Source organism: Diospyros lotus, chromosome 5, assembly GCF_014633365.1.
Source record: "Diospyros lotus cultivar Yz01 chromosome 5, ASM1463336v1, whole genome shotgun sequence".
NCBI lineage: Eukaryota > Viridiplantae > Streptophyta > Magnoliopsida > Ericales > Ebenaceae > Diospyros > Diospyros lotus.
Genome location: NC_068342.1, coordinates 16,135,575 through 16,262,688, shown reverse-complemented (window position 1 = coordinate 16,262,688; position 127,114 = coordinate 16,135,575). Strand labels below are relative to the sequence as shown.

Sequence of the window (127,114 nt, the reverse complement as noted above, 5' to 3'; positions counted from 1 at the left end):
CTTTTTCTTGATAATTCAGTTAATTAATTATTTGAACCTGTGTGATTTAAGCAACTTATGTCTACTATGTCTGTCTTCCTCTGCAAGTGCATCATTTTATATTGGTGGAGCCAAATAATGAAATACTGAAATTGGTCCATGTTTTTGAAGATAGAAAAAGAAAGAAAAAAGAACTGAGTAATATATGTGACCCTTGTCACACCTTCTTAACTACCTAAACTGTAATTTTTCTATTAGAAATTAGATGCAGCATTTTATATTTTTCGAATGCCTAGACTCTATCAGGAACTGGTAGTTAAGTTAGTTTTTATTTCCCTAATAAAATGTGATCATGTGGTTCTCTAGTTTGTCTTCTCCCCCTTCTTTGGACTAAATATTGTATCTGTGTTGATTGTCCTTCAGTCTCTGGCATGCATGGCTGTATTATTGTTGATGAGAAAACTAATGATGCAATTTCTGATTTCTAAGTTATTGTATTCCTTCCAGTCTACCCCAATTAAGTTGATTTTTTGTATGCTAGTATAACCTGCTGTATTGTTATCTAAATACCCATCTTCTTGTTTGTTCTTCTATGTAATATACAATTAAAAACTAAATATTTAATTTAATTGTTTGTTTTCCCCTAACCTTCTGCATAAGTAGTTGTGTTTTGTTGCAGTTTATGGATGTACTTAAAGCTCCAATCTAAATTCTGTATGCAAGTTGATGTTTTTTCTCTTGTATATTAGGGCATTTGTGGTGGGAAAATACCTCAGCAGAGTTCATCCCTCTTGTGGTGTTTCATTTTTTTACTTTTGTTTTTGTGTTTGGTATTTTTCCTATTCATTGACCTATTTTACTCATTTTGTGGAGTACTGTTCATACAATTCGAGATCAAAAATTCAAGGTTGTTAAGATTTTCTGAGTGACAAAGCAGTTTCTGGTAGAGAGCTCCAGAGGTTTCTGAGCATATTAATAGGGCATAGTTATCAAAAGTAATATTGGTCATTGCAAGGGAATCAACGACTTTTTTTTGTTAATACCAACTTGCCATGTGATCTTATCAAAACATTGTCAAGTTTCTCATCACCCCTTATTAGTGATGATGCATACATCTTTCATTTGATATAACGTAATCCATTGAGACTCTTTCTGGGGGAATCTCTTGCGTAAAAGGTCCTACCATCTCCAATGGAATTGTTTCATTATTGCTGTGTTAATTTTATTTTAGTTTTGTGCTAGTTCTTTGCAAGTTTTGTGTTAATTCTATCAGATGTGCACTGTTATTTTGTTTGATTTGTGTTGGCCCATGCATCTGCTTTCTGCTAGACTTGTTTAGTGATAGACAACGCTTGTCTCTATGGAGTTCTTTTCTTTCTTTGCTTTCAGCATACCGCTTTTTTCTAATGGTTTTGCTTGTTAATCTGCTTGTGTTTCTTTGCACGAGCATGAGCTGCTATTCAGTGTTATTGTGGTAAATGAAATGTTTAATCTAACCTTAGTCTGTTGATGATACCGCGTGGTTCACAGATTGAGATAGTACTCGGGAAAACAGAGAAGTTTGATGATTAATGGCAGCTGCTTTGGAGGGGAGAGATCGTGGAGAAGGTGAAGAGTAGAGCTAAAGGGAAGGGGATCTGATGTAGCTCTTAGTTTTTCCATCATGGGGGTGTAATACTATAAAGAACCTAATGTAGCTTGTAGCTTTTTATGTGGTCCAGAGTTCTTTTCTTGTTTTTTGTCTTTCTTGTACGATTTGTACGTTTATTAATCTCGATATTGATCAAATGACTATCTAACTAGAATAGGCTCTCAGATATGTATAATGACTATCTTCACATGCATATAGATCAAATGTGTTGTACTTAAATAGATTTATTGTATACAGTTGTTATACTTATTGTGTGTAGCAAGTGAATCTTTTAAAATTGTTGGTGATTTTTTATTATACAGGTTATTGATTGTTATACAAGTTATTATTGATTGTTGGTGGTTTTTTGTTATAATTGATTGTTATACAGGTTATTGATTGTTATTATATAATTTTTAAAAATCTTATTTCTCAAATTTCCGGCTATTTTTTTGGAAGCCCACGGTTGACCTTTGCCAGCGGTTCCTGAATTTCATTGGCAAAGTTATTAATTTGTCGGCGGTTTTGACTTTTGCCGGCGGTTTTTAACCGTTAGCAAATACTTTTACCGGCGGTTTATAAACTGCCGGTAAAAGTAAAATCTTTGCCAAAAACCGTCGGAAAAAATTATTATTACCGGCGGTTTTTATAAATCGCCGGTAAATAGTTTTTTCCGGCGGTTTTCAACCGCCGGCAAGCTTTTCCGACGAAGGTATTTCCGACGGTTATTAATACCGTCGGTGAAACTTTTACCAGCGATTTTTTTACTTTTTTCGGCAATTTTTTCACCGCCGGGAAAAAACGAAACTCTTGTAGTGCTAGTATTTTTGGCGACAACACCATTATAATAGATACATATTATCAATATCTATATAAAAACAAAATTGAATCCACAATTTTGCTATAATTCAAACTCTTGGACAAGCGCGATGAACCATTTACACTATCATAAAAGGTTAAAAATTCATAGCTAAACCACAACTTAATAAACACAAGATAAATAAATTGTTTGTAATAGAAAAAAAGGGGTGAGTTTATAACAACTGAAACAATTTATTAAAACATAATTGATTTTTATGTCACTAATCCCAAACCAATCCAATTAAATTCTCAATGTGTCTATGTATATTATATATACATATCAAGGAAAACATAATTCAACAAGTCACATGTATTAATCAATCTTTCACTACTCGGATATTTTAAATATCAAATAACATATATATATATTTAATTCTAAAAATAAAAAATGATTTTCTTTTATATTGGGCGGTTAAAACCTTTTATCATCAACCTTTGTACGTGCCTTAATTCTATTTTTTCGTTAATAAATTAGTAATTTAAATAAAAAATAAAGATAATAAATAATATAAGAAATATAAATAATTATTGTTCCATGAAATCGTTATTAAAAAAAGGAAAAATGCATAAAAATGTCCTCCAAACTTTGGTCTTTTAGCCATTTACCCTCTCCAACTTTAAAGTAGAGCTCTTGTGCCCCTAAACTTCTAATATTAAAATAATCACACACCTTATCTGTTAACATGTTGTACGTGAGTTACACGTGGTCTGACGTGGATGCCTTTATTGACCTGGCCAATGAAAGGGCGACACGTGTGACATGGTGCACCATGGAGTCGGGTCTTGACATTGCAAAATAGCAGGTGGGGCCAACGATGGAGGACGCGGTAGAGGTCCGATTTGACAACCCTAGCCTTGCAAATGAGGAATGTGAAGACACTAGAGACCCCATGTTATACTCAGTGCCATCGATTCACAACTCCGTTTTCTAGGTGTTACCGTTGATTCACAAACACAAACTAGGTTAAGCCGCTGTTGATTCATAAACGTGAATCGACCCTTTCATGCAACACAAATCGATTCAACCTAAAACATGCTAGGTGTCTTCATCGATTCAAAAACATAAATTGGGTTGAGCCCCCGTCATGGTTGATTCAGCCTCAAATAGGGTTGGTCGATGGCGAGGGATGCAAGACTAAGGGTCAGTCGATGACGAGGAAGAATGAACCACGATTGGTTAGCGAGGAGGAAAGAGAAAGGTAGGTCAATGGTAGGAAGGCGAGAAGTCAATCAGTGACAAGGTAGGGGAGAGGTCGATCGGCGAAAGGGAAGGCAAGAGGTTAGTCGACGGTAGTAAGGAAAGCAAGAAGTCATCAGTGGAGGTGAGAAATGTGAGAGGTCGTCAACATGATGAAGAAGGGAAAAGAATATAATGGATGCTACTGAAAATTTTAGTCATTGCACGCTTTTCAACCACATGTGAGTTTACGTGTTATGTTAACTGGACGAAGTAAATGGAATCACTAGTACAACGGTATGGACAAAAATAAAATTTTTACTGTGTATCAGAAACACGTCATGGAATATAATATGTAAGAACCCATATTTTCATGAGGTTGCTACGTAATTTAAGCAAGTTTAAAATACTAAAAAATTGGTTTGATAGCAGTTATAAATACCAAATCGACTATAAGAAATGCCTCGGAGTGAAATTATCTAAGGAAAATGAATGATCTCGATAAGCGTTATGAGATGAGATTTATGGTATGGAAAGAAATCGGGTCGGGAATGATTTTCGGTATAGTTAAAATGCAGTTGCCATTTAGGCTGCAAAATTGAATTGTCATAGGAGACTTCCGATAAGTCAACGGAAGCTTGAGGGGGCTTCGATTTTTTGTAATGAGCAACCCTTCAGTGATTTCGGGATGAAGCGATAGCCCAGTGAGGACACTGGATGAAATCGTTCTTATCGAGTAAATTTCGAGTTATTAATTTTAGATTTTTTGGTATTATAATATAAATTAATTATATGTTTAAGGGTATAATTGTAATTATGGAATTACCCAAGTGAAATAGAGATAAAAATTAGGGTTTAAAGATGTAATATTCTTATATATAATGTACTATATAGTGTTATACATGTATATATATATATATGCAATGCATGTCTGTGCACGCAAGAGAAATGGCTATGCCCTGTAACCTTCACGCCATGCTCTGCAAATCCATGGCAGCAAGTGGAGTATTTTAGACGCAAAGAAGGTATGGGCAAAGCAGTGAGAAGAGGGGTGGAAATAGCTATAAATAGGGAGAGATTTAAAGAGTTGGAGTGGGAGAGAAATGAAGAAGGAAAGAGAAATGGAAACAGAGAAGTTGCAGAGAGACGCTGGCCGAGAGAGAGCTTGGCAACAAAAACCACCAAGTGATCGAGCGAGAAGTTGGGAGCTGAAATGGTGACCATGGAAGCAGCCCGTGAGGGTGGTCAGGATAGGCCGTAACAAGCGGCAACCATTACCGCATCCTCCAGCATGCATGGCAGCGTGGAAGAAGGCGCATGAGTAGAGCAGCAATGACCAAGGCGGTGGCAGTCGGGGTGATCGGGGGCGACGTTGCTGGCAGCAACAGCGGGCGAGGGAGGTAGGCGCAGGGCCGACCCTGAGATTATAGGGGCCCTAAGCTAAATTTTTTATGGGGCCCTCTACGACTATATTTAAAAATAAAATTAATATAAATAAAAAAATTATTATATAAAATTCATAATATTTCACTTTAAATTTACTTTTTTAGTAGTTTTAGATGAAAAATCAATAATTAAACAATTATAATTAATTTGTTCCAACATATGTTTTTCAATAGACATAATCGTCAATCCATTAGTGTAGATTCATTAATAAGAGAGAGATCACAAATATTGAAATATAAAAACAAAATTAATTGATAATTTAAAGGCTAATAAAAAAAATCAAAAGACATAACTAATAAATCACACAACGGGATGATGAGGACGAAAATGGAATCACTAAAGAGATTGCATAATTATGAAATTAATTGGATTGAGAACCTATACCTGTGCAAATTGATGGCAGATGTAGTGATAATGGATGGATAAAAAATTGAGGAGTGGAACTTAGGAAGACGATGGAGTGGCGACCACTGCCAAATGCATGGAAATAGTTGTGATACAATCATATAAGAGAGAGATTGAGATTAATTAAAAATGTATGGAATAGTTGTAAGGGAATGAGTGCCACTACCAGATGCATAGGAATGGAATTGATTATTAATAAAGAAAGGTGAGAAATGAGATTAATTAAAAATTATATTGATACTCATGGGATTAATTATTGATAAAAGAAAGATGAGAGATTGAGATTAATTAAAAATTTACAATGGTTTAAAATAGGCATGGCCCCTGACATCTCTTTTATTTTTAAATTTATTATTTTTAATAATTTTATTTTGTTAATTAATTTAAAATCTGAAAATTAAAATGGGCATGGGCCCCCCTACTGGCTGAAAATGGGCATGGGCCCTAGGCGGCTGTCTAGGTAGCCTATGCCCAGGGCTGGCCCTGGGTGGGCGGCGAGTGGCCGCGAGGCTGGTGCGCAGGTAACATGCACAGAGAACAATGAGAAGGGAGAAGAAGAAGGAAGAAGAAAAGAAAAAAAAAAGAAAAAAGAAAAGAAAAGGAAAGAAAGAAAAAGAAAGAATGAAGGATGGTTGTTCGTGAGTTGCAGAAGCAGGGAAGAAGAAGAAGGATGAAGAAGGAGAAAAAAGGGAGAAGAAAAGAAAAGAAAATTGAAGAAAATAAAAGAAAAATAGAAAAAGGGGGGTGGGAATTTCCGAAAAAAATCCCGAATCATTCTAGGAATTTATTTGGGACTAAAGGAGCATGCCAAGTCAAGTAAATTATTCGGGCTTGCGTTTCGAGGATATAACACGCATATTGAGGAAGACTAAGAGGCTAAGTTAAGGTAGGTAAAATTCCTTAAAAAATCTTAGAAATTCAGGAATTTTATTTTATGAATTGTCATAGTGAAATATTTGAGAAAATATTTAGTTTGGATTTATCAAGGGAAAAATAGGAAGAAATAGAGAGAAAAATAAAGAAAATACAAGAAATTATGAAAAAATAGGTTTTAATGTTTATTTAAATAAATATGGTGATTAGGATGCTTTGAGCCTTAAGTTGAAATGACTTGTGCGAATTTTGAGATTGACACGTAAATCGGGGCGATGCACGAATTTCAAGGCAAGACGCGAATATCAAGGTAACCCGATAAGCTTGAGAAGGTAAATGGTACTTCCCAATTAGATTTAGTTTTATAAAAAATACTTGGTTTGTAAGCGGTTCAACCCTAAACCTGATTTAAGTAAATGATTTTATCATGTTGTCATGCCTTGATATGAATATATCATGTAGATTGCATTTACATGTATTGATGATGAAATGTGCATATGTTCACGATGATATTATTGATCATGTATCGCATAAGGGTTTGGGATTATGGACTGGTACCGCTGCTCTACCAAGGATGCACCCATACATCTCTGGTTGGTAAGAAGGTTATAAAAATAGGGAGCAGTAGTTGGGTGCGGTCGACTCAAACCGGAATGATATGGAAATGACATTTTGCATTTTGCATTCATGCACGAAATATGTTTACTATTCCCTTAGTTAGATAATTCATTATCTAACTTGGGCTTTGCTTCTGGAATATTCAAATGTTCCAGATAAAGATTGTAGCAGAAACAAGGATAAATGAGACATGAAATGACACTTAGCAAAGTGTATGATGAATTGAATGTATGTTTTGTAGCCCATGTATTTAAGTTCTACTACTTTAAATTCTAGATATTTGAAAGAATGATGATGTATAACCCTATTTAGGATTATGTTAGTTAAGAACTTATGCTTTGTATTAAGTTATGTTGAGGAACGATGATATAAGATCTGAATTTTGATTAATGTTAAGATGTCAGGTTCAATCCTTGCTTCCGCATTTGATGTGTATGATGATTCTCTTTCGAGAAAAATGATTGAAAATTCTGGGATGGATACGAGGAATGATGTGATTTTGGATTAGTTTGAAAGGAAAAAATTTATTGTCCCAGAATTGTACCAAGTTATAACACGCCTAGAGAGTAGGGTGTTACATAATAAATACGCCATATATAACTTGGGTACGTAAGCAATATGCACATTCAACAATTGAATAAAACTAAATGCATATCTACTGCTCGATGTAAGGTTAGGGTACAGAAACAATTTTTGTGCTGAGACCATGTCCATCTCACTTTGTGGTGGTCCTAGTCTATCCGCACCTAGTATGCCGAATGATATCATTCCGGTTACCTTTTCCCATACTAGATATAGAGGTTTCGTGTATCACTAGTGCTCACGTCTCAAAATTTTACACGTAAAATATTTATGCCATCAAAATATTTTTTAGAGGAAGCAAAGCAAGAAAAAAGAAGAAGCAAGCAAGCAACGTAAGAAGAGAGTGCTAGAGAAAAAACAAAAGCCTTACCTTTACTTTTTTAAACAATTCCCCCCATTTATTTTCTTCTTTTCACAAATTAAAATCTCCTCACGAAGCTACCGCCCCCCTTTAATAATGTAGTGCAATAATGCACTTTACTATGCATTATGTACTATTGCTGCATTATTGGTAGGGGCCAATTGTCAACTTTTAACCAACTATTTTAGAGATATATTGGGCACACAATGGTGATACCAAACATAATACTATATAATGTGTGACTTTTTAGGTTCATTACTCACTAGCAATCAGATAACACCGAAACTCTTTTCAATATCGGTTAACCCCTTGACCTTTCACCGAAACTTTTCCCAATCTCAATGATGTTCTGAGAGTTCTTGAATAACACCTAGCAGCGATTTAGGACAGTATGGGGTACACTACAAGAAAAATAGTTTTTAGTGGCCACTTTTAGTGACGGTCAAAAGATATTTGTCACAAATGCAGCTATTAGTGGCAGCCATAAACTGTTTGTCACTAAAAAGGCATCTTTAGTGGCGCTCGAAAAAATTGGCCACTAAAGAGCTCATTATTTGTGACAGCCACGACTTGTGGCCACTAAAAGTGCACTATTGTGACAGCTGGTTGTGACGACCACTAAAAGTTTTGGGTACCAATCATGTTTATTTTGATTATTTGTGACAGCCATATATGGTGGCCATTAAAAGTGGATTTTTTGTGACGGCCATATATGGGGGTCATTAAAAGTGGATTATTTGTGATGGCCATGTGTGGCGGCCACTAAAGGTGGAGTATTTGTGACAGTCGAACATGACGGTCACTAAAAGTTTAGGATGTGGAAGTCACTCAAACAAGCTTATTTGTGATGGCCGCCAATGGCGGCCACTAAAGGTTCATTATTTGTGACAGCCATGTGTGGCGGCCACTAAAAGTGGATTATTTGTAACAAAGATAGTCAAAGATGTTTATTTGTGAGGGTCGGTATGGGCGGCCACCTAAAGTACATTATTACTGACGGCCATGGGTGGCGGCCACTAAAGGTAGAGTACATGGCGGCCGACTATGGTACCTCTATATGCTTATGCTTATTTGTGATAGTCGACTTGGGCAGCCACAAAAAGCACATTATTAATAACGGCCACAAGTGGTCGTCACTAAAAGTGGATGGATAGACACTCAAACAATTTTATTTGTGACGACCGCCAAAGGCGGCCACTAAAGGTTCATTATTTGTGACAGCCAGAATTGGCGGTCACTAAAAGTATGTTATTTGTGATTACTAGAAGTGGTTGCCACTAAAAGCTTGGCAAAGTGGTTTGAGTCATATGCTTATTTGAGAGGGCCGAGGGTTGCGGCCACTAAAATATGACTATTTATGATGGTCAAATGTGACGGCCACTAAAAGTGGATTATTTATGATAACCGAATATGGCATCCACTAAAAGTTTTTTCCATAACTCAACATACTTATTTGTGACGGCTAGCTTTAACAGTTACTAAAAATGAATTATTAATACTAAAAAATACAATAATATAAAATATAATTAATAAAAAAAATATTTTCATTTTTAATAACATTCTTCTATTATGTTTTTATTTTTTAGTAACATTTTTCTTTTGATATTCTTAAAAAGTATATTTTTTATTTTAATATACTTTTATAATTAATTATTAATAATATACTTATTTTGAAAAAGTATGTTTTTATATTCTTAAAATATAAAATATAATTAATAATTAAAAACAAAGTATGTTTTTATTTCATTCTTCTTTCAATATTCTTAAAAATTATATTTTTTACTACTAAAAAATTTACAAAAAAAGAAAAAGATATTTTGTTTATTTTTCTTTCCCTTTAAAATATAAACAAAAAAGAAAAAGATATTTTGTTTATTTTTCTTTCCCTTTAAAATATAAACAAAAAAGAAAAAGATATTTTGTTTATTTTTCTTTTCCTTTAAAATATAAACAAAAGTTTTAAAAATATCTAAAATTTACAAAAACCCAAAAATATATTTTGTTTATTTTTTTCTTTCAAAATATAAACAAAAGTTAAAAAATAAAGTTGAAAAATAACTTTAAAATTTTAAAATTATAAAAATGAACAAAATATATTTTTTATTATCCCTTCATCTCCCTCCCTCGTCTCTCCTGCCTCCATTTCCCTCCATCTCCCTCTCTGTCTCCTTCTCTCCCGCCACTTGCAACCATCACTCGGTCCGTCAGAAATGACAGTGTTCGGAAACTCAGGAGATGGCGGTTTCCTCGCTGGGAAGCAGGTGGTTCCGATGGACTACGAAGCAGAGGTCTCACAGCGCCTCCTCGAGGCCTTGCATTGCAACGATTTGAAGTTGCAGAAGGCGGAGGTCGCTTGTTGTGACGAATCGGCGCATGAAGTTCGCTTTGAGTATGAAGAGTTCAAGACGGATGTCACGCCATTGTTCCTCGCCGTTCATGCCGGAAATGTGATGCTCGTCAAGAAATTACTAGTATGTGACTGCGCTTGGATTTTTCTGGATCTTATCTATCCGGTTAATGTGGCTCAAATTTGCAAGTATTCATCATCTTTCTTTACAAGTTTGCAAGTATTTGCCCAGTGGAATGCGATTTTCTTCGTTTTAGCCATCCTCTGTTTGTTGGCTACTTTTCAAAATCTGAAATGAAGTGCCCTTGATTTGGTATTTTTGTATATAAATCGATTAATATTTAAATTTTCTTTAGAACTCTTGGTCATTATATCTTAATATACTTAATTAACTAAGAATTTCCAGATAACTATGCGATCACCTATCAATGGCTTTTGTTATTTGCTTATTATCTTCTTAATTAATAGTGGAGCAGAAACTTATTATCTTCTTAATTGCAGTTGAATCTCCTCTGCTATTGCCACTTTCTAATATTTGAGAAGACCTTTGATTTTAGTATTTCTTTTTACTCCTAGACTTTTTTACATTTTGACTTTTGGAATTTATCATTTATTTCTATTTACTTGTTTAACTTATGAAATTACTGGTAATGGAATATTGTTTGATTAATGGACTTATTTAAATAGATTGCTTTAGGAGAATGAGAACCTTGAAAGCTTTCAAAGGATAATGGTCTGCTCTCACGTACAACAGATTTTTTGTTCAAAATTAAGGCTCTTTATTGGTTTAATTCTTCGGCATAATTTGACTGCTTTCCGAAACTGAGGTCCCCATTGAATATTTAATAATAATTTCCTATAAAAAATGCTCTTTTGCTTTTGATTAGAGAAGAATTTTTGGTATCCAGATTGAAATTAATTTTATTTGATAATAAATTGTGCCTTATTTTGTTTTAGTTATATATCATATTGATCAAAAAATCCAAATCGATATCCCAAGTTGGGTGGGAATCTTTACTGCTGAGAAGACGATGTCCTCATGTTGACAACATTCTACTCCTAGCAAACTTGGATGATACCTGGGGCTTTGTTATGCATTAGATGTTCAAACCAATTATAACATATATTTTGTTTTGCGCTGATTAGGTAGTGATGATCTTTGACTTAAAAGGTAAAATTGATGTGTACAGAGAGACCTATTTTGTGGATGTAATGTTTAGTGAAGTCATTTGTTGCTTTCATTGTTAACGTTTCACCTATCTGTACTTGTAATGCTCATTAACAAATTGTTTCAGGTATTAGTGGGGCATAAATTGTTTGTCACTAAAAATGCATGAGTTTCAAGTATTCTATATCCTTTACTTTTTTTTATGCACAAATCACTTTAATTATTTAAAACATGATTATTGTATTTGGTTTTAGATATAGGTTGCTTGTACTCCTAATAAGTCTAATTGGTCAAAGCAAACAATGACTAAAATTACAGGCATTAGAAGTTTTGCTCAGAAGTTTTGCTCAAGTTAGAGCTGGACAAGTATAATTTAAGTCATTTATACATCTTTCTCATTAATAATTTTTTTTTTATTGATTAACTTGTCAAATTAATACAGGCTGAAATATTAGGACACAAACCGTCTGCATGATAAATGTTCAAAGTTACACACAAGAAAAAAGACGGGTCAATGGTTAATTCCACGTCAAAAGAAATAGTGATAAATTTTATTTTAAACAGTTGATGTTGTTATTCTGATATATATTTTAGTATTATGTTATAACATATCTATTTTATTTATTATCAAATTTCAGGACAAAATTCAATCTTTAGTAAGCCAAAGAGTTGAGGAAGAACCTTCTCAAACTATTGATGAAAATAAAATTTTTTCTGAAGTAATGGGAAGAGAAAGACATGGATGTGTTCGTGGGTATGGATTTAGACCAACTCCTTCTTCTGTACTTGGAAAGATTCCATCTCGTCATGAACTTGTTACAGAACTAGAACAAATGCGACAATATAATAATAGTTTGAAAAATGAAATGCAACTTTTGAAAGAGAAAAATGAAGCATTGTCGACAGAATTGGACCAAGTCAAAGAAAGGCAATCAATTTTTGAAGTTTTTATGGAAGATGTTAGGGCATGAAGGATTAGAAATAACAATTGACTAGACTTCATTGTTTGATGTCTTTTTTTTATGTAAAGTGCTAGATGTCTTTTTTTTATAACAATGTGATTGTAAATTGCTAGATATCTTTTTTTGATGACAATGTAAATGTAAAAGAGTTGTTTTCTGAAGTTTCTTGATTATTAGAATAGTGTTTATTTTGGATGCAATATATTAAATTAATAGGGTTTAAAATATAGAAAAACAAGCAGTGGGTTGTGGGAAAATTTTATAAAAATCACTTTTTGTGGCGGCCAACAAAAAGTGGTCACTAAAAATGTCTTCTTTTGTGGTAGTCATGACTCTCACTAAAAATATCTGTCAAACACTTTTTGTGGCAACCAATATAAAGTGGTTACTAAAAAACGTTCATTTTGTGGCGGCTAACACTATCACTAAAATCTTACCATTTGTGACAACCAGCAAAGCCGTCAAAAAAAATTCATTACTTGTGATAACGGTGGCCGTCACTGAAGAGTCATTATTTGTGACGGCCATGACCGTCACAAAAAATGACATTAGTGGTGGAGGACTGTGGTTGTCACTAAAAATTTTTTGTGACTGTCACATCCGGCGGCCACTAAAGGGTATTTTTAGTGACGGCCAGCTAATAATCATCACTAATATTATTTGTGACAGACTTTTTAGTGACAGCTTGTGACGACCAATTTGGCGGTCACTAAAACTTTTAGTGACGAGTTTTTACGCTTTTAGTGACGGTCTTGGCCTTCACTAAAAATCTTATTTCTTGTAGTGGAAAGAAAGAATAAAACTCTATAAGATGTGGCTAGGACCATATTATGTGATAGTAATCTACCTAAATATTTTTGGGCAGAAGCTGTATGCACTTCCTGTTATATCTTAAATATAATCTTTGTAAGACCAATTTTAAAGAAAACACCATATGAACTTCTTAGGAATAGAAAGTCTAAAGTCGGTCATTTTTATGTATTTGAATGTAAATATTTTGTGTTAAATAATAACAAAGATGCCTTAGGAATAGAAAGCCTATAGTCGGTCATTTTTATGTATTTGAATGTAAATGTTTTGTGTTAAATAATAACAAAGATGCCTTAGGAAAATTTGATCTTAAATCTGATGAAGCAATATTTGTGGCATATTCATGGTTTAGTAAAGGCTATAGAGTTTTCAATAAACGAACTCAAACTATAGAAGAATCAATGCACGTTGCTCTTGATGACTCTTCACCTTCTCTATCTAGAGTGTATTTAGATGGTGATGATGTTTCTCAAAATAATAATCAAAATTTACCTCAGCTAAATAATTCATTAGAAACTCAAAACCCTCAAAATGATTTAAGTAATCTTCCTAAAAAGTGAAAATTTGTCCAAAATCATCCAAGATCAAATCTTAGGTAATCCAGATGAAGGAATTAGAACAAGGTCATCAATTAGAAATATATGTGAACATTTAGCCTTTATGTTTCAATTGGAACCAAAGAAGTTTGAGGAGGCTAAAAATGATGAAAATTTGATGATGGTCATGCAAGAAGAATTAAGTCAATTTGAGAGGAATAAAGTTTAGTCATTAGTTCCTAGACCTGAAAATTATCACGTTCTTGGAACAAAATGGGTGTATAGAAATAAAATGTATGAATTTGAAATAGTGATAAGAAATAAAACAAGAGTTGTTGCTCAAGGGTATAATTAGTAAGAAAGAATCGATTTTGATTAAAAATGTGCCCCTATAGGTAGATTATAAGCTATTAAAATGCTTTTAACATTTGCTTATTATAAAGATTTTAAACTCTTCCAAATAGATGTTAAAAGTGTTTTTTTTAAATGGATACTTAAATGAAAAAAATATATGTTGAATAAAGTCCAAGTTTTGAAAATGACAAATATCCAAACCATGTTTATATATAGGCTGTCAAAAAATTTATATGGATTAAAGTAGACATGGCCACGGTTCATGAACCGCCGGTTCCGGTTCATGAACCGCCGGTTCCGGTTCAAGAAATCTTTGAACCTGAACCGAACCGCCCAAGGGCGGTTTGGGACGGTTCGGTTCCGGTTTCGGTTCGTGCCGGTTCGGTCAACGGTTTGGATCGGTTCGGTCAACGGTTTGAGCCGGTTCGGTCAACGGTTCCGGTTCCGGTTCAAACCGAATTTTTTTAATTTTTTTTAAATATTGTTGTATTCAATTTTGGATATGGTAACAAGTAATAAATAATTAACAATATAATTGAATAAATTGATAAATAACAAAATGAGAAGATTGAAGAAATTGAAATTGAAATATTAAATGAGAGACAAAATTGAGAGAATAATAGCTTGAGACTTGAGAGAGAGAGAGAGAGAGAGAGAGAAAGTGTGAAAAATGAGTGGGGGAGGGAGGGGTATATATAGATAGGAATTATAAAATTAAAAAAAAAAATTAATAAAATTGGAATTGGACCGTTGGGGGGGGTGCTGCACGGGGGGGGAGGGGGGGGTGGTGGGGGGGAGGGGTGCTGCACGGGGGGAGGGGGGGTTGTTCCGGTTCCGCGGAACCGGAACCGGCGGTTCCGGTTCCCCGGAACCTTGAACCGGAACCGGACCGAATTTCGCCGGTTCAGTTCGGTTCCGGTTCGGCCGGTTCCGGTTCCGGGTCCGGTTCCGGTTCGAACCGCCGGTCCGGTTCAATTTTGGCCATGTCTAGATTAAAGCAAGCTCTTAGAGCTTGATATGAAAGATTAAGTAAGTTTCTTTTATATAATAATTATTCAAGAGAAAAAATAGATAAAACTTTATTCATCAAAAATAAAGAAAATGAAATGCTCATAAATCAAATATATGTAGGTGATATAATTTTTGGAGCCACAAATGAAAAAATGTGTAAAGATTTTACTAAGTGTATGCAAAAAGAATTTGAAATGAGTATGATGGGAAAATTAAATTATTTCTAGATCTTCAAATAAAACAATTAGAAGATGAAATATTTATAAATCAATCCAAATATATTAAGAATCTTTTTAACAAATTTGAGCTTGAATTAAACAAAGTAAATCCAACTCCTATGAGTACTTCAACTAAGTTAGACAATGATGATAATGGGAAGGATGTTGATCAAAAAAAATATAGAGGAATGATGGGATCTTTACTTAACAGCGAGTAGACTCGACATAATGTTAAGTGTATGTTTGTATGTTAGATTTCAAGCTAATCTTAACGAATCACACTTAACAAATGTAAAAAGAATTTTTAAATATCTTTTAAGAACAAAATATCTAGGACTTTGGTATTCAAAAAGATATTCTTTTGAATTAATTGGGTATTCATATGCTAATTTTGCAAGAAGTAAGATTGATAGAAAAAAAAACCCAAGTGTTACTTGTCAATTTTTAGGAAACTCACTTATCTCTTTGTTTAATAAGAAACAAACATCAATTGCACTCTCAACAACTAAAGCCAAATATATAGTGGCTGAAAGTTGTTGTGCTTAAATCCTTTAGATAAAGTATCAAATGAAATATTATGGAATCAAGTTTAATCATATTCCCATTAGGTGTGACAATACTAGTACAATTTAGTTAACTAAAAATTCCATTCTTCACTTTAGGATAAAACATATTGAAATTAGACATTATTTTATTAGAGAACATGTAAAAGAGAAAGACATTGAATTAGAATATATAAGTACAAATGATTAATTAACTGATATTTTTACAAAACTCTTAGGAGATGACCAATTTTGAAAAATTAGAAGAGAATTAAGAATGTTGAATTTTTCTGATTAATATGGTTCTTCAGGTTTATTATCATCTATGTGTTTGATTATCTTAAGTTTATTTTTTTTTCCTACTTCACTATCCATCTTCGATCAACCTAACTTAAAGGGTCAATCGACCGAAGTATAGGTAGTTCAAGGGTGGATTACTCGAGTTGAGGATCGACTCACCAAGCTCGAGAGTTGCTTTCCTCATCTTCCTCTATCCCATGAATAAATCTTAGTTTAATTATGACAAAAATAGGGAGAAAGGATCTCATGTTTTATCTGTTTTGATCTTATGTACTCTTATATTTGTCCATCTTATGCAAAATGAATATAATTATCTCATATTTGATAAGTTAATCTATTATTTTGTAGAAAATATTTTATTAGTCAACTATTTTATCAAATTTTTTTATGCATAAATTCAAGGGGAGCATATCCTTAAAGGGAGTTATGTTTATATATGATAAAACATAAAATTTTTGTCATTATAAAAAAGGGGGAGATTCTTAAGGTCAATGGTAAGTAAATAAGATTTTGATGATAATAAAATATTTTTATGATATAAATATATTTTTTACGTAAATTTATTTTGAATTAAATATGGGTACAAAAAGTATATTTATTTTGAATTAAAGGTGAGTTGTCTTTAGACATATTTCTTTATTTTGATCATTTATGTTTCAAAAGTTTATGTTTGAATTTTTATATTTTGATAAATGTATCTCTTACTTATACAAAAAGTAAATTTATTTTGAATTAAATGTTAGTTATTTTTAGACATATTTTTTTGTTTTGATTATTTATGTCCTAAAATTTTATATTTGAATTTTCATATCTTGATAAATACATTTCTTATTCATATATAAAAGTAAATTTATTTTGAATTAAATGTGAATTATTTTTAGACATTTTATTATTTTAATCTTTTATGTCTCAAAAACTTATGTTTGATTTTTTATATCTTGATAAATGTATTTATTACTTATGCAAAAAGTGAATTTATTTTGAATTAAAGATAAATTGCTTTTAGATATGATTTCTTATTTTGTTCATTGTTGTTTGAAAAAGCCTATTTTTTTTAAAAAAAATTCAAACATTATATTAATCATTTTTTTAACTGTTAATTTGTTTGAAAGATGTATATATATATGATAAGTATAGAAGCTCGAGATAAAACAAACTCGACAGAACATTCAAACAAGAGTGAGAATGTTTAAAGTGCTGAAAGTGTACTGGCTGATGAAATTCTCAACCGTTGAGGATTTATTTGTAATTATTTATAGTTGTAAGTTTGTTCTTTTTACTCACTTGTTGTGTGAGAAGATTGTATTTGCTAACAGTGTGTTAGTGATTCTTACTTAGACAAGGAATTGTATGTTGGTTCTAATATCAATTAAAAGTTAGTGTTAATTCTCTCTAATGAAATCTCAAGTTAAGTTTTGAGAGAGAGGATTAGGCTCTTTAGAATTGCACTTCTATAAATTTATCTTGTTACTTGTAGTTGTGTGATTTTATTATTATCAATTTTATTGCAATTGTTATATATTAAGATTATAAATTTAAGAGTTTTTAAAAGAATTAAAATTATTAATTCTTGAAAAACTCCAATTTACCCCATCTTGGATATTTTTTTGGTAATACATATAAATATAGTATTAGAGCACACAACACTAACACCAAAAAATGTGTGATTGCTATAAAGTCAGAAGTTGATGGCACAATTACTACGAAATTAAAAGTTAAGGGGGGTATAATAGTTTCAATTTAAAGTTTAGAGGGGCCAAATAACCAAATTGTCAAAGTCATAGGGGCATTTTTATGTTTTTTGACTTAAAAAAAAAACACAACATTTTCCTTGTTACCATATCTGTAAATAAACTACGTCGTTTAGGTGGGTGGTAAAAAAGAAAAAATAATATCCGGCCTGCCGGATTCGAACCAGCGACCTAAGGATCACAGCAAGTTACCAACTACAGTCCTCCGCTCTGCCAACTGAGCTAAGGCCGGCTTTGCACAAGTATTACCAATATTTTATTTTTATTTGGAGTCTAAAATTCCTATGTCGTGCACCATATATATACGGTCGCCTTGTTTTAATAAATATCTCAATTTTTATACTTATTTTAATTTTAATATATACAATTAACACAATTTCCATCCTTATTAATAGATTCCATATGAGAGGTAGGAGAATTCATATATATCTTCAGAAATCCATCTTCTTTCCTTCTTTAATTTCCTTTATTTTTACCGGAAACCAAATCTCCTCTATTTAACCATGATTAGTTCTTTTGAGTTATGATTGCCGTTCCACCGCGATTTGGTTAGTTTAGCAGCCATTACTATAATTTGATTTTGGCACCATTAGGTCATGTTTGTTGTGGGTGGAGAGCATTAACAGAAATAATAAAATTATCCTACTGTAAATTTAAATGTTACATTACATATTTGAGACTTCAATGTTTTTCCAGCTGAATATGAAACACATGAAAACATTTTCATGTTTGGGAGTAACTAGAACTTTCATGATGGTTCAACAAATTAAGCACACAACTAGAAGGGCTGTGCAGAAGCATTTTGCTGATAATATTAGGCACTAATCCACAGCAACTGGCTGCATGTTCTCCGCCTCCTTCCTCAGCTCTTGAAACAGTACAGATGACAGGTACCTCTCTCCGAAGCTTGGATGAACAGTCTGACATTATTCAAGGCAACAACAAAACATTCCCAGGATCAAACAGTTTACTAAACAGAAGCAAAGCTGAAATTAGTTAATACTTGTAGCCTCCTTGTATCTGTAACCAACGTATACAGCCTTTCTCTGGTTTTTCGCAAAGAGGCTGTTTTGTTTCCACAGTTTGAATCAGTGACCAGAAGGTCACAAAGGAGCAAAGTTATCGTTGCTACCAAGGCTTTTCTATAATTTAAACATGCATTCATAGAGTTGGGAGTCATGTTGATCATACCACAATGAGCTTGCCTTTGTTCTCTGGCCTTCTAGCAAGTCTAAGTGCTGCAACTGTGTTAGCCCCCGATGATATTCCCACCTGTTCAAAAACAAAAGGTTCCTAACAGAGATGAGGTTATGTCAAACAACTAAATTTGCAGCAACTTTAGCATCTAGCTTAGCTCACTCATCCAGTTAAACCACCAAGTTAACAAAAGCAAACTCTTTCGTGTCCTCAGGCCAGAAAGACCTGTACAGGTACTGTAAAGAATTTGGGACTTCGATAATGAATCAATCATTTTGGTCATTACCATGAGCCCCTCCTTTAATGCCAAAGTCCTGGCCATATTTACTGCGTCTTCACTTGAAACCTGAAACATAAGTTGGCAAAAATCAAAATGGATCAGTAGAGTTCCTTTAGTACAAGAAAAAGAAAATTAGTAATTTTGCCTCACCATAAGAACTTCTTCCATTACATCCATGTCCAATATATCTGGTTTGAATCCAACGCCATTGCCGGTTATGTCATGAGGTCCTGTACAAAACAATATAAGCTTTCGGAATTTCTTCTAATGAAAACATGTGCACGATAGAAACTTAAACAACACAGAGATTAATGAAACAATGCGGCCTCAGGTTGATCTGGTTTCAATATCAAATTGGCAGAGGAAGATAAAAATTCAGAGTTTTGCAACAATCTACAACTCCAGACCGTTCTAGAATTCTAAGCTTCATTCAATCCTTTACCCATTCAACAAGCAAAGACATTTAAGAACAAGAAGCTAACTGGAAATGATTATTTTACCTGGTTTCCCGCCATTAAGCACATTGCTTTCTTCAGGTTCAATTCCATAAATCTGCACAATTATTAAAAAATTAAGAATATGCAACAAGCATCAAAATACAAACAGATGAGACATATCATATCCAATTCCACCTTAACATTTGGATTTTGTGATTTAAGATATTGTCCAACACCAGATACAGTGCCACCACTTCCAATTCCCATTACAAAAATGTCGACTTTTCCATTAGTGTCTTGCCATATCTCAGGACCAGTTGTCTCAAAATGCACCTGTTTTTCCCAGTGGACTTGAATTAGTCCAAAATAAGTAAATAATGCAACAAATCCCTTGAACATGTTGATTTATTGGAGAAAAGATTTTTGCTTGCCTGTGTATTGGCTGGATTTGAGAATTGTTGAAGCATGAAAGCATTTGGTGTGGATTCCAGAAGTTCATAAGCCTTCTTAACTGTTCCTCCCATCCCTTTGGTGGGTTCAGTGAGGACTAAATCGGCTCCAAATGCTCTCATGGTCACCCTTCTTTCCAAGCTTGTGTAAGAGGGCATGGTCAGAACCATCTTGTAGCCTTTCATGGCTGCCATAAATGCCATGCTAATCCCCATGTTTCCTGATGTCGGCTCAATCAGCACAGTCTAATATAGAAGATAAGTCATAGCCAAGCAGCTTAGATTAGCAAATCATGGATCCATTTGGAATCAAAATAACAGAAAAATATAAAGGGATAATTATATAATAATCATACAGGTTGGACAAACAAAAAGGAAAAAGAGAAGTACTAAATGGATTTGATGGAAGATGATGACAATAACAATGCCATGCCTTAATCTCACTAGGTGGGGTGTGTAGTAGACGGCAAAAAAGGGACATAATTCCCTATAGTTTTCATTACAAACACATAAGTTAAAGTGTACTATGACATAATATTATTGGCTAAATTAAGTGTACCGTGAAATGCACACGGCCTTGTTTAACTTGTCTTCTTATGTTTCACTTGAGTCCAGGTGGAAAAAGAGACCATATGTCAAGTTTAACCACGCAGTGGTTTATGCGTTCTTGTTCAAACTGAAAGTGGATAAACTCTATTATCCAAACACAAATTCCACTAACCTTTCCAGGGCTGATTAACCCTTTCTTCTCTGCATCTGTGATCATAGCAAATGCTGGTCTGGTGATCAAAGGAAAAACCATGGAGTTCAATAAGTGCAAAAAGAACAATTATAGCAGAGCTATGAACAGGGGCGGATCCAGAAAATCTATGTAGGGGAGGCTGAAGTTTTTTTTTTTTTTGAAGTGTAGAGCTGCACATTACAAATTTTGGGGTGGGATGTAATTTTTTTTGGCTGAGTTAATATTAAAAATTATTTTTTTACACTACAAAATTAATTTTAATAGTGGGCTGCCCTGGGTCACACGCGGATCCGCCACTGGCTATGAAAGTGAAGAACTGAAAGTCACCTGTCTTTGATGCTTGCAGTGGGCTGCATCATCTCTTGCTTGACAGCTACATAGGCTCCACAGTCTTCAGTGACTTTGCTAAGATATACAAGGGGAGTCCTCCCAATTAGCTGAAATTTGGGAATGTTTCGGATTAATAAGAACCAATCGCAAAAACAATAGGCATGCTAACATTAGCTGAATATGAATGAGATCAGCTGAAATCTGATAAATATTTTGGAATTTAACACTCTTTAAACAAGTTTTTGTTAGGATCAGATTTCACAAATACGCACAGAACTTGAGAGAAACACAAAACAAAAAATTGGTAAAATTGTCTCGCCTCAATACCTTTGTCCACGGCGCCATAACAATGGGATAATCCATTCACTTAATCAAAAATACAGTTTCACACGGAGATATTAACTAAAAGCCCTTACGTTCCTCTTTTACTCTAGATAACTGGTCAGCTACACATTGAGGACTCAGCTTATTTTTCCGTGACACACTCTCTCTATCTAACTTTATTGGGGGGTAGCATACTACAATCCTGATGGGATTTAGTTTTTGACCTACATCCCTATCTCTACTCAACACAAGATTGCCGACGCACTTTTTTCTATCAGATTATGCTTACCGGGTGAACTCACACCAAACTCTATCTGAGCCTGAATTTGAAGAGCCATCCGACAAGTTCAATGGGGTTTCCCAGATGTAACAATCACAAAGGTGGGGTGCATGGAATACAATGCACAAAAGTGAAGTAGATAAGACCTTTCACAAACATGCCTCCAACTACTAGAAAATGAAAAGCCAAGATCCCACCTTTACAAGAAGAAAATTGAAGAGTACTCACCAAATCACGATTTTGAAAAATGAACTAAAAACTGAAAATTAAGGGAACAAGAACAATGAAGAGATGATGAACTAAACAGACATGTGGATCAGAATAGACTTATAGAAGAAAATAGAGAGAGATACAATATAAATGGAGAGATTAATTAATTACTTGAGAGACTTCGTTCTTGATGCCAGTGGAAAGAAGATGCTGGGGCAGATCTATGGTTGAGTGAGCAAAAGATGGAGGCGAGTCAACCAGAGTCTGGGTTGAGAGCAATTTGGTTCTGATAAAGCCATTGAAGGGTATGGATCTTCTCTTGATGAAGGTGGTTAAGGAAGCCATTGATGAAGGTGGTGGAGAACCCTGAGACTCTTGTGGCCACTTTCTTGTGGATCCTGTCTTTGTACTCGACAAATCCAAAGAAGTGAGCCGCTTTTATAAATAAGCGTATGGGGTCACTGTGAAGTCCGTTCTCATCATCGTCCTTACGTATACATACATAGTACTCTACATATATGTGGGTGAAAGAGATTTTATTAGGAAGGCAGGGACAGCGGGCCAGAGGGGTAGATGATTGTTGAGACACAGGTGCTGGTGGTGAAATAGGAATGGGAAAGTAGGGAGAGAGACTTTGATTGGAGCTTGGATTAGTATTATATATATATATATATTAATTTATATAAGAACGAAAATGATATTCTATTTTTGTAATTCATGTAATCGAACTTAATGCACAAAACTAAGGCTTGATATTTTAGTGTTATATATATATTTTTTTACAACTTTGATGTTTACCACTCATGACAAAGACATAAATTACATATTCTTCTTTTGTGAACCTTTCTGACATTTGAGGGAGAAAGTTAGAAGGCATTTGGATCCCCAAAGTTGAAGCTAATTGGAATTTTGCTTGGATGACTTCATTGACTTGAGGGTTGGCGTTGGAAATGGCACTCCCAAGGGAATGCCAAAACCGCCAACACAGTGGATTGACAGTACATTGAACGAAGCAGGGAGTGAGTCTCACCTGGTCAAATTGACAACCGCCTCGTGTTCAAATTTGGCAAGTTGTCTAAAACCCACGCCATCGCATGTGTTTGGAACTTTTTAGTGAGAAAAAATGCCGGCAAGGTTGTTTCTGAAGCAGATGCGATGAACCCATTAAAAATGCATAAAGCAAGAAGGCGGCATTCTGTAACCTAATGGGGGCCACATAGCTACAGGACCACTACAGATTTGGGGCAGTTTCTTATTCAACCAATTTGCCCTTTGGCCATGCTGGTAGCTAATTTGCCCTTTGGCCATGCTGGTAGCTACCCAAAATGTGTAACTTTAGCGGTTAATGAATCCAAGTATGGAACCATGTTAACTATGTCTTCTTCTTCTTTTTTTGTTGGATTTTTCGTGGACACCACTATTATAATACTAAATAATTGGTGAGAAAATGACTTGAAAGCATTGTTGGGTGCCGTGTGCTTTGGGGAAAGAAGAAAGCCACTTATATTTTGATCAATTTCAGCCCAACTTACTTGGAAGCAAAGCTCATTGCAAGATAAAGATGGCCATTTAACTTTAGTGCCCTGCCTCCATTTGTTTGCCTCAAAAAGGATGTTTTAAGCGCTTATAAAAGACATCCGCCCACTTATTATTATTATTGTAGCTTAGGATGTTTTAAACCTTATGTCTAGTTATTTGTATTTTCAAATTGTTTGGGCCCATGATACTCTATTAGTTGATTATGATAATGTTAAAACTTAAATATATTTCAAGACAAAGACAGATATGGAAAGAGGAGAGGGGCATAGAGGATTAAGGACTAAGGAGGAGGCTCTGGCCTCAAACTCTATTCATTGTAATCGAATAAAGTTTAGCCACAATTGGTCTTAATTATAGAGTTTTAAGAAAGCAAAACATCCAAACAAATAAGACGAAGAAATATGTCATTCGTCATCGCATAAAATTCATTCATTTCTGCTACCTTTTCACACATCAACCTCAATACTCTTTTCCTCTAAAATTATAAGCAAATATAGAAACCTCAAACTCAAAGCAGGTTTCATTTTACAGAAGAAAATAATAAATAGTTCCGATGTGGCTTGGTTCCATCAACCACATGTATTTCAACAAATGCTAGATCCAAACACAGCCTTAACATTAACAGTAATTTCAGTTTCATAGGACCTGGTCATTCAAGTTGATAAATGATCTCAGTCACATAACAATGGCACGTTTGTTGCAACTTAATTAAAGAAATTATTACTTCTAACTTTTTAGATTATAAATTTTAAAATTTAGAATAAATTGTGAATTTATTTGTTACAACTTTTTAGAAGTTGTAGTTAAACAGTTGTGGTGTTTGATATCATAAGCTGTAAAATAACTTATTTTTGTATAATTGTCCATAATACCCTTAATAGTTATAGAATGATAATTTAAAAATTAATTAGTGTATATGTATAAGTTTCAAATGTTATAAAAAATTAATTAGTATATAGAGTGAAAAGGAGATGGCGAGAGAGAAGAAGAGATTTAAAAATAGAGATAGCGGTGGAAAAAAGAGACCCTTGATTGCTTGGACAGAAGAGTAATTCTTTGTTAAAAATAGGGATATAATTGTCAAAAAAAATGTAACTGTTTAATCAGAAATTATAGAAGTTGGGGTACCCCAGATTTGAAAAAGCCAGCTTCTACCCCTTCTAAAAGCTAATGGAAGCTATAAGCTAGAATTCTAAAAGTTAAAACAAACACTATATATCTACTTTTTTGAAGTTAAAAGCTAAAAATTATAGCTTTTAAACTGCAATAAACAGGCCCAATATATCTTATTTGGTTCCAAATATTATATTTCAGAAACTGTCGACGCCATGGGACCCAAATTTGAAGATAAGACCGAAGAGAAAGTTTGATCCAAGGAAATAAAATATAATTTGAGGGCATCATGCATGAGTTTGAATTACGTCTATTTTTTATTTCATGTGATTGGTGGAAACACTTTATTTTTAAACATCATTCAAAAATAAAAGTTACTTTCAAGTTAAAGTCTAAAAATGACAACAACACAGAGATAAGAATTCGTTTTAGTTTTGCTCACCCTAATTTAGACTTTAATATTTGATACCCACTCTCCCCCTTAATGCCTTCACTATTTTCACAACCACACCACTGTTTGGAAGTTAAGTTTGGGTTAAAGAAAAAAATCAAAAAACAGAGTCTAGAAGTTAAATTTATTGCAAATTTCTCCTTTAATAGAATTGGGTTTGAAATATTGAAAGATGAAGGTGGAGTTTAATTAATTCAAATCTTAATTTATTTGTGATATTGGGTTTGGATTATGATAACTAGTTGATGGAAGAAGTAATTAGATGCAAGTTTGAGCATTCAAATATGTTATTGTGCAATACAATAATAAATTTATTTACTAAAAACGTTCAAATGACTTTGCACACAAAATAAAATAAATAAATAAATAAATAAAAATTAGAGGGTGCATGACAATTCTTATATAAATATTTTGATACTAAAGTCAAATTTTTAAAAATGATTAAAAAAATTGTAAAATTCTTGAATTAGTATTAGTGACGTACTTTTTTTAGAATGGGGATATATCTATTAATAAAAATGCATAAAAATTTGTGATAAATATCTCTAATATTCCAAAATCAACTAACATTAGGACATTTATAAATCATATCTATCCTTTATGAAATTCTCAAAGAGACTTTTAGATATCAAACTTATCATGTTTGCATTTCATTTAAGACTTTTCTGAGAGACTTAGGTTGTGTTCTCTTTGTTTTTTAATTTTCAATTTTAAGTTTTGAATTCATTTTCAGTTTTCTATTTTGGTAGGCTATTTTTAAAAAATTGAAAACGCATTTTCTTTGTCATTTTAAAAAACTATTCTTCAAAACAAAAAATTAGAAAATGTGTTCTCTTTCAAATTTTGAAAATAATTTTTTAATTATATTTTATTCAATAAATTTGATTATTTAATAAATTAAAAATATTTAATGTTAATATATTATTAAAAAAATATATATATTTTAAAGTTAATGAATTTTATATTATTTTTTCCATTATAATAATAAAATATAAATAAATAATAAATAAATATGTTTTGAGTTTTGAGTTTATTTTGGATGAAAACACTCAAAACAATTTTTTGTTGTTTTGAGTTTTCTTTATAATTTTTTTTTTGTTTTCCAAAATGTATTTTTAAAAATAATAAAGAGAACGCGTTTTCATTATTTTAAAAAATTGAAAACTAAAAATAACTTAAAAACAGTAAGACCATCTCCAATGGAGACGACAAAACGGCAAAATCAATCGATTTTGCCGTCTCCAATGGGACGACAAATCATCACACCAAATTGGTGTGATGAACAGTGGGACGCCATATTTGACGTCCCACTGTCCACCCACGACAAAAAATGCCATGAAAAATTAATAGCCAAATTACCCTTGTTCTTTCAATGTAAAAAATTGTTATTCCTATTATATCCTTTTTTAATTTTGTTTTAGTATGTATAATTATTGATTTTAGTATTAATTTATATATTTAATTTGATCATTATTATTAAGAACATAATAAATTAAAATTAAGCAAAAATAATTATAATTATTTAACATGATAAATACGTATAATTTTTTTTACATATTTAATTTAAATTTGTGTCAATAATTAAATAATTTTTTGAAATAAATTAATTGTTATGAATTAAAGAAATAAGAAAATAGAAATAACACTATTTATTTGGTGTAAATTTTGGTGTAATGGGTTGGAGATGTCTTGATAAGATAGTGTAAAAATTACACTATTTTAGTGCAAAAATTGTACCATTTTAAAGTTTTAAATTGGTGATGATATAAAGAGAACGCAGGCGTAATATTTCCAAAACTTTTTACAACCTCTAAAAACTAGAGTTTATTTAGAACTTTCTGTGGTCATTAGAAGACTAAAGTCTTCCATGACCTCTTTACGGTCTCTAAAATATTATTATGGATTGTGTTTGGACTTTTGGCCTTTTAAGTGAGCTTTTGCCCAATCACATTAATATATAATAATTATATATATATATATATAAAATTTAAAATATGTAACGTGATCCCACCTTGTTCTTGGACAAATTTAATTGGCTATACCCAATATCCCTCCACCTCACCTATAGGTGTCAAAAGGGCCGGCCCGGCCCGGCCCGGTCCGGCCCGAGTCGGCCCACGGGCTTTTTAAACGGGCCGGGCCGGCCCTTTTACTAAAAGGGCCGGGCCGGGCCCGGGCCCTTTTATAATTGATAGGGCCCGGCCCGGCCCACGGCCCCCCTACAAAAGGGCCGGGCCGGGCTGGGCCGGGCCAGCCCGTGGGCTAGAGGGCCGGGCCGGGCCCTTAGCCCACAGGGCCTAGTGGGCCGAGCCCGGTGGGCCCGGCCCTTTTTTTTTAAATAATTTTTTTAAAAATAATACATATAATATATACATATATAAATATCAAAATAATACATATATAAAAATTAATTTGTTTTTTTAAAATATTTTCTATCTTAATTCTTAAGTTTTAAATATTATTTCATTATTTTATATTTCAAAATTCTATATGCCTTATAATTTTTGTTGTGAATTGATATGAAAAATAATGTACATATAAAAAGGAGAATGTTTATTTATAATTTAAATATATAAAAAATTTAACTTAAAAATTTTAAATAAATTAATTGATGGTTATTATTTATATATATTGCGAAATTAAATTTTTTAGCATCCAATATCAATAATTACCTAAGAATAACAAAATTAAAAAAAAAAATGAGTAAGGGCCTTACTGGCCCATAAGGGCCTCATGGGCCCGGCCCATAAGGGCCCAACGGGCCACGGGCCGGGCCGGGCCGGGCCGTGGGCCCAATTTCTTTGGCCCAGCCCGGCCCCCCAATGGGGGCCGGGCTCGGCCCGGCCCGTATGAACAGTAACGGGCCGGGCCAAAGCCCGGCCCGTCACGGGCTGGGCCGGGCGGCCCGCGGGCCGCCCGGCCCTTTTGACACCTCTAACCTCACCCCTTGCCCCTCCAGGCTGCAGCTTATAATCAATGCTTGTTGGCCAAGCAGACGGAGTTAAAATAATATCCTTAGTTGAGTCTTCGTAAATGGTTACTTAAATCATTTCGCACTCTCGTTATCTTTTTTTATTGAAAGGCTAACACTAATTAAATCTTCAATAAATATACATTATATATATATATTATATTCTTAAGTAAAAATATTTTTATTAATTGATCACAAGTATATTATATTTTGTAACATTTTATCAATTAATAAAATTATTTAGAGATTAAAAATAAGATAAACAAGCTGATTATATTATAACTTAATCATTAACTTTAGAACAATAATTAGAAGTTGAAGGAGAAAAAAAATCACATTTAATCAATTGGGACAAAGAACTATCTTTACGCGCATGAGCCATGTTAGGATTGTTCAAACAACTATTGATTTTGTTTGCTTCTTATTTTAATTTGGTTAAGTGGAAATTTTTTGGAAAAACTTTTATTTAAGTTAGGTTGAGACTAATAAAAATTTTAACCAAAATAACTCAACTTAATTCATACATTTATTATAGCTAATATTTTATAATATATGATTTTTTTAATAGAAGCTAAAAAAATTATTTTTTATATAATATTTTCAATAAAACTACTTTTGAAACCCTAAACCCTAAAGCTATTGTGACGATTGCAAATTTGAGGTGATCTCAGTTAGTGTTGCCGGTGAGATCAACGCCAAGGAGCGTTGCCTCGACAAAAAAATATGTGGACAATTAGGGTCAAAATCAAAGGTGACAGGGTTTGGTTATAGCCTCGGGGAACATGGCGATGGAGTTCGTCGTGTCTTAGATGTGGAAAAAGGGTTTTGGTTTGTCTGATTGCGAGCAGTCTTGTCGGCATGGGGTTGTTTTCGATGACCCATCGCTTAATGACGGCCTTAAGCCCTTAGTCGTGGTTCATCGAGATTGTGTGGGTGTGGGTTTTCGTGGGGATTGTTCTAATGTGGGTATTTGAGCTAGCTCGGGTGATCTTGAGACATGTATGAAACGTCGGCTTGATGGGTTATTGGAGAGAGCTGTTGTGCATGTTGGTTTGGGTTATGTCTTGGTGGATCCGACCATCTATTGTTATTCAGATAAGCGTTATTTTATTTTCCACATCATTCAATGGGCTCATTTAGATTTGGCTGCTAAGGCCCCTGCCTCGTTAAACCAAGTTGACAGCATTTCTTTATTTGATTTCCATGGGCATCGGCCATATAGGTTGGGTCATATTCATGTTCAGGGAAGGAGGATATGGCTTCAATCAATTGGGATAGTTCAAGTTTGGGTTTGGTTCTCCCTGCGCGCTTTGGTGACTTTGATTCAATTCAATCGAAGAGGGTTGGTCGAGATAATGACTCCAATAACCTTAGTTTGTCCTTTGGAGAGGATGACATTTCGGTGGCTGCTTGGGAGTCAGTCATGTAGGTGATTAACCCTATTATAGCTCTGATTTGCCAAAGGATTCGGAGGCTGATCTCAACAGTTCTTATAGATTGGGTGGGGTAGAGCATGCGGGTCGGGTTGTTAAGCTAGGTTTGGGGGTTGGGTCTTCGGGTATTGGGGATGGAATTTCGATCTTGGTTGATGGTAATCTAGGTATGGATTTGGTAGTTGAGACATCTCAACTGAATTTATCACCGAAGGATCAGGTGGATTTGGAAATGGCAGTGGGATTTTCCTAGCTAGATTTTTTGCTGAAATCTTGGGTGGATGAGGATCGTTTTCTAGCTTGTGTGTTGGTGCCAATAGCATCCCTCCGGTGAGCTGACGTGGTGGATGATGGTGACGATGGGTCAACAGGATTGCATCTAGTGGAAATGGATCGACCGTCTAGGCAGCAGGATATCGATCCTATTGTTCGACGTCTTGAAGCGAATGATTCTTAACCCAGGAGTATAGGGAATCAAATTGTTGGTTTTCATTCTCCTTTAGGGGTTCATGGCAATCACATGTGGCCGGATAGGGCTAGCTCATCTCTATTATTAGGTAGTGGTTATTTTTCAATTGTTTGTTTGTCGGGTGATATAGAACTCTTGAATTAGTATTAGTGATGTACCTTTTTTGAAATAGGGGCTCATCTATTAATAGAAAAGCATGAAGGTTTGTAATAAGTATCTCTAGTATTCTGAGATGATAGAAAGACATGAAGATTTGTGATAAGTATTTCTAGTATTCTGAGATTAACTAGCATTAAGACTCTTGTTGAAATGCTAAAAACGTATTGACAACCACCTCGTGTTGAAATTTGAAAAGTTCTCTAAAAGCCACCCACTATTATTATTTTGTGAATTCTTTACTTATTATTTTTTGAATATGTGTATTTGATTATTTTGTATAGTTAATTATTAATTTGTGTATTTTATTATTGATTATGTGTATGTGTGTATCTGATTATTTTGTATATTTGATTATTGATTATTGATTATGTGTAAAATAAATAATAAATTTTTATAGTAGTGAAAATTATATGTAAGGTAAAATAAATAGAATTAAAGTTTATTGATAAATAAATAAAATAGAGAGTTAAATAGAGAAGAGAATAGATAGTGTTATTGGAGCAGATATGACTTTTAAGACAAAATTAAAATAAAAAATAAATTATTTATGATATAATAAAAAACATGATAAAAAATATTACTTGAGTCAACCTGTAAAGTTATAAGAAAGCAAAATATATACTAGTGAGTGGAGTCAACTTATAGAGTTTTAAGAAAGCAAAACATCCAAAACAAATAAGACAAAAGGAATATGTCATTCGTCATCGCATAAAATTCATTCATTTGTGTTACCTTTTCACACATCAACCTCAATGCTCTTTTCGTCTTAAAATTATAAGCAAATATAGAAGAAACCTCAAACTCAAAGCAGGTTTCATTTTACAGAAGAAAATAACAAGAAGTAGTTCCGATGTGGCTTGGTTCCATCAACCACATGCATTTGAACAAATGCTAGATCCAAACACAGCCTTAACACTAAGGGTTCGTTTGATTGCAAGGGTAAAATTTGGGTGAAAAAAAAATAAATTACAAGGAATTAAATTCTAAGGAAAATATCAATTGAAAGTGTTTGATTGGCTTAATTTTCTATCTAAAAATTGTTATAATTTTTTATAAAAATAATTATATATACATATGCAAATAATTAATAAATACACAAATTAATAATCAATACATAAAATAAATTAAATATACATACACAATATTTAAAAAATAAATTAATACATAAAAAAATATACATACACACAGCAAAGAGGATGAAGAGCCGCTGCTACCATCGCCGTTGTCAATGGCCGCTGTAGCCGCATCCGCCGTTGCCGCCCTTATCGTTCACCCGCATACTGTCACTCCGTCGCTCGCTCTATCACTGGCTGTAGATTGCTCTTTCTCTTTCTCTCTCGCTCGCTCGTTGCTTGCACTCGCTCTCAGCCATGGCTTCCCACTGAGCTCCAGTCATTGCCCCTTTCCCTCTCTCGCTCCATCGCTGGCCGTAGATCGCTCGCTCTCTTTCTCTTTCTCTCTCGCTCGTACTCGTTCTCAACCATGATTTTCTACTGAGCTCCAGTCGCTACCCCTCCCCCTCTCTCGTTCCATCGCTGTAGATCGCTCGCTCTCTCTCTCTCACTTGTCGCTCGCACTTGCTCTCTCTCTCTCGCTCGCACTCGTTCTCAGCTATGGTTTCCTTCTGTAGCTCTAGTCGCTGCCCCTTTCCCTCTCTTGCTGCAAATCGAAGGTTTCTTTCCTGCCTAGAAAATCATTTCTCTCCCTCATCCTAAGAATTCATTTTCCAGTAAAAGTGAAAAAAGAGAGTCACGTGAGCCTCAAGTGAGAATTTAATTTACCTAAAAAATTAAGCAATCAAACACTATAAAAAGCTAGAATTTAGATGAAAAATAATCATTTTCTATAAAAAAAATATGCCAACGAAACAGGCGCTAATATTAATTTCAGTTTCGTAGGACCTGGTCAATCAAGTTGATAAATGAAGTCAGTCACAGAACAATATATTTTATTTAATTGGCTTCAAATAATATATTTCAGAAACTGTTGACGCCATGGGACCCAAATTCATTTGAAGAAAAGACCGAAGAGAAAGTTTGATCCAAGCAAATAAAATATAATTTTGAGGGCATCATGCATGAGTTTGAATTACCTCTATTTTTTATTTCATGTGATTGGTGAAAACACTTTATTTTTAAATATAAAAGTTACTTTTAAATTAAAGTCTAAAAATGACAACAACAACAACAGAGATAAGAATTCGTTTTAGTTTTGCTCACCCTAATTTAGACTTTAATAATATTCGATACCCACTCTCCCCCTTAATGCCTTCACTATTTTCACAACCACACCACTGTTTGGAAGTTAAGTTTGGGTTAAAGAAAAAAATCAAAAAACAGAGTCTAGAAACTAAATTTGTTGCAAATTTCTCCTTTAATAGAATTGGGTCTGAATTATTGAAAGATGAGGTTGGAGTTTAATTAATTTGAGTCTTAATTTATTTGTGAAATTGGGTTTGGATTATGAAGTAATTAGATGTGAGTTTGAGCATTCAAATATGTCATTGTCAAATACAATAATAAATTTATTTATTGAAAATGATATCGCCAAATATGTTAGAATTTGAAAAACAGAAAAAAAAGAAGAAGAACAATTAGAGGTGCATAGCAATCTTTATGCAAATACTTCGTTACTTAAGTTAGATTTTTAAAAATAGTTAAAGAAGTTGCATAATTCTTGAATTAGTATTAGTGATGTATTTTTTTTTTAGAATGAAGTCTCATCTATTAATGAAAATGTATAGAGATTTGTGATAAATATCACTAGTATTTCGAGATTAACTAACATTAAGACATTTATAAATTATATTTATCCTTTACAAAATTCTCGAAGAGATTTTCAAATGTCAAACTTATTAAATTCGCATTTCATTTGAGACTTTTCTGAGAGACTTTGTCTTCGCAAAATTTTTACAGACTTTGAAAGACCATAGTCTACCTGTGACCTCTTGTGGTCTCGAGACTTCAGTCTTCCATGACCTCATTACAGTCTCTAAAATACTATTTATGGGTTGTGTTGGGACTTTTTGCCTTTTAGTGGGCTTTTGACCAGTTACATTAATTTATAATAATTATGTATATAATTTAAAATATGTACCGTGATCCCCACCTTGTTCTTGAACAAATTTAATTGGCATTGCCCAATACACCCCCCCCAACCTGCAACTTAATCAATGCTTTTTAGCCAAGTGGACGGAGTTAAAGAACCATCCTTAGTCGAGTCTTCGTAAATGGTTATTTAAATCATTTCGCACTCTTCTTACCTTCTTTTATTGAAAGGCTAACACTAATTATATCTTCAATAAATATACATTATATTTATTATATTTTTAATTAAAAATATTTTTATCAATTGATCACAAATATATTATGTTTTGTAACATTTTATCAATTATTAAAATTATTTAGAGATTAAAAATAATGTAAACAAACTTATTACACTATAACTTAATCATTAACTTTAGAACAATAATTAGAAGTAGAAGGAAAAAATATCGCATTGAATCAATTGGGACAAAGAACTATCTTTATACCCATGAGCCAGGTTAGGATTGTTCAAACAACTATTGGACTTGTTTGTTTCTTATTTTAATTTGGCCTAGTTGGTGTGAAATTTTTTCGAAAGACTTTTGTTGACACATATTTTTGTAACACCCCGTATCGAGTGATTGGAAGGTTCGGGACAACTTACTCAAATGAGCCTACGCGAACTTCTCAGGGAGGTCACCTATCCTTGGATTACCTCAGATCAAGCATGTTTAACTTGGGAGTTCTTTGTCTACATTCAGTCCAAAAAGTATACAACTGGTGTTATTTTATTCCTTACTTATTCTCGATATATACTATCCTCATCTGGGCTCTTGAGGTATTATACACATCGTGTCATCATCATGGGACCCACAGTTGTGGGTTAGCTCTCAACTATCGCTCTTCAACAACCAGGAGACCCACCGCACTTATAAGCCCCTCAGTGATTGCTCTCTGGGGCAACCTCATGTGGGATCGAGAACCGATACTTACAGCACCACCTCCCAACCCTTCCTCCCTAAGTGTAGTGGCGCTCGTGGCCGCGAACCATCTCAGGGGTGACAGAAGGTGGTTTTCCCATAGACAGCACCAAAGAGCGACTGCCCAGAGGGTGACTGAGAGGCTCACAAGTACGGCGGGACTCCTGGTCGTCGAAATGTGATAGCTTGAGCTAACTTGTGGTTGTGGGCCCATGATGACACGATGTGTGTAATACTCCAAGAGTTTAGAGGAGGGTAGTATATATCGAGAATAAGTATAAAATGAAACAACACTGGCTGGATACATTTTGGGCTGAATGTAGGCAAAGAACTCCCAAGTTAAGCGTGCTTAACCTGGGGTAATCCAATGATGGGTGACCCCCCTGGGAAGTTCGCGTAGGTCCATCAGGGTAAGTTGTCCCGGACCTTCCTATCGCTCGATACGGGGTGTTATAAAAATGTGTGTTAACATTTGACGCCGTTTGTGGGAACCCTCTTGCCCGAACTATCCTTTGTCACCCCTGAGATGATTCACGCCCACAAACGCCACCGCACTTAGGGGGGAGACTCTGGCAGTGGTGCGTTAGCACCGGGTTCGTCTCACCTCGGTCGCCCAAAGGGTAACTACCCAGAGGATGATTGAGAGGCTCACAAGTGCGGCGGGACTCCTGGTCGTCGAAGGGCGATAGTTTGAGCTAACTCGTGGTTGTAGGCCCATGATGACACGATGTGTGTAATACTCCAAGAGCTTAGAGGAGGGTAGTATATATCGAGAATAAGTAAGGAAGGAAACAACACCACCTGGATACCTTTTGGGCTGAATGTAGGCAAAGAATTCTCAAGTTAAGCGTGCTTGACCTGGGGTAATCCAAGGATGGGTGACCCCCCTGGGAAGTTTGCGTAGGCCCATCAGGGTAAGTTGTTCCAGACATTCCTATCGCTCGATATAGGGTGTTACAAAAATGTGTGTCAACAACTTTGATTTAAATTAGGTTGAGACTAATAAAAATTTTAACCAAAATAACCCAACTTAATTCATACATTTATTATAACCAATATTTTATAATATATTTATTTTTAATAGAAGCTAAGCAATTTAATTTTTTAGATAATATTTTCAATAAACCTATTTTTGGAACCATAAACCCTAAACCCCTTGCGATGGTTGTATATTCGATGGGATCTCAATCGGTGTTGTCAGCAAGATAAACGTCGAGGAGTGTTTCATCGGCAAAAAAAGGTATGGACAATCGAGGAGCGTTGCCTCGGTGTGATTGGCAATCTGCATTTGTTCGAAGCAGTTCCAATAAATAAGGTTCATCGAATTGCCATTATCCATTAGAATTTTTTCAATGGGATGTTTTGGAATGATGGTTGAAATTACCATCGGGTCATCATGCGAGATGATTATGTCTCTTCTGTCAGCAGGTGTGAACATAATGGGCTCCTCATTCCCTATAGTCTCCATTAATGAATTGACTTGGTATGCTAGACAAGCATAGGCCTTTCGGGAAGAGAAGCTATCACCACCCAAAGTTTCTCCACCTAAGCTTGATGAGTTGGCTCCTCATCGAGAGGTGGATTTTGTCTGTAGTCCTTCCCCCTCTCTTGTTGTATTTGATTACGTCTCTTATGCCCTTCAGGCCTTTTTTCCCTTCTTTGTGGCTCCCTATTGTTCCCTTCTTTTTCTCATACATATCTTCATAAGTGTCCTTTAAGAATAGGTATCTCAATTTGATTTTCAACTCTCAGCAATGATTAGTGGAATGGCCACGAGATTTATGGTATATGCAATACTCATCTTGGTTTTTTCTTATGGGTCGATCAGCCCTTTTCAGAAGTCTGATAAATCCTGACCCCTCTATGGAAGTTAGTATGGTTGATCGTGGTCGGGTGAGTCAAACATAGTGATTAAATAGGGGCTTGACATCATCCTGTCTTCAGGCCCTCTCCTGTTGCCGATTAAGGTCTTTTTCACCGTCTCGCTTTTTTCTTTTCTGCTCCGTATTTTCATTTATTCCCATAATCTTCATTACTTCCGTATGGAGTATGTATTTATTTTCTCTGAAAAACAAATCTGCCAAGGACTTTGGAGGATCCAAAGATAGCAATTCTTGTAGGGAAGTTAATCGTGTGCCTTGCAACATGGCGAAGACTGTCATTTCAATTGGTAGGTTACGAATTTTGAGGGTGGCATTACGAAATGTGTCCACATACTGGCGAAAGGTCTCTTTGTCTCACTGTCAAATATTAAGAAAGTACATTGTGTTTTTCTTTTTCTAACAATTAATAATGAATGCTTTAATGATTCTTCCTTTAGCTGCCCGAATGAGGAAATTGATGCTTCAGGTAAGCTATTGAACAAGATTTGGGCATGTCTTGTCAGAGTCAGCAAGAATGCTCAACACATAATTTTATCATCCCAACCATAAAGTGTCATTAAGTACTTTTAATTCTGGATATGATCATTAGGATCGTCTTTGCCGATGTAGGGAGCAATTTGCGACATCTTGAATTTTCTTGGTAGTGGTTTTCCCAATACATTCTCAATGAACGGAGACTTCTTTCTGGGATGTTCTTTCGGGACTGGAACCAACCTTTTCTATTCGAGCACTTATTCAACCACCCTCTTCATATCATCCCACATACTTATTGTGGTGTGATTATCTGTCCCTCTATCTCCTTGATAATTTTGCTCTCACTCTCAATTTTGTGGCGGAAAGTATTAGCTCCTCGTGGTGGGAGATTAGGTTGATTTCTTAAGCGAGGAAAGGACCGAGAGTAGGAGTCAGGCATAGCTTATTAGAAAGAACATATTTCCTCATCCCTCTACTGAGTTTTCCTTAGTGGTGCAGTTTTCAACATAAATCTTCTTAGTGTTGCAAGTAATGCTATATAAGGGACCATATTTTGGAGTATTCCCACCATATCTCATAAGGCTTACATTCCTTTGATGTGCTGTTGTTGCAGCGCTTCATAGTCTGCCCACAAGACAGTAAGATGAGCCTGTTATGAAGTGTCAGGCTAATCGTGGTGTTGATGTTGATTCATCGGGTGTTGGAAGCCTGGTGGAGGTGGTTGAGTCCCCATTTGCTGCTAGGGATCAAAGAGAGTTGATTGAAGACTCCTTTGTTATTGAGAGTTGGGTGGAGACTGATGCATTCTTGTTAGGTGTTGTGAGTTTTGCGAATGAGGGCGAAGTTCGACACCTTGAGAGAAAGTTTATCGATTGCCTCTAGTGTTTGCCAATGACAACGTTTTGACTTTTTGTTGCGCTTCCCACAGACGGTGCCAATTGTTGTTGGCAAAACACAATAATGAATTTATAACGTGGGAAAGGTGATCTTGATATATGTGTGCAAGGAAGATTTGGTGACCTTGAGGTCAAAATGATTAGGCGGCCAAAAAATAATCTGGTGGCCTTGAGAAATGATGACTTTTTGACGCTAGTGAGCGGAAGGCCTTAAATAACCAAGAGGCCTCAAATACCGAGAGGCCTTAAATAACTGAGTGGCCTAAAATAACCAAGAGGTCTTGGAGAACCGAGATGTCTAAAATAACCAAGAGGTCTTGGAAACCGAGAGGCCTGCTAAAAGAAATAAATGGTGAAAGGCATGGGAGGCTATTCCCATGCAAACCCTTTGATGCTTAAGTCAGTTTTCGAGTGATTGAGCCCAAAAATAGGGTTTGAGTATCAAAGTGAGCATACTTGAATGAGGAGGTGTGCCTCCTATTTATAGAGTATGGAGTAATCTCAATTAATTCGGGATCAAGATTCTTTATACAAAACGCTTATCTTGATTATTCCTAGTCTGGCTAGAACTAGGATTGTTGTGGATGACGTCCATCTCTTATGGATGATGTTTAGCGTGCCCTTTTTGGGGATGAAATTTCTTATGGAGAATGTTTATCTCAGTTGTTCCAAAATCCTTTTAGAATTAAAACTTTTTATAGTTGATCGCTTATTTTCTTGTAATATTTAGATCGAGAAATGCCTTGAGAGGGTCTGTTGGCCTCGAGGAAGGCTCCCAAGGGTTTGAGGAACTTTTGTAACCGTGAGGTCACTTAGGAGCAAGAGGCCTCTTGGTTACAACCAAGTGGTGGCCTCTCAGCCATCACTTGATGTTTTCAATTGCCTTTACTTGTGCACCTCCTGCTTCATCCAATTCTTCCCCCCTTAATTCCAATTCTTCAATTGCTGCTTGTAGCTCCACAAATTATTTAATTGATTTCAACTTTAATTGCCAAGCTTCATATTTTAATTTGTTGATGGTCGAGTGGCCACTCAGTTATGGCATTGGAATATTTAGTTGTTGTTGTACGGCTTTTGTGTTCTTCTTTTTCCATGTAAGGGTCCGCTCGAGGATATCCCACTAGTATAGGAATCCGAAAAAAGTTCCCCACAAAATTGATATAGATATGACTCAAAATGACTACAACTCCAATCTTCCTTATTAACAACATGAGCTAAATAAATAAATACATCATCTTGCATTTAATAATCCATTTAATGCTCAACCGCCCATACATTTCAAAATGTAAGGGCATCAAAACTATCTAATCACAAAATAAATCCCTTTTTCTTGTGCCCTCAAAATAGACTCCCAAGGATCCTTTGGCTGGGTTGTCTCTATACACACACTAAACCACCGACTCAGGCACCACTCGCCTCACCCTCAACTACGGCCTTTCCCTTACCTAGAATGACAGAAAAGCAAAGGGATGAGCCACAAGGCTTAGTAAGTATAATATAAAGTATTATGAATCAAGGCATGAAGAATAAGAAACAAATAGGAAGTAACCACTTATAACAATTCATAAACTCTATCATGCCTTACCTTTTCATATTGCAACACATACATGCAAGTATGAGCATACAATCACATTTTGAACATCAACAAATATTAACAAATACATAGGTGCACACAAAACATATGGTCCTTGAGGCCCATTCAAACTTAGCTCCACCCAAGGCTTATGCACTTAACAAAACTCCTTATGGTACTTGCAGCCCATTCTACCTTTAGCTCAACCCAAGACTAACACAACCCTTGGGGCCCATTCAATAGCTCAACCCAAGGCTATGCATTCATATACTTACTATGTGGTCCTTGGGGCCCATTCACGATTAGCTCAACCCAAGACCAACAAGGTCCTTGTGGCCCATTCAATAGCTCAACCCAAGGCTATATAACACATACACAACTAAAAACAAAATAACTATATGCATTGTCTGGAGGTTCCTAGTGTGGGTTCAATTCCTGGGGGAAACAAAATGCTTCCTTCTGGGGGAGGACCTTAGGAGTGATATTAGTGGTGCTTAGGCCTACCACCCTGATTACTTGGGCACATTCCTCGATTTACCTCCTCAGTGTAACTCTAGGGGCAGGGTGGCTGAGGGCGCTAGTAATGGGGCGTAATCCAAAAAAAATAACCATATGCATAAAGATTTCCTTACCTTTACTCACTCATGGTGACACAATAACTCAATATCATAGACATGGAACTCATTTAATACACACATATAAGAGCATGCTCGCACGTAATCAATTAATAAATTCCACATCATATCCTCATAAGCCACTTCAACACACCCATATAATCATGTATCATTATAAAATTTGCCTAGTTTACCCTCACAGATGAATTTTTCCTTTCTGGACTCAAATCAAGCTCTAATCATCGATTAGACTTGACAATAATTCATTTGAGAAATAGGGAGAAGAAAATTGAATGAGAAGGCAAGGGTAGAAAACAGGGCAGAACTGTAATACCCGGGAAATTATTAAGAGTATAAATGATATTAGATAAAGGGTATAAGAGGAATTTGCAGAAAAATAAGACTATGGGGTACACTAATGCAGCTTTGGACGACCGAATTAGTCGGAGGGAGTACCCCGGACCCTAGATAGCCAAGGAAAATGGTATAGTATCGACGAGCAATTTAAACTATGATTTTTAGTGATGAAATAAATTGGGTCAGGAACAGTTTTCGGTACAGCTGTCGACCGGACAGAGAAAACCGAATCGACGTAGGAGACGTCCGAAAAGTCAACGGAGTATGTCAGGGACTGCTATTTTACGTATAGAACAACCCTTAAGTGATTTCGGCTTAAATCAAATGGATTTAAGGACAATTTGACTAGTCGGGCCTAAGTGCAGTTTTCTAATTTTGCCCGAGGGAGGTCAAAATAGTAATTTTTCAAGAATTTCGAAGGTAAAATGAGATGTACTATACTTGTGGGCCTTAATGGTGGTATTGGATAGTTCAGGGGTGCATGAGAAAAGCCAAAATGAGATTTGATGAAATCAGGGGGTAAAAATGCAATTTAGTAAAATTGGGCGGTGTGAACGCGCAAGGCAAAATCGGCCGCCGCAATCAACCGCACGTGGAGGTCGTTTCAGGCGATGGGACGGCCAAGGATGGTTCGGGGGAGGTGCTATACGGCGGGAGGAAGGCTTGGGGACCAAGCTGAGTCGTTGATTGGCCGGATTTTGGCCGAGTTTTGGCTATAAAAGGGGGCCGAAACTTCAAGGATTTGGCGCGTCAAATTGATCGATTTTGGGAGAGAATCGAAGGCAATGGATAGAGGGCTTTTGCTCCTTGGTGCGTGGGCTTCATTTCTGGAGCATTTGGGAGGCAAACGAGTGCGTTTGATGGCCGTATGAAGCTCGGCCGAAAAACCCTAGGCGGTCCGCCACCGCGACCTGCAACTGCCGATTTGGACCTCTTTCCGGTGGCCTTTCGGCTTGAGATTGGTTCCTATAGGATCGACATAACGAGGGCTTGAAGAGGGTGCCCTCAGATCTTCCATCGGACTCGTCGTCGTCGGCCGGAAAATTGGAGAAGATGGTGGCGCGTGGCTGCACGCGCCAGCCTTCACGCGCAGCCACGCGCTAGGCGCGTGAGAGCGCGTGCCAAAGGGTAATTCAGTAATTTTAATTCCAGTATTTTTATTAATTTATTTTAGGATTTATTGTGTTGAAATATTTTGGAAAATAGTTGAAGAAATAATTATTTTGGAATTATTAAGGAGAAAATTGGGAGAAAATAGAGAAAATTAAGAAAAATTGAGGAAAATGGATTTTGATGCTTCCTCAATTAAATATGATGTTTAGGAAGTATCTTGGCTTGAGGTTGAGCACAAGATCAAGTATTTGGGGTTTGGCACGCAAATTGAGGCCGTGTACGAGGATCGAGGCGATTCGAATACATTCGAGGTGAGTGGTCTGATCCTGTCTTTACCTTATCTTAAAAATATGTTGGAAGGTGTGTAGTGGGTTCAGGTGGGCGGTGTTACCCTCCCGAACTTAGGTTACACGCAATTGGAACCAGTTCTAGTGAGCGGTTTAACCCTCCGGAACTTGGGTTGTTCTGCGAAAGCATTTCACTTATGTATTTACGTCATCATTTGCATATTGTACATGTGATATATTGCATCAACTGTTTTACTTTCAAAAGAGTCGGTGCATGGCGAGTGATTTTCATATCATCGGAGTATTGATATTCGTGTCAATGTTGTTTCTGAGTGGGACGGGTTGGGGTCTACTTGAGATTGGGACAATGTTAATCCAGGTGAACGGGTGTCACACTGGGGGCACTCGAGGGAATAATGTTAAACCAGGTGAACGGGTGTCACGACGGTGCACCCGAGGGATTAACGTTGGACCAGGTGAACGTGTGCCACAGTGGGACATTCGAGGGATTAAGTATGTCAAGGTGATATCTCGAGTTAGACATGTTTTGCATGTTGCCGCTTGTCTGAATATGCCATGCTCGTGTGTCTCTCATGCATTGTATAATCTGTTTTATGCCGTCACTTAGATGTTTATCATCTAACTTGGGCTACGCCCCTGGAACGTTGAATGTTCCAGCCAGGAACTGCTGCGGAGGCAAGGATGTGGCCGGTTGAGGGCCAATGGTGCTTAGTTTGTTAAGTCATTGTAGTGTTTGGAGGATTTAACATGCATTTCAGGTTGTAAACGAGTAGTTGTATATAGCAATTTTATCATTTGATCTGTATTATGTATTTTGCTATGGAAATACAATGTAAGAACTATGGTGTTTGGTATTAGTGTATCCGCTGCGTTGTATTAAGACTCGTTTAGATTATTGATCTTGATAGTTAAACGGGCAAGACTGGGGTTCGCGGGGTTTTGTTTCTGCATGTGAAGATTGTTCTTGAAATACCGCGCGTGTTGAACTTAAAGAAAAAAAAAAGAGAGAAATCCCGGGAATACCCTTATAGTGACACGCCTGGCGAGACGGGGTGTTACAAGAACTGTCGACAGTCACTAAGAAACGAGTGACCATTCTTGTGTTTTAGAAGGAAACGATCGACGGCCAACGAGGGTTAGTCGATAGTTTCGTTCCCCATAGACCAGAAATGATCAATAGCCTTGGGCAAACGGTCGATAACCAGAACATCACCCTCTTGGTTTCTGACAATTGACAGCCACTACGTTAGAAACGGTTGACTATTGGAAACTAAGACTCACCCCATCAACCAGTGGACAAGCTAAGCACACGATTGACAACCTACGACATTTCTCTCAAGAATGATCGACAGGGATCAGGAAAGGGTCAAAAACTATACACATTTCTCAAAAATGGTCGACAATCTCTACATACTGTTGACCGCTCGATACCAAGAAGCAAACACGAAGGCCACTACCAAGAGCGAGAAATGTAAGCAAGAACAATCTTGCCTTGCCTTAAACCTAATCAAATAATGCATCATTCCATGAAGAAAAGAAGGGTGAAACAAAACCCTATTGAGACTTTGCAAGAGAACCATCAACCATACAAAGAGACCCACAAGACTTACAACCAAGAAGAAAAATCCACCAAGTCCAAAAATAGCTTTTAAGAACCCAACCACAAGGAGAAAATGAATAAACCCTTAACCCATAAGCTAAAAGAGGATTTGAGATCCTTATCTCGGAGAGAAAAACAAGGAAAGAACTTACATTAACAAAGAAGAAGAAGAAATAACTTACCTTGTTTGATCGAACCAAAGAAGAAGCAACCTACAGAATCTCCCTCATTTGAAGCTCCAAGACAACAAGAAGAAGAAAGAAGAAAAAGAAAAGAAATTAGGTAAAGAGATGAAAAAAAGAAAAGAAAAGATGAAGTATAGGGAGGAGAGGGAGGAAGAGTGGCCTGCCGCCACTTTCTAACCACTCTCACACCCTTTTTCCCATTTACCCCTCCCATTTATTCAATAATACAAACATATTACCATATGTGATTTTTGACTTTTCCACACCCATCTCCTTAACTTTTCAACATATAAAGAATTTTTATTTTTATCACATTGATCAAATTATAACAAAATATATAAATATACCACACATACCAAAAATAATTACCAAATAACCTAGACCCACTAATGGGTCGTTACATGCCATCCTCCCAATTCTCCTCCAATTCCATATCTTTTCATAATATTGTATTATTATATATATATATGTGCATGGTTATCCTCCAATTTTTCCTTATAGCTTTCCCGATTAATTTAGTTTTTTGCTTTTGATTTTTGGATTTCGGCCCATTTAGACATGCACTTGACCGAATGTCTACTCGTAGATTTCGATCTGAATCTGCCACTTGGGTTCGTTCCATATTCAAACTGTCTGCTATTTGCATAACATATCAAGAATAAATATTAGCATAAAGTTTAATGTGTTGGACAAAAATTATGCAGCAAATATGCTTAATGAAAGTTAAATGGAATTCAAAGAGAGAGAAATGAAAAAAAAGAAAAAGAAAGAGAATTTTAGGATCCTTATAGTTTTAGTCTTTCAAATGATTGAAAACACCCAACCAATCTTTATATATATATATATATATATATACGTGTGCGCGCGCACGCTCGGGCATCTGACTTTGATTCAATAAATATGAATATGAAATGTTACTTGAATATGTAAAGTTCGAGGTACATTTTTCCTATTTTGTTGTTAGGTTCATTGTATTAGGCTAATAGACAATTAAATGTATAATGATAAGATATACTTTGTATCAATTTTTCAAATGGTTATATATGTGCAACTTATTTTAATAGTAATAAATGTTTATGAATACAAAGTGTTACTTAGATGTGTAAAGTTTAAGTAGAATAAAAAATTATTAGGCTTAATAATATTATTAGATTAGATAAGATAGATTCAATGTATGCACCTAAGTACATTCAAAGAATGTACATATAATTAATTAAGAAAATAATAATGATTAAATTACACATAATTTAAAATTTTAAAAAATTAAAAATCACCACAAAATTAGAAAAATCTAATACTAATTCAGGAAAAATATAAAATATTCACTTATTACTATAAAATTAGAAAAATGAAATACTCATAAAAGAAAATGTTAGATTCAGCCTTAATATATATATATATATAATATATATATATAGACAGATATAGAAACTAAAATAAAGTTAAATATATTATTTAAAAAATTAAAAATTCATTATAAAATTAAAACAAACTCAAAACTTCACCAATTTTTTTCTATAATTTTGCCCTTTAATTTATTTGAACTGAATGAGGTTATTTCGTTTGAAATTTGAACTTTTTATTACATAATAATTGGAAAACGACTCCCTCAATTCCATTATTCACAAGTCCCTCAAGTTTTGGGAAATTTGATATTACTTAAAGAGTATTAGTGCTCAATGATATTTTGTACAATGGAAAAAGTACAATATATAATGTAAAGGTGTGATGTACAACAAAAATATTGTGTAAAAATATAGGGACTGATTTAGCTTAAAACAAATGTTTTTTGTGTATGGTCAAATTACTTTAACGTTATCAATGGAGGGGTGTTGGACTTATTTTAAAAAATTTATGGACTAATTGGGTGTTAAAGTTCAAAGGATATTTTGACCAAATGATTAAAATTTAAGGGATATATTGTCAATTTATTATTTTCTTTTTGTATTTTTTATTAAATTAACTTAATTAGTGTTTAATTAACTTAATTACATATTGTACTTATAAATTTGAGATCAAATTAACTATTATGATAGAGATTATCTTAATATTGTCAACAACTTTATAATTCCAATAACCTTTTTTGTAAGTAAATTCATCTCAATTGTAACCAAAATTCAAAGAATAATCATAAATGCTCAAATCAAACCTCAAATCCAGATTTAAATAACCCTGCACAATCATAAATAATTTAGAATACAAGGACCTTAAATCACTGTCACGAACAGTTTTTTGTCCAATGCATTTTAAATTTGATTTTTGATATAATTTTCAAACTAGGATTTGATTGGGACAAAGTTGACACAATTAATGCAATTAAAACTTTGTTATAACGTTAAAACAACATTTACTATAATAACTAATGTAGCCCTAGATTTAAAAGTACTCTTAACTAATTTTACCTACAAACCAAAGTACAATTTAGAGGTGACAAATATGTAGATCTAGCTTCGCCTTCTCTTTTTGTGGGTTGGGCCAAGTTCGACTCTTTTTGAAAATGAGTTGTGTTGGGTAGACTCGGATTACAAAAAAAAAAAGTTCGACAAAAACCCTAAGCTCTTACCAAAAGGGTCGGGTAGTAGGTCATGCCACTTGTTGAGTTGACCTTGGCCCTAGTGGGTCAAATGGGTCGACCCATATGAATCTAAAAAAAAAATATCATTTGTTAGAAAGATCCTATTTTATATTTATTTAAAATACAAAATTTGGTATAAAATATAAATAAAAAATATTTCAAATATATTTTATATTTATTTACAAAAATTTGAATAAACCTCCAACCATTTTGAAAGATCCTATTTTTCCAATAATTATTTATGTTTATTTTATTTATAATAATTTTATTCACAATCAATTGTCAAATTTACTAATTTTGCAGGTTCAACCTTCTAAACATCTTTTATCCTAAAAGTGGTTGCACAAAATTTCCTAAGGCTACCATTAGAGGTGTCCAATAGGTAAGTTTTCCGTGGGTTACCCTAGACCACTTGTCTATTAGCCCAACCTAGCATGACACGTTAGTGTAGTAATTGACTCATGCTAGCTCCATCCAAAAATATAGGCTTGTGCCAAATTAAGGGTCTGCGACTTATGACTTGGTATTACATGCCTTTTCATTTTGGCACGATCCATTAATAAAACAACATGCTTGATTATAATTACTGAAATCATAATCCATAACCATAAAATCATTTGAAAGAAAAGTAGAATCATAGTAAATTGTTTCTAAAAACAAATCCATCTTAGTATCGAAAACATTTAATCTAAAACCTAAACTAAGAAGGACTGTAACATAAATTAAATTTTGTTGAAAATTTGGAGCAAACAAGTCATCATGAAGAAGTACAATCCGCCCACCACGAAGCTGGAGTTGACAAGTGGCTATGCCCTCGACTTTGACTCTTGCATTATTCCCCACGAATGTCCATCTTGACTTCTTGAGTATCTAACGATATTCCACAAAAGCTCCACGGTTTCTAACTACGTGGCCAGCTGCTATGGAGTCTACAATCCACAAAGGATAAGAGTCGGCCATCATAACACAACTAGAGACAAAAGCAACATAAGTGGAATGAAACACTACCTTTTTTGGCTCAGCACAATCTTGAGCGAAATGGCCATTTTGACCACAATTGTAGCATTTTACTTTTAAGATGTCCTTCTTCCCACCTCGCTTGCCATTTTGGGGCGAGTTGGCCTTAGGTTTATTCTCGTCTAACTTTTTAGCCTTTTTGCCTTGAGAACCTTTTCCTTTTCACTTTCTTTTGTGAAAAGACTTCTTAGAGAATAATTCGACAACATATGCTTGATTAGGAATTTTAATAGCCTGCAGACACTCATCTTCCAACTCCAAATGACGCGTTATATCATCAAACGTTCTCAAGTTATCATTATGCGTCATATTCGTGCTGCGGACATACAATTGTAATAATTGGGATGAATCGTGGTTTAGTTTATTGTTTAGGTGGGAAGAATAGTTAGGCAGTTAGGCTTGATTTTTAAATTCAAACTACTTATGTAATTGATGATCAAAGTCTAACTACTCATGTAATTGGTGCCATTTTTCTCTTTTTCTCGTTTTATTCCCTCTCAATTCTCTCTCTCAATTTCCCAAATTCTCACCCAATTTTAGGAGAATTCATCCCTATCAAAGTCTAACTCTAACATTCTAGTATTAGAGCAAGATCTCGAGAGACAATTAGTACTGAAATTCACCATGGCTGACGACACTCATATGAAGAAAATAGAGGCATAGTTGCACAGTAACCGATATGCACATTTAGATGGGAAGTATGGAATCATCTATGGAGGCAGTGATGGAAAGGAGAATGAAAGGAGCCATGGACCGATGGCAGGAAGAGAACCTAGAGCAACATAATCAACTAAAGGAGCAGATGCAATTGTTCATAAGAATGGTCACTAGTCAACACTAGGTAAGACTATCTCTAGAATTTCCTCCTAGAGAGATATGACTTGATCTTGCCGGGTCACATTTTGGCCCCACGAATAGAGGACACCTCTGAATTTGAGGCGGATCCAATAGTGGCAAAGGAGAATATGATGGAAATGAGGCATGGAACTCAGGCTGCTCCTCATCAGCCTAGTTTTCCACTCCCTAAATTGGAGATCCCAATGTTTGATGGGGTGAATTTGAGATGGTGGTTGCTTAGGTTCGAGAGAATGTTCAACTTCTACCATGTGCCTGAATAGTAGTGAGTGACTCTCATCGCTACCTATCTGAATGATGCGGGGATGCATGGTTTCAGGGATGGATAGGAACTAAAATGGGTTAAATTTGTGGAGGATTTAAGTGAGAGATTTGGCAACAGAAACATGATAGACATAGTAGAGGAGTTTAACAAGCTCTGGCAGAAGGGGGTAGTGCAGTCTTACCATTGACATTTGAGGAGCTCAAATCTCTCATGCTAATCCTGAATTTGCATCTAACTGGGAGGTATTTTGTCTTTAGCTTTGTGAGTGGGCTAAGCGAAGAATTAAGGCCAACTGTTAAAATGTAGCAACCTAAAATGATAAAGCAAGTTGTAGAGTGTGCAAGGCTGTAAGAACTGACAATAGAGGCGTAAATGAAGAACCAAAGATGGCAGATGAGGACTATGAACTCTGGAATGCCTCTGATAAGGAGAAAATAAGTAGGAAGAAAATGAGAAAGAACCAACCAAGGGGGCGCAAGAGGGGGTCATTAGTTTGTACTTGTTCCTGTACCTATAAATAATGGGAAACTCGCAAAACAGAAGAGAAAGTTGGGTCTATACTTCCATTATGGGGATCGATATGCCCCATGAGACTAGTGCTAGAGGCAACTTTTGCTATTGGAAGAAGAGGAAATGGAAAAGAATGATAATGGAGCACTCACTTAAGGTGACATGGAAGGAGAAGAAAATGTGGAGATATCACTCCATGCCCTCAGAGGTCTTACTAACAATAAGATCATACGGGTAAAAAGGAAGGTGGTCTTGATCTACAACGGAAGCACACATAGCTTTCTCAATAAAGGGATGACCAAGAGGTTGAAGTGTGAATTAATAGGGACTTACCTACTGTCTGTGACTGTAACAAATGGTTACAAGCTGTTGTGTTGATATGGGAGTGAAGGATTTTGTTAGGAAATGCATGGGGAAACATTTGAAGTAGATCTAAGGCTGTTGAAGGGGATGTGACATAGTCCTTATAGTGGACTGGATGAAGGGAATCAGACCTATAAGTTTTGACTTCAACAAAATGGAAGTCACATTTGAGAAGGATGGGATGAGGATGACCCTTATTGGTAGTTTGGAGACAGGAATTTGTAAGATGATAACCGGGAAGAAACTACAGAAAATTATGAAGTCCAAATGGACTCGGGTGGCTTAACTTTTTTTAGTCCATATGGTGGAGCATGTAGAGGGAAAGACAGAGTAGAAGGAAACAGGGGAGACCACCGACAAACAACCATGGAAGTTACACGAATTAGACTTCCTTAATAACTTTTGCTTGAGTTTAGTGACCTATTTGAGGAACCCTAGTCATTGCCTCCACATAAACATTACGATCACTCCATTGTCCTAAAATCCAATACTGAACCTATTAACATTCGAGCTTATCGATATCCCCCCAAACAGAAAGCTAAGATTCAAAACTTGATTAAAGACATGCTAATAAGGTTAATTATTTGACGAAGTCAAAGCCCTTATGCCTCACCTATACTTCTAGTCAAAAAGAAGGATATGAACTGGCGTGTTTATATTGATTACCACCAACTCAATTCTCATATAGTGAAGAACAAATTCTCAATTCCTATAATAAATGACCTTTTGGATGAACTTAAACATGCAATGGTATTCACTAAACTAGACCTGAGATTAGGGTATCATTAGATCCGAATGAACTCTGATGACATACCCCAAATAGCTTTCACCATTAATCAAGGGCATTATGAATTTTTGGTAATGCCCTTCGGCCTAACAAATGCCCCTGCCACACATTTCTGAACCCTACCTACATAAATTCATACTAGTCTTTTTTTATGACATTCTTATTTACAGTCCCTCATTCCAAGAACACCTAGATCACCTACAAATTTCCTTAGAGGTCCTAAGATTCAATCAATTATTTATCAGGAGGTCTAAGTGTGCCTTTGCTTAGCCACATGCATAATACTTGGGGCATGTAATATGCAGTGCGAGAGTGAGCATTGACCCTAAGAAGATGGTTGGTATGCTTTCATGGCCGAGGCCTACTTTAGTAAAGGCCTTGTGGAGATTCTTGGGCTTGACATGATATTACAAAAGATTTGTGAAAGACTTATTAGTGCTTTAAATGTTAGATTTACATGGTGCATGTGAATGGTACTAATGATGTAATCTTGATATTATATAAAAGGTCATATTGTCATTCCTAATCTATGTTTTCTTTTATGATTGAGTCCCTAGATTCCCTAGTAGAGATCTGATTCTTAAGTGTTAAGAATAATATGGCATAGATTTATTGTTCAAGATTTCTTAAAGAAACTTTTGGTCCTGAGATTTATTAGAAGGGGAATATGATTTCTCCATCAGGGGACCAGCACATATGCTGCTATCATTATTTAGTATGAGATGCTAATGAGTATGGGTGGTGAGTCATTTACCATTTTGCATGAGATGCATATAATAGATGTGTGGGTAGGTGTTAGCTGAACATCTACTAAATGTGATGCCTGCAACAGATCACACGGTGTGAGTATTAATGATTTAGTGTTGGTTCTTGATTGTATATCCAGTCCTCTGATTGAAAGCAATGGAGTTATCTTATGCTCTAGTGTCAAAGTTTTACCATTAAGCGGAACCATCTGGTGTAAGAGGTGGAAATGCTCTCTATGTGATCTCTAGGCAGTAGTGTATGGAGGTAAATGCTTGCTAATGAGATCCATTGTCCTCCATTAGATGGGGTAAACATTTTATGTGGTCTTAGTTGGATGTGGTTGGTAAACCTCTGGCTAGGGTGAGCATGTTCGAAAAAGGTGTTTCTAGTGTCGGAAGTCATTCCGAGATGCTACCTTAATCACACTATATTGGATTTAACATAGTAACCGAGTCTTATGATTTTAATCAGTCTATGACTCTCACTCGGTTAAGATATTAGTTAGTGGAATGATTAAAGTGCACAGTAATCAAAGAACCTTAATAGGTTCATCCGAAGTTCAAATTTCATTGCCATTAGGATTATCTTGAGTTCTGGCTAGGGGATACTCAGGATCTTTTAGGATGTTATCGGATTTAGAGAGATCCTCTTAGTAGGTCGAAGTGTTTAACCGAAATCAAGGGTTGACGTGTCATGATTGCTAAATGGCAATGGACCTAGAAAGTCACACGCACACCGAGTGATGTGTCCGATTAGTGATCCATTGTTATACGTGTAATATCTTAGTATTTTGATAATAATAATAATAATTAATTTTGTATTTAATATATTTTTTGCATCCATTAGAAATTATAATTGAGAAAACTAAAGGGCTAAGTTAAAAAAAATAAAGGCTAAGTAAATGGGCTTAGAGTTAGTAGGCTAAGAAAGTGGGCTTAAAATTCATGAACTAAATAATAATCTATTTAAAAGAAAATTTAGTGAAAAATAATTAAAGTGACAAAATAATTAAAGATAGTGGGTGAAATAATTGAGAAATGTGGGAGACAAAGTAGGGTGTGGAGAAATAATTAAAGATTATGGGTGAGATTTAATGGGAAATAGTTAAGAAATGTGACAAAATAATTAAAGATAATGGGTGAAATAATTGAGAAATGTGGGAGACAAAGTAGGGCGTGGACAAATAATAAAAAATAATGGGTGAAATAATTAACAAATGTGTGGGAGACAAAGTAGGGTGTGGACAAATAATTAAAGATTATGTGTGAGATTTAGTGAAAAATAATTAAGAAACATGACAAAATAATTAAAGATAATGAGTGAAATAATTGAGAAATATGAGAAACAAAGTAGGATGTGGACAAATAATCGAATATAATAGGTGAAATAATTAAGAAATGTGGGAGACAAAGTAGGGTGTGAACAAATAATTAAATATTATGAGCGAGATTTAGTGAAAAATAATTAAGAAATATGACAAAATAATTAAAGATAGTGGGTCATCACAATTATGCTAAGTTTAATTCAACCTCCTATATATAAAGGAAACTTCTTAGAAAGAAAGATTTGAGAGTAAGAGAGAGATTTGAAAAAGAGAAAAAAAAAAAATAGAGATAGAGAGAAATATACCAAAAACAATTCTTAGAAAAATTCTATAGGTTAGATTTTGTAGTTTGTGTGAAAATTTGTAGCAGAAGGTGTTGTTGGATGTGCAAATCGAGACTTCATCGCAATATAGAAAAATACCAAATCGTTCTGCGGGAAGGTGAGTTATCTTCAAAAATTTGTTGAAAAATTTCAGAAATATGAGAATGATATTTTAGAATTTTTAATGATGAAATTGAAAGAGAAATGCATGATTGGTATTTATTATGGATTTTTGAGGCAATAGATACTTGAAAATCAAAGAGAAAATAAGAAAGAAATAGAATATGGATTCTGAAAATTATGAGGAAATTTCTAGGGCTTAGGAATATTGTTTTAAAAATTATTGTGAAGAGAAATTGAGAAAATTTTATGAAAACTTATTTATTTCATAATCTGGAGGAAATAATAGGAGGAAATGGGAGAAATTAGGAAAATTAGAGATCTAATTTTCTTAAGTAATTATGATGCCCAGGATACGTCAAGGTTCATAATTGAGTACGATTGGAAGTCCGACGCGAACTTTGAGGTAAAACTATGCTAGGGGCAAAATTATCTTTTTGCAAGGTAAGTGGTACTTTCCAGCTGGATTTAGTTTTATAAAAATGCTTGATTTGTAAGTGGTACTTCCCAACTATATTTAGTTTTATGAAAAGGCTTGGTTTGTAAGTGATTTTCCCAAAACCCAATTTTATATAAATGGTTTTATCATGTTGCCATGTCTTGATGTGAATATATTCATATAGATTGCATTTACATGTATTGATGATGAGATATGCATATGAACACGATGATATTATTGATCATGCATCGCCTAAGGGTTTGAGAGTACGGGCCGGGATCGCTGCTCTACCAAGGGTGCACTTATACACCTCGGCCTGGTAAAGAGGCTGTGAAAATGGGGAGTAGCAATAAGGTACGGTCTGCTCAAACCAAAAGGAAATGGAAAAGGACATTTTGCATTTTACATTTATGCACGAAATATATTTATTATTCCCTTACTTAGATGATTTATCATCTAACTTGGGCTTTGTCCCTAGAATATTCAAACGTTTCAGATGGAGAATGTAGCATAAATGAGGATGAATGAGCCATGAAATGACACTTAGCAAAGTGCACGATGAATTGTATGATGAGTTGAATGTATGTTATGTAGTCTATGATTTTAAGTTCTGCTACTTTAAATTCTGAACGTTTTGAGGAATGATGATATATAGTCTCATTTATAGTTAATGATGATGTATAACCTTAATTAGGGTTAATGAGAATATAAGAACTGATTTATGATTAATGTTAAGATGTTAGGTTCGATTCTAGCTTTCACATTTATTGTTTATGATGATTCTCTTTCAAGAAAATGTGTGAAAATTTTGGGATGGATAAGAGCAAGGATATGATTTAGTTTTAGTAGTATTGAAAAAAAAATATTGTCCCAAAATTATCCCAAGTTATAACGCACCCAAGAAAACGGGGCGTTACAATAAAAGTGTTATACTTTATTAAAGAGTTAATGATGCTGGTTGCGGTTAAATGTTAACCAGATAGATCCAATTTTATGGGAGATTGCTAAGTGTTAGCTAGGCACACCATTAAGAGTTAACAAGGCCTTGGTTTCACTAACTGTTCATGAAAAGGCTATTAAGTGTTAATAGCATGTCAAAGTGCAATATTTCATAATGGCTGTTGGGTTGGTCGATAGGTGCTTAAGGGCTATCTACCGGTTGGACATGCTAACCATTTCTATCTTAGTAGTCGACTGTTTTGTGTTGGGCACGACTCCCTATGAAGTTCTATCTATCACGGGTTTTGGGTGAATGGTTAAAACAATTTGTACGGTTGGAAGCTTGGAGAAGAAGAGAGAAATTTCCAGACGCTCTTTCTCGACTACTTCGCCTTCTTGTTTTCTTCCTTCTTATTGCTTCCTCTTGATCCTCCATGGTTGCATGCAAGCTTAAGGTGTGTTCTTGCTCCATTCCTTAGTAGCTTGCTTCTCCTTCTTGGATCATTTTGTTGTTAAACAACAAAAAGTAGCCTTGGAACCATTGTATCTTTGCATCACCTTCTTCGAGAGGGTGCTAGCCATGCTCCGAGGAAGGGTTCAATTGCAACTCGGGTGTGGACGAACTAAGACCTCCACGTTTAAGGAGGCAGGTTTGTCACCCAACTTGTAGGTACGAGGAAGCTGCTTGGAGCTCGTTTTGTGGACAACTGATAGTGGAGATCATCCCTAAAGGTATTTCTGAAATCCCTCTTTCGTTGGTTTTGTATTCGAGCATATGGATGATTTATATAGAGTCTTGCAAAGGTCGTTTTACTTTCACTGTTTGTTTTTCTTTGAAAAGAGTTTTAAAAATCAATGTCCCTTGCATTAGTCCACCAAGCATTGGTTTTTTAGGCCTCTCCCTTTCAAGACTATGGGGTGATTAGTAGGCCATTGACTAATTTACTAAAGAATGAGGGGTTCAGATGGGATGAAAAGGTAGAAAAGGCCTTTAAATAGATTAAAAAAATGACGAGTGACGTACCTACCTTGGGACTCCTGGATTTCTCTAAACCATTCACTTTGGAGACTAATGCTAGTAACACAAGAGTGAGGGGAAGTGCTATCATAGGAGGGAAGACCATTGGCTTTTATTAGCCAAGACTTAAACCCAAGGCATCAGGGATTGAGTGTATACAATAAGGAATTGCTAGCAGTTTTGATTGTAGTGGATAAATGGCGACACTATTTGGAAGGGGGGCAATTCATCATAAAAATAGATCACGAGAGCCTAAAATTCCTCTTGTAACAGAGGCTACAAACACATCTCCAAAAGAAAGGGATGGCAAGACTGATGGGATTGGATTATGTCATCTAATACCGAAAGGGAATTGAGAATAAGGCAGCTGATGCCTTATCCAGATGCATAGAATGAGCAATGGTGGCCTCTATCATAATGGTTCTCCTTGATTGGTTTCAGGAGGTCAGTGCTAGCTATGAACAAGATGAGTGGATGAAGGGGATTATGGAACAACTCATTCTAGATCCTACCACTCGATCGAGGTTTGCTATCAGGAATGGAGTGTTGAGGTACCAAGGAAGATTAGTCGCTAGGGACAGTGAAGCCTTAGAGAGGAAGATCTTGGACACCTTCCATGGATCCCCACTTGGGGGCCATTCGGGAATGTAGACCAGAAGGTCAAGCAACAATTCTACTAGCCACGATTGAATAAGTGGGTAGTTGAGTATGTGATGCAGTGTGATACTTGTAAGAGGTGCAAGACAAAAATAGTAGCAACCCCTAGGCTATTGCAATTATTCCCTGTACTTGCACAAGCCTAGTTTAACATATCTATGGTGTAATGACCCAAATTTTCACCTCAATTTTTATTTACAACAGTGAAAGTAAATTGATGAAAATTGCACATTTCAGGGGCCCTTACATACACATTATAGCATCCGCCAATCAAATCTAACAAAACACCCCATCTAAGCCCTTGCCTACACTTACCTCTAGAGATCTTTTTGGTCGAGAGAGCCCCATAAACATAGCTATTGGCAAGGATCTAACACCACTAAATCTGACCTTGGACTTCCCATTCCTCAACCTAGAATGATGTTAAAAACAAGGTGAGCGACAAGGCTTAGTAAGTATATTTGAAATAAAGAGGGCTCAATAGGAAATCGTAACAAGAAGGAATCACCACAACTAGCCAAAACAAGGCTTCCCACATATGTTCCCATGTCATGTCACAAATTATTGCATATATTAATTATGCTTTGCATTATATGCCCATGTCAAGTTCCACAGGTTTGTATGGCACATATTCGTAATTTTGCAAATGGCCATTGGGCCCAATTCATATTGTATACCGTGTACCGTTATACACGTTCACAAATACATTATTTTTTACATCATGTACCCCATGAAAGGTTTCATATCTTAATGCAGCACATGCACATGCTCAACAAAATGCAAATAGCCCTTAGGCTCGTACATGCCAATATGCTCAACAATATCATATATAACATCAAGGTCCATAACACTCATCAACCATATGTCACCCTCTTTGGCATTGCAGCACACACCTAACTTGCCCAAACGTCACCGGCATAGTGATAGTAGTGCCCCGGCTCAGAGGCTGAGGGGACAAATACCAATCATATACCTCACTGAATAATCATATATACAATGTCATACATGCTCATATGCAACTCACATCGTCATGTATATGCAAGGGTCTTTACTTAGTTGTTATGGGAATATTCATTCAAGTGGTTTTAGGCAAATGCTCATATGTACAACGCCAACGATTGGTGACCAGTAGTACCAGCTTCCTTGGCTTGTCAAAGGTTAATCATAATAATCGATAGCTGGCGCCCATATATCCAATGATCGACTGTCAGGGTTCAACAGTAGACAACCAGTAGCTTTATGCTTCGCACCCTTAAACACACCATTATATTATATTGATATATTCCCCACATTTATGGCAATTGGCCTCAGCCCAATATTTGCAGGTTGACTTATTAATATTCCATATGATTCCCGAGTTTATAGGTATATTGACATCTCATATGATTCTAGGGTAAGATTATGAACCCCCATCTAGTGTAAGTATTTGTTCTACTTCACTTTCAAGATTAAGGATACCGCTCATTGTTACTAACATTATTGACAGGTCTAGCATATTTGACAACATTGAAAATTAGATGGAGGTTGGTCAGTTGATCGCCACAGCTCTATAGGACAACCATGCAGACACATTAGTTTTGCCACGACCACATCGATTCTTCCCAATTCTCTAAGAACCTAGCCCCACATTGGTTTAGCATCATTCCCAAGGAAATTGTGCGAAACAAAGCCCCGTGTAGGTTAGCAAGAAATATTCTAGAGGTTCGTTTACTTAACTCAAACTACCATCAATAGAACCATCAATAACACACAAATCATAAAATGGTTGTTACACATAGTTACACAATTAATGCATGGAACTGAATCACGGCAAGGGAGGGAATAAAATATGTGAAACAACAAAGACTTGTGTAGCAATCAGAAAGCATGAAAAGAGGGTTAGGAACTTTCCTTTAAATGGTTGATTCTCATCTTTCCTGCACTCTTGTTGCAAAGTAACACGTTTTGTAGAAAATAATAAAATTACGGTTCAAAATAATCAAATATAACAGTGAAAAATCCATAATTTAATCACGTAGAACTTCTAATAAATTTTCCTACTTACATGGCCACCTTAAACACTAATTACTCCCAAATCTTCTTGATTTTCCCCCCACTTTTCTACTATTTTCGCTGTTGTTGCTCGAGCTTTCTTCCTCCCAGTTTCTCCTTCAATTTCCTCAATTTTCCTTTTCTATTTATATGCATTTTCATACCTTGGCAACCAAGTTTCCCATTATCAATTTCAACCACAGTTTCTAATCTTATCGTTTAAGGCTAATCATTACACATTTTGCTTAATTACAAAGCAATTGACTTTTCCATACTATTATATGATAACATAGGATATGTATATATATATATATACACACACATGTGAATCTTAGCAAACTCTTAGTTTCCAAATGTCTTCACTTTAATCTTTACTTGGCCACAAAGCAATTGAACAAGTCTCCAATTTGAGACTTTCCAAGCATAATCATGAGCTTGCCAATTTTCAAGTGTAATAATCAGCTTTGACTTTGCATACACAATAATCCACAAAATATTAACATACTTTATATTTACTTAATATATATATATATATTGCATATATACTTGTGCACGACACCCCCTCCTACTTCCAATTTCTCCCACTCTTCTTCACTTTATTATTTGTTTTCCTTCCCACTTACAAACATAATAAATTTAATATCCTCAATTAAATTTCTTAAAACCACAAATCCTGAGTAAATCATAAATAAATCACCTCAAGTACGGAAATTAAGTCTTCCATTAAATTACTCAAATCTACAAATCTCTAATAAATCATAAAAACACATAAATTCATTATCTCTCTAAAATATCGGGATGTTACATATGGACTTTGTGGAAGGGTTGCCAAAGTTTGAAGGGAACAATTGCATTTTGGTTGTGGTAGATAGGCTCACTAAATTCTCTCACTTTATTGGCTTAACCCACCCTTTCACTACTCAGGAGGTAGTATGCTTATTTCCATATAAGATGGTACAGTTGTAGGGAGTTCCCCAATCCATCGTATTAGATAGAGACAAGATTTTTACCAGTCTTTTATGGAAAGAACTATTCAAGAATCTTGGAGCCAAGCTACATATGTCCTCAGCCTATCACCCTGAGTTTGATGGTCAAATTGAAAGGGTGAACCAATGCATGGAGACCTATTTGAGATGTATATGCTTCCTACAACCTAAGGGGTGGCATCAGTGGTTACTATTGGCTGAATGGTGGTATAATATGTAACATCTTGGCATTTTGTGGAAATAATAATATGTATTTTGAGTATTGAAAATGATTTATTGAGGACTTATGACTTAGACAAATTTAATTGAGGAGATTCCTAATACCCCATTGAGGTGTTTTGGACCGATGGGGTCACTGGAAAATGACAACATGGCGTGTCGACCCGTGATTGTGCGAAATTGAACGCAAAGTGAAGAATTAGGCAACTAAGATAATTAATTATTTTATGTGGGAATATTTATGAAATTGTTAACATGAGATAGTGTATCTATGAAATTAATGTATTTATGGAAAGGGGTGTATCAGAGAATTTGTAGAAGCTCGGGGGTGTAAGGGATATTAGTATGGTGGCGTGTATGTAATTATTGAAAATCGTGGGCATTGAATGCAATATCCGAAAGTGGTCACGAGTTCACTTTAAATTTAATTAAAAGCCTATATAGGTTGAGGGTGAGTGTGGCACAGGCAGTTGTGAGCAAGGGAAGGCTAGGGGGAGACACGAGTTATATTCTGCATGGGCACGCGCGAGGCTAGAGGGAAATGTTGGATTTTTCCAGCAAGACCATCCCTAAAATAGTGTTGTTTCAGGGAGGCGGTAGCTACCCCTAGCAATGGCACAGTGACCGCCATGTGGCTGCGTTTTAGCCACTCATTTTAGCCATTTTAAAGTTATTTCAGGCAGTTTTAAGTAACAAATCAGAGGGAAAATGAGGGAGCTCGAGCAACAATGGAAATGAGAGAATTTGGGGAGAAATTCAAGAGAAATTAGGGAAAGTCTTGGATTAATTGGTCTTCCAAGTGGTCGGATAAGTGGGATAAATTATTAGAATATTTTGTATGCTAAAATCTAAATTTTACACTGTTGGAATTAATTTTTTGGGACCTTATTCTCATTATTATCTGTAAAACATTTACTTTGCCGTGGGAGTGCGGGGAAGGTCGGAATCAACCATCTGCAGGCAAGTTCTAGACCCCCTTAACATACTCTTTATTGCTCATGTGAGTCCTCCTCGTTTTGAGTAATTTAAACCCTCACTTGCCTTGATTCGACTCCATGTATTAATTATGTAAATACACGTGGTAGCTATTTTATAATTTGTGTGTTGTTGGTAAATTATTGTCGGTGGTTCTAAAGTTAAATATAAGACTCTCCCGGATATTCATTTCTAACTGCCACAGGGCTTCGTATAGCCTCGTTTTCCTTGGGAATGATGTTAAACCATTGTGGGGCTAGGTTCTTAGAGAGTTGGGGAGACTTGAGGTGGATGGAGCATATCAAGGTGCTTGCATGGTGGTCTCATTTGATGGTGGCAGTCGATCGACCAGCCTCTATTGAGTTCTTAACATTACCACATAGTCTGAACCGGCCAAGAGTGTGTAGAGATAGGCATTGTCCTTGACCTGGAAGGTGAAACGACATAGATACTTATGCTATTAGGGGTTCGTACCTTGACCCCAAGGCTACATGAATATGACTTTACATTTGGCGTTGTGCATTTTGGGTGGTGAATGGTGCTATGCATGGGCTTGTGTGGAATGCTAATTAGGTTTATTTGTGGGCATGGGTTAGTTATGAGTGACACCAACTGGGGTGTCGGATGGTATGGCTAGTGGTATAATGCGTGTGTGGAAGTGAGTGTTCATGCATAACCTGGTAACTATATGCTTACATATTCATCAAGTGAGTTGCTTGTACATGACAGTGTGTGTCCTCTAGGCTTCTAAGCGAGGGCCTTGCTATCACGGTATCGATGGCGTTCGGGCTAGATGATTGTGAGCTATTGTGATAGGAAGGATAATGTATCCTTGAGAAATACAATGGGGCTAGATGTTGCATGGAGTATCGTTGGACACGTTGGTAGGTGTGAGCCTGAGGGCCACTTGCATTCCATAAACATAGGCACATGTTACACATGAAATAAACTATATCACAAATTAAATCACGTGAGGAGCAAAGTGAATGGAAACGTGTTTATCTAAGATGGTATGATGTGATCACATATCTGTGTCTATTGTGCATGCTTAGCATATTGTCACTGACATTAGTGTACCTATGGTTTTGCGAGGTTATATGATTGCAAGACGGGGATATCCAACTTTTATAGACTCAGTGGTTAACTGAGGGAGCTACGGCTCACCAGACTCACCTGAGTGGAGGTTAGGATGAGGAATACTCGGTTAATAACTGAGGGAGCTACAACTCAACAGTCTCACCTGGGTTGGAGCCAAGATGAGGGTGGACAATCTTCCATAGGGTTAGCATGGCACCTTATTGCACATACATGGCACATGGAGTGCGCACAATTGCTCGTTGTGTGGGTAAGTGATTAAATGGTTATATCTGAACATTTTTGTATCTATATACGGCATTAAGTGAGTACCCACGTAGTTATATCAGGGCATTCTAGATGTGTACATTTGGCATGTGGAGTGCACTTAGCGCGTGTAGCATGAGCATTCATGCATTTGTGAGAATCAAAAGCATAGTGTTATGCATAATGTGACCTAAGTCATGGCACAGGGACATGATGTAACATGGCATGGCATGGTTGGGCATGGGGCACTTGTTTGTATGGTATTGGCGAGTATAACGTGAACATATGGGGGTTGTGAGTCATACATAGCCAGCTCTTATGTGTTGGGTGGTGTGATCCCGCTCTATGTTGTTTTTATATTATGCCCTTTTTATTTCTGATTTACTCACTGAGCGTTGCAACTCATCTCATTTTTTACATCATTCTAGGTGTAAGGGCAGACGTCGAGGATGGGCTGTTGGCATGTCAAGCTTAGACGGCTACGTGTACAAGGCAATCCCGGCTAAAAAGATCTTTGGGAGTGAATTGTGAGTAAGAGGGCCAGCTATTGGGACGGGTTAGTTTTTGATTGATTGATGATTCTTGTGCATGATGAACCCCTTGAGATATGTAGATATGATTAAATTCCTACTGGTATTTCAAATAATAATTGATCTGAGTTTTGGGGTGTTGCATAATACTTGCCATCACAGTTCGATCAAGATGACCCATTTCAAGGCTTTCAATGGTTATAAACCCCCTCTACTACCTACTATTTCAAGGGATACCACAGTAGCTACGGTGGACTCCTATCTACAACAAAGGGATCAAGTGCTTAAGGTTCTACAGAGGGAATTAGCTAATGATCAAAACAAGACCAAACAATTTGCAAATAGGAAAATGAGTGACAACAAATTTGTAAAAGAAGAAGAGGTCTATCTTAGACTGAGATAGGCTCATTTGAAGGCTCTAGCCTCGGGGCAGCACACCAAGCTTAGTCCAAGGTATTATAGGCCCTATCCTATTACAACCAAGATTTCTAAGGTATCTTACAAGTTTCAACTACCTATAAACTCCCAAATACACCTGGTATTTCATATATCCTTATTAAAGAAGTCAGCAGGAGCCAACTCAATAAGCACAACCCTACCTCTCCTACTTCTAAACCCTACTGAGGCTATAGAACCCGTGGCAATCCTTGACAAAAGGATCATATACCAACAGGGAGCCCCTCTAACCCAAGTCTTGGTGAGATGGTCCAATCTTCACCTAGAAAATAGAACTTGGGAGTACCTCACTAACATGCTCAAGTAGTTTCCTGAGGTGGCGGGACTACTTTAATCTTTTTAAGGACAAGAAGATGCTGAAAGGAGAAGGGAGGGGGGAAATTCACAGACATACAATTGTAATAATTGGGGTTCAATTGTAATAATTGGGATGAATTATGGTTTAGTTGATTGTTTAAGCGAGAAAAGTAATTAGGTAGTTGGCCTGATTTTTAAATTCAAACTACTCATGTAATTGATGATCAAATGGGCCTTGGGGCCACTAGTAGGAGTCGGATCAATATATAAGCACACTGATGCGACACCCCAAAAGCATCGAAGATCAATATCAGTATACATTCTCTTGCCTATTTCTCTCTTTCTCTCTCTCTCTCTCTCTCTCTTTATATATATATATATATATATTCCTTCTCAATTCTCTCTCTCAATTTTCCCAAATCGAGGAGAATTCACTCATGTTCGAGTCCGACTTTGACAATTCACTTTCATATGTTTTCAAGTGGCAAAGAGAGATCTTATATAAACTTGAACCTACTATTTGTCAATGAGATTGTGCCTCACTGATTGGAGTTCTCTAATCATATTTGACATCGCCCTGAAATGCTCTCTTGTGTTATGATTTGGATGCATCTTATAAGTGTCAAATTTGATTGTAAGAATCCTTCGTCTTGATAGTAAGGTATTGCAATATCCTTCTTTTATGGAATTCAATCAAGACAAGGTATTGTCATATCTTCCTTTCATGGAATTCCACATATCTCTAGTAGTTTCATGATGTTCAAATTGATAAAAAATTTCATCTCGCATATAGCTCAGCAACGTAATGTGAGCTATGGTGTTTTTTTCTTTTCCAAGGATTATATGCCTCTAGATCTCTCCGATGTTGGGTCGTATTCCACCATCAGATTGAATCATGACATTTGTCAGAGTCTCTATGACTTCAAGTTTTTCCAATATAAATTGCACCTTTCGATGCCACATGTCATAATTGTCTCTAGACAACTTTTCACCCTTATTTAATTCCACAATTATACTCTTAACTGCAGTAGACATGGTAACTAATTAAGGGACATGATAATCCATTAGTTGCCATATAATTTCATAACATTATAATTGCAGCAAAACAAATCAAGAATATAATAATGCTAGATGTGTATTGGAATTGGAAGGTCGTCAATGCTTCCAATCATCATCCATATATACATGTTCGACTATTATATAATTAATTATAATTTGTGTAATCCACATAAAATATGCCACATACAAATATGCACGACATATTTATCTCACAAACATGTTCAATTAACATAAATACTTGCAACTAAAGCAATTATTATGACAAAATTAAAACACATAATAATTTTTTCATGATTGTGCACAAGAATTAAAGTGTACATACAATCCTAGTATGTGTTCTAGGTTTAGAAAAAAAAATTGCATAAAATTTACCTAGGGATAACATCACTAATTTTTAAGAAATTAATTTTCCAAAACTTTTTGGATATGCTATCTTAAAAAATAATTCTAAAAGGAATATATATTTTAATGGGAAATTTGTTATTAGGTTACATATCTGATTGGATTAATGGATCCAGATCTATGCACATTAATGGGTACAAGAATTGGACCACAAATCTACCGTTCATGGGTTGGATTAACCCTAATCCAAATTCTGCTCATGGATCTCTTAATGAATCGAGTTAATCCGATCCATATCAAACCTAGTAGATAGGTTTGAAATGCTATGGCACACACCCAAGAGGGGGGTGAATTGAGTTATTAAAAAAAAATTGATTGAACTTGAAATCTTTTTGATTAAATTGAGATTTTAGTGATTTAAAATATAAAACATATAAAATGACAAATATAAAGCCTAAAGAATGTAAAACAAGAAAGATAAATGACACAAAAGATTTATAGTAATTTGGCTTAAACCAGGCCTAATCCACTCCCTTAACTTCCCACTAAGGATTTGAAAACAATCCACTAAAAATTCTTCTATCACTCCGAATAGGCTTTTAATAACAAGGTAGGAAAATACAAACCTCCTACTTAGACAAGTAGGCCATCTAGCTACTAAAGCTATGAAATACAAGAAATGTACAACAAGAGAGAATGTAAGAGATGAATTTCTTAGTTAAAAGGTCTCTCAAAATGATATAAGGCTTGAAACAAATAAATACAAATGAAGATCAATGCCTTTGAGAGAAAATTATGAAAACACAAATACAATTGAAAAGCATGAAAATAATTTGTATGCTTACTTCACTTCATTCCCATCCATTAGCCTCTTCTAGATCATCCTTGACTTGTATTTATAAGCATCCTAAGAGCTTCAAGTAAAAACTAGCCATTGGAAGCCATCAGTGATGAAATCGGTCAACAGATTCATGGGCAAGGGCATCGTCAGTCAATAGATGGAAGCAAATTGGTCGATAGTTGCAAGTCAATTGGTTGATAGATTGAGAACATTAGCTGACAGATGCAAAGAAAATTAGAATCACTTATATTATACATAAGTTTGTGCGCATAAATAAACAAATGTGTTTCTAGTTGGAGTAGTTCTATAATACCCTAAATTATTAAGTGACCGAATCAATTACAGGGAATGCCCTGAAGCTTAGATATCTAAGAAAAAGGATATTATATTGATGAGCATCTCGAGGTGAGATTTATGTCATTGAAAGAAATCGAAACAGAGACAATTTTTGGTATAGCTATGATTTAACCTGAAAAACTGAATAGTCATAAGGGACTTTCGAAAAGTCAACAAAATCCTGAGGGGATTCAAGTTTTGCATAAAGAACAACCCTGAAGTGGTTTCAGGAAGAAACAAAAGGGATTCACGACCAAAACATGATCTTGCATACATTCAGGCCTAAGTACAAATTATTAATCTTGGCCGAGGGAGGTCAAAAAGATGTTTTTTCAGAATCTTTGGGATGAAATGAAAAGTTTAGAACTCATGAAGCTTAATGGAATTATTGAAAAATTTAGGGGTTTCAAGGAAATATCCAAATTATAATTGGAAATTAGAAGAAGGGTCAAAGTGTAATTTTAGAAAGTCAGGTGTGAAACCTGCAAATTTTTGGCTAGCCGCACTATTACTGTCGACTAGCCACTTATCGCCATCGGGAAGGTAGCCCAAGGGGTCCAGAAGGTGCTCCAGGCCATGATGAGTCGATTAATGGTGGTCATTGGCCGAGATTGGCTTTGATGGAACGAGGATTAATAGCGAAAATGATCAAAAAAATTGGTAGGCAAAGTCGATGGATTTTTATCATGATTTAGGGCTACTCAAGCCACACAGTGGCTAGATTTGGGACTTAGGGATGAAGTAAGGTCGAGATTTGTCGGGTTTTGATTGGAATTTGCCTATAAATAGAGCGTTTGAGGCCAAGGGTTTTCATTCAAGTTTGAGCTTCAATTCGTGGTGTTTTAGAGTGATTCGAGTGTTATGGACAAGGGGTTTTGTTCCTCATATCTTGGAGAGTTTTTCTAGAGAATTTGGTGAGTTTAGTATAGATTTGAGTGGGTTTTAGAGAGATTGCTAGAAAATCAGGGGCTACCGGAGTCGAACTTATAATCGGTCCTTTAAGGCTTTTCCAGTTGGTTTTTGGGGCATCCAAAGGTACCCCTAGGATCGATTTGAGGAGTATTTAAAGGGGGTGGGATCAAATCGACCATCAGAACAAGTTCCAAGTCGCTGACGGCGAAGGGTTCACCTAAGAAAAAAGGGCACGTCCAGTACACGCACGACTCTACTCTCAAGCCACGCGCTAGGCAGTTGAGGGCGCGTGAGGTAACATTTAATGTTGAAGTTATTTTTATAATTTTTAGAAAATTATTTTAGGATTTTCTGTGAAAAAATATTTGGTGAAAATAAGTGATAAATATTTATTGTGGAATTTTGAAGAAAAAAGGGTTTATGGAAAATAAGAGAAATTAGAAAAATTAGGAAAATTAGAAATATTGATTTCCTTGGATAAATTGTTGGTCAGGAGGTGATTTGGCCATCAAACTTGAGGATTTACATGACGTTCGAGGCCGACAAGTATGGGACATTATTATCAAACTCGGTTTATGCCATGTAAATGGTTTGCCTAAATGCTTTTGATCTATAAGCATATTATGCATATTGAGTTTATTACATGACGTATCAACTGGATATGTTTTTGTAAAACTACATGGCATGTGGTTTTCATGACATCGTTATATGTGAATTCATGTCATTGCATGTGTCCATTGAGATGGGATGGAGTCTCCTTGAGAATAGGGCAATGTTAATTTCAATCGTATATGGAAATGTATTTTCCTCAGGTGACGTCAATGTGCACCCCGAAGGTTAAGTATGTTGCAACAAGGTCAGTCTCAATCGTATGCTTTGGAATGGATTTTCTACAAGTGAACACTGATATGCACCCGGAATATGCTATGGAGATTTCTCAAGGTTGACGTGTTGTGTTATTTATACGTCATGCTCATGATCATACATGCATTCTATAAAAATTATTTTTATGCCATCACTTAGATGATTCAGCATCTAATCTGGGTTATACTCTTAGAACATTTAAATGTTGTAAACGAGGGTTGCAGCGAGGGCAAAGGCATAGTCAGCTAAGGGCCAATGGAGAACAAGCACAATAGTTGTTAGTTACGTTTTCAAAGTCATGTAATCCTTATTGTGGTTATAAAACATTATGTATGAGCTATTGTAGTAATCTATGATATTCGATCTTATTAATTTATGTTGCGTAATGATCTACCTTACTTAGCTTAAGTCTATTGGTATTGTTAGCTAAATAGGCAAGACTGAAATTCTGGGATTTTGTGAGCATATGAAGATTATTCTTTGAAACACTAAGTGTGTCGAACTTATGTATGAGAAAAAAAATCTCGATAATTCCTTATAGTGACATGTCCGATGAGGCGGGGTGTTATAGGTTCCTAGCTTGCACTTAAGTCTTGGGTTTGGTTGGTGTCGTGGGTTCGAAACCCAAGAGTAGCAACGCCTTGAATAATTTTTTTAAGCTCTTTGAAAAAATATTTAGAACATTTTTAATCAAATAAAAATCATAATATTCCAAATGCAAATTTATCACGAGATTTTTTTTTTGCATTGGATTAAATGATGAAATTAATTTTCATTTAATATTTTTTAATCAAATAAAAAATAAAAATAGAATATTCCAAATACCATTAAGAAATTTATCACAAGATATTTCGACATTGGATTTAATTTTCATTCAACAATTTTGATCAAATAGAAACATAATATTTCAAATGTCATCAAAAAATCTATAATAAAATTTTTGGCATTCAATTGTATGATGGAATTAATTTTTATTTTTATACTTAATAAAACATATAAAAATAATTTAGAGTACCAAGTCAATAAACATCAATAAAATAATTTTATTATCAAAAAACAATTGATTTTCATTATCAAAACTATATCAAAAGCAAAAATATCAATCTAGCAAGAACATACATGGTCTTTTGCCTTTGAAAATTTTTTGCTTCATTTATTCAATGTTCAAAACCAATTTGTAAAAATCATTTAAGAGATTCTTTTAAATCTTAATACTTATTTTTGCAAATCTCCATATATATAAGAATGTAATTTATTTGGTTTTCATTTTAACAAAGCAATATTGATATAGAAATTGATTTTTGTTGAAAAATCATATACTTGAGTTACAATATAAAACTTTATTGTTTTTCATCATCAAAACTAAATACAAGAGTAAAACATCACTAGTGGGTCGACCTAATAACTTAATGGGTCAAAACCTATCTTATTCCCCAAAACACCTAGGGTTTTCTTCATGCTTTGCGCCACTGCCGCCACCACTTACTCTTCTCTATCCTCCACTATCGATTGCCTTCTTCTTCTTCTTCACCCTTCATCGCCAGCCACCACATGAAGTCGACTGTCATTCTCACTACGTGGGTTGTCATCGGCCACATGATGCCGACTACTAAGGTAAAAACCAAAGTTAATGGCTGGCGGATTAAATTGATGGCTAACATTTGGAGAAGAAAACGACAGTAAGGCGAAGCCCAAGTCCTCTAATCACGCCAGCCATGTCGAGCATGAAGCTCTCAACTATGGAAGTGACCAAAGGTTGTCGGCCATGGTGTCGTCAGCCATTGTTATGAGGAAAATCAACCCACGACCGAGAAGATGATCACGGTGCAATCCATAAATCCGATGGTTAACATTGCTTCCATGGTGAACAAGATCCAAGACTGACGACCATGGCGAGGAACAAGCTCTCGTCGGTGACACAACACAATGACTGTGATGATCTAGAATTTCCTAGGCCTTTATTTATTACTAGATAATAACTCAATTGTCTATGTAACACCCTGCCCCATCGGAGGGCGTGTCACTATGCTGGGGCCCATCGTATCCATACATATTCCCTTTTCCCTTATACATTTCTCATACATCAAATACGGTATTTCAAAGGGAAACCCCCCAGCAAATCATTAAAATGCGGAAACGATAATCGAAACCTGATATAGTACATACCTAAATTCACCTTATATTATATCATAAAGAATTCGTACCATATATTACATCATATCTTTAACAGCCTTAATACATGAAAAATCCATAATATTCTAACAAGGTTAAACATCAGCTAAAACATATCCAAGTCAACTCGCTGAATCCATCAGCTACGCCATCACGTGCCGTCATATCTCAACCTGCTCCTTGCCCTAACTACAAGTCTCAACTAGAACGTTGAATGTTCCAGGGGCATAACCCGTTAGAAGATGAAACTTCTAGTGAGGGTCCAAAAACATATATATGAATGCATGATGCAATGCCATGAACAACATTTGCCCTTAGTGTAACTTCCCTAACCTGCAAGCCCGGCTAGGAATCCTAGGTAAATCCCGAACCTCTGCAGGATAAGCCTAACGCTATTCTCTTAACGCCCTTGGGGAATTACGGCTACACTCTGGGGGCAACATCCCATTCCCATGCACAAATTTCAATATGACAATAACATCATGCAATGCAAATATCATGACTTTCCATACAATATGACAAATGAATATTGCATTCGTAAATAACATACATATAACAATCATATCATGAATATCATATAGGATAGGACAACTCACCTTTTGAGATAAACTTGTATTTTTTCGAAAAGCGTGCATCGCCTCGATATGCGTGCCCTGCCTCGATTTTTGTGCTAACTCTCAAAAGTTGCACCAATCACATCATCTCGATCTCCTCAATCATAAAATAATATTTAATCACTAAATATCCTCAATATTCCATTTATTTCCTATATTCCTTCATTTTTCCTTCTAAAAATCCCAATAATGACATCGAGACTATTTCCTCAAATCTATCTTCACAAAAATTCATAATATGCTATAAAATTCAAAGAAAAAATACTGGACTTACCTGGATGCTGCATTTTCATGCAAAATAAGGTTCTTTGGTGCAGAAACCGAGACATCGGGAATCCCAAGTTCAAATCTTTTTGCACGGACCTCCGTAAAATAATTTTCTCTATTTTCTAACCATTTTTTCAGATTTTTCGGACCAGCCACGCGCCTGAACGCGCCTAGGGTGAGTGGGCGCACGTGGAGACCAGCACGTGACCGGCACGCACCGATCGTCTTCCCCGGCCAACTTTTTTCGGCGACGACGGATGACTCCACCACGGCATTATCCTCTTCCAGTCAATCACAAATGGACCTCTTGGAGCTTCAAAGGAGCTCGGGAAGCCCTTCAACGAACCGGCCAAAGGCTCGGCCAAGCGTTCGCCTCCATTTTCCGGTGACCCTTCAAATGCCCTTCAAACCTCCATGAAAATGCACCAAATTATCCAAAATGAAACTTCAAGCCATGGGCAACAAAAGCCCCATGGTCTTAACTCTCAATTCATTCAAAACAACGGCCGATTTCAAGCTCCATTTCTTTCAAACTTTCGGCCCAAGAATGCCTATTTATAGGCAATACCGACCCCTCAAACGCCTTTGGACACTTGACCCATCGCCTTAGGAGTCTTACCCGCCCCTAGGTGAGCCTCGAATCGGCCTCGATCGACCAGAATCGCGACTTGCAGGTCGCGACAATCCGACCAATTTTCTGGTCGGTTCTTCCTTCAAAATCCGACCACTCCGGTGGTCATTGTCCCCTCCAGCCTTCACAAAAGTTGGTCTCCCGACCAAGCCTCACGCAACCCTATGCCTCAGATGGCCGGTCGACGACCATCCGTGCCTTGGTCGGATTTCCTTTGGCCAAGTTTTCGAATTTTGCATTTTAGCCCCTTAACTTTCGGTTATTCTCACTTTGGCCCTTTTCACTTAACCCCTCAACTTTTCATTATTGTATTTAGAACCCTCAAGTCCTAAAACATCATTTTGACCCCCGAAGATTTCAAAATAACCTTGTTTCGGCCTCTCTCTAGCAATTTCCAAAAACTGCACTTAGGCCCGAATCTTCGTTTTGGCTTTAAACCCATTCGTTTCTTCCTGAAACCACTGAAAGGTTGTTCCTCATGAAAAATCGAAGCCCGCTCAAGCTTCCGTTGACTTCCAAAAAGTCGTCTATAAAGATTCGATTTTGCAGCCTAATTGGCAACTGCCTTTTTAGCTGTACCGAAAATTGTTCACGATCTCATTTCTTTCAGCACCATAAATCCTATCTCGGGGTGCTCATTAATGCCATATAATTTTCCTTTGGCATCTCGGCTCCAGGGCACTCCCGGCAGTTGATTCAGCCATTCATACAGTAATAAATTATCGTTATACCCTCAATTTATCCTTAAATTCCATTTTTGCCCCAAGATAAATTACTCTTGAGTCCTTTAGAATTTCTTGGGTATTACAACCTAGGCTGGAATTTTTTTCCCCATTAATATATAACAGTGAAAGCAAATTAAATATAAATACACCTCGCATGAGTATTTTCTTACTCAATAAAGCATCAATCAATCAAATATCACATATACATAATCAAAGCCCCTGATCGCAACTCACACCCCAAAGATCTTTTCGGCTGGGATTGCCCTGTACACATAGAATCTAGAGAAAAAGAATAACAACCGCTATAGTATCCATTCTCGAGCACCATTCTTCACCACCTGGAATGATGGTAAAACAAAGTGAGCCACAAGGCTTAGTAAGCATAATAGAAGAAAGATGGTAAGGCTAAGAATAAATCCCATATTGAATACCACCCATCAAATGTCGTGATGGAAATCAAAATGTCATGCCATGCCATGCATTATGATACCCAGCCATCAACATAAATAAATAAACCAATGCACATAATGACAGTCCTTGGGGCCCACATAAGAGATGCACAACCTGGTACCCAAGTTTGCATACAAACCTGTCGCAGCCACAAACTAGCTAGCATAAGTCATATGAGCCTGAGGCTCTGGCTAGCATAGATCATGTAAGCCCAAGGCCCTAGCTAGCAAAGATATATGAGCCCGCAACCCTAACTAGCAAGGATATGAGCTCGAGGCTCTAGCTAGCAAAGATATATGAGCCTGAGGCCCTGGCTAGCATAAATAAATGAGCTCGAGGCCTTGGCTAGTATAAATAAATGAACCCGAGACCCTGGCTAGCATAAATATAGAGTATCGTAACCATGCAATGTAACAAGTAATAAATGCAATGGCTTCTGCAATATTAATATGATGACAAGGCCCCTTACGCCCACAAGTCAGCACTCAGCAGGCCAACCGTGTCATGCCAATGCTCACACCACCAACATATACAACCATGATCCCCACTAAATGCAACCTAGTCCCATCCACTACAATGCCATGTAATATGTCACATAATGGTAGAGCTGGTCGATAGTTACCAAGTACTGGTCGACAATATGTGACTAGGGATCAACCAGTCAACAATTGTCCGTGGCTTGATCAACGGTTCGCTCCCGTATCACCAAATAGTCTTCACGTCACCTCACCAATTGATAGCTCATGCCTCCTGTTATTAGGACTCACACTCGCAAGAAACCATAACCATAACTAAATCCCGCCAATCTCTAGGAACCTAGCCCCAAATCAAGTTCAACATCATTTTCAAAGAAATAGGGGTGGCACAATACCCCGTAGGCACACAACAAATAAAACCTTAGCGAGTCTCATATTTAATTTAAATTAATTCATACTAATAAAATCTTTAACTCGTATAATTAATACGCGAAATTGAATCAAATTAAGAGAATGCATGAAATTCATAAAACAAAAAATGCTCACAAAGGAAATAAAAAGCTTGCCTGTATTTAGCAGATTTCAACGTTTTTATGTCCACACACCACCAAATTAATACACGTTGCAAAATAATATAATTTTCTAAAATTAATAAAATTACACCCAAAAATAAATTCTAACCATACAAAATTATTAATACACATTTTCCTACTTACCTGACTATTTAAACTTAAATTAAACCAAATTTAATCTTGAATTTCTCTCCCATTCACAACCTCAGCTCGTCATTTTCTTCTCTGCATTTTCTCCCTCAGTTTGCTGTTCAATTCCCTCGATTTCACACACTACATGTCGGCCTTAAAAAGGCCTAAAGAAGGAACCAACAAAGGCTACCGCGTGGAAAATTCCAAAAACGACATCGTTTGGGGCGCCTCCGTGCTGGAAAATTCCAACTTCCTCAAAACGCAATCATGTGCTCCTGCTAATTTTCCTCTTAATAGTCTTTTCTCCCTCATTTCTTCCCAGCCACAACATTTGACTTTCACATGCTAGGGACACATGCACACACACATGTATTAATTGAGGTGGCAGCTCGTGGAAGTCTCTTCATCCCCACTTTCCTTGCTTTTATAACATACATGATATGTTTATTAAATTAATATAACATAATATTAGCATAACCTGCATTAACTTAAATTAATATTTACTATTAATATACTATATCATCACATATATGCATATCTCTATGCACGGCCACTTCACTTTAAGATTTCCTTTACTTTTCTTATTTTATTATTATTACTTTTTTAAATATATCCCATACAATGCATCAATTATTATATTAATATTTTTCTTTATTACCTATAAATACTTAACGGTAATTTAATTCCTATTCAAAAAAATATAATAAATTTAATATTATCTACTGAAATTTTCAATTTTACAAAATCTCAATTGATCGTAATTAACTTCAAATACAGACCCCAAATTATCGAGATGTTACGATGACGCCATGGCAGAAGACGGAGGTCCACGACCATGGCGAACACATCAAGGCATGGCAGTTGGCAACGAGCGCAAAGAAGAAGAAAAACCCACGACCACACGATGATGGCAAGCGATTAGTCATGACCGTGAAAGCAATCAGTCAAGGCCGACAACAGTGAGGCAAACCTGCAAGAAAAATTATAGAAAGCCCGACGGGCTTACCGACCGGGTTACCGGAAGGGGGCAAAAAGACGATTTTGGCCCTATGCCCTGCTTTCTCCTTCCCTTCCCATGGATTTGCCCCACCCCTGCTGCTCTTGTCTCCCCTGCCATGGTCGTTGTCGTCGCCTCACCGTCGTGCCTCGCTGTAGTCACCTCGCTGACAATCGATGCAGTGATTATCAGCAAGGCAATGCGAGGTGGCGATGGTAGAGAGGCGAGATAAGGGCAGCGAGGCGCAGCGGCGAGGCGACGACAGCGTCCATGGCAGGGGAGACGAGAGCAGCAGGGGAGTAGTGGCCCGTTTTGCAAATTTTCAAAGCGGGCGGGGGCAAAATTGTCTTTTTGTCTCTTTTCTATGAGCCGCTCGGTAGTCCCGTCAGATCCTGTAGAACGACTCAACACACAATGCCTCGGTTGTCAATGACCTTGCATAGCTTCCAATCACCCATTCTTTCATGCCAGAGACGACGCGGTGAAGACGATGGCGGAAGGCAACGCTTCAAATAATCGCAACACAGCCGTGGAGATGCACAGATAGCCCATGGCCATGGAAAACCCAGATGTGATGATCGACTATTCAACGTCAGCCAACTCCCACCACCTTCAATCCGTTGTATTCCATCTTCAATCGCCATTGAACTTTCCAGCGATTCCAAAACGACGAGATTCTAATCATTCTTTATTTTACGTATAAGTTGATATATGCAAATACATAAATTAAACAAATTTATGTAAAAAATACACAAGTTTCTAAAACCATGGCTTAGATACCATTTGTTAGTTATTCTATATATAAATCATAAATATCACAAAAATAAATACTTTTATCAACTAAGAAAATTTTAGATCTTTGAAACTTGTCATGCCATGAGTCTTCTTGAACTTTCGGGTCAGTGCACAATCACAGGAGGAAAAGTGCACTCAAGTTACAACCCAAATACCCTAAATCCTAAACCAAATCTCCTCTACTTAACCATGATTCGTTCTTTTGAGTTGTGGTTGCCGTTCCACCGCGTTTTGTTTAATTTAGCAGCCATTACAATAATTTGATTTATTGGCACCATTAGGTCATGTTTGTTGTGGGTGAGCATTGATAGAAATAATAAAATTATCCTACTGTAAATTTAAATGTTACATATTTGAGACTTCAATGTTTTTACAGCTGAATATGAAACACATGAAAACACTTTCATGTTTGGGAGTAACTAGAACTTTCCTGATGGTTCAACAAATTAAGCACATAACTAGAAGGGTTGTGCAGAAGCATTTTGCTGATGTATTAGGCACTAATCCACAGCAACTGGCTGCATGTTCTCCGCCTCCTTCCTCAGCTCTTGAAACAGTATACATGACAGGTACCTCTCTCCGAAGCTTGGATGAACAGTCTGACATTATTCAAGGCAACAACAAAACATTCCCAGGATCAAACAGTTTGCTAAACAGAAGCAAAGCTGAAATTAGTTAATACTTGTAGCTCCTTGTATCTGTAACCCCGTATACAGCCTTTCTCTGGCTTTTCGCAAAGAGGCTGTTTTGTTTCCGCAGTTTGAATCAGTGACCACAAGGTCACAACGGAGCAAAGTTATCTTTGCTACCAAGGCTTTCTATAATTTAAACATGCATTCATAGAGTTGGGAGTCATGTTGATCATACCACAATGAGCTTGCCTTTGTTCTCTGGCCTTCTAGCAAGTCTAAGTGCTGCAACTGTGTTAGCCCCCGATGATATTCCCACCTGCACAAAAACAAAAGGTTCCTAACAGAGATGAGGTTATGTCAAACAACTAAATTTGCAACAACTTTTGCATCTAGCTCACTCATCCAGTTAAACCACCAAGTTAACGAAAGCAAACTCTTTCGCGTCCTCAGGCCAGAAAGACCTCTACAGGTACTGTAAAGAATTTGGGACTTCGATAATAAATCAATCATTTTGGTCATTACCATGAGCCCCTCCTTTAATGCCAAAGTCCTGGCCATATTTATTGCCTCTTCACTTGAAACCTGAAACATAAGTTGGCAAAAATCAAAATGGATCAATAGAGTTCTTTTAGTACAAGAAAAAGAAAATTAGTAATTTTGCCTCTATATGCCTCCTGTGCCCGACAGAACCTGTGAACAAAAGGCTCACCATAAGAACTTCTTCCATTACATCCATGTCCAATATATCTGGTTTGAATCCAGCGCCATTGCCGGTTATGTCGTGAGGTCCTGTACAAAACCATATAAGCTTTCGGAATTTCTTCTAATGAAAACATGTGCACGATAGAAACTTGAACAACACAGAGATTAATGAAACAATGCGGCCTCAGGTTGATCTGGTTTCAATATCAAATTGGTAGAGGAAGAGAAAAATTCAGAGTTTTGCAACAATCTACAACTCCAAACCGTTCTAAAATTCTAAGCTTCATTCAATCCTTTACCCATTCAACAAGCAAAGACATTTAAGAACAAGAAGCTAACTGGAAATGATTATTTTACCTGGTTTCCCGCCATTAAGGACATTGCTTTCTTCAGGTTCAATTCCATAAATCTGCACAATTATTAAAAAATTAAGAATGTGCAACAAGCATCAAAATACAACCAGATGAGACAGATCATATCCAATTCCACCTTAACATTTGGATTTTGTGATTTAAGATATCGTCCAACACCAGATACAGTGCCACCACTTCCAATTCCCATTACAAAAATGTCGACTTTTCCATTAGTGTCTTGCCATATCTCAGGACCAGTTGTCTCAAAATGCACCTGTTTTTCCCAGTGGACTTGAATTAGTCCAAAATAAGTAAATAATGCAACAAATCCCTTGAACATGTTGATTTATTGGAGAAAATATTTTTTCTTGCCTGTGTATTGGCTGGATTTGAGAATTGTTGAAGCATGAAAGCATTTGGTGTGGATTCCAGAAGTTCATAAGCCTTCTTAACTGCTCCTCCCATCCCTTTGGTTGGGTCAGTGAGGACTAAATCGGCTCCAAATGCTCTCATGGTCACCCTTCTTTCCAAGCTTGCGGAAGAGGGCATGGTCAGAACCATCTTGTAGCCTTTCATGGCTGCCATAAATGCCATGCTAATCCCCATGTTTCCTGATGTCGGCTCAATCAGCACAGTCTAATACAGCAGATAAACCATAGCCAAACAACTTAGATAAGCAAATCATGGATCCATTTGGAATCAAAATAACAGAAAAATATAAAGGGATAATAATTATATAATAATCCTACGGGTTGGACAAACAAAAAGGAAAAAGAGAAGTACTACTATATGGATTTGATGGAAGATGATGACATAACAATGCCACGCCTTAATCTCATTAGGTGGGGGTGTGTAGTAGACGGAAAAAAAGGGACATAATTCCCTATAGTTTTCATTACAAACACATAGGTTAAAGTGTACTATGATATAATATTATTGGCTAAATTTAGTGTACCATGAAATGCACACGTCCTTGTTTAACATGTCTTCTTATGTTTCACTTTATTCCAGGTGGAAAAAGAGACCATATGTCAAGTTTAACCACGCAGTGGTTTATGCGTTCTGTTCAAACTGAAAGTGGGTAAACTCTATTATCCAAGCACAAACTCCACTAACCTTTCCAGGGCTGATTAACCCTTTCTTCTCTGCATCTGTGATCATAGCCAATGCTGGTCTGGCGATCAAAGGAACAACATGGAGTTCAATAACTGCGAAAAGAACAATTATAGCAGAGCTATGAAAGTGAAGAACTGAAAGTCACCTGTCTTTGATGCTTGCAGTGGGTTGCATCATCTCTTGCTTGGCAGCTATATAGGCTCCACAGTCTTCAGTGACTTTGCTAAGATATACAAGTGGAGTCCTTCCAATTAGCTGAAATTTGAGAATGTTTCGGATTGATAAGAACCAATCACAAAAACATTAGGCATACTAACTTTAGTTGAACATGAATGAGATCAGCTGAAATCTGATAAATATTTTGGATTTTAACACTCTTTAAACAGGTTTTTGTTAGGATCAGATTTCACAAATACGTACAGAACTCGAGAGAAACACAGAACAAAAAATTGGTAAAATTGTCTGGCCTCAATACCTTTGTCCACGGCGCCATAGCAATGGGATAATCCATTCACTTAATAAAAAATACAGTTTCACACGGATATATTAACTAAAAGCCCTTACAGTCCTCTTTTACTCCAGATAACTGGTCGGCTACACATTGAGGACTCAGCTTATTTTGCCGTGACACTCTCTCTATCTAATTTTATTGGGGGGTAGCCTACTACAATCCTGATGGGATTTAGTTTTTGACCTACATCCCTATCTCTACTCAACACAAGATTGCCGACGCACTTTTTTCTATCAGATTATGCTTACCGGGTGAACTCACACCAAACTCTATCTGAGCCTGAATTTGAAGAGCCATCCGACAAGTTCAATGGGGTTTCCCAGATGTAACAATCACAAAGGTGGGGTGCATGGAATACAATGCACAAAAGTGAAGTAGATAAGACCTTTCACAAACATGCCTCCAACTACTAGAAAATGAAAAGCCAAGATCCCACCTTTACAAGAAGAAAATTGAAGAGTACTCACCAAATCACGATTTTGAAAAATGAACTAAAAACTGAAAATTAAGGGAACAAGAACAATGAAGAGATGATGAACTAAACAGACATGTGGATCAGAATAGACTTATAGAAGAAAATAGAGAGAGATACAATATAAATGGAGAGATTAATTAATTACTTGAGAGACTTCGTTCTTGATGCCAGTGGAAAGAAGATGCTGGGGCAGATCTATGGTTGAGTGAGCAAAAGATGGAGGGGAGTCAGCCATTGATGAAGGTGGTGGAGAACCCTGAGACTCTTGTGGCCACTTTCTAGTGGATCCTGTCTTTATACTTGACAAATCCAAAGAGGGGTAGAGGATTGTTGAGACAGGTGCTGGTGGTTAAATAGGAACTGGAAGGCAGAGAGGGAGATCTTATAAAATAGATAACTTATTTGTTACGTGTTTGTAAAAAAATTTAAGAGTTCAAACAGTATCGAGTTTATAAGCTATTGTAGTAGCTTATTCATAAGATCCCCCTAAGCTTTTCTAAATAAGCTTCATTGACCAATCAAATTATAAATTTAACTTCAAGCATTTAAGGTATTTACAAGTCTACCCCTTCTTCTTCATCCCTCTGTCATCACCTCCCTCCAACTTCTCTATCACCGTCATCATCACTGTCGAAGCCTCCATCTCTTCAATGCCTATCATCGGTCATCGCCTCTAACCCCATCCCCATCCTTATCCCTATGGACTATCACTTCCAGCCTCTATCGTTGCTTCTTTTATTTCCATTGTCGTCATCCCCTAATTGTGCCTCCATTATCCACCACCTCCTCTATCAACATCTCCATCATCAACGTCATCTACCATCCGTGTGTATATATATATATATATATATTTAACATATATATTGTATTAATATACTTTTTAATAATTATATATAATTTTTTAATATGTAATAGTAAGCATTTTATCACATTAATTTAAAATTTATTTTTATTAAAAATTAATATTTTTATAAATTTTATTTATATTATTCAATAATATGTCCATTTTCGTCTCTTCTTTAAGTTTTGATAGCTTATAAGTTTTTCCAAACAAAACACATAACTATATAAATGATAATTTAAATCACATTTATTCAAACATGTTATTAAGTTAACCGCTATTCAACTTTCAAGATTTACATAACTTATAATCATAAAATCTTAAAAGTTGTTAAAAAAAAATTAAGACAAACAGCCCTTTGATTGGAGCTTGGATTAGTATTATATATAAATATATATATATTAATTTATATAAGAACGAAAATGATATTCTATTTTTGTAATTCACGTAATCGAGCTTAATGCACAAAACTAAGGCTTGATATTTTAGTATTGTAGTTTGTTTTTACAACTAAGATGTTTACCACTCATCTCATGACAGAGACATAAATTACATACTCTTTCTTTTGTGAACCTTCCTTCATTTGGATCCCCAAAGTTGAAGCCAATTGCAATTTTGCTTGGATGATTTCATTGACTTGAGGGCGGTTGGTGTTGGAAATGGCACTCCCAAGAGAATGCATGCCAAAACCACCAACACAGTGGATTGACTGTACACTGGACGAAGCAGTGAGTGAGTGCATCTCACCTGGTCAAATTTGGCAACTTCTCTAAAACCCACGCCATCGAATGTGTTTGGACCTTCTTAGCCAAAAAAAAAATGCCAAAAAGGTGCTGACAACCAACACGACCTCGTGTTGGAATTTGATAAGTTCCCTAAAACCCACCCACTTATTATTATTATTATTATAGTTTAGGATGTTTTAAACCTTATGTCTACTTATTTGTATATTCAAATTGTTTGGGCCCATGATACTATATATTAATTGATTATGATAAATGTTAAAAATTAAATATGTTTCAAGACAAACACAGATATATGGAAAGAGGAGGGAGGCACTGAAGACTAAGGACAAACGAGGAGGCTTTGCGCTCAAACTCCATTCATTCATTGTAATTTAATAAAGTTTAGTCACAATTGATTTCAATTAGGCTAACTCCAACAGTTTCCTCAAGTCATCATCATCTCTAAATTTGGCAGACCACCCTCGTTTTTTTTCCTCCAGCAGCGTTTGCCGTCGCTATCTCCAATCACTAAATATTTTGCGAAGCTGAAATAGATGATATATTTTATTTAAGCTGAAACTGATGAATTTTTTTTTCATCAGTTTCAAAGGACCTGGTCATTCAAGTTGGGACCCAAATTCATTTGAGGATAAGACCGACCGAAGAGAAAGTTTGATCCAAGCAAATAAAATATAATTTTGAGGGCATCATGCATGAGTTTGAATTACCTCTATTTTTTATTTCATGTGATTGGTGAAAACACTTTATTTTTAAACATCATTCAAAAATAAAAGTTACTTTCAAGTTAAAGTCTGAAAATGACGACAACACAGAGATAAGAATTCGTTTTAGCTTTGCTCACCCTAATTTAGACTTTAATAATATTCGATACCCACTCTCCCCCTTCACCATTTTCACAACCACACCACTGTTTGGAAGTTAAGTTTGGGTTTACCAAAAAACAGAGTCTAGAAACTAAATTTGTTGCAGATTTCTCCTTTAATAGAATTGGGTCTGAAATATTGAAAGATGAGGCTGGAGTTTAATTAATTCGGGTCTTAATTTATTTGTGATATTGGGTTTGGATTATGATAACTAGTAGTCTATAGAAGAAGTGATTAGATGCGAATTTGAGCATTCAAACATGTTGTTGTCAAACATAGTAATAAACTTATATACTGAAAACATTGTCATTAAGTAGGTTAGAATTTGTGAAAAAAATAATAATAATTAGAGAGTGTATGGCAATTCTTATATAAATACTTTAATGCTTACGTTAAATTTTTAAGAATGATTAAAAAAGTTGCAGAATTCTTGATCCAATATTAGTGACGTATTTTTTTTTTAGAATAGGGACTCATCTATTGCTAGAAATGCGTGGAGATTTATGATAAATATCTCTAATATTTCGAAATCAATTAACATTATGACATTTAGAAACACGAGGAGATTTGTGATAAATATTTCTAGTATTCCAAAATCAACTAGCATTATAAAATTTCTCAAAAAAAAAAATTAGATATCAGACTTATCATATTTGCATTTGGTTCGAGAGTTTTCTGAGAGACTTAATCTTCTCAAAATCTTTTAGTCTTTAAAAAACCAAAGTTTATATGGGATTTCTTGTGATCTCTTGGAGACTAGAGTCTTCCATGATCTCTCTAAAATACCATTATGGGTTGTGTTCGAACTTTTTACTTTTTAAGTGAGCTTTTGTCAAGTCACATCAATATATAATAATTATATATATATATAATTTAAAATATGTAACGTGATCCCACCTTATTCTTGGACAAATTTAATTGGCTATGCCTAATATCCCTCCCCCTTACCCCTTGCCCCTCCAGGTTGCAACTTAATCAATGCTTGTTGGCCAAGCAAACGGAGTTAAATTACTATCCTTAATCGAATCTTCGTAAATGGTTACTTAAATCATTTGGCACTTTCATTATCTTCCTTTATTGAAAGGCTAATACTAATTGTATCTTCAATAAAGATACATTATATATATTATATTCTTAATTACAAATATTTTTATTAATTGATCACAAATATATTATATTTTGTAATATTTTATCAATTAATAAAATTATTTAGAGATTAAAAATATTGTAAACAAGCTGATTATATTATAACTTAATCATTAACTTTAGAACAATATTTAGAGGTCGAAGGAAAAATAATCGCATTGAATCAATTGGGACAAAGAACTATTTTTACGCCCATGAGCCATGTTAAGATTGACGAGTATCACATTTTGGCTATGAATAGTAGGAGATGTTAGCTTCGATATATTTGGGTGGGAGAAAATACAAGTGTATCTAGGCTAAGTATATGCTAATGTTTACGTTGATAGATTTAATAAATGTACATTCTCTTCTTAAAAAAAAAATAATATTTATAGTATACAACAAAAGAAATATAACAAAAGGCAAACATAAGCACAGGTAATGTTTATCTTGATTTTGGAAAGTATTTTTTGATCTTAGGTCTTTTAAACACAAAAGATCGAGTGTCTATGTGCTCTCCCAAGGCACTGAGTAAATCCTCCTGGAACTTCATGCTGTGCAGCTTTTACTTGGAAAAGTTCTTCATCATATTGGGGTGTTCTCTTGTAGGTTGATGCACATTCTTTATTTATCTTCTCAATCAAAGAAGCTACTTGACTTTTGAGTTCTTAGGTCTTGGTACTTTCTTTATTTATCTCTTATTTTGTACTTGTTATATCTTCTTTGTGTAAATGTTTTCTTTCTCAACGACATATATTGCACGGAAATGAGAAACATTTTTGATAGAGAAAACGGAAATGCAGAAACGAATATTTTTCTAAAAAAATAGACATAAATAAGGTTCAAAACGAGAATAGAAAACGTTTCGGAAACGTTTCCAATACAGAAAAACGTTTTCTGTATGATGAGGTATTTTCGTGTAACATAGTTAATTACTATATGATGTGGTATAGGGATTCATTGTCTTGAAAAGCAAAATTTATTTCTTGATCCTTTTCATGTAATCAATCATTTAGTAAAGAAATATGATCATTAAATAGCTTGATATTTACCTATGTCCCGACAATGAGAAATATTTTTAAAATCTTAAAGAATTTTTCGATTACATCTTTATTCTCTCTCTCTCTCTCTCTCTCACAAGCTCTAGAAATCGAGCTTGTTATTCTCTCTCTCTCGAGCTCTAAAAATCAAAAGATGAAAAGGGAAGTTGGTGCAGGAGACAATCTTTGTCATTATGATTTGGCTTTTCTTTGTTCCCCTTTATTTATCCAATCCTAATTTTGAATTCATTTTTTTGAAAAAAAAAAATATTTTGACAAGAATTAATTTTTTGGTGTTCCTCCTCGACAAGAAATACAATTTGAGACATATAAAAATATATTATTTATTTGTTAGATAAATGATAGTAAATTGAGTAAAGATCACCTTCAATTTAAAAGAGTTAACAAAAATTGTATTTGATTTGTTTGATACAAGCTAATCTTCTCTCTTGGTTAAGCTTGTTTTAGTTACACGTACAAATTTTATAACGTAAAACTATCTAGATATTAGTAAAACTTGAATTTAAACTGGTAGTCTCAAGTTCACCAACTTGTTAAATTGGTATGATAATTTTAAAAATATTAACTTAAATTTATTATAATTAATTATAATACTACAAACGAGACTAGTGTGTAATAGTCTAATAAGTAATGGCTACATAAATAAATATTGAATAATATTAACTTCAAAGCTTGAATTATTTAAAAGGATACTCGATTCATTAAAATCTTTTAATTTTTATAATTTAAAAAAAAAAAAATCTTCAAACGGGTCAAATGGAACCATGTTGGGCTATGCTAGGAGCTAGCCCATGGACGTGCTATGCTGGGCCAATGGGTTGTGTCAGGGCATACAGAAATGATCCCTATCCAACACAATTCTATATTTTTGGATTGGACCATCACAACCTATTTATTATAATAATAACCCGTCAAATTAAATAGACGAGCGAGCCACGTGAATCCACCAGTGACCTTATAGTAATCATTCATGAAAATTTTTCAAATACTTCGTTTTGTAACGTTTTTATTTTTAAAATATTAAAAAATATTTCTAAATCTTTTTTATAATTTTTTTAAAAAAAAATGTGATTATTTTATAATATTAAAAAATATCAATTCGAGATGTAATTTTTTTCTTCTCTAATTTAAATTTTTTAATTTTTTTTAAATTTATTTTAATATATTTTTTAATTTAATAACTTTTTTTATAATTTTTATATTAAAATTATATTTTAAAAAAACCATTATATTTTTTTATTTACATATTTTTCTTATATATTTTTTATTATTTTTATAAAATGATACTTTTTTATTTCTATTTTATATTATATTATATTTATTTTTTGCCTCTATTTTCAGTAGGCCTACAATATTACTATAGGCCTGTTTGTTGCAACTTAAAAGTTATAACTTTTAGCTTCTAACTTCAAAAAAGTTGAGATGTGTTTGTTTTAGCTTATAGAATTCTAACTTATACCTTTTACTAGATTTTAGAAGGAGTAAAAATTGGCTTTTTCAAAGTTAGGGTACCCCAGCTTTTACAACTTCTGCTTAAATGATTATAATTTTATGACAATTTTATCCTTATTTTTAACAAAGAATTACCTTCTTGTCTACGTAATCATAGGTTTTTCTTCTCCACCACCATCTCCATTTTCAGATCTCTTCCTCTCTCTCGCTATCTTCCCCTCTCTATACTTTAATTAATTTTTTTATAACACTTGAAACTTATATATATACACTAATTAATTTTTAAATTATCATTCTATAACTACTAAGGGTATTATGGACAATTATACAAAAATAAATTATTTTACAACTTATAGTATCAAACACCACAACTACTTAACTACAACTTTTAAGAAGTTGCAGCAAACAAGTTCACAACTTATTCTAAGTTTTATAAGCTATAATCTAAGAAGCTAAAAGTTATAATTTCTTTAATTAAACTGCAACAAATGTGCCTATGTGTTATTTCGTTTTAGGGGAAACACAATGGGTTGCTACTCCATTGAGATCAAAGAATAACCCATGACAGAGCATAATAATACACAATAATACACGTATATCCAATCCAACATTCAACCAAACCAGAAGAGTTGCGTAAAGTCATGAAGAACCAAACCCCTTCACTGCAATTCCTAATCCTCCTGATTTTCACTGCAAATCTGGTCGGCCCTTTCAATGGAATCCCCCGTTTGGCAGAGGCTGGGAAGAGGAGGGTTCACATAACCGACGACCTAGACGACGTCGTCGACGACGAGGAGGACGAGGCGTGGCGAGAATGGGGCAAGAAGTCGACTCCTCCTTCCAAGTTCGACCCGCCTCCCCTCGACTTCTCCGACAAGGAAATGCCTCAACTCCAGGCCGAAATGCTCAAGCGCCAGTTCGGCCCGGTCTTCGGTTTCATCAAGCTCCGCCTCGACCTTCCCAGAACTCCGGTGATTTTGTTTTGCCCTTCTCCATCTTGTGTTTGATGCTTTTCCTGAATCGTTTGATTTCAATTGGGTTTGGTTCTGGTGAATTTGGGATTTCTTGGGTTTGGCTGATTTTGTCATTTTCCAATGTTGCTGCATTTATCTATTGTAATTTATGCTTCTTTTTTTAATCTGGAATTTTCCCGGAAAAGGGGTTTTGTTTTTGAGAGCTTTCTCTTTCTGACGTATGAGGTTCGAGCTTGGTCATTCTAATTTAGCTGCATTTTAGTTTGTGGGTTACAGAGAATATAATGACCCTTATAAACTGTAATCATATATTAGTATTAGTATTAGTTATTACATATGTCAAGCCAAAATTATGGAAAGTTTTATGTGTTTCAGTCTTGAATCTGCTAGAAAGAAAGGGGAATAAGAGACACCTGAATTAATGGGTCAGATCAATGGATTTGAAATTGGTTGTGTCTGGTGAAATTTTGGCTGCCTAGAGTTTGTTGATTTTAGTAACCTACTTGTGCCGCTTTTCAATTTTTTTTGTTTATTGGGTTAAATATAGTTGAAAAGGTCGGCACTTTGAAAAAGTTAGGATGTAAGAATGGACTGTATTTGCACAAACAGTGAATATTGACATGCACAACATTTGTTGCTTTCTAATTTGGCTGAAAGTTTTCGATGGGTATGAAGATTTATGTTCCAGCACATTAATAACAGGATCTGAAGTTGAACTTTGTGCCTTCAATTTACTCTGTTTTAGATGTTTGCGCCCTGAGTGTTACTGTGGTATATTCTTGTTTGCTCACAGCACAAATTCATGTAGAAAACCCGATATTATTTCATGTGCAATAGCCACTTGGAAGTGGTACTTCAGAAGGATTATTGAGGATTGTTCAGGCGAGCACCGTCAGTCTGGGTGCTCTGGAAACATGTTACTGATCTGTCATTTTTTGCCCTCAAAATTTTCAGGAGACAGTATCTGAAATCGCTATGAAATGGACAAAACTTTCAAGAACTGGATCTATCGAGACACAGTTTATGGGATTTGACCTTAACACAGTTATGTTCACTATGGAAAAAGGCCAAGACTCTATAGAGGTATTCATTCTTCTTCTGCAAGTCTGCAATCCTAACTTCAACTCATGAATATCTCTCAAAGTCACATGAATAAGTATTTTGAGTTTCAGGGCATGGCTTGAATTGTGCACACCAAAAAATGAAAAAAAACAAAAGATTAGACCAATTTAAATGTTATCCTTAACACTCATTTTTTTTCCCAGTGCCAACACTAGAATCCAGAATCTTCATATCCTTCCCTGTTCTATTGAAGCAGCATGTGGTTTGAGGAAATGTCAAAAACCCATTTTCTTGACATTTTGATCAGTTTATAAGCCATGTTTCAGACTTCCAAGTATGAAGCATTGCCCCCCGACTTTTTTGCCTCCCATTATAAGTTTTACAGATCCTCTTTTGTTGATCATACATGTAAAATCTCACGCTCAAACTGTATGTCATTTTATGTTATTTTTATTTATTCCCCGCAACAGAATTAATTTGCTGCAAACTTCGTCCATGAGCTGTAGTCTTTTTTTCTAAGATTAAAGTTGCTAACCTCTTCTTCTGAGTTAACCTCTCATTTCTAGCTTTTGCATTAGCAAGTTTCCATTTTTCAAACATATCTAATTATTGGCATCTTCACTTTCCTCCAGCTTAAAGAATTTGTATTGAACCAACCAGAAGCATACGAGATTAAAATAGGGGATCAAGTTTTCCGAAGACCAGGAGATCCTCCTTTAGAAGAAGAAGTTGTGAAGCTCCGACAGGAGAGAAGCAAAGCTGATGAAACCAGACTCAAAGGGGATAATGAGCATAGGAAGGATGAGCTCTAGGTTACTGGAAATCCTTTCAGCATACAAGGATCATGAAGATTGACATTTTTTTTTTTGGAGTTCATTTAGATCTGAAGCAGCTTACATGACTGTGCTATTACTTTTTTAGGATTCTCATCAACCGACAAAACCTTCAAAATTAGCATTTACTATACTATAACATTTTCTCCAAATGAAAATCTTACTTCATTTTGTTAGTTATTAAAAGGTAAATTTGCTCTTTGCATGGCAACTGTAGAAAGATGAAATGAAAGAGAAAATAAATTACGCCTACTGTGTTTTTCTTTAGTTTTAAACACATTTGGTGTGTACCACCCATTCAATTTTCTGATATATTGCATTTTATAAAAAGAGGGTAAATCTTAGTAGCAATTGTAGATAGATTGCTCTTTTGTAACTACAGGGTCACATATTCAAATTGTGGAATAACCTACTTTGCAAAAAATAACAGTGCATATACAAACAACCATGCCTGAATTCTGCAAATCTTGGTTGCAACCGTAAGGTTGTTCCCGCCGGGGGGGGGGGGGGGGTGGTTAGGTTATGATTCTCTCCTGAACCTTACAAAGCTGGGATTATTTATGCAGGGACGACACCCTCGTGATAAAGGCTACGGAATCTAAGCGTTAAGTGAAAACAAATGGTTGGTAAGGACACATGAAGTTGTTAATTTGCACAATTAGTGAATGCACCCTCAAGTGGGTTTCATAAATGTAACTGAAACTCCATAATAATTGATATAGCAAAGATTATTTTACCCGGGGAAAGTATGGTTCGTACGGACATATGAAGGTGTTAATTTTCACAATTAGAATGCACCCTCGAGTGGGTTTCATAAATGTAACTGGAACTCCATAATAATTGATCTAGCAAAGATTAGTTTACCCGAGGGAAATATGGTGAAGCAGTTGGTTATTTCAGCTTCTTAGTAAAGTCAGACAGCCCAAGCATGCGAATTCTGGGAATGTTGGCTGCTTCCTCTCTCTCTTTCGTAGTGTTATACCCCCAGTCCCCTGCTCCAATGAATTCATAGTTCAGAAATTAAATCAAGCAATGACAACAGAAAAATGGAATGGGAATTGATCAGGTGCATATTTAAGATAAAAGTCAGTCAACATATGGATTCACCTAAGTACAAATTCCAGCCATCCAGTTCATGTTCTTTAATGACATTCTTCAGTGTTGCAAGTCGATCTTCCACAAAGCTGGTCAAGAAAATTTCACAAGGCTACATTTTAAAAAGATTCAGAACGGCACTAATATTGTCTGAACTGCTTAAAAGAACAAAAAAGGCTGGAGTTTAAATCATCAAGTAATCAGGAAGGACATTACTTTAGTGTCAGCCCCTCATGTTCCGGTTTCTTTTGAAGCTGTTTCAGCACTTCTACTTTGGGACTGCGAGAGTTGAATATAACCAAGAATGGTAAGCCAAGTATAGAAAGAGGTTTCAAGAAATTAGCCGGATTCATTTTCAATGCAGTGGGAGGGTATGTCTAAAATGTACTCACCCAGTTCCTAGGCCATAGATTCTTTCAGGTGGTATACTTACTCCTGCTAGCTCTCGTAGTAATGCATCAGCAAAGCGGCTCTGTGATATTATAAAGAGAAGGAAGAAGAAGAAAAAGACAGTGTAATATCAAGGGAAAAGAAAATAAAAGAAAAGAAAGAAAGAAAGAAAGAAACATATGAGAAACAACATTATTATGAAAAGAACTTGGATCTTCCCGAGCTAGGGTCAAATCAAATGCAGTAGCTAAAAATTCCTGTCATTATTAAACATATAAAAGGAGAAGGCAAACCTGTTTTGTGGTGACAATATAAATTCTTGAACTTGCAAATTTCAGAGCATCAGGAACACCTGGATAAAATCTGCAGAGGCATTTTATTTGCAATTTAGGCAAGTAATATATGGAGCAAACTGACAATAATTCCAATGAGACTTCGTTGTTAAATGAGATAATTCTTTCTTCTTTTTTCGTTTTTCTTTCTTTCAGCCAAGTATGTAGAAGATATCCATATTAGTTTTACAATAATGTTAACCAATTTGAGACAAACCAACGTTGTATGGAAAGTTAAAGAGATGCAGAGTCCATCAAAATTGTTAAAACTATTTTACTTCGTTTTGATCTAGTACGCTATTTCTAGCACATGAAAAGAGATTCTCTATTTACCACTCTTAGTGTCGTTATTGTAGACCTTCTTTACTTTATAACAATAAGAAAGCAACGTGAAGATACATGAAGACACCTATAGTGGTTCAAGCATTACGTACCTAGAGAAACATCATTATGTTTCACAAAAACAAACCATACGAAAATATCAGATGTCACCGCAGGCAAACATAACTGATTTCAAAACATGGAATATAACTGGTCTAGTGGTGTGAAATTTCCATTTGCAAACAAGGATAGTAACTTCTGGGAAAAAGTTAGGAATTAAAATCTTAAAGAAACATTAATTTGAATAGAACTTCCAACTCTAGAGGACAACAATGGAAAAGCTACAAAGTGACATTGGAATGACCAATTCATCAACCAATAAGTTATGATGCATTCTAGAAGGCTACTATTATGAAAATTCAAAACTTCGGCTTCCTCAGCTCTCAAATTTAATTGAAACAGCGAATATTCAGTATTGCAAAGAGTACACACAAGTCCAAGAAATACATATAGCTCATTCTTAATGAGATTGCTTTGTCAAGACATGTCATTACTCTCATCATAAAAATTGTCACATTACACTGCATGTGCATGTCTTTTCTTTGTCTGTAATATGTAATGTAAAGATATATATTTCAGGATCAGCACAGTCAGGGGTAATTTTATGGAGAAAATTTTATATATTCACAGATGATCATTGCATTGTGGTTTGTTTGACCGAGGAAAATTAACATGTGCCAGATCCCTGTTTACTCACAAAAGATAAGCATATACATGTATATATATATATATATAGAGAGAGAGAGAGAGAGAGCAAAGAAACGTATTGATGCATTATCTTGAAGCTATATTGCTTCAATATGTTCATTGAGTTTTTATATAGGTTGAAGTGTCAAATAAGTCACTATACTTTGGGTTTGAAATCAAATTGACGACTATACTTCAAAAAGAGTCAATAAGCCAATGTACTTTAAGACCTAGGATCAAATTGATCGCTATATTAAGAAGACACAAATTGCAACTATGTGGGCTTCTTCGAATATGAATTTGGGGTTCGATTTGGGTGGTTGTGAGTGTGTGGAATTATTTTGATTGGGGATAGAATTGATGTTTTTAATAGAATTAAAACACCGTTAGACGATGTTAAGAAAGATTGGAAAGTATAGTGGTCACTTGTTAATAAACAAATTCCGTGTGTGGGCACGTGGACTTGATCTCTGCCGGCCTACTTTCACCAGCAGTGTCGCCAAAGGCAAGACAACCACCTCTGACGACTATTCTACAGATTGTGTGAAGGGCTATATATTCTTTTTTGTTTTATTAAGTATGGGGACAGTGCATTCTGCAAAGTTGTTTTCCAATGCTCTTAATGTTTTGTTTTTGTTGTTTTTCAATAACTTTCTTTTACAATTTCATTAGTTCTTTTATTTTTTTGTTTAACAACTCTTGCTACTTCTTTTGCTATTTTTCAATTATTAGAGTTATATTGTATTAATATTAATTAATACATTGAAGAACTCAATGATCACAACATTGACAAAGAGGATAAACATCAACAGGATTATTTTAAAATATGAATAAAAGTATTAATTTTTATTTAAATATTATAAGATCTATTAATGTAGTTAGTATAAATTTCAATATCGACACTAGTTAATATTTAAAATGTACCACGACCTCAAATAGCATATCAACTAAATCTACCCCCATGTACCCTTATTATATTAAGTCACATACCCCATCCTCCAACCCCTATTGTACCGTGATCCTAGCAACTATGATTTTGCACTTCACGCTATTATATATTATTAAATATGTATAAACAACAAAGAATGTATTGATGCATTAGCTTGAATTTAAATTGCTTCAATATGTTCCATTGAGTTATTTTTACTCATTACCTATAACATCAATGCTAATTAAATTTGGATGTGAACTATTTCTTATAAAGCTTGACCTTACAGCATATCATCAAAAAATTAGTTAATTAAACTATTTCTTGACCTATTTCTAATTAAATTTTGATGTGAACTATTTCAATCCTACATTTTTGTTTTTCATATTTAGCATGTTCTCAGCAGGGAGAGTGATAATCATCCAAGCTTATGGACTTAGGATTCAGTTGGAGACTCTTTTGTTGCTTGCCGGAGCTCTGGAAGTTAAAATTCTAAGAAAATAAGCATAGAAAGAATTCAGGAGTGTCATCGATTACTACAGAATCTAATGCGCATATTTATGGTTACCTATTCGCACCGATCCAAGTAGCCAAGTCGTTCTCCATCCATTCATCCCTTACCTTCCCAAAAAGATCAATCAAAGCATCTCTACTCTCACCCCATTCTTCCATTATAACAGGTTTTATCTTGGACCAGTTCTCCAATATTCCCTCAACTGTGAGTCCCTCTGCAACCTTGCACGTCAAACCATGATCCTCAGATACAGTCAATATCAAAGAAGAGAACATGAATTCTCATTGATCATTCCCTCCACTTTTTCCCTTTTTTCTTTTCCTTTATGGAGGAGGGCATCTTTGAGTAATAATAGCTTTTATAAAATCTCAACTAACAGCTATTATTCTTAGAATTTTATTCAACTAACAAAGAATAAAACGAAAAAACAAGTTACTAAGATTGGCACAAACCGATGATGTGCGAATAGAAGGAACCTTCATCTCCAACAGCAACCTTACAAGCAACAAGTTCTCATATCCAGTTTCTACTACAGGACGCACCTGCCACAGTTTGAGAAAATGATTATCCTAAAAAAAGTATTGGCATACTGAAGGTTTTTATGCCAACTCTCAACATTAAATATCTCACAAACTGTTAGTATATGTTCTTTAGATGGAGTCTTCAAGGCTTGAAACATCCATTTAGAAACATTACATGATATGCACAAATCATGTTATCTGCAGGAGATATAATATAAAAACCTTAAGCAAATTTGATTCTAATTTTAGTAAATAAACTTCTTACTGTTTAGTGTTTACGACTTCACAAGTTCAGAGTCACCTTCAACCATAACAATACAAAGGCACGGAAAATAATAAAATCAATTGATGAGATGGTGAGCAACTGAAGTGTAGGAAGCACCACTGCTTTGATGGCTTGGTGGTGAAGGTTCAATTAATTGATGTTTGGTGGCTCTCACGTTGCTGAGGAAGGGTTGAGAAACTCATCCCAATTGATCTAGAAGTGATCGCCAGGTGCTTAACATTGCACACATAATGGAGTTGGGTTAAGAGGCTCATCTAGATTTAGTGCATAGAAAATATTGCGTTTGTAGACCCTTCCAAACCTTTCTTTTTGCCTCCCTAGTAGGTAGTAAATACCCTGGTTAGATGTATCTAGATTCGTTGAATCTAACTTCCCAAAACATGGAGACTATTACTGTTACACCTCATTCAGATTAAGGAGATTACTAGTGTTACACCTATTCAGGTTGCAACCCTATAGACTTGACAAGAGCCAAGTGATTTGTAAGGCAAACAGCAGAGTTCTCATTCTCTTGCATTGTATACGGCCCTTTCAAATCAAAACTAACATAATAGGCTTCAGAAAATGTTGAAGTTACCACTTGTCGCAAAATTGACCTAAAAATGTATATCAAGGTATCCAACAAGAAGCATGGAGGATGTAAACGATTACCAATGTTCTTGCATTTTCACCAAGAAAACAATAACTCTAGTCCATACAACCATACAATTGGCAAAACTGACACAGTTTTACCCTAAAACTAGTTGTCGCATTGATCAATGGAACAGGCACCAAATCTTTCTAGCAGGAAAATTGAAGTACATAACCAAGTAAACACGTACTTAAAAGATTCATAAACCGAATGCCAAAGGGCTTACAGTGTACATCTGGTCAACAGTCCAATGCTCCGTTGCTGAATCCATACCTTCAAATAGGCTTGGCCATCTCAACTTCGCAGCCTGAGACGGGTCATTTAATATCAGGGATTGTAATTCTTCATCGATCATCAAATTATAGAGAGAGAGGGAATATGAGAACGCACCTTGACAGCAGAGAGAGAGCTCTCGCCGCAGCTATCGCAGATAACTCCATCGAAGTCCAAAGCGTAGAGATCTCCCATCCCTCTCTCTCTCTCTCCCCCTCTGTAGATAATAATCAACAGCAGAACGCCTCCCGGTACTTGGCCCAATTGGGTGTCAAAAGCTTGACCGTTGCTCTCTGGACACGTGTCTGACGGGCTATGAACATAATCTTGGCGAGTGGCGAGTCCAAAGTTTCCCTACAATGCACGCCTGGAATGTTATTTTATTGGGCACGTGTATCATTTGTTTTTTCTTTTTTAAGGTTTAAAATAAATTTATTAAAAAAAATAAATTTAACTGAATAATTTTAAATAAAAAATTATGTAATTTTTTTAAAAAAATTATTAAATAAATTTAATGAAAATAATAAAAAACATTTTGTATTTCTCACTTTTTGACCTTATATTTTGATTAAGAAACATTAGAGAAAATTGTAAACAGAAAAAAAATCAACTTCAACCTTTTTAAGGCCTAATTATTAAAAACATACTAATACTTAGTTTTTAATTTTAAAATAACTTCTTAATTTTTTTAATAGCTATCACCATCTTCATGGTTTGGAGAGCATCCGATAAGTTTAATGGAACAAAATAAAATAATTTGGGCTTATATTTGTATTCATATTTTTCAATATCGTTTGTGCTTTCATTTTTCTCAGAGAATGCTACATTTATCAATTGTATTTTCTTGATCTAATATTTATATTTTTATTTGAGAGATCATTATAACTGAGAGTGTCTATTTTCAGATCTTATCTTTGTATATCATTCTCCTAATTTATAACTTATAAATTATATGTCTTACTTGTGTATAAGTAAGAAGTTGTTTTTTTCTAGCAATTATGATAGAGGGCCTATTTGGTAAAGTATAAAATTTTAGTGATGTTCCCGAATTACAACAATAAATTTATGTATAGGAGATCGTCTAAGAATGACACAATAATGGTTTATCCGAATGATAGGTGACTATTTGGAGCGATGGATGACTCTCTCGATATGAAATAACAACGATGGATAACTCTCTCGAAATGCAATGATAGTGATGAATGACTCTCCTAGAGAGAGTGACAATGATGGATGATTCCTCCAATATCGAATATAGTGATAGATAATCCTTCCGAGTAATGAATAATCAGAATGACACGTCTAGAGGGAAGACTTGTCTAGATTCATTTTTTAACTTTTCTTTATCTCCTTTATCCATTAATTATTGGTCATAAGGAGAGAAAATTGAGAATTTTATTTTAATCTTTCCAACAGTTAATATCAACTGCTTGTCCAACAGTTATGAAAAAGCAGACCGTAATAAAAATAGAGCTGAAAATAAATCAAAGGTGTCATGGAAGAGTAGAAGAGATTGTTAGAGAAAATGCATCAAGTTGGAGGAAAGGGAACGAAGAGAGCTAATTTGTTTTGTCCATGTTGTGCTGTCCCATGGTCACTATTGTTGCTTTTGGTCTAGTGATAAAACATACCTCTAGCAAGAAACAATCAATGAATCTTTAATTAAACCGGTTTACACACTTATTTTAATAAATTTTTAAATAAATGTTATATCAATACCTCATTTTTATACTTATTTTATTTGTAAATATGGTTTAAACAAATAAAATATAGAGTGTTCAGATAAGGGCACAACTAGAATTTTGACTCAATAGGGGTGAATTTAAACATAAAAAATGTAAATTTAAAAATAAAACAACAATGATAATATTAAAATGTAAATTTTTTTTACAATTATTCCTTATGACTTTTCATATTTTGATAATATCGTATAATGAGTTTGTTATCAATTTTATTAAATATATTATTTTTAACATATACAATTAAGCTATCATTCATCCATTGATTTTCAATCCTATTATAAAATCGATTTTTCATAATGTTCATGACAGAAAATACTCTTTCAATTGTAGCAGTAGTAATCGAAAGAAAGAAAATCAGGTGAAAATTAAGAAAAATAAAAGTAAAAAAATGAGATAAATTTAGAAATGAAATGGATTAGGATTTAGGAGTTACTGGATTTGGGTCATTTGATTTATTTGGCCTAAGTTTTAATATAATAATTTTGAATTGATTTTGAGAGTTGAATTTAGATTAAAAATAATATAAAATAAAATAAAAAGAACAAGCCCAGTGAGCGCAGTTGCCCCCACTGGGCCTCACTTGACACGTATGGGCTTTTGACGAGGATATTCTATGCTTTTAAATAGGTACAATTCTTTATTTTGGGTAAAAGATGAAATCTCTAGTCTTAAAAGTCTTTCACACACTGCTTCACTCATGTGGAATAAATTAATCACAATATACGACAGTTCATTAGGTAAGAGGCACAGTGCAGGGTGCCCATAAAGAGTCACCCTTATAGGAGGGTGAAACTCCTATACTGCGACTATTATAACTCGAACTTGTATCATTGAGTATAATCTGTTACCTGAGAACCAATCATGCTACACCTATGGGGCTAAAATACTTTACTTCATCAAAGGCTATAGTGGTGGAATAGTTGAGATTTTTACGTTGACTTTGTCAGAATAGTTGAGATTTTTTTACAGGACTATAAAATATTTTAAATGATTATAAAAATTCCATATTTTTATATATTTTATTAAGAGACATTTAAAATATTTTATAACAAAAAAAAAAAACATAATCTACCCTTCTTCAATGGTATATAGATTCAAAGTCATTTGCTCCACTTGCCGTAAGGGGTGATGACAATTTATGTAACTTTAGCAACGGAGTCAAAGTAAGGTGATTAGATTAGTTTTGTTTGAATTTTTCTACTTTAGTTTGGGTATAATTCTAAAATTTTGGGCTTATCATGCTGAAAAAATATTTGAAGTGTTAGTTTATATTTTATGTCAAAAGTATGGTTTATAAATTTTAGTATCATGGCTTGCTACATCTTCAGGTGTAAATTTTATATAATTGTATAGATTTTGTAGTTGTCGACGTTCAAAATTGGTCGACTGTGAATCATGAGCCCATATTAATAGAATGACCCGAGCATAAGAAGGTTGAAGTAATGGCACAATCAATTGAATAATGCACGAAAATTTTTACATGGTTCGACCGTAATGAAACCTAGTCCATGACTGCTCTCCGATCCTCTTGACAGAGTGACAGTATGCATTTTTTATCATGACTATACAGTAGCTTTTGATCCCTTATTTATAGTGTGGGGTATTGACAATTTATACAAAGTTTAAAGCGGTGGGGCCACATCGTGAGGGACAATGCGTCATTATTATCTCCATAAAATAGGGAGTAAAAGTTTCATACCATGTGAAGACTAGTTTCCACTGATAAGGATAGGTAGACATCAAATCCGGTTATTCTGCTTTGTGGTCTTCTTTGCGAGCTGATCGGGTTGACCAACGAACTAGAGCCATCACCAGGAGCTCGCTTGCTATCGTAATCAGAGCTCGTGCTTTAGCAATTATGCGACCTCGTGGAAGTAGCTTCAGCCTTGGGCCTATTGGACTTTGAGAGGTTGAGCCTTATCGTTGAACCACTCCCAGCCCACAACAGTTCATACAATAGTTCGAGACAGTTCGAAAAATGCCCATAACAGCGATCAATGTCAAACTTATTACCAAAACTTAGAGAATACATCAATAAATAAGAACTTGATTACTTTTATAATTATTAGTCTCAATTAAGATTCTTGCAATCACAAAGGAAAGTGGCCTAGTTGTATGGTGACAAAAATTCTCTAATTTTTAAATTATTACAAGCAAAAAATTGTATGAAATGCTTTTAGGGATACAAAAAAGACTAAGAAAGATCCTAGCATTTGTCAATTTTATGCTTGACATAATTTGAAGTTATTTCAAAGATAAATGGACAATTATTATATGATTGATTATTTTGTTACTGTCGCTTAGAAGATGAAAAAAGCCTAAACATTAAATGAGACCACCCACAGTGTTCTTTGTGCATGTAGCATCATAATTCGATCATATGCTCAATTTTGATTAAGTTAAGTTAGTTTGGTTTTATATTATTATTGTTAAAATTTACTAAATCTTATTAAGGCTTATAAATTGGAACATTTAGTAGTTTGGAGAAAAAAAAAATTGATATTATTTTTTAGTAGAAATTAAATTTAAATTTTGAAAAAAAATCATAATGTCTCAATTAAAATTAAATAATTACACATAATTTTATTATTATGAATCAATTAAAAATAAAAATTTCGAAGTTAATCATATGTGAGAAAATGTAATAGTATAAAAATTATGTTATTTTATTTTTATTATTTCTTTCATAAAAAATTTCTTAGAGCACTTTTGTCAATTTTATTATTTTTTTAAAAAATAAAAAATACCATTATTTGATTGCTGTTGGTATTCAAAGATTTGAAAAAATAATGAAAACAGTATAAGAGTATTTTAAAGAAATAGAAAAGTGGCTTTAAGAACAATAAAAAATTCTTTATAAATAAAGAAAATCAATTCAAACAAACATAAATTATACGTTAAAAAAATAAAAAAGTAATTTTTTAAATTTATAATTATTTAAAATAAAATTTGTCGTCGTAAAGCGGGTTATAGTAATTTTAAGTCATGGTTGTGGTAAAAAGATAAAGTAATTTCCAACTTTTGAAATTAAAAGCGATAATATAGTGTTTAAAAATTTAATAAAAAATCATATTTATTAATAAAAATAAGAAAATTTAAATAATTGAGTGTTTACAAATTTATTAAAAATCGTATTTATTCAGAAAAAAACAAAAACTTGAATAAAAAATTCAATTATTTGAACACTTCCATGATCCAAAGATAAATTAGAGACAAATGTACTTCTCTTATTCAAAGTGAATTCCGCTTAGGTTATGACGAATCAATTTTTACACCTCTTTGAAAATAAATTAAGATTTTGTTTGAATTTAGCAACTAATTAGAGTTGGTGGTTATATTTTTTCACATTTTTCCCTATCAAATTATCAATTAACTCCATGATGATGCGGTGGTCGATCACATTCTTCCGTTTCTACCAGAACACCTGCGATGGAGACGGGGACTTGCTCCCCCTATTTATCTCTGACGATCAAGTTAGATTTCCAAATTAAGAATCTCATAACTATTCCCTATGCTTAGGAAATCAAAAGTTTCATCCTTTACCTCTTCATGCCCCTTTTCTTTTATCCTCGTCCGAGATAAGGATCCTGGATAGGGATCTTCAGGATCTCTATCCCGCTTTTCATGGAATCTTGATGATAAACATTCCATAATCGTAACTGCTTCCAAAGAGTTAGGGATAGCTCCTGTCTCCATAATCCTTGGCAAGATGGCTGATCCCAATGACCTGCTTAAAGATAATATAAAGAAGCTCACTCTAGAGCTAAAAGAGGCCAAGAAGGGATAAGTCGAGGCGTTGGAGTCCTATTCTTGGTGCAAGGAAGACCTTCGCACCGCCCATACCCAACTCCAGTCTGCATTTAAGGATGCCTGCGTGTCTTTTCAGAACGGTCGTGAGGATTTTCGAAGCTCTGAAGCCTATGCTGCGGAGTTGGAAGGAGTCATTCGGGGTGGATTTGAACATATGAAGAAGCTTATGAAGGAACGCTTCCCGAACTTGGACGTGCATTCCATCCCTTTCGATGTCACTGCCGTCTTATCCTCTTTAGAGTAGATATCTTTGTACTCAAGATTTGTCTATAATAAAATTTTAGCATTCTTTTGCCTGACTCTTTGGAAATTTTCTTTAAATGTTACCCTGAACTTTAATTTCCCTTACTTGACATCGAGGACTATAAACCCCTTAGTTTACTTGCTCTTGCCAAGGGATGGGCAGTTCGGCCCCCCGAGGATCACATCTGATCCCTCTGTTTTTGCCGACTTTGTTTGCTTGTCGAAGAACTTGAATTTGTTTTGTTTCGAGGGGTTCGGACTGCCCTCGAGGATCTTATCTGATCCTTTTATTTGTCAAAGGTTCAAACCCCTCGTAGATCATATCTAATCCTGTCGTTTTTGCGGATCACATCTGATCATTTTTCCTTTTGTCAAGGGTTCGGGCCCCCCGAGGATCACATCTGATCCTTTTATTTTTGTCGAGGGTTTGGTCCCCCCGTGGATCATATCTGATCCTTTTTATTTTTTGTTGAGGGTTCGGTCTCCCCGTGGATCATATCTGATCCTTTTTATTTTTTGTTGAGGGTTCGGTCTCCCCGCGAATCATATCTGATCCTATCGTTCTTGGTCCAGGGCTTGAGGCCCCCTCGAAGTTAGGCTTATTTTTAATCAGGGGTGCTCCCCTGGGTCTTTTGAGACGAAAATCCTTCACTGATAGAAGAGAAAAAGAATATATGTATTTCAAAATAACATATGGAGATTATAATAAAGAAAACATTACTGATAGAACTTCCTTAAATCATGCACATTCCAAGCATTTTTTACTGGTGTACCCTCGGGGGTCTGGAGTTTGTAAGCCCAAGGCTGAGAACTTCCGCTACCTTGAATGGGCCTTCCTAATTCGGTGTTAGCTTATTCGCTTCTCGGGTCCCCCGAATATCTGCTCGTCATAATACCCAATCTCTAGGAAGAAAATTTCGTGCCCTTACTATTCGATTGTAGTATCTTTCTATACGTTGATTGTAGGCAGCTTGCCTAATCTTTACTTGATCACGAAGTTCATCCAGGAAATCTAAGTTGTCCTTTAGGTTCTGCTCATTGGATTCTGGGTTAAAGAGCTACACCCTTAGCGTAAAAACTCATATTTCAACTGGGATTAATGCTTTTGAACTGTAACACAAGCTGAAAGGGGTTTCTCCCGTGGATACCTTCACCGTGGTCTAGTAAGACCATAGGATTTTTGGCAATTCTTCCACCCAGCTGCCGTCTACCTTATCCACTCATGCTTTTAAACCATGTATCAAAGTTCTGTTGGCAAGTTCAATTTGTCCGTTAGCCTGTGGATGGGCTATCGAAGTAAATTGTTGCCTTATTCCCAACTCCTGGCACCATTCTTGGATAGATCGGTCAATAAACTGGGTGTCATTATCAGATAATAGTACCCGAGGAATCCCAAAGCGACAGACCACATTCTTCCACAAAAATTGTTTCATCCGCCGAGCGATGATGGAAGCCACTACTTCAGCTTCGACCCACTTTGTGAAATAATCAATGGCAGCCATGATATACTTAACCTGCCCCGCAGCTGGGGGGAAAATGCCCCAAAATGTTGATACCCCATTGAGCAAAGGGGCAAGGTGTAGCCAGATAAGCTAGGGTGACCGCCAGCACATAAACCAAGTTGGAGGTTCGCTGGCATTTGTTGCAGGTCCTAACCAGTTGCTTTGAGTCCCTTACCATCGTCGGCTAATAGTACCCTTGCCGAAGAGCTTTTTAGTTGAGCGTTTGAGCCCCGATATGACTTCCGCATATGCCTTCATAAATTTCCCTCAGGATGTAGTCTGAATCGTGGGGCTTGATGCACTTGAGCAACGACTACGAGAATGATCTCTGATAAAGCTCCCCGTTAACCAACACAAAGCTTCGGGCCTTCCTTCTAACTTCTCGAGCTTCCGCATCATCCTCGGGGAGTTTCTCCTCTCTTAAGTATAACAACAAATGATCCATCCAGCTAGGCTTTCCATCTACACATAGTTGATCATTGACTTCTTCAATACTCTTCTGTGAAAGGGACTCAATCAGAATTTCTCGAGAGCTTGTAGGAAAAGAGGAAGAGGCAATTCGAGATAATAGATCTGCCTTTGTATTCATGGCCCGAGGGACATACTCCACCTTTACATACTGGAACCGTGCGATTAAGTCTCTGACCATGGCTAAGTATCTTGCCATGTGAGCTCCCCGAGCTTCATATTCCCCATTTACTTGCTGCACTACCAAGTTAGAGTCCGAACTCACCTCGACTCGACGAGCTCCCAATTGTTCGGCTAATCTCAACCCTGCCAACAGAGCCTCATATTCTGCCTCATTGTTAGATGCCTGGAACTCAAAATGAAAAGCATAAGGCCATAACTGCCCATCGGGACTTTTGATCATCAAACCTACTCCATCGCCTTCCAAAGTTGAACTCCCATCTACAACCAATATCCATGGCCTCTGGTCCTCTTCTGAAGCTTCTGAGGACCCTATCCCTTCTGCAATGAAGTCTAACAATGCCTGAGCCTTAATAGCCGGACGAGGCTTGTACTCAATATCAAAAGCTATAAGCTCCATTGCCCATTTCAACATCCTCCCTGAAAGCTCAGGCTTGTTAAGAACCTGTCTCAAAGGTTGGTTAGTAAGCACAATAATCGTATGAGCTTGAAAATAGGGCCGAAGCTTTCTTGCCAAGATTATCAAGGCAAAAGCTAGCTTCTCCATGGGAGAGTACCAGACCTCTGCTTCTGTTAACCGCTTACTAGCATAATAAACGGGTCTCTGTTTCTTATCCTCCTCTTGCACCAGTACCGAACTCACGGCTTCCTCGGCTACCGCCAAATAGATGTATAATGGTTCTCCCGACTGTGGCTTCGTAAGAATCGGAGGCGTGGCCAAATGCTTCTTCAGCTTGTCAAAAGCTTCCTGACATTCAACATTCCATATGAAATTTTTTGCCTTTGACAGGACTTTGTAGAAAGGAAGGCCTTTTTCTGCCAAGCGAGAGAGGAATCTTCCCAAGACTGTCATTCTTCCCGTAAGGCTTTGTACTTCCTTGACATTTCTTAGAGCTAGCATGTCCATAATGGCTTTAACCTTTGCCGGGTTTACCTCAATCCCCCGGTGGTACACTATGTAAAACAAAAACTTCCCTACAGAGACACCAAAAGCACATTTGACAAGATTAAGTTTGACATAAAACTTATGAAGGGTTTTAAAGCACTCCTCCAAATCTTTCGGATGATGCTCCGCAACAAGCCTTTTCACCAGCATGTCATCTACGTAAGCTTCCATATTCCGCCCGAGCCGGTGTTGAAAAAACTTATTCACCAAGCGCTGGTAAGTGGCTCCTGCATTCTTCAAACCAAATGGCATCACTATGTAACAATAAGTTGCCTTATTGGTGATGAATGTCGTCTTCTCTTGGTCCTCCGGGTGTAATGAGATCTGGTGATACCCTTGAAAAGCGTCCAGGAAACTCATAAATAAACATCCGGCAGTACCATCAATCAAGGCATCAATTCTCGAGAAAGGATAACTATCCTTCGGGAAGGCTTTGTTAAGATCGGTGAAATCAATGCAAAGCCTCCACTTGCTCTCTCCTTTAGGCACCAATACGACATTTGCTAACCATTCTGGGTAATTGACTTCCCGAATATATTGTGCCTCCTCTAACTTTGCAACTTCTGCTTCAATTGCCCGAACCCTGTCAGGGGCGAAGCTCCGCTTCTTTTGCTTAACAGGTCAGAAACCCGGTCATATTCCTAACTTGTGCGTCATAACTTCCGGATCTACTCCCGGCATGTCCTGGACAGTCCATGCGAAAATATCCACATATTGCCGAAGGAGTGCCAATATCCAACCCCTCAACGGGTCTTTTAACTCCGCACTCATCCTTATACACCGGTCCGAGCAATCCTCTTTCAGAGGTATCTCTTCCAATCTGTCCACCGGCTCCGTTGTTTTTGAATCCTCCAACCCTTTCAACAGGAAGCTGACCTCCTTCGGGGGATACTCCTTCTTCTTCCCTCGAGAGTCCCTTCGAGGTGCTTCTTTTTCTCGTAACACTATTTCTTTTTCCCTCGCATCCTTTGCCATACCTATGGAGGCGATATAACATTCGCGGGCTGAGCATAAATCTCCCCGCACCTCGCCTATCCCATTGATCGTAGGAAACTTCATCATCATATGATATGTGCTAGGAATAGCCCGAAGGGCGTTGAGGCCCGATCTTCCGAGGATCATGTTATAGGCTACGGGCACATCTGCTACCAGGATGTCTAGCATTACTTGGGAGGTTCGCGAGCCTTTGCCTACAACTAGCGGAAGTTGGATGACCCCATCTGAATATACACCCTCTTCGTCAAATCCCACCAAAGGGACCCTTGCTGGCTTTAGTTGTCCCATTTGGTACCCCATGTTGAGGAAAGCTTGGCGATACAAGATTTTCAAAGAACTTCCCAGATCCCACGAGAATCCACCGAAGCTCCCATTTTCCAAGCCTGGCCGTTACTACCAGCGGATCATTTCAATTCAAATAACCAGGGAAGTCATTATCTAAAAAAGAGATTGGCTCTACACACCTTAACCTTTTTAGCCCCCCGGCTCGACTGTTAGCACCTTTTTCTCCCTTCGTCACTGGAACTTCCCCTACGGCAAGCGTATGAAATACTAGAAGCTGAGGATGATCACCTCCCTCCCGCTACGATTTCTCCCTCCGAGGCGAATGTCGAGCATGATCTCGATTATCTGCTCGGTCCCTCCTAGAGGGACTCTGTGACCGTGACCGTGACCGTCGATCTTTCCTTCTTCGGGAATCAACTTCCTTGGCTACATAATTCCTCAGGAAACTCGGTTGATTAGCTCTTGGATCTCCTCTTTCCACTGGTGACATTCTTCCGTATCATGGCCATGATCCCAATGGAAATGATAGTACTTATTTCGGTTCCTTTCGTCAGATGGTGCTTTCATCGGCCAAGACTTCTTCAAATAGTCCTTACCTTCGATAGTGGCAAGGATCTTCCCTCTCGGGACATTCAGAGGGGTAAACCCACTCGAGTCCCACCGAGGATGATGCTTCTCCTTCCAGTCCTCGTTCTTCCTCTCTTCGGGGTGTTTCTTCTTCTCCCTCTTCTCTGCGTGCTCCGCCCTCTTCGCTTGCATAACCTCTTCGGCATTTATGTACTTCGTAGCACTGCCTAAGATGTCCGTGAACGTAATCTGGGGCGTTTTGGCTAGCGACTAGGCAAAAGGGCGAGCCTAAGGGCATTTTGGAATGCTACCATAGCCACACTGTGATCAAAGTTCTCAATGCTTAAAGATTCCATATTGAAACGCGAAACAAAATCTTTCAAAGGTTCTCCCTGGTTCTGCTTTAGACTAACAAGGGCCATAGTGGACCTTCGATGCCTCCGGAGCGGTGCGAAGTGCACCAAAAAACTTCCCCAAAGCTAAGCAAAATTTGCTATGGAGTGATGGGCCAGGTTTGAATACTAGGCCCGCGCATACCCTTCCAAAGTTGCCAAGAAAATCCTACACCACATTGCGTCAGAGGCATCCTGCACCATCATGTGAGAGGTAAAAAGATCTAGATGATCCATTGGGTCGGTGGTCCCCGCATAGGGCTTAATGGCCGGAATATGAAGACGCTCTAGCAGTATGGCAGCCATGATCTCTAGGCTGAGGGACTGATTCACCATGGTCCCCTGAGTCTCACTTAACTTTGGCTTCAGGGCTGCAATATCTTCTTCCAACTGATGCAATCTCCTTTCCTGTCGCTGGTGCGCGTACGACATGTCAGAAGATTCAGTTGCCTCACCGCGTCCGTCCTCTTGTCCAGGACTCCGAGGATCTGCCCCCTGCGGATAGGACTCCTTCTCTCTCAGGGGTTCTTGCCTTTCCTCTGTCTGAGAATGCTGAGCTTGCTGGTGATCCAAGAAGCTGGTAAGCAATTCCGTCAATCATTGGACCTGATTTTCCAAAAGTGTGATTCGATCTGGTGGGGGAGGAGGACCTTCTAGACTACGGTCCCTCCCCGGCAGGGGAGGAGGACCTTCAGAATTATTCCCTATGCTTAGGAAATCAAAAGTTCCATCCCTTACCTCTTCACGCCCCTTTTCTTTTATCCTCGTCCGAGATAAGGATCCTGGATAGGAATCTTCGGGATCTCTATCCCGCTCTTTTGGGAATCTTGATGATAAGCATTCCATAATCGTAACCGCCTCCAAAGAGTTAGGGATAGCTCATGTCTCCATGATCTTTGGTGATATGGCTGATCCCAAGAAACTCGGAGACCTCATGGCCGGGCCTCAAGACAATTAATCATGGAAATTCATATATGCCATGTGTCCCCCCTCGACCCGAGCAAGATAACGTAGGTGAAGTATCTCTTTAGCGGACACGTGGCGCTGCTGTCAATGATTGCATGCTCGGGGCATTAGGGTAATTATGGATCCGAAGGTATTCCCCTCATCACTCCATTTTCCTTCATTTAAGGATAAGTTTGGTATTTTTATTTTTAATTAATTTATAATAAGAGTTATACATAATTGATTGAAATATTGTGGTTATTTTCTTTTCCCGACATGTAAATTGAGTTTTTTTAAGCTTGAAAATGATGTCAAATGGGATTGTGCAAATAATACCTTAGGCAAGACCAAGAGACAATCATATTTTGATGGTTTCATGTTATTTATATGAAATTTCATATTGGATCTCCTATTTGTGTATCGAGAACTAGTATTTAAAAGGGATAATCTTACGTCGAGTGTGAGTTATGAAGAAATATAATTTATAAACAAATGTCTACTTTTCATTTTCATAGAAGTCATTTTAAGAATAAGGGTCAGTGGTGTGTTGTCGTAGGTAACCAAAAATAAAACCTATACTCCTAAAAATATATGTAGTAGTGTGAGTAAATATCGTTCCCACGGAGAGTATCTAGCTTAGTTTTATGCTATGTGAACATTGATTGAGGGGGGGGGTTTGAGTATAACGAAATCAATTTAAAGAATAACAACTAATCAATCAAATTAAAATATTAAAATCAATTAAAAGAACAAACATTGGTCTAAGTCAACATCCACCATCGAAATCTTACAACTGATCATCGATACAAATATATATCAATTCACACTTTAAATATTCACCATTAGAATTATTTTCTTATCTCTCCTTAGTCATAGTTAATTAGAAAACAAGTGATCTAATCAACCCTAACTATTAAATAACCCAAGACAAGCGCTAAAGGTTTAATCTAATAGCAGCCTTACGAGTTAGAGAGATCAATGAAACTAAACAAACACAGGCACAAGCGATTGCATTTAATTTAGTCAAGCGTTCTTCCTAAGATCTAATAATTTCTGACACAGCAAATCATTAAATCTTATGTTACTCCACAAATTAGAGGGATCAAACAATTACGGATTTGATATCTAACTTAGCAGTAGATTGCAACGAATAATAAACTAATAGGCCTCTTAGTAATTAAATGAAACAATCATGAAAATAGATATAGAAGAACATCTGATATTTAAAACATAAATTAAATGATAAAAGTAAATTAAATCTCACAACTTTATTGATTTCGAGGTTTTCGTTTCCTTAAACCAAGTATAAAAACTTAGTCACACGTGGTCATGGATTAAAACTCAAAAGGAAATAATAAAAATAAAAAAGAAAGAGAACTTCTGTGTGTCGTCCCTGTACGCTGCTTGCTGCCTCCGTTCCAACCGCTGCCTGCTTTTTGCCTTCATGACTATATATAATAGCATATGCGCATAACCCTATCTTTAATTGCTCCATGGGCCCCAGATCAATTACAATTGGACTTGCACGCAGCTTCTTTTGGGCTTCAATTTCCTTCTTCCAATTAACCTTTCCACTTTATAATATAATAAATATATGGACCCCCAATTTCTCCGTGATATATTCAGCTGCTTCTTGGACTTTAAGTTCTCACGGATGCTGCTTTCTAATTGGGCTTCCATAATTAATATATAAAGTATGCCCATGGCCCATTTCATGAATTTCTTTTTCAATTATGCAATTACAGAAACTTTAACCCCAATTTCGACCTTGATTAAAACAGAATCTCTGAAAACTCAAAATATTAAAGTTGTAGATCGTTTTCTTGGCTTTCCATAACATCTTGAATCATCTCAATCGGAGCTCTTACGAAAGAGTTATGTCCGAATTATGAAACAATGTTAAAACTGTCCAAAAAAACACAATTAACTATATTTTTCATTTAATGTCTCCTTTTACTTCCTAAATCAAAATATAAGAATAATGAGTACATTTAGACATTAAATAAATATAAAAAACTAAACATTAAGAGAGTAAAATATGAGATTTTACATTCCCATCAGTCAGATTATGTTACTCGTGTCGAGCGAAGGGAGCAAAATGAGAGAGGGGCATATGGCCACACACTTGTCCCTTGCAAGTTGCGTTGGACAATATAAGAATTATTTGACATGAACAACAAAATAAAATCTTTAAGAATAAAATTGTATGGGTGAAGTGCATATATTGTTGTTTGTAAAAAACACATTATTAAATCTCTTGCATGCCTAACTTGGCATCAATTGAGAAACTCATGTTAAGGAGAAACAATATCCAAATTTGAGTTCTCACATACTTTTTTAATTTGGAAATAAAAATAAAATACAGTTTTAACAATCGCCCCCACGGCAGTAGTGGCAGTTTGAGTTCGGCACTGCAGCTGCTATGCAAGTGGCAGGAGGACGTTAATCACCCAGCCACGTTCTCTCTCCTTGCACGCAACCGTTAATAAAGGAAGAGGAGAAGGAGAAGGAGAAAGAGAAAGAAACCCTCTTTCCCACTCCACGACTTATACCCCGCCCCGCCCCGCGCCTCGGATAGATATTATTTTATCCACTTTAACCTGCTGTAGCCGGTAAAACCGCCTCTCCCCGTCCTCGCCTTACCGGCCCTCCCGGTCACTTTATCTCCTTGCCCGAAATCCCCCTATAAATACATTTCTCTCTCCTCTCTCTTCTAGTTCCCTCTATCCCTCGCGTTCCAGTTCTGGAATACAATTCTTGCCGATCTCGCCGAGCGTCTGACGTCGTCGCCGATCCTCGTTCTGTTGACTGCTGTGAGTTCATGATCATAATTGAGAACTTCCGAGTTGCTTTAAACCGATGTTTCTGAATCGGTGTTTGGCGGTTTCTGTTTCGATTTGATTGGTTGAGTTTCGACGGATCCGTGCATGTTTGTGTCGATTGATTGATGGATATGGATTAGTATGTTTATAAATACTTGTGCGTGTATGTGCATGTTGTTAGATTGTTGAATCAGGGGCCATGAGTTTTATTGTGGTTGTGTTGAATAGTGTGATTTGGAGGATTACCTCTGTAGATTGGATTCGATTCTAGGGGGGCGGTGGTGGCGAACTGACTCTGTGGTTATTTGTTTTGTTTTTGCTTTTTTTTTTTTTTTCCGGTTTGGTTGCTAGGAATCTAGTACATGAAACGAGGCTTTGGATCTTATTTTTTATGTTTTGTTTCTGAGAAAAGTGAAGAGCGGAAGGTTAAGTAGGAAAACTAATTATTAAAAAGTAGAAATTGTTGTTGTCATAGGTCCTGAAATGGGCAAAAAGGAAAAGAACATCTGCTAGTCACAATAACAGAAATAACACCTTCAACCAGACATAGTATACTTCGTGATGATTATTATTGCTCAGTTTTAGCATGTGGTAGTTTTGTTGATCAGTTATGAAAGGATTTTGTAGAAAACGTATTGATATAATGTTCTTAGCACCCAGGGAAGGAAAAATTAAAAAAATTATCTACCTATATTCTTATTCTGTTGCTCCGACAGTTATTAGAAATGTTAGATGGCTCTCAGCCAATAGAGTGGTTATTTTAAATTATTAAAGATTTCTTGAGCTTTTTTATTCTAGTTATGCCCAATAAATAAAAGGAAAAGGTCGTACAAGAGAGTAGGAAAAAATACTTTCTCAAGACGTTTTTGTCTTTCCTGGGATTATTTTTACGTAAAAAGGGAACCAACAATCTATTACAGAAAGTGTGATTGTAATTCTACAAGTTAAAGTCAGTGCTGACGAGGGCTTGTATGGATTTTATTTGTCTTGTGAAGGTGAATATCTGTCGAATTTTTGAAATAGCAGAAACATTTTCGTACAATCTTATTCTCTTCCCACTGTGCCCGAGATTTTTTAATTTTATTTACACTTTGTGTGGTTTTATTGGATTATTGGTTTGTAACTTCAATTTCTCTTTTCTATATTCATCTGTGAATGTGAAGTCTAGAAAAATTTGAGCTCTTGTAATGGCTGATAATGGGGAGGGGGAGGAAACTACCTCCCGTGGGAATGAATGGGAAGTTGTTTCGCTTACAGCATCAGCATATGCTGCTGCTCCTAATCCCGAACAAGTTGAATTGAATGATAATGGCAAAGAAAGTATGGCTGAGAATAATGAAGGTGAAACTTCACGGGCAATGTTCATGTCTAGTCATTTTGTCTTTCCACCAAGTCAACATGAGAATTTGCCTCTGGAACCTGAAAATATTGAGATCCACAGCATACAGGGAATAGAAGATGATGGTGCTAAATTGGGTAGTGAAGAAGAGGGGATATCAGATACAAAAGATGAACAGAACTGGGGGATTAATAAAGGATTGGCTATGGCAGATGACTTCCCTGGGATTCAGTTTTTTGATGAAAAGGTTAGTTTATCCATTCATGGAACTGAGTTAGACAAAGAAACGGCTTTGCAAAGGCTAAATTTGCTTGAGAAAGAGCAGAGTATGTATAGTGCTCCCAAATTTTCTGCTTTCAGCAATGAAACGCCAATGGATGAATCAGCTGCATATGATGAGAACAAGATCATTCCTGGGCAAATTGAACCCTCTGAAGGGGGTTTAGATTCAGACATCTCAAAGTTGCCAAAGCCTGCAAAGGAAGACACACGTGACAGCTCAGAACTTCCTTGTGGAGCTTGGTGGAAAAGGCAAGCTGCTTCTCTGTATGCTCAGGCAAAGGAGGCAAATGCGTTTTGGTCCATTTTTGTTGCTGCAGCTGTAATGGGTCTTGTAATTTTGGGGCAGCGTTGGCAGCAAGAAAGGTGGAGAACTTTACAGCTTAATTGGCAGATTAGCACTAATGATGAGGTATTTCCATTGCTATTAATATGTGAAACAAAAATATTTCGTTTGTAATGCATGTCATGGAGATGTTTTGCAGAAATTCATGTGGCAGATCCTGGTGCTTATAATCTAACGATTGGTTACTAAATGATTTAAAACTAGCTTCTATCTGAGGGGAATGACCTAAGGCAATACTACGTGTGGGATCTGTTGGAAACTTATCCTTAAAAAAATTGGGACACTGATATATCAAGGAGATTGCATAACTTCATCTTAATATTCTATATTTATGCTCAAGAATTTCATCACATGGGTTCAAGATTGACAAGTAGGATCTTCCCTTTAGGGAGCAGTTTTGACTATTCTCTAGGGGTTTAGTTTTTGATACCATTCCACTCCTATGTTTATTGGGTAATGTTAATGAGTGGTGCAATAAACACACCTAATTTTCAGACAAGATGCATTTATTGCACCTTGTTTTTAGCCTCATACACTCTTATTGGTTGGTATTGAGTACATCGTCTTTTGAAATATTTACCAACCAATAGTGTTCAGGAAGCTGAAAACAATATGCAATAAATACACCTTGTTTGAAAAACAAGGTGCATTTATTGCACCTACATTACGCATATTTTTTTTTCACATGTTGTATGCTTTATTTGTAGCCATGTCTATACTGTCAGTTTACTGGATGGAGGGTTGTTAGATACTTTGAGATGTGTTAGGAATTTTGTGTTGCTTTGGTGGCATATGTCAAATTATTGACATATATTTGGTGCTATGAAGTCTCAATGATGGAAAGAACGTGCCTAGAAATTTCCAATTGTCCATGAATTTTTTGTGTTTGATGTAAGCAGTGCACCTAGAATGTTTTATATTTAGGGGAATAATAGAAAATTGTTCTTGATAGTTAAATTTTGGAATGCAAAATCCAGTGAAACTTCATGTGCCTTGCTCATGGCACCTACCCATCATTGTTAATGAAATGAATTGCAGGGGTTGAACTAATTGCACCACCAAGGTGTTAGGGCAATAATAAGTTTGTCATGAATGATGCCAGCCCCATTTTCATTTTATGACTGCCCTTCCTTTACCATACAATTTTATTGGGACTATTTCAAGAGTTCTTCTCTACTCTGAGAATTTTTCTTCATTTACATAAATTTCATTGTGGGGTCTTCATTTTTACCTTATAGGACATTTTTATGTATCAGTTGGCTGCTTTCTAATTGTGGTAATGAGATTATTTCATGTTGCGTCATTTTCCAGCATTTATTTTAGATCTGTTGACCTTCCAGTTGTGCAAATTTGACATTTTTGTTGCCGATATTGACAGAAGATGGGCAGGATTCTGGGTCCCATATCTCGTTTCAAAGAGGTGTTTGTGGGTGGAAACCGAAGGGGTTCGTTTATCAGGGGCAGCTCATCTACTGATCGTTAAGATGATGATGACATAAATGTGTTTCAAACAGGTGATCGTTGGTGGAGCCATAGGAGTTTCTTTATCGGGGGCAGCTCATTAACTGAGGAGCGTTAAGATGATGATGAAAATATGTTTGTCAGAAAGAGACGAAGTTAAAGATGTGTCTAATGTGATAATTTGCTAGTTTGCTTTGAAGTGCAATTGACTTATTTTTCTTGTGATGAAGCTACTAGGGTTACATGTGTTGATATTTGCTATTGTTGATTATGCTGTAGTTTGGGTTATATGCCTGACATACAGACAGTGGTGCTCCTTAGATGCTTTTGATAAGCCCGTCACGCTAACCTGCTGACCATTTTTACAAGGTTAGAGTTGTTTCAGATGGCAAAACTTTCAATAAGGTATAATTCTTTGCATAACTATGAAGAGTAGGAAGGAGAAGAGGCTCTGGCGCAGCGTCCTTTTCTTGGGAAGTCATCCAATCATCTTTGCTGTAAGTATAATTCATCCAATTGGTTCCATCTACAGTAAGAATCCATATCAAATGATAGTTAACCTGTTAGGGAGTCTGACTCGTCGAGGTTTTAATAAGCTTGCTGATGAAGTCATTATGATTGGGACTCACAGAATACAAACAGATACTAGTTTTATATGATTAGAAGTTTTTGATGTTATCGAAATGTATTTTAGTTTTATTAGGACTTACTGGTAGATTGTGTGATTGAATTTAAGTGGTATTAAGGTACCATATTTTGTTAAGAGTAGTTTTAAAAGAGTTTTGATTGTTTTAGGAGTTTTATCAAGCCTATCTATATGTATATGGCTCATTGGTGTATTGTTTGGGGAATGAATAAAAGTAGTATTTAGAATAGCCGCCTCACCTTGATGTGGGACAACACGGATTTACAGAAAATTAGGGAGGGAAGTGAAAAATGTGGGGAAGAAGAAGATGAGGATAAGCAAGAAGAAGGGTACATAGATAGCAGCAGCAGAGCTGATGCAGAAACGACGAAGAAGAAAACATAGGAGAGAAGTAGCAGTGGAGAAGAGGGAAGGGGGAATCAGGAGGGAATGACTGCTTTTAGTCCTATTCGTTCCAAAAAATTATATCTTCTGTTGTACCAATGAGCCATATATACAGGCCCCATAAAACTCCTAAAACAACCAAAATTCTTTTAAAACTGCTCCTACCTAAGTAACTTAATATATCACTTAAATTCTATCAACCAATCTACTAAAAACCCTAATAGATTTAAAATACATTCAGATAAAATAAACAACTCTTAATCACATAAAAGAGGGTGGGTTTTATTATTATTATTTTTTTTTTTGGGTTATCTTTGTGAGTCCCAATCATCTGGACATCATCGCTCTTCTTTCTTCCTTCTCTCTTCTTATTTTCTTTCTTCTCTTCTGTTTTCTTCTCTGTTTTTGCATCACCTTTGCTGGTGCTATAAATATATATATATATATATATATATCTTCTTGCATATCCTACCTTTTCTCCTTTTCCAGATGCCTTATCTTTCTTCCCAAATTTTCTATAAATCAGTGCTGTCCCGCATCAATTTCTCTAGTTAGTTTCCGTCGAGTGCTGTTATTCCCACTAAATAATTTGTTAATCACACTCCACCCGTCGTCTAGTTATTACACAAAAAATTGTGTGTGGCTAACACTAATTTTGTGGGAATAACGATTCCAGTGTTTTTTCCCCCCCTTATAATTTGTAATTTCAAGTCTCGTGCCATACTAATAATACTAATGAAACATGTGATGGATTGAAAAGCCATGAAAGTTTATGACTTTGATTTCTTTGTGACAAGTCCTCAGTATTGTCCCGTCCTGTGTCATCTGGCTTGAAATGCATTCTTTTTATTTGTGATTTGGCATATATGAAAACTAAAGTGGTGTGTGTTATCTTTGCCCAACTAATAATGCTCCTTGTGTTCGTTTTTTCATGGGAACATGCATTTTTATTTATGTGATAGTTTTAGTGAATAGAATTTGAAGAAAAAGTAAAAGAAAAATTAAATTTTAATAAAAATTTAAAGTTTAGAGGTTATAGTAATAAAAATTAAAATAATGACCAAGTTGTTATAGTTAAAGTGTGCAATTTATCCACTGAAAATCTTTGTTTGAATCTGCCTATAAAAATGGGGCACACAATTTATAGTGCAAAAGCAGAAATTAGATGCAGAGCTAGAAGATTGTGCAATTAATTTCATGCATATCCACGAAAGAGAATATAATTTGGGCGAGGATATTTACATGTTCAGTTATTCTGTCAACCTACCCAGCTTTCTCTGAATGCTAAAGTTACCCTTTATATTTTCTCCCAATTCTTTTAAAACGAAACCCTGTATGATCTCATAACAGAATCCCTACTTGAATATTTTCATCATATACATTTATGCTGCAATTATCATTCATGACGATATTTGATAAATTTAAAAAAGATCCTACTTTTACTAATTGTCATGTATTATGAATTAAATAGATTTTAAAATTTTAAATTATGATGATGTGACGTCACAATGTCATTAAACATCTTTTTTTTTTTATAACAGTAAGCTTTGAGGTTACTCCTAATACTTGTGGTTAATTGAGGAGTTTGGTGTAACACGAAGGGGGAGTTTGTTTGAGTTTTGTTTGGGTCTCTCTCTTTTAACTTGGATTGTGCTTTGGTCATTATAACAATAAACATATGTTTGTTTTCTTTAAGAGAAAGTTGGGCAACTTGACCTGCTTCTATGGGTAAGTAATACTAATAGTTTTTAAAACTTTATATTTTTTGTAATAAAATAGTTTTTATACTTTAATTTGTATTATAATAATCATTAAATTTTTAATTATTTTACAATTTAGTTAATTGTTAAAAATTTTGTCAAGTACTTAAAATTAAAAAATGAAAGTAGCTATTGCTGGCAGTAACTGTTGCCACCAATTCAAATATGGAAGAAATCTTGGGTTCTTTTTTCTATGGCAATCCCTGAGGGTTTTTTTTTTATTCTTAAAAAGTTATTTTTTCCTCAATTTCTCAAAAAATTCCTATCAGCATTAAAGAGGTTTTTTTTTATTTGCTCCCTTAAATTTTAATACAAAATCTTCAAAGCAGCAGTCGTCCACAACTGTTGTTTCTTATCGTATTTTTATTTTTTTTTATCTTATATATATCTATAAATATAATGTGATAAATTTAAAAAGTATCACTTCCCTAACAGCAATCATATATTTTGGTGAAGTACTTCAACCAAAATAACATTAATCTAATGCCCTGAGCATCTTCATAAAAGCAGGAACAATTACCATATACTTAAAAAGAGTCCCATTCCCATCTAATATATACTTGGGGTTGATGATATAAATATGTGAAGTGTTTCCTATGACACGAATGTAATGCACTCTTTTAACTCTATGGGCAAAGGAAAACGTTAGGGAGGTGTAAGTTACCGATTTTTATTTTTATTTTTTTATAAATTTAGAATTAAAAACACAAGAGTGACAGCCCTTAAAAAAGGTTTCTGGCGCCAACTCACAAAATTGTCAGGAGCTGGAGATTAAGGGCCTCACAATTTAGTAAGAGAAGTATGAAAGCGGCAACATGCCACGCGGGTTCTCAACATTCTTCCCATCCCATGCATGCTTTTTAACTGTATGTATATATCATCTCTTCTGGCTATGTAGGCTGCATCTCTCCTCCCTTTCTTTCTTGATTAAACTTAGTCTAGAATCTTCTCTCCCGTTGAAAAGATGTTCCAGACTAATGTGCCAATAATATACAATGCAACAGCTACCTTAAAAACATCATCCCAAGTGCCTGCAGATATATATATATATATACGTATAAAGACATAAAAACAGAGAGAGAGAGAGAGAGAGAGAAATAATTAGTTCCATATGCAAATTGTTTAAAGTTACCATCCACAAATAGCGTGAACAAATTAAATTGACATTTGAGACATAAGAAAGAGATCCCATGAGAGGATAACGTTGGGAGGCTAGATGCACCTTTTTGCAGAATATAGCCAGTTGCAGCTGTACCAAAGACACCAGCAAGCACTCCTGCTGTGTTAGATAGTCCCAACAGTACTCCCTGTGGTTGAGAGTACGATTAAGTTCATTTTCTAAAACTTTTTTTTTTTTTTGCTTCAGAGGGCTTTACTAAATTTCTTGCCAAAAGGAAGACACGAGTTGATAAATGCAAAAGGCTAAGATATAACAGAAAAATAACTTATGAAAGGCAATGAAAATATGTAATTACAATAACCACTACTAATAACGACAAAACTTCCCACCAGTAAAGTAACACTTCCAAGAAATCAGCAATATTGCTTATTTTTTTAAGTTTTGCTGCACACTATTGAATATTATGTGGGTTAAAGGATAGAGATAGTTAACTCACAGCATAACGAGGCCCAATATCTTGGTGGTTGGAGTAAAGGCCAGACTGTGAAAACGCATCTGATCCCTGCAAAGAAAATAGCGTACGTACTCTCAAAAATTTTAGCCAAAGAGAGCTGGAATTTTGAGGAAAGAAAACCTTGCATGCTGATGACTCGTTTTAGTACCAGTCCTTTCCATGCACGACTTGTATATTGTTGTGGAGCTATTGTAGTCATTTTAACAGCAAAATAACACTTGTATGAAATACAGTCAAAACACTAGACTACACTGAACGAGGCAGCCATTACCAAAGCAATGTACCAATGCTCTAGATTGGATTTTGTTTTGGCAAAACCTGATGCTGGCAAGTGGTAGGAGCCATAAAAGTATAATTTCCTACTACAGTTCCAAGCTGTGACAGCCTTTCCTTTACTTGAGAAACAGTAGCTTCTCCTATGTTGTAGATAATTCTGATCATCAGTATTATACCTATGCAGCTTCCTAATCCTAGCCAAGTAGCTGGTGTTGCCTGTGATGTGAACCAGAAATTGGCAACCTTTGAACTTTTCAACTTCCTTTTTCTGTTTAATGCAGTTCTTCCTCTCCCGATGTCCCCTTGATATCATCATCACATTGCTAACCCCTTCCCTTTCTACCCCACACAAAAAAATGTAGTACACAGTTATATATACTTGAATGACTTTTATTGGAAGCATTATTATTATAAATTTCTGCAAGAAAACTGTATACCATAAAGAGATCTTCTAGCAATCAGATTAGCTAAAAAAGAAAAGAAGGGAATCAAGATGTGTAAAGATTTCTAGATAAAGCTACTATTCAGTGGTGGAGCAATAGCAAGATTTAATCAATTTCTGTAGGTTAGGAGTGTCCATTGTAAATATATGAAAAAAACTGGGGGGTTAAAATGGGTTCACCATAATACCTGCTGCAATTTAACTGTTGAGATTGCCTTGAATTCAAATTTGGATAACCCAACCCGAAGTATGATAGAGATATGATTTGTATATCCAATCCAAAACTAGGCAAGTTTTGGATTTTTGACCTATCTTGTTCTCTCTATAAATAGAGTACCATACATGATTATCAGATGGCGGCTAGACATTAACTACGATGCAAAGTGGCGAGCATCATAGAATCTCAGTGAGATTTGTGAGATCGAGTGTGTTGAGGTTTTAGGTTGAGGACGAAATAGTTATCACTTTGGTATCCCATTATTCACATGGTGAATTTCTGCTTCTTGTTCGTCAATGATGTAGGCACACTGTCAAATCATGTTAAATCTGTGCTTCTGATTTTGATCCTGTTTGTTTTATACAACATCAAGAGATATCAAATTGATACCTAACATTAACATTAAGAGACCTCGTAAGGAAATGCATGCCAACCAGAGACGAATAGAAATATAATTGCTTTAGCATTATGTTAAAACCTCTCAAAATAAACCCAATACAAACTAAATGGTTTCAGCTAACAATCTCTACACAATCCAATATGACAGCGTCTATAAAAATTACTGCCTATATGTTCAGCATATAGTTCTCTTGTCTCATTTTCAGAAACAATAATTTTTTTTCTGCTGCAAGAAACATCTATTCATGTAAATGTACACTCAAACTATGTAAAAGATATGCATGACAGATCTGCTGAAGAACAGCTACTCATAATGCTTGGAAGACTTGACAAAAATCTATTGGACAAACCTGACTGCACGCCATGCATAGCACTGCTAAAGCAGGAGTCCTTACAGAGCTCAGCTGTGTAAGGAAAAATGCGGGGCCCAAAAACCCTATTGATTGCATTATCTGCCATATTAAAATTTAAGGAGAGAATTAGTCTCAGTGAGGGAAGTTAATGGTGCCAAGTATTTCTACACTGCCCATTTTACCTCAAAACCACATCAAATGGAATGGTTACTCTACTGCTACAGACTTTCAATTCAGCAAAGTGCAGATTCTATAAGGACATTTCATGGTATATATACAAAAAAAGAAAACATTATTAATCATTGCCTTGCGAACTGTTGTTATGGAGAGGCCTCTGCTCACAAGTGTGTCGGCAATCCATCCTCCTATATTGGCAAATATAGCCATGGTTAACCATGGCAATACACATAAAAGTCCAGATTCAGTGAGGTTGAACTTCAACACCTGAGGAAAACACCATAACAATAACAGACTAGGTTATTTGTTAGGTCACTCATTAACCATAACTGTTAATTTGTGCGCCAATAGCTTTTGCATGCACCAGCAATTTACCTTCTTTAAATAAGGCATGTGATAGTTACAGTTGCATGCTGAAAATTTTAGCAAACTGCATCTAGAACATCATGACGCAAGGACAATTTGGTTTTGTTTTTTCATGCTTAACTACCAGCAAAATGGCAAATCATACTGTAATGACAATTACAGCTGCCTAGACCAATGATTTAGCACCACTCACTACTACTGTAGTTCACCAAGTTATTTTGATGATTTTGAATCCAGCATTAAAAGGTTGTGTTTACCAGCAAGTTATTTTTAAGTTCACCAAGTTATTTTGTGAAGTTGGCAAAGAGATGAAGTGAAAATTTCATATCGAGGATGGAAATAGAAACTAATGGTTTCTCAATTCTTTTTAACTATTTTTTGCTGACTTTGCCTTCAACAAAATATGTAAATACATCTTACCATTTTCATGCAATGTAATATAAATATATCTATAACATACAAATTTAAAAATATTCATTGTTATTATGTATATATACAAGAATTTATATTATTTTATTGTGTTTTTATGGTGCTGCATCTTGATGTTTCTGAATTCCATTTCTGCACCTTTAACCTGTCATCCATGCTTGGCCTTCATGTAATGCAGAGCAGAAAATGACATGCAGAACTGAACGTTTGTTCACATCAAAGAATCAAAGAAATACAAGTTTCTGGATAGAAAACCTCAATAATACTTTTTTTTACAGGTAATTCTCTACTATTCACATCTAACATTCACACCCTTTTTTAATGTTGAATTAAATCCATAAGTCAATAAATAACCATCTTTACAAATGTACACTAATGTGAACAACAGAAACACTACAATATGTGAAAGCATCATGTTTGATATGATTATCTAGGTAAGAAATATGGACCCAGAAAAAATTATATCCATCCTTGCACATTTTAAATGTTTCACATACCTGATTATAATAAGTAGGCATCCAGGTGAGAAGAATGAAGGTTCCCCAATTATGGCAGAAATGGGAGATGATGAGAGCCCAAACAGGTGCTTTTGATAAAATTAGTTTCCAAGGTATGACATTTACAGGTTCCTTCGCACTGCTGTTGTCCAAGATGAGCCTTTTCTCTTCTTCACTAAGCTCTGGATCTTCTTTGGGTGAGCTATATGCCTAGAAGAACTCAGAGTCAAGATTTTTAGATATGATTTCTATAGAAAGACCTCTGGAATGCTACTTGTATCGATTATTTATATTTGTATGCATATCAGAGGTTGATACCATAATTATGAATCCATCCTCTCAATTGAAGAATATAGCAACCAAAAAATCAGGGAGTATAAACAAAACTTGATAATCTCAATCATGTATAGGATAAGAATGTTAACTTTCAGACCACTATAAACACATTTTTCTTGGATAGATATGATTGGCGAGCTATAATCTATACAGCAGACCCACCTAATGAGATTAATGCTTGCTGTTGTTGCATAGGCATGTCATTTTACAGAGACATGACATGAAGGAACACGGAATCCATACTCTTTTCAATGTAGGATCTAGAAAGTAAGGCAAAAGCCAATGGTCTTCTTAGAATTAATACAAGATACATGAATTTAAAAGTTAAAATAAATGTATCTACATAAGTTCAGTAAAATACATCTACCGAGAAAATGAATTCAGAAAACCAAATAAACATAGTACTTAAAATTGGGATAATGAAAAGACATGTTCTAGATCTAGGTTTAAAGTCTACAAATCTAAATGCATGAGTACAAGATACATGCCCATGGTCATGAATAAAGTCATTTTACAAAGCCTTAGAACATGAATTCATTGCTTGAAAATACTATGAACTTGAAACTTTGGAAAATGAAAATTCATAAATTTCAATTACTTGAATTTTAATTCATTATAACAACACAGCTAATGAGAACCACAAAAAGCAAAATGCCAGATTTTCTCTATCTGTTAAATTTTTTTTAACCAAGTCATTCTGTTTTAGAAATTCATCAGTGCTTTCTATTGGAGTCCAAGGGGTTGGTTAATTCGGGAAATTACATTTGCTATACACTTTTTATATGGTCACAGTTGGCATGGCACTAGAACCTTGGTCAGAGATGCTGTTCTAGACATTGACCTGGATTGGGTAATCAAGGGGTATTTGGAGCATTTTAGAAATGAATCAAACTACAGGAAGGCAATACGTCATATAGGTTGACATCTATCGCCTTGAAGAAAGCAAACAGCCATGTATGGGCATACATGATATGTAATATTCTAACATGAGATGATATCATTACTCAGTAATGTACTTTATTAGTTGGAAAGATTTCAATCTCCTGCCTATATGAGAGATTGAAAATTTTTCTTACCACGAAAAATGATCTTTCTTTCTCTTCAAATATCAAAAAGATAAGAGAATCCCAATGTCTAATTTGGGTACCGATGTTGCATATATCCCAAATAAAAATGCTTCTTAGATCTAGTGGACACGTGTACGCAAGGGTGAAGGGAACAGTGTGTGACATTGATTAATTCAAATGTTACTAAAAGAGGAAATACTTACTTTAGTCAGCCATAATGCAAACCAGATGCTACCCAGGGAGCCGAATGAATAAAATACAGACGGCCAGCCAAAATTGTGGATTAAAATGGGAGACAAACCCAACCCTGTAACAGAACCAAGATACATGCCGCTGTATACAAGAGCAAGTGATCTGCTTCTCTCTGAGACAGGAATCCACTTAGAAAGTATATTATTCATGGCAGGCATAGCCACACCCTGATGAGAAAAAAATACTAAATCATAAAAAGCTGGGAAAAAGGAATCCTGTATCTAGAACTCTGATGAAACTGGCACGTAATAAAACATATAACTCTGCATATCATTTATATTCAAATGGAATATACAAAATATCATAGCTTTAGCCATCATGAGAGCATCCCACACCAGGAAATAGAGAGAGATGCAATCAACATTCAAAGATACTACATCTCATCCCAACAATTGTTGCTTCATATGCTTGATACCCCACTTCACAAGGAAAGAAAGTCCAATTTTGTATTCATTTTATGACCATACCATCACTTTAAAACTCTAAAATGGTGGACCAGATTCAAAATGGACTTTTGGAAATATCATTTCAAGGCCCAAAGAACATTGATGAAGGTAAAAACTATCAAGTCCAGTAAGCCACAGAAGCCCCACAGATGATCATAGCAAGAGGCCTACCTCACCAATCCCCATAAAGGCACGCATGATAAGTAAGAAAGGAAGCCCAACTCTGGCAGCAATAGGTGTCAAAACTGTTGCAATTGACCACCAGACTACTCCAAAACCCAGCACTACTTTCCCGCCAATTTTATCTGCCCAGATACCTCCAAGAATCTATTTCCAGACAAACACAAACAAAATCCAATTAGTAAAAAATTACAATGGGTATCAAGTGGAAGTGCAGTGATGTATGCAGCTGAGGCATCCAAACAGACCACTCAGACTTGAACCTTGTTCCTACATGACCGATCAATTTGATCAAATACTCACCATTTTCATTGTTCAACTATTTGACAACATGAAAAAACCTAAAAACCTCTGCTCTCCATCTCTATTCAAGGGATGTATCATGTACGGGCGGAGGCAGCATGCGGTAGCAAAGGAATACTGGTTCCAGTTTAGACCACCGGCTTAGATAATGAATGTCGCAGAGATACAGATTCACAATAGGTGTTAACAAAAAGAAAAGAAAAGAAAATGTTCGTTGGTAAAAGGATAAAGAATAACCCCAAAATTGGCAATAAAAAGAACTTGGTCCGGGTGACATAAATATTTGTATGAGTGTTCTACATGCATCAGGATTACAATTAGAAGATTTAAAGCAACAAGGTTGATTAGACATAAATGAAATTCAAGATCAGCAAAAGTTGGCACTTCAGAGTCAAGTAAAGAAATCAACTCTCTTAGAATCATAATATGCGAATGGTGTAGATATTTAAACAAGTTTATCAGGGACTTAACATTAGTCATGGACTTCCTTTGGTACTATCCAGAAAACTGCCAACATTCAAGTACCTGAGTGAGCAGATAGCCCCAGAAGAAAGAGGACTGAATGAGACCAACAGTTGCACTGTTCCAGTTAAACTGCTTGGACATTGGAAGTATTGCAATGCTCATGTTCACCTAGAATGAAAATTTTAGATTGGTTAGCATGTTAATATATGATCTCATCTTGATAAATTGTGCATATAGTATAAGTGCCTTGCAACTACTTGGAGAAGACATATTTTACAGCAACAAAAGAAATATATTACATAGCAATATTCACAGCATGACCTAAAAAATAGCAATAAATATTACATAGCTACATGATCAACCATATTAATTAGAAAACTTTGCACCTCAGACATAATGCATTAGACAGAAAACTAGGATCTAACTCACTCGGTCCATGTTACATAACAGAAATGAAGCAAAACAGAGCAACACAATCACCCAGCGCTTAGGGAACTGCTTCCACCAAGGTTTTATTTGCTCCATGCCTTCCATTAAAACATCACTTGGCCCCTCTGGGGACACAAATGAGTCCAGATTTGCTCCAGTAATGTCATACTCTTCAGATTTATAGTCAGCACGGGTCATATGTATCTTTAGATGCTTTGACAATTGTTGTTTCCGGTTACTTATCCCAAGCCTGTCCAGCTTTCTTGGTAGAACCCATTTGCAGCAAGAGGGAGCTGAAGTAAGACAGCATGCACATCTTCCTGCAACTCTTTGGCCAATATAATTTTGCTGGAACCTTTTGTGAGGTTGCTGGGGCATCAAAAGATCATGCTTCCCTTCATTGTTGGATATTGCGTTTAATTTCAGAGATCGACAGTTTGAAGAACCAATCAGACTAAGATCTGGATTATATGAGTATCTAAGTAAAGGCCGGCTTTCCATACGAACACACAAACTTTCACTAAACATGTTTGTATGAACATACTGTTGACCAGCAACGCCTGACCACTCTACTTGGTATTGTGCCCTCAGTTGTTCATTTTGAAATACTTTTCCTGCCATAACACAAGTAAGTTGTCATATGAGAATGCTAGGGCAGGCATGAAAATGATATTTAATATAGGAGAATCATGAGTGACAAACCAAAAACTTGACTGGGAAAACACTATACCATGAACTCCTAAACATTCTGAAAGAACTCACCCATTTTGCAAAATGGCATTAAAAAGTTATGCCTACTGTATCAGATATCTTGATGATTACTGGCCAAACAGCTTAATTATTTTTTAAATCATCATGAATTCCAGAGATTCTCCAGTAGCAAAATAGTTTCCTGATCACCGATTATCACAAAGTTGGCAGTGCAATTGTGCACATACTAAAGTGCGTACTAGAATTGTCAGTGGAATTCTCACAACCCCCCCCCCCCCCCCCCCCCCAACAAACACCACCACCACCAAAAACAAAATATCGTGACATACACAAAAGTAAATATGCATGAGCATACATGGATACCACTGCAAGAATCAGATCATGTTAAAAAACTATCCAAGTAAAGAGCCCCAAGAATATACAGAAGGGAGATAGGACTGCATAAACTCCTTGTGTTTTTTTCCCCTTTTTTTTTGGTATCTGAAATGCAAGTAAATAAGCCCCAAGAATTTAAAAGATATATTATCTAACCATCTTCTATTATCTAAAACAACAAATTATCTGCATGTACTGGTAGCTTCATATATGTTGTCACGCCCTTTATTTGATAACTCAATAACTTTAATCAAAGAGGTCATGGTAGGATTCTCACCATTTATTTCCCATTATAACTGTTTGTTGTGCACCTTATTCTACTTGTGTTGGTGCGAATCCCTTTGGTTTGTTTGCCTGTTCACTCCAGCGGGCAAGACTCATGCATCCCATCTGCCTTTATTTCTCTCTTCACTCTGAGTGTAACATATGATCAGACATGAAAGGGGTGTTGGATAACTCAGACAAAAAAAATTTGGGCCGATACTGCTTAGCTTCAGTGATCTGTTGGCATGCAAACAAATCATGTCCAAATTTTGGAAGTTCATTGTCTTTCTTTCTCCTTTTTTTTCCTACAATTAATGGCAAACGATTACCCCCATCACTCTAAGTGCTTAGCTCTCACTATTATCATGAGTCAGGTTAGTAATTAAATGCTGTGGGTTTCTGTTTCAATCAATGCAATTGGCCAGTATCAGGAAATATGGCAATTCCCAACTTCAGGTATACCACTTTTACAATGCACTGATTTCTCACGTTATAATTCTTCTTGAAGTCAAAACTATGTAACATTGGACATTGCACTTCTATTTTCAAGTATTCTTAACTCAACCAAGGAGTGAAAGATATACATAGTCATAGTTGGTTTTGCCTAAGAAGTCTCTGGTGTTGATCTACAAGTCATCTTGAGAAAACAAACTACAATGTGGCTGCAAAAAGTTGGGTCAGTGAGTAGCCCAGGAGCTCTTGAACCTGATGTAATGGGATCAATGGAAGGCCAATCAGTGTTGAAACTGGGGTCAAGGACAAAACCAAATTCTCACCTAAACTGTTCTGAATCCGTTTAAACTTTAAAGGGTTGTATTAAGAAGCCAGACGAATAGAACTAATTTCTGTAACACAACTACACAGGATCAAAATAAGAGACACGGATTTTATGCTCAAATGCACTCTAATTTTGCACCGTGCTGCCTTTATGGTAATCTAATATGCGGCTCTATTGATAGAGAACCAAATAAGTTAAATATCCTAACTATACTCAATGAGTTTTGAATTGATTAAATAAAACCTATTTTTATCATACTTTAAGTTCCATCATTCAAATCCAAATTCAAGCCAAATTTGGCTGAATTACACCTTTTAGTCCTCAAAATAAGGGGATTTGTTGTTTGTCACAACTTCTATTTTGGTCATAACTTGATATAGAAGTTAGAGTTAATTCTTTTGGTACAAGATATCCACCGACCATTCTCTTTCACTCTTCTTATTTTTCTTTTCTTCTGTTGTTATTATCAAAGTTGATGTATTGTATAAATATCATAACCTTCATTAAGGTGTAACATAGTATTAAAATCGCATGGCTGTAAACTTCATTTAGGAGCAATATGGCATTAACAAAATTAATTTGTGTTTCAAAACTTTATACTCTCTTATGGCAATAGCCTTTCCTAGATTGATCTAGCCTTAATATTTAAGATCGGTACCTGATTCTAGGCATCACGATGCATCAAAATGTCCAAAAGAATTTGGCCAAACCCCAGTACACTCCCTCTTGCCTTTGTGCCCATGCGGTGCAGCCTTGTTTTCCAACAGACTACACTAAACCGGTGGGAACTGTTGGGCCATCAAACCTCCAATGCACCCTTCAGATATGATGGTCTTGTTCCCTTATCAAAGCAAATATAAATAGACCATTTATTTAGATTTGAGGTGGTTGGACATATCTGCACAGCTCGCTTGAGTTACATGCTCTAACAGACCATTTCACATATCACTTGGATCTGCACAACTCTTTCAAAGGTTTTTTCATCATTGGGGTTCAATGCATTTACAATTGGAGTAGAGATTTCTCCTGAACTAGTGGATCAAACATGACAGAGGTGAAATAAATATGCAAGCACAGGACACGAAATGCAATTAATCATGAGTTTATCGGGTAATTCTACTAAAAGTACTTTGATTTGAGTATGATGCTTGATTTCTATACTGATTGTGGGATTCAGATTTGATTTGAAAACACCACTTGGTTACTAGCCCACCCAAATAAGCACTGTGGGTTTCACCAACACTCGCTTTTCACATATATCCTTGTGTTTTTCTGGTGCATTATCTTCACTCGGAGTCAAACCATATTATGAAACTCAATTAGTACAGGTCAGTTCAAAATGGATTGGTAGATCAGCTCGTAGGTTGCCTCGTGGAAATCAAACTAAATACGCAGCATTACTGAAAACATTTCATTAAAGTGACACTTTTTAAAGTTGGAACATGCCACCAGGAACAAATTCAGCTCAGAACCAAATTATTACTGCAACAGCAATACCAATCATAACTCCAATTAAATGGATGTCAGAAAAACAAACATGCACCAATAAATAAATTCGAAACGAACAAGCCATTAATAACGTGAATGCGGGAAGCACACAGAGGTTAGAAGACCGAGCTAATACATACATACACGGTCCATACATTATACATACATATCTATGCAGCCGTGTGCTCACACAAATTTAATAGCCGGAACTGTAGAAGAGTCCATTGTCTATTCATACCTGAACCGAGGGAGGAACCAAAATAGCGGTTGGAGAGAAGGGAGCCAATCGCCATTGTTGGATTGCCGCCGGCGATTGCGATTCGACCAGGCTATAACTTACCCTAATTACACCATTTCTTCCCTCCCTGGCTGTTTCTCTCTCTAGAAAGCCTCGCTCGCTCTCCAGAGACAGAGAGGATAATCGGAAGCTCTCCGCCAAGTCTTTATTTTCGGGGATTTCAAAAGCCGGGAAGAAAAATCCCAGTGGCGTCGGGGAAGGGAGGGTGGAGAGCATGACACGTGGAATATCGGTCTCTCATATGGTAAGGGCGGAGGGTGCAAGTACGGAAACGCCCCTGTTCGCTAGATTTGCTTTGCGGTGTGATATGGCAAGTGGGTAAATAAGGCAAAGGATGGAGAAAGAAATACTTGGCCAGTGAGCACCGAAGCAGAGCAGCGTCAGCACATCTCTCGACACGTGGCGCCCAAAAAATTATTACTTTCTTAATTGACAGTAGGAAGAGTCAACTTATACCGATAATATTATAGAGTTGGGCCATCACAGACCCAACTTCAACAAATTTTCTATACCACCTACCTACATCTACATCTACATCAAATAGTTTATTAGTTACTACTGTTTGTTTTATGGGCTGGGGAAAAGCTTGAGAAAGGAAGGTATGTTATACGAGGTGGAAGTATAATCTGAAATTCGTAGTGCGTGCAGTACAGTACAATACAATACAATGCAGTGTGTGTATTATATTCTATTATATTATGATGCAGTTGCAAGGAGAAGAGAAGAGATCGAGTAGAGTGTGAAAAGCATTC

The 127,114-nt window shown here is 35.9% G+C and overlaps 6 protein-coding genes and 1 non-coding gene across 11 annotated transcripts; 2 read left to right on the top strand and 5 right to left on the bottom strand.

The window, feature by feature from the left end:
- Window positions 1-18,074: 18,074 nt before the first annotated feature.
- On the bottom strand, window positions 18,075-18,163 carry TRNAY-GUA (transfer RNA tyrosine (anticodon GUA)). The gene is given in 2 exon segments: window positions 18,075-18,110; window positions 18,127-18,163. It is a non-coding gene; the product is annotated as a tRNA-Tyr (tRNA).
- Window positions 18,164-18,550: 387 nt separating this feature from the next.
- On the bottom strand, window positions 18,551-78,430 carry LOC127801630 (bifunctional L-3-cyanoalanine synthase/cysteine synthase 1, mitochondrial-like). 4 transcript variants are annotated; one of them, XM_052336913.1, is made up of 10 exons: window positions 78,218-78,418; window positions 21,364-21,473; window positions 21,016-21,073; window positions 20,277-20,540; window positions 20,041-20,178; window positions 19,909-19,960; window positions 19,559-19,638; window positions 19,415-19,474; window positions 19,123-19,203; window positions 18,551-18,851 (listed from the first exon to the last, which is right to left on the bottom strand). In XM_052336913.1, exons 1-10 carry the CDS (start codon window positions 78,305-78,307, stop codon window positions 18,753-18,755), a joined length of 1,032 nt encoding a protein of 343 aa, XP_052192873.1. In that variant the 5' UTR covers window positions 78,308-78,418; the 3' UTR covers window positions 18,551-18,752. The 4 variants fall into 4 exon arrangements, with proteins under 4 accessions (XP_052192873.1, XP_052192871.1, XP_052192872.1 ...); XM_052336911.1 differs by lacking the exon at window positions 78,218-78,418 and adding an exon at window positions 22,352-22,796; XM_052336912.1 differs by lacking the exons at window positions 18,551-18,851; window positions 19,123-19,203; window positions 19,415-19,474; ... (4 more) ...; window positions 21,016-21,073; window positions 21,364-21,473 and adding exons at window positions 74,588-74,882; window positions 75,151-75,231; window positions 75,438-75,497; ... (4 more) ...; window positions 77,087-77,144; window positions 77,232-77,341 and having other exon boundaries at window positions 78,218-78,430.
- Window positions 78,431-84,746: 6,316 nt separating this feature from the next.
- LOC127801632 (uncharacterized) lies at window positions 84,747-87,321 on the top strand. Its single transcript, XM_052336917.1, has 3 exons — window positions 84,747-85,131; window positions 86,089-86,217; window positions 86,829-87,321. Exons 1-3 carry the CDS (start codon window positions 84,802-84,804, stop codon window positions 87,006-87,008), a joined length of 639 nt encoding a protein of 212 aa, XP_052192877.1. The 5' UTR covers window positions 84,747-84,801; the 3' UTR covers window positions 87,009-87,321.
- Window positions 87,322-87,742: 421 nt separating this feature from the next.
- LOC127801631 (uncharacterized) lies at window positions 87,743-93,350 on the bottom strand. Its single transcript, XM_052336916.1, has 9 exons — window positions 93,185-93,350; window positions 93,021-93,101; window positions 91,809-91,898; window positions 91,411-91,577; window positions 88,808-88,877; window positions 88,517-88,596; window positions 88,341-88,403; window positions 88,137-88,213; window positions 87,743-88,021 (listed from the first exon to the last, which is right to left on the bottom strand). Exons 1-9 carry the CDS (start codon window positions 93,260-93,262, stop codon window positions 87,921-87,923), a joined length of 807 nt encoding a protein of 268 aa, XP_052192876.1. The 5' UTR covers window positions 93,263-93,350; the 3' UTR covers window positions 87,743-87,920.
- Window positions 93,351-100,677: 7,327 nt separating this feature from the next.
- On the bottom strand, window positions 100,678-104,228 carry LOC127802122 (uncharacterized). The gene is made up of 4 exons (XM_052337815.1): window positions 104,129-104,228; window positions 103,836-104,033; window positions 102,619-103,337; window positions 100,678-102,570 (listed from the first exon to the last, which is right to left on the bottom strand). Exons 1-4 carry the CDS (start codon window positions 104,226-104,228, stop codon window positions 100,678-100,680), a joined length of 2,910 nt encoding a protein of 969 aa, XP_052193775.1.
- A 3,560-nt stretch (window positions 104,229-107,788) lies between these two features.
- LOC127802556 (ATG8-interacting protein 1-like) lies at window positions 107,789-111,619 on the top strand. 2 transcript variants are annotated; one of them, XM_052338412.1, is made up of 3 exons: window positions 107,789-107,956; window positions 109,129-109,995; window positions 111,311-111,619. In XM_052338412.1, the coding sequence occupies exons 2-3, from the start codon at window positions 109,153-109,155 to the stop codon at window positions 111,410-111,412; spliced, it is 945 nt and encodes a 314-aa protein (XP_052194372.1). In that variant the 5' UTR covers window positions 107,789-107,956; window positions 109,129-109,152; the 3' UTR covers window positions 111,413-111,619. The 2 variants fall into 2 exon arrangements, with proteins under 2 accessions (XP_052194372.1, XP_052194371.1); XM_052338411.1 differs by having other exon boundaries at window positions 111,308-111,619.
- A 3,206-nt stretch (window positions 111,620-114,825) lies between these two features.
- Window positions 114,826-126,614, bottom strand: LOC127802555 (ascorbate transporter, chloroplastic). Its single transcript, XM_052338410.1, has 11 exons — window positions 126,303-126,614; window positions 122,449-123,062; window positions 122,080-122,187; window positions 121,243-121,398; window positions 120,577-120,792; window positions 118,971-119,180; window positions 117,808-117,945; window positions 117,499-117,600; window positions 115,797-115,862; window positions 115,403-115,487; window positions 114,826-115,211 (listed from the first exon to the last, which is right to left on the bottom strand). The coding sequence occupies exons 1-11, from the start codon at window positions 126,355-126,357 to the stop codon at window positions 115,114-115,116; spliced, it is 1,848 nt and encodes a 615-aa protein (XP_052194370.1). The 5' UTR covers window positions 126,358-126,614; the 3' UTR covers window positions 114,826-115,113.
- Window positions 126,615-127,114: the final 500 nt, after the last annotated feature.

What these genes read in the sequence shown, in the direction of transcription:
- LOC127801630 (XM_052336911.1), bottom strand. Translation starts at nt 22,525, where the DNA reads ATGGCTTCCTTAACCACCTTCATCAAGAGAAGATCCATACCCTTCAAT. An exon ending in CACAAAATCCAAATGTTAAG is followed by an intron (nt 19,961 to 20,040) that starts GTGGAATTGGAT and finishes ATAATTGTGCAG; the next exon opens with ATTTATGGAATTGAACCTGA. An exon ending in TAATGGAAGAAGTTCTTATG is followed by an intron (nt 19,475 to 19,558) that starts GTGAGGCAAAAT and finishes CTTATGTTTCAG; the next exon opens with GTTTCAAGTGAAGACGCAGT.
- LOC127801632 (XM_052336917.1), top strand. Translation starts at nt 84,802, where the DNA reads ATGAAGAACCAAACCCCTTCACTGCAATTCCTAATCCTCCTGATTTTC. An exon ending in TCGACCTTCCCAGAACTCCG is followed by an intron (nt 85,132 to 86,088) that starts GTGATTTTGTTT and finishes CAAAATTTTCAG; the next exon opens with GAGACAGTATCTGAAATCGC. An exon ending in AAGGCCAAGACTCTATAGAG is followed by an intron (nt 86,218 to 86,828) that starts GTATTCATTCTT and finishes ACTTTCCTCCAG; the next exon opens with CTTAAAGAATTTGTATTGAA.
- LOC127801631 (XM_052336916.1), bottom strand. Translation starts at nt 93,262, where the DNA reads ATGGGAGATCTCTACGCTTTGGACTTCGATGGAGTTATCTGCGATAGC. An exon ending in CTTCTATTCGCACATCATCG is followed by an intron (nt 91,578 to 91,808) that starts GTTTGTGCCAAT and finishes TTGACGTGCAAG; the next exon opens with GTTGCAGAGGGACTCACAGT. An exon ending in CATGAGGGGCTGACACTAAA is followed by an intron (nt 88,214 to 88,340) that starts GTAATGTCCTTC and finishes TTTCTTGACCAG; the next exon opens with CTTTGTGGAAGATCGACTTG.
- LOC127802122 (XM_052337815.1), bottom strand. Translation starts at nt 104,228, where the DNA reads ATGGCCCTTGTTAGTCTAAAGCAGAACCAGGGAGAACCTTTGAAAGAT. An exon ending in CATTGAGAACTTTGATCACA is followed by an intron (nt 104,034 to 104,128) that starts GTGTGGCTATGG and finishes CGGACATCTTAG; the next exon opens with GCAGTGCTACGAAGTACATA. An exon ending in TGCCGGGAGTAGATCCGGAA is followed by an intron (nt 102,571 to 102,618) that starts GTTATGACGCAC and finishes TGACCTGTTAAG; the next exon opens with CAAAAGAAGCGGAGCTTCGC.
- LOC127802556 (XM_052338411.1), top strand. Translation starts at nt 109,153, where the DNA reads ATGGCTGATAATGGGGAGGGGGAGGAAACTACCTCCCGTGGGAATGAA. An exon ending in AGATTAGCACTAATGATGAG is followed by an intron (nt 109,996 to 111,307) that starts GTATTTCCATTG and finishes CGATATTGACAG; the next exon opens with AAGATGGGCAGGATTCTGGG.
- LOC127802555 (XM_052338410.1), bottom strand. Translation starts at nt 126,357, where the DNA reads ATGGCGATTGGCTCCCTTCTCTCCAACCGCTATTTTGGTTCCTCCCTC. An exon ending in CCTTTATGGGGATTGGTGAG is followed by an intron (nt 120,793 to 121,242) that starts GTAGGCCTCTTG and finishes TTTTCTCATCAG; the next exon opens with GGTGTGGCTATGCCTGCCAT. An exon ending in TTGCATTATGGCTGACTAAA is followed by an intron (nt 119,181 to 120,576) that starts GTAAGTATTTCC and finishes GAGTTCTTCTAG; the next exon opens with GCATATAGCTCACCCAAAGA.